Source organism: Haemorhous mexicanus, chromosome 4 (assembly GCF_027477595.1).
Source record: "Haemorhous mexicanus isolate bHaeMex1 chromosome 4, bHaeMex1.pri, whole genome shotgun sequence".
NCBI lineage: Eukaryota > Metazoa > Chordata > Aves > Passeriformes > Fringillidae > Haemorhous > Haemorhous mexicanus.
This window is the reverse complement of record NC_082344.1, coordinates 45,816,396-45,960,574: the sequence shown is the minus strand read 5'-3', so window position 1 is coordinate 45,960,574 and position 144,179 is coordinate 45,816,396. Positions and strand designations below refer to the sequence as shown.

At 35.9% G+C, this 144,179-nt stretch overlaps 1 long non-coding RNA gene across 1 annotated transcript; it reads right to left on the bottom strand.

The window, feature by feature from the left end:
• Positions 1–47,692: 47,692 nt before the first annotated feature.
• LOC132326925 (uncharacterized) lies at positions 47,693–123,476 on the bottom strand. The gene is made up of 3 exons (XR_009486370.1): positions 123,406–123,476; positions 48,851–48,891; positions 47,693–47,797 (listed from the first exon to the last, which is right to left on the bottom strand). It is a non-coding gene; the product is annotated as an uncharacterized LOC132326925 (long non-coding RNA).
• Positions 123,477–144,179: the final 20,703 nt, after the last annotated feature.

The window sequence follows — 144,179 nt, the reverse complement described above, 5'->3', positions numbered from 1 at the left end:
AAAATTTACATAAAATGATACTGGACATTTAAAATGTATTTGAAAGAATTTTTCTCTGCAAAGTCTATTTTTTTTCTTGTGTTTTTATTTAATTTACTGGGGTACCTTTTGTTATCTTACTTGTTAGTTTGTTTATTTCTTCTGGTTTCTAATTTTCTTGATCACTATTTTGGGGAAAAATATTTACCAAAAGTATGTTCTCTTACTAGAAATTCTAGTTGAAAATTCATGGTTTCATAAAGAAGGTGTTTATAATTGTATTTCAAATTTATTATTGCATTACAGTTGCACTAAATACTTCTAATCCCTATACCTTTCCAGAATTTAAAGTAATTTATTTCTTCAGCTTTTTCTTGAAGTTCAAGTGTGAGTAAAGGATCTACTCTGAAAGAAGCACAGTTCTTGGACACAGTCTGTGTCTATCTATCTATCTATCTATCTATCTATCTATCTATCTATCTATCTAGATATAAATGATATAGATAGATAAACATGAATGTAGATAGATATAGGTATAGGTGTAGGTGATATAGATAAAGATATTTCACAGTGAAAAATAGATCAATCTGAGCATATTGCTCTCCTGAAGGGCTTACAATCTGAGCAAAGGAGACAGGATGGCAGAATAAAAGAACAGTTATTATCTCATATTTGTAGTTACCAAAGTGATGCAGAAAAAAATTTGCTGCAAGAAATTGCCAGTAGGAATCCTGGAGGAGAGCTTGATCTCCTGGATACCGTTGTGCTTACTGCCTTCCTTTCAACTGGTACATTAATTCAGTCTGTGAGACAGTGCAGCCATAGAACTGCTTCAAAATATGCAGTAATACCTGCTGATCTGCATGACTATGCAAATCCATCACTATTACCACATTTTTCTGCTTGAAAGGCAGTGCCCAATTAGGAATGATTTCTCACAAATGAAAGCATCACCCATGGAATTTTTTTTTGTTTTAAATTAACAAACAAAAATATCACTTTTATTGCCTACAAAATCTACATTTGTTGGACAAGGATAGGGCTCCTCTGCAGCAGTTAAGAAGTCTTCTAAAATGAATGGGATGGTGATAAGCTTATGTACCATCAAGTTGATCACATGTGTGTGGAAAATGTCCATTAAATTCACAAATGAGTCTCCCATGATCTCTTCATCTTCATTATCATGCACTACAGTACTGTGCTTGTATTGATGGATTAGAAGTGAACACTTTTCCCTAATAAATTTCATCAGACCTTTGATGTGATGCAGCTTGTTTTGAAACACAGTGCTTTTGGCATTGGGTGGGAAAAAAAAATAAAATAGGTCACAGCTCATTTAAATTCCAAAATGCAGTTAACTACTATTTCAAAGCCTGTATCAACAACTTTGGAGATGAAACATTAAAAAAGACAGCAAGTTTAACATTATGTAAGTGTAAGACAGGCACAAACAATTAGATTGGAAATTTATTTAATGCTGGTATTAGTTGAAAATTATTCCATCAATTATGTTTCACTTTTCCTTTAAAATTTCCTGCAGACAAATTTGGGGGAAAAAAAAGTCTAGAGCACAACTGGAAGACAGAAAAATCCAATTTTTGTCCAGTTTGAAATAGGAAACACTAATTTAAAGTTCTGTCAGATCCACTACTGCAGATTTAGCTGAAGATGTTTCCTTGCCCTTCTGCCAGAGATCACCACCACCCCAGTAGCTACAGTAGGACAGATTGCTTGTCAGCTGCTGCACTTTGACATATTAATAAATAGCTCCTTTTATTAGGAGCTGGAGTGTCACAGCCAGACTGTGAACCAAAGCAACTGTAAGAACACACAGTCAGTTCTGTGCTGTCTCTACAGGGCAACCTTTGGTAGAGAGATCAGTCCAGACAGGTTAGGGCAGTACTGTATTAAAGCACTTTCAGAAGATAAAACTATCACAGATTGTCAAGTTATCAACTTTCCTTTGTCCCTCCTGGATTCAGCTGCAGTTTTCTTAGATTCAAATTTATCTGAACTGCTATTCAATCATTGCCTATATCAATGATAATGCATACAAAATATGCATGCTTTGTTGTATCAAAAAATCAGGAAATCTTTCTAAATCCTATGATGTGATTCAGTAACTCGTCTTCGTTTCATCACAGTATATGGCTTTTTCCCCCCATTATACTTTGCAGAAAATGCAACAAACACAACTCACTTGGAGTCTTTGATTATGCTGCTACAGCTTTTGACTCCCTCTGAATACTCAGCGTCCCAAATGTTCTTCATATGATGGAGAGTGGTCTTACTGCAAATTTTAGCAATGCTTCATGACACTTAGAGTAAAGATTTGGGGTACACATCTGAGGTTTATATAAATTCATTAAATATATAAAAAAATTTGCAGTTGCCTTTCACATCCTTGCCATTCTCAAGTCCACTGCTGCAAATCTAGGTGATGTTTCTTCATTTCACATTGGTAGGCTGCCCCCTTTTCTACCTTCCACACAGGATATTTTTATTTTTTAGTTCAGTCAGCAATTCCTTATTTAACCAGTTGGGCCACCTGCCATGCCTATTCAGCTTCTTGCACACTGGAACAGACCATTAAAGAGTTCTTTGTGAAGGTTGTCCTAGAAAATGAAGTGACCGTTTCTGGACCCCCTTCTCTGGCCCGTCAGCATCCCATTGCTTCCTGCCTGTCAGTGCACTGACAATGCCAAAGCCTTCTGTGCTGAAGTCTCTTGTCTCACATCCCCAGATGTTAAATCTCTACTGTCTCACAGTCCCTTAAGTAAGAGCTTTCATCAATTATTATGCATCTGGCAAGCTCATCTTTGATTTTAAGGAGCAAAGAACCTTCCAGATTGTTGCGTCCAACCTGCATGAAAAATTGTCCCTAGCAATTTGCTGGCTATGACACTCTCATTAGGTACCTTAAAAAAGAGGAATTAGAGCTCATATACTCAGCAGGCAGTTAGGAGTTGTAAGTTGACATAAGTTAGTACAAGTGTACTATACAGGGCAAATGGCATAACACAGTGGATTGGTGAATTTAATGAATGGTGTAATCAATGGTAACGTAGAATAATTGTTAATATAGCATTCAGTATTTACCACCATTAAACTTGTGCTGCCTGGTTCCTGGCTGCAGTTGTCTCACACTTTTTACCCTCAACACTAGGTCTACTGCCCTTCATTTCATTCTGTCTTGTGATCCCCACCTCCTCACCTTTGTTGATGATTGCTCTAAAAACATATAGGTAATTCCTTGAAATTTAGGTAGTACCTACCTACTTCATCTTTGATCCAATAATAGAGAAGTGTTACTCTGAGAGTTGAGATAAAGGAATTATTGCTATCTATATTCAGAGTTATTTTTATGGCTAAACAATTTTAATAATCCCTTTCTTAATCTATAGAGTGATATTTTCACCTACAGGTAAAATATCAGGCTATCTGTTGATAGCCTCAGCTTCTGTTACTCTCTTTTGATGTACATTTCACTGTCTTGATTCTTTTTTTTTTTCTTTTAAAGTTACTTGAACTCATCAGACATTTTGAAGGTGTCAGGGTCTATGAGAAGGAGAATTTCTTTAATTCATTACTGCTTTATAGTCTACTGAAAAAAAACCCTGGTTTTTTTTCTGGAGTTCCATTTCTCTTTAAATATTTTTAAAACATTTAGGTTTCATTTTTTGAAAGCTGTCCACTGAATTGTTACTAGAAATATCTAGGCTTTTTCATATAGATTTTTAAAGTGATAGATAGTTAAAATCATTATGATAAACATTGTTTGTGTTACAGACAGGGAATATGAGACACAGAAAGTGGTTCCGTTTTTCAGTACAGAAGATCTTGCTATATTAGTTTTCAAAGCATAGAGCTTATTTTGAAATTTTTCTAGACATGATTTAACTTTTTAGTAACCAATTCTAAAACACTTTGTGTTCTTTAAGTTCAGGATACTCTACAGGGTTACAGAAGCTATAATTGAAGTTCCAACCTAATGACTCTTTTTTGCTCATCAGGACATTATACTCGTGACAGAATTTTCTATCCTCCTTCAGTCTTTCCTAAATCATCACCAAGGTTGTTTCCATTTTCTTGCATTTTTATCACCTCTTTATTCCCATTATTTATTATAGTTCAATATATGTTATAGATTTCTTTTCAATTCTAATTAAGTACTTAACACATCTCTGAGATTACACTTTTTTTATTACCTGGGGACTGTTGATTAGATTTGTTTTGAAGCTACTTTTCAATTCATCTCTTCAACATACAAACTAAATGACTGAAGAGTGATTGAAGACTGAAGTGACCTTTGAGACAATTGTTCATTTTATCTTAAGCATGTTCATTAATTAAATTTCCCTTTCATATTAAAAAAAAGTCACTAACTGGAGAACACAAGCAAAATATTCTGCGGTTAGTCTCCTAACAAGTCTGTTTGAATCTTGTTATTTTGATGAGCTAGATCTAGAATATTTTAAATATCTTTCACTGACTTTGCAGTATCTAAAGGCTAAAACTTTTGTGATCTTCAGTTTCTCATACTTCAATAGTGAACAATGACAACTGAAGTCATTTTTTTACTATATTAAGTTCAGCAAAACCAAAAGAACAAAAGCAAATTTTTCCTTTTGAGAATGCAAGTAATCTCTGTACAATTGTACAATTGCAGGTTGTTATAAAGTTTAATGGTGGCAAATACCAGATGCTATATTATCAATTATTCTATGTTACCATTTCTTATAGTATTTAATAAAATTCACCAATCCTCTGTGTTATCCCATTTATCCTATATAGTATAGTTGCATGTGGCTTTAGTCACCTGACAAATAATGCCAGTGATTTAAGGAAAGTAACCAGCAGACAGAGCATGTGCTTATCTCAGAGAGAGTGTCTGGCAAGAATTTCAGGTATTTGGTTTATGGCAAAAAGATCTAAAACATCTATGATAATATATCTGGTCATGATCATTAAAATCAGATGGTAAGGGATTGCTTGTAGGATAATTTCCAGAAGTAAAGACTTCCAAAGGTTCTGTGAACCAAAAAGAGCCTGGATATATCATTGTCCTGCATGGAATAAAAATATTTCTTGGTTTTGTTTTTATAAGCTTTGAAAGAGACTAGGGGCTTTCTAGACTGTATAAACTGAGGACTGAAGAACAGTTTCTATGACTGATTTAAAAGAATAAATTAATTTTTATTTTCTTTTACTGCTTTTGCACTTGAAAAAATATTTAATTAAGGTATTCTACTGGAAAATCATGACATTTGAATTTTTTATTTCTAGATGTTATAATACACATAAGAACCTGGAGAGAGGCTGGAGACTACAACATGCATTAAACAAATCCCAGCAATCTCAAAAAAAAAGAAAAGAAGTCCAGAGAGACTTGGCTATATCTGCCTTTTTTTAAGGGAATTTCAGATTACAGATATTCTGGAAAAGCAAATAAAACCAGTGACTTAGATTGGTTCATACATCAATTAGTTGCCTTCACCTCCATTAATGAAGGAGAGAGTACCATGGTTTTTTGATAGCTGACTTTGATAACGTGATTATTTCATCAGCTTGAAGCACTGGTACATTATGAACTACTTGAATGAGGAGTGATACTTTATGTTTAATGTTTATTGCTGAAAAATTACTAGATAATGTGTAGTCTGCCAAGGTTGCATATGTCTCAGAGCTCCATGCATAATGCAATTATGTGGAGAATCAGAAAAACCTATAAATCAGCGCTTGGCTGTTTTGTTTGAATGTGCAGAACACATCTCAAAGCAAGTGGTTTTGAATAAAAGGTGCAAAAGACTGAACTAGGGCTAAACCAAAAATTAGTATATTCCCTGAACAGAGCTATGAACTGCATGAATTTGCTCTTCTATTCTTGTCACAGGATTTCCCATGAATCACCTTAACTACTGGCATATATCAACTCCCCACGTAGCCCAGTAAACACCAGTACTGGGACAATGTGCCAGGCTTTACACTGTGCAGAGCAGAATCGAAGCACTTGCCGTTGGCACCAGTATTTACATTCCTGTCTATTCTCTATTCTCATTTGCTAATGCTTTATCAAGTACTTATCTCTGAATTCTGAATACTTCTAAACATGAAAATATTTAAAATCTACAGATAAAAACCAAGGAGATCTAGGGGGTTTTAACAAAATAAAGTTGGTCTTATTTGGAAATACCCTGCAGTTTCTATAGCATTTAAATTAGGAAGATAATTACGTTCATTGGCTGTGTCTAGATTATTTTTGAATCTACAATGTGCAATTGCTTAGATGGAGTATAGGTTCAGACCTTTTCACATCAAGCTTTATGTGACTTTATTCTCAAACCATATAAATCATCATACCTTTACAGATGACAGTGTTTTACATTATGATGTATGAGCATGTCTTACTTTATTACTGCAGTGTAATGACATATGTTTGATGATATTAGTACATCATCATGCTGTAGGAATGTGTGAGAATTTCAAATAGAAAAAGTGCTTCATCCTGTAACTGAAACTATATCCTAGTACTGCATTATATATTGTCCTTTGTGTGTTTCAATTGCTTGCCTAAAATTTTGGGCAGATACCTATCTGAGAGAGAAAAATTTTTAAGAAGTTTAGTCTCACTTTATCAGAACTTTTGCTGCAATTTCTTGGACAAAATGACTGAACAAGCGACCTTTTGATATAGTCTTTTTATTCAAAAATGTAGTTGACTGGAAAGATTGATGCAAACTTGTAATCTGAGAGTCAGTGGAAGAGAAAGACACTTCTGAAAAAACAATCCAAACTCTACCATAGGATTTCAATGCTGAATAATGGAGAGTACAATGGTCTTTGGTCTCCTCAGTTGGGGTGTATTCTGTTCAAACACATGCGATCCCTATCTCAATGAAGAAAACATACACCCCTATCCTTATCACCATGCAGTATAATTTTTGCATTAGATTAATACCTTGTAATTTCATAATGACATTGTCTGACTTCCAATTAACTGGCCACCTACTAACAGAAGACCAGTTACTCAGCAATAGATGCTTTTTAGTTTTTACAGATGTTTATACAAAGAAGTCTTTGTGCTACTGTCTTGTGACACATCCTGTTCCTGGTGTCTTTTGACACAAATCCACAAATAAAAACTACTATCAAATAGTACTTTGGAATATTTAGCAACTGGCTTTTCTTGACTATCCTCAGTTTTTACACTTCCTATCTTGCTTGAACAATTGCTTGCAAAATAATGCATCTTTGTGTAAGATCACAGAGCTACAGAAGCTGAGCTGGGCAGCACCAGAGACCTCCTGGCCCTGGTGCAGTGGAAGCCGTGGGAGAGATTAACTCAAGGCAAGAACCAAAGTGAAGACATCACGTCCGGTCACTATGACCCCTCTGACGAGAGAAGATGTAACAAGGACCTTGCTGGCGCAGAAGAATGTAACAGGGACTTGATAACCGAAAAGGTTTTGTTGCCAAGGGAACAGAGGCAAAGGGGACCAAGTGGAAAATTTTGTATGGATGTTAGAGAATTCTAAATACTGGTGATTGGTGTAATAAACTGGCTTGGCTTGCATAGGATGGTCCGTGTCCCTCAATCACCACACATCCTCCTTGCAGTACTGTATAATTTTGTCACATACCCATATAACCACCATAGCTCTTGGTACCATTGTCCCTCACAACATATTTGCTAACTTAATTCTGTATTTTGATTTAACTTTGAAAGACAAATCTGAGATTTTTCTTCTGTTTTCATTTCATGGGTTTAACCAAATTCTGATTTTTCAAACTCTTTATTTTATTCTAATTCCGTTTACTTCAACACAGATTCTTCTAAATTACCATCCCTGTGGAAAGACATAACTCATGTCCATCAACTGTATTTTTTATTTATAACTGTGTTTAGAACTCTAGAGGTTATTTTTCCACTTAATTTTGTCATTTGATAATTTTAGTACCTTAGCATTTTAGCATTTTGTCATTTCAGATGCTGTAACTGAAAATGGATAGAGCTACTCTACATGAAGACATAGCTTCAATAAATAATTCTGTGGAATAACATTAAGTTCTTAATACAGAACAATTCAGACACATTAAAATAAATTATTCAGAAAAAGAAGTAAGCATTATTGCTTGCTGTAATCTGCATCACTGTGTAGACAGTTCTCAGCATGCCCAGCAGCTTTGTAGTTTCCAACACTGGCAGCATTGGAAAGGAGGTTCAACTGTTTGAAAAGTGCACCCTATTCTTGGATACTGGGTTTGAAGCTTACCTTTAAGAGAACAGGATCTACATAAAGACGCAGAGGGATTCTTAAAACTCCCACATGTGAGCACTGTTTCCAAGTTCCTTTTGAGAAATCTCTGGAAGCTCTTGGTCTGAATGTCAAGAGGACTTCAGTGATTTGTTTGGGCAATGTTGTTGCTGTTTCCCAGCTCCTCTAGTTTAATTTTGCCCAGGTTTAATCATAGATCGTCTGCCAACAAATTAAGGTAACTGCTTTCTGTTGTGCTTGTTTCTATCCATAGCATCAGATTACAGAAATTTGCCAAACATATTCATATTACGAACTAATGTTTTAAAATTGTTCTCACACTTGTCACCATCTGTTTCCAAAAGTTTCTTAATCTTACATAATCAGGATTCACTAATAGAGATTTTACAAATTATGAAAAGGTGACCTCAGATATAAAAATATATAGGAATGCATATTAATAAATGAAAAAGCAAAAATTAATCTTTAGGGATGAATAGCAATATTCAGAATTTTCAGAATAGCAACATTTGTTTAAATTTTTAATATGTGCATTCTAAATTATCATTCTAGATATTTTATATTCCTTCTATATATTATAGTTTTATGTTTATAAATTTAAACTATATTTGACTAAGCGATATTGTCTCAAATTTCATTAGAAACATTAGGGGAACTACTGTAAGAAGTGACACTTTTTTATTCAGTAGTCATTTTCCCTCTGGGAGAACTCCTGAACTCTATCTCTGAGTAAGCGAATTCTGTAATATTCTCCCCTGCAGTGAGCTGTACTTATCCATACAGAATAACTGTTAAGCAAACTCTATACAGAGATCTACAGCTACTTTTCTTCTTTTTTTCTCCACTCCCCCCCCCTTTCTTTTTTCTCTCATAGGATAGAGGTTTGGCCCACAATATGTATTTTCTGTCTAAAAAGATAAATATTCTGAGCATGTATTTGAGATATTCTTTTCATAATTTTAGTAAGGTGAAGCAGTTTTTCTATAGAAAGAAACAGGGATTCTGGGAAGCAGTTTAAGAACTTGCTAGGAGCAGTCCAGTTAAAGCAAAGCCTGTTTAGTGAGTGGGAAAAGGTAGTAAATTCCTATAAAAATTTTACACCCACAGTTTTCCAGCAGCAGTTCAGATGAAAAATTGTCCAACTTTTCAAGGGCTATGATGGGGAAAATGCTGACTGTGTCTTCCACCAATTCATTTTTCTGTACTCTTACATCACTAGGTGTAAAATGGGGCTATCACAAATCATTAAAGTTTTAATAATACTATCACAAGAATAATAAAGACACTTAAGTTATTTAGATACTACAGGAGACTAAACATCTGAACTAGGTGAAGCATAAAAGCTTCTTGTACGATTATTTCAATAACAAGAGTATGGTTCCACTACAGTATCATTCTCTCAAAAAAAAATTGATTCTGTTATAAATGAAGCATGTGGAACCATTTTTCCTCAGGAACTTATCAATGATGAGGGCAATATGTTCCTGTGGTAGTGAATGTTAAAAATATCACTGTGTGGGTGATACTTTGGCATGTTACTTTTACAATTCTCACAAGTCCTTCTTATTAAAAAACCAACAAAACTTGGAGTGAAAGTAAATATTAAGTAATTTTCTGTTTACAAGTTCAGATTTCACTCTTAAAACATCATTTATTTCAAATCAATATAAACTGTATTAACCTGCTCTCACCTAATTCATATACTTTGCTTGATGATTAATCTACAATTGATTTAAAGATTAAGCAGAACAAAGTCAGGATATGAAATGATGCAGCAGAATGGCTCAGTTCTCATTTTATATCTTTGAGTGTGTAGACTACAAGTATTGCCTAGGGCAAAGCTCCTAACAGGTTGTAAAATGATTATGTGGCTCTTGGAAAGCATGTTTTAGAGGTTTATATCTATATCTCTCTGTGTGTCTGTGTCTGTTTAAATACAAACATATTTCAAGCACAGTATTGCTCTACATCCCTCTCCCCTCTAAATGGAATGATCTGTTGCTATGACCACTGTTGCGATGAGTCAACATCTATTTAAGTCTAGTAAGTTAGCAACATGCAGTCAATCACTGCATTTCATTGGCTGAATATTCCCATGGGCTTTCCAATTAATAGAGTATTCCTCTCCCTATAATTTTTTCAGCCACATAACACTAATTTAGAGCATTCTGTCTCTATCTCATTCTTTAGAGAATAATTTCCTCTAATGTCAGGGATGTTGTTAAATAAAGAGCCCACATGAATATTTGAGTTGGTGAAATGTACGTACAAAATTATATTTTTAAGACAAACACACTATGAAACCAAGAGCAGATCAGCTATGGGATCTTTATCCCATGCTCAGAGAAATGAGCTTGAAAGAGACATGATGCAGCTAAATCAACCAAACTCACTTCCAAGCAGCTTGATCAATTATCATTTAAGGACACTTGAGATTATTTAACTGACTCTCCAGCACCATACCAGAGAAAATTTAATATTATTTTAATTAAATATAGTGGTGCAGTGGTACAGACAAGGAAGCAGTGTTCGTATAGAGGCCAAAAGATCTTTTTATCTCAATCACCATGGATCTCTTATTAACTCATTGCACACTTAAGTTCTCACCAATATCTGCCAACATTTTATCAGACTCAGCTGGGAGAGAGAAAGTCCCCAGAAAATTTTGTCAGAATTCCAATGAGGCGCCATCAAACAGATGGAATTGCAAAGTGGTGAAATGGCTTCTTTTAGGACAGATGAGCTATATTTAGAGTACAATCCATGAGCAAATTTTAGTACCTAGGCCCCTGTAAGTGCTCCAGGCACATTTTAATTTGATATCAGAAGGAGATGCACAAAAGTTCCCATCCATACATTCCTTTCCCTGGCAAGAAAAGCACTTTGTGTGAACTCTAAGAGAAACACAGCAAGCTGCAGCTAAATCTCAAAGACCAAGATCTGCCTAGTGTGATGCAGGTCTTGCAGGGCCAGAGAATCTTTTGAAGATTCTTAACCTCTTTGTCCTAATTTTCAGCACGAGAACCATAATTTTAAAAAGCAATTACAGGTTTTACATTGATGAATTATGTCTAGCATTCTTACCTGCTGCATTGAAAATGCAGTAATCTACTTTCCAAAAAATCAAATCAATTCGAGGTATCTTAAACAGCAATGGAGACATCACTAAAATGATAGTGTTATTTTAAAATGTGGACCACAGCCCTTGCCTGTCTGTTTTTAAATCATTCTTGATTTTTACTTCTTATCACTAGGGAACTAGATGAACTTTAAAGCCCTTTCCCAACCCAAACCTTTCTATGATCTTATGATTATCTTCACAGTCCTCTTCTGGATGTGCTCCAACAGCTCCATGCCTTTCTTGTGCTGAGGAGCCCAGGGCTGGATGCAGCACTTCAGGTGGGGTTTCACCTCTCTTGACTTGCTGGTCACATTTATGTTGATGCAGCTCAGAAGACAATTGTCCTTCTGGGCTCTGAGCACTCATTGCAGGCTAACGTCCAGCCAAATAAAGCTGGCCAGGTGAACAGGTCTGTATCACACATCTGATAACTTACATCAGATTTACATATTTTGGATTTTAAAAGTGATAAAAATCAAATTATGTAGTCATGAATAAGAAAAGGTTGAATCCAGCTCATGACAATATTTAAGCAAATTATTCACAAAGGTTTTCTGTACACAGAATTACATTTTACTTCTCCTAAGACACCAGCTGTCCTGGACAAAAAATAAAGACTTCATGGGAATGACAAAGTATTCCAGCTTCCATCTGAGTAAAAGGTAGCCTTTGGAGTCAGAGAATATAAGTGAGAAAACACTTCAGTGGAGGTGTGAATCCCCCACGTCCAGAACAGTGATAGAGTCATTCAAATGTGGCTGCTATACTGATGGTGGAAAAGAGCAGAGTAAAATGCCCAAATACTCTATCCTACAGTAATAATACACAGGCTTATGTCTTTTTCTATCTGTATATGAAGCTAGCTGATATGTCAGTATTTTTTTTTACCTGCTTAATTGTTCAGGTGCACTGACATATCAAGTTTCCCTATTCCTTCTTTTTCATTTTCCCCTCTGCATGTCTTCTGAATTCCACACTTGGCTGCATGGTTCTTTTGTTCTAAAGTTTAATGATTATTTAACTGCTTTGATAGCATATTCTAACATCTTGGTTGAAGAAAAACTCTACAGCCTTCTAGCACTGTGAGATATTATAGAACATAAACATTTTTGTTAATAACATCAGTTACATCCTTTAACCTACATTTTTTTGAAAACATTTAAAAGAGTTATGTATTATCTTCCTTCTTCAGCAAGTAGACTTTGAGAATATAAACTAGAAAAGCAATAACCTTTATCATAAGCTGAATTTCCAAAGGATTTGTAGACTTGTCTTATTTGTTTTATTTGTCTTATGGACAGGATTATGCAAGCCATGATTTAAAACAAGTTTACTCTTTTAGCCAAGAGAGATGAAAATTGAAGGCTTTTCCAAGTGCCTTTTAAATTCAAGGATGTGTGAGCAGTCAAACAACATAGTATGCAGCTGCTAATCAGAAACTTCCCAAGTCTGCCTATTTCTTCCGTAGATAAGATAGCCATAGGCTAACTCTTTACACATAAAAAATTGCAATAAATGGCTATTGGATTAGTAATTTGCAGCTGACTGCAAACTAGACCCTAGGCTACTAAATTACTACAACAAAAATGGAATTACATTAATGGAGTCAAAAAATCCCAACTCCCCAAATTCCAAAAGAGGTAACAAACACGGGACATAATATTTGCCACTGAAAGCGGCAGGTATAAAATGCTGTTTTAATTCTCAACTTTGCCATAAGCTAAGCAAGCCATTTACCCACATAGTGCCCCAGTTTCTCTGACTGTAAAAATCTGGATAATCTTATTTACACACTACAGTAATTTCAGATCCCAAACATGAAAGGAATGTCAGAGAAGTGCAAATAATATATTTTTAGGAGAAAAAAATGTTTGTCCAAACAGAGAGAATTTGAATTTCCAGTCCAATATCATGGGTCCTAAGTTTACAATCACCCCATCATCTGTTAATACACACATTACTATGCTGTTTCTAAAAAGTAACTAGTACTGGATTTTTACAGAGTAATCTCTTCAGTAAACATTATGTTATATTATATATAATATTATGATATGAGAGGAGAAGATTCTTCTGTGGCAAAAAGAGAAAGCCAGTAATAGTTATTTAAGTAAGTCATCACAACTCAGAAGTCTATTGAGTCCTCAAGGTCACTCAGAGTCCCTGTTGCTATTCTTTCAGTGATTACACTGTCCTCACAGAGGACTTTCAAAAGAATAATCATGGAGGGTGTTACTGGCCTCTGGGATCTATATTTTCATTTTACCTTAAAATGACAGCCATCTGAAAAAGTGTTGTTGGCACATACTCTGCTGTCAGTGATTAGTATAAACATTAAGATGTATGTGGGAAGAGTGTGGGAGATACACTTTCCTATCCTCAGGAAAATGAGGGGCTGATTTCTGTATAAAGTATTTTAACTGATCTTAAACCAGGATAACATTAAATCCTAAAGATTTCAAGCTTGTCTTTCCTATAGATTTCAAACTTGTTATTGTCTTTCAATTGGAAATAACAAAATATTGTAAATATTAATATTTTTTGTAAAATTCTTTCCTTCCAGGACACATTGTTCATAAACCTGTCTGTGTATGAAAGAAAAGATCCTTTAAAAAAAAGAAAGCAAACTCAAAACAAAGCCCAACCCCCCCAAACAAACTAAAACAAAACTGACTTTCTCTCTGTCTTTGGCATGTGATATATTGTAATGTTGCTTATTAGAAATTGCTACAGGAAGCTGTATAATTTCCCTAATTTCCCGATTAATTTTCCTGGATTATAAGTATTTATAATAAATTCCTGAGATGACCAGCCTTTCTTCATGGCAGCAGGATTTTCAGTTATATGTAGATATTTGTATATACATGTTTATCTAAAACCTGCAGCTGGAATTTGAGAAATTCCAAACTTGATCACTGTGGGATAGAATTTGCACTTTTCTTTGTACACTCCAACAAGTCAAATCAACTGATGTCTCAGAATAACTAGAACATTCTCTTCATAATAAAAGATCAAAGGGCTATAGTGCCTACATGTGTACCACAATGCAGAGACTTTAAATATGTAATTTAAAAGTTCCTGCTTCTTCAAGTAGAATACAGACTAGTGTGTTAGGGACAAAACCACTCAGTGTGATGCCTGAAGACAATTAAATACTGGACTGCCTAGGTATTGAGTATGTCAAGACAGAAAAGCTGAAATAAGCTTCTACAAGTTTTCTCTTTAGAACTAGGGTGCTTTATTTCACCAAGGTGAATACTTCCTTGCAGGACTGTCTGCAGAAACTTCTTCATAAGACTAAGTCTGTGACTTTTTCTGAAAAATAAAATGTGCTGTTCTTTGTTTTCAGGACATGGTTGAGAGAAAGAAAAGAGCCATAGAACTTACAACTCATGCTAAAGCTAGAGCTGTTTGAGCTTCCTTCTTTGGTTTATGCCACAGTCCAGGAGACTGCCATAGGGATGAAAAAACACATAACAGCTCTCCTGGCCCAACTGGCTTTTCTTTGGATTAAAAGGCTTCAACAGGAGGAGTTGACTTTCTGATCAGGGAGGCAGGTGATTTGAAGTCACATGCCCCAGGGAAAGGGGAAAACTGAACCTTGGTCTTTTGGTCCCGAGTGAGAGCTGTAGTTACTGAGATGCCAATAGTTTAACATAAATCCTTTAAATTCCATAGGAACTATATTCCATCCAACAGCTAGTGCAACTACTGGTTCTATTGTCCTTTGGTAGAGAGGCATTGTACCATTCAGTTTGTAGCTATATATTTAGACACCCTCTAGGAGATGCTGCCTAAATATACCCACAGAGTCAGGTCTGAAATATTAGGGTCATTTACACTAATGGAACAGAGATGCAAAGGGAAACTGAGCCATTGTTTGAGTTTCTGGACCTCAAGGACTAGTCAGGAATTAAACAGAGAATTAAGAATCATAATTCAGACTTTAGAAATCTGCCTAAGTCCAAGGCTGCTTTTGATGATCTATCAGACCTTTTATTTTCACTCACTGTGTTAAAATCTGACTGAGGAAATTTCCACTGGCTGGACCCGGAGTTGTAGCAGCCTCATATGAAGTTGGAACTGGCTCCTGAAGTCCACCAGATTATATCCTCTGACCACCTAAATCACAGAAAAACAAACAGAATACTATAAATATAAAAAAGCTGATAATGACAGGGTGTCCTTTTCTCAAAAAGAGAAAATCAACAAAGTGCACTCAAGATTGCAGAGAACTACCCATATCTCTCAGTGTTTCAGGGAAACCAAATTGTTTCTCAGATTACAGACTGCAGATATTTCAGCTGAAGTCTGAAGACTCTACATCTCCTGGTTAGGTTTGTATGCTTTCTAAGGGTAAAAAACCCTGTGAAGCAGTCTTGGATGTTTAGTGGAGAACTCATCTTGTCCATGTGTTACACCTGGGAAAAAATGCATAAATCAGTCTGAAATGAGCATTAAATACAACAAAAGTTGGCAGGACAGATTACCAGACTTGGTTTTTATGATATTCAATAGTTATAGCCAGGAAAAGAGAATTGTTTCCTTGAAGTCTCTTCCACTAAAGAAAATGTCTGCCTGCACACATTACAGCTTATATAAACATCAATATCCTCCCTAAGGAAACAATTAGTGGAATTTCTAGAAGAAGACATTTTTAATCTGTAGATGTATTGGGGAACTACATTTACTTGTGAATAGAGTTTTACTCAATTTAGGATATTCAGATTGTGCCCAAGGCATGGACACAACATATTTAATTTCATTTGTTTGCTCCTTGGTATTAATTTCTAGCTTGTTGCTATTACTTCTGTGCTCCATTGTTTTTAGCTTCTCAAGAATCAAATAATCTAGAAGCAGTAACCCTGAGTTACTGAAAGCTTCTCTAAAATTAGCAGACTAATATGACTGCATGAAGATACAGATTAATATAGATTTTTTGCAAAAAATGGACTATGAATAGGAGTACTTCATAAAGAAAAAAAAGGCTACTTTAAAAAGGTTTATAAAGGCTGTGTTAGAGGCTAGAGTAGCTCAGAGACCCTTCCTAAAACAGGGCAAAGCAAGATAGCCAGTGCACACACATGATATAATGGTAATGGCAGAAAAGCATTAAGACAAGCCAAAGTACATAACATATGACTGATATCCCCCAGAGTCTGGGAATGTTGTTTGAAATGATTCCCTGATAGGCAATATTTGGTTGTGTAGATAAAATTTTGTATACATTTTTGCTCAACCACTTCTTCGTGTCTGGAAACAGATGGATGTCGAGCATTATCATTTATTGAACTGATTATAAATTTTCAGTTTGAAACCATTTAGTTATAAAGAGTGCTCCTCACTTTAATGGCAAAGAGTCTTTGGAAAATTGTGGCTTACAACAATTTTCTCATGAGCTTTTTAGGATGACCTTTTCTTCTAAATCACAGTGACTTCTTTTTTTTTTGGATAAATAACCATAGTGAGTCTTGAAAAGTATAATTCAGTAAAGGACTGAAGAGTTAGGAGAACAGAAGATCCATTCCCTAAATGATGATTGTCAGGGTGTCATAGAAAATTATAGTTTAATCTTTAATTGAATCAAAGTGAAAGATTTTGGCTTTTTTTCCTATATTTATTTAGTGTCATTTATTGATTCCAGAATTTTGCAGCTCCTTTTTCATATTTATTTTTTTATTCCATTCAGCCCAACAACAAGTACTAGTAAAATGGTTACCAACAGGGTGGAAATTTCAGTATTAGTTAAATTTATCAGTATCTTTTGTAGGTTTTAATTGGGTTAAAAAATAGCATGGTTTAATTATGATCTTGAAGGTACACGCATCAACACAATTGAAAAATACATTTTTAAGATGAAGGACCAGGAATTAGTGGTGCCACTACCATCTAGTGGGGAATTTTTTTGCTGCACTGTGACCACAGTGGTGCTATGGATTGGCAAAGGCAGGTAGGTGCCTGCTGATAGAAACCTGAATGAGTTCAAGCCTATTTTCAAGACTAAAGTTTCTCTCCAGAATATTTTGTGAGAACTTTCTTTTATTATCTAAATTAATTTGTAATGCCAGTGACCAAAACATTTTTTAGTACAACGGTGAATGTCTCCCTCTTTGTAAATTCCTTATTTCTCCTCTAAATTCATTCTGAACTCAACATTGTGAAATCAATACATAGATTATTTTGCTTTTTTTCATTAAAAGCATGTTATTTTGCACACTATTTCTGAATGGGAGGAAAAAAAGCTATGAAAGTTCTGACCTATGGTCATGCATCTTAAATCTTATTTGATGACCTCTATCAATAGCTTAAACTATGTCTTTTAAAAAGAGTTCAAAATTTTTCTTGATATATAGAATAAAAGATATGACAAAAAAGCCTTCAATAGCACTTTTAAACAGAATGTATCACTTTCCTGACAGTTTTTCAATAGGACTTTGGTGTTGCACAGAAAAGCAACCTTTGCCAATCAGCTGTCACAAAGTATGAATAGAAATATGTGTATCTTCCAGCTCCACTACTGGACAAGCTGGCTTGGTTTGTTCTTGTCATAAAAAATCCATCAAAAAATAGCTTCAGATGAGAATCAGACTCAGCATAGAAACAGCATGACCTCATGAGGTTCACTTACTCTACAAAACAGTTGATTCCCACCTTTCAAAAAGTAATGCACCCACAGATTGCAACAGACCTTTTAAATCCGTTCAGATTATTTCCTAGTATCCTGTGTAATTCTTCTGAATTGTTTTTACTTATAGCTAGCTACTAAACTCAGTTGTTCATTGAACAACTCTGGGCGTCAATAAAATAGGATAAATTGAAACAAAATAGGAAAAAAGTAAATTTTTTCATCCTCATTTGCAGTTAAAAAAAAAATCTTCAAGCACAAAAATCTATCCTTCTAAACATAGAATATTTGATATATAGTCTGGACAGCATTTAGAAATTTTAAAAATGTTTGAACATATTTCAGGAGTTTTCCTTTTGAAAACTAAAACTTTTTCATAATTGACCATAAATTACCCTTCTAACTCATAGTTGTATTTTGTACTGCCTTCTAAATATATTCTTCACTGTTTTTCTTTCTTAAAGCAAAAGTAGAGTAGCAAATCATTAACTTAACTGAGCATACACAAATTTTAGACTGAAGTTACAGTCTTCTTTAAAATGGTAATATCATAATTCCTGGCATAAGAATTTAATTAATCTCTCTAAAGAGACACAGATCTCTTGTAGTATACATATACTTTTCAGAATGTTTTTTTTACTTGTAAATCTTTCCATTTATCAGCATGATATGAGCAAGCGCAGGTTAAAATAAAATTCAGGACCCTATTCTATAGGTTGACAAATTCCCATTTATTTTAAATGTTGTGATTAAGAGTCCCATTCAAGTTTTTGTCATGGTTCTGTCCTGGATTCCTGCACTGGACTTCTAGTGGTGACAGTAAGCCAGGTAACAGTGATGTGACTGCCATCTCTAGAGGTTGTCAGACAGGATGATGAACATCCACGAATAAATGTGCAAACCTTGTACCTGAAATAAAGTACCTCTCTTCAGAGACTTAGACAACTAGAAAGGGAAAATATTTGAGACAAAGACAAAACACACAAAGGGCTGCTGAAGACCTCTAAAAATAGAGGTTAATTCAAGGAAGGAACAAAGGACTTTTTCCTGGCAGAGAGGAAATCTTTAGTTGCCACATCAGCTGAAGCTGAGAGGAACTTGCTGTACAGGTCAAAGACAAGACTGTATTATCTGTAAGAGGTACCTAAATAAGGAAATTAAATCAGGTTCAGGAGAGAAGACTGCAAAAGGATGGTGTTCCATTTCTAGAATACTCAAGAGCACCAAGGACATCAAGGTAAACAGTTGCACTGCCAGATTTTCAGAAATTCAGTAGTGTCCCCTGGTATGGGTGTGTCAAGAGCACAAACCTTAAGTCCTTAGGGTCCACATCTGGTGGACTTCAGGGCTCAAGTGAGGTTCTCAGGTCCCAGCCTTATAGACATGGGGCTGATGTGGCTCCATGTCCCCAGGTCCTGTCAGTGTCAAGCATTCCTGTTAGCACACCCACACTGCTAACACAGCTTGCTGGACAGCTCAACACAGAGAGAAAACAGGGCCTTGGAGAGCACCCATGCCATAGGACACGGCACTCACATAAACTTGAACAGCATGAACTTGAAATATTCAGTTTCTCTGGCTGCTCAGTAATGAAGGCTGCTGGTGGGTGAAGAAAAGAGGAAACCTTAGTGCTGTGAGAGCACTGTTCTGCAGAAGCCAAAACTCCTGTGTTTTATCAGTGCTCTTATTTGTCACAAATGCAAGCCACAGCTTGGAGGAAGTTAAATACAGTCTACAGTCCAGCCAGCCTGAGTACAGCATCCCATAATACATCTTGTTTATTCCCATAGCCCCTTTAAGCCATAACAGAAGCTTTAGCACCCCAAAATACTCTTCCTCCTGCATCAGTAGTAAGTTCTATACCCACTCAGGCAATCACCTCTGACAGAACAGCTATCCTGATGAAGAGAGAGAGTTTAGCTGACTAATCCTGGTGGGGTTTCCACTGTGGCCAATGGTCTCTGATGGTCTCTGGAAAAGATGGCTCTACAACATCATTTCACTCATTGGGTCTTCAGTGCCCATCTGCCTGTGCTCTTCCCACAGTCCTGGCAGGACAGGTCTGTTGCCTGTGATTAGCTCTCATTCACATAACCTAGCCCATTTAAAATTAAGTATTGTAATTAAATATTCTAAATACAGTTAAAACATATGTTTTCAGTTAACAGTTAGAATAATTGCTGTTGTGATTAGTTATAATTATCTTTATATTTTTTAAACTAGCATTTTTGCAAGTTAATCTTAATGATGCATAACATGGTATATTATAATTATTGAAAGTAACACAATGAAATGAAACATTTTAAGACCTCCAAATGTTTATAATGTTTACTGTAAAATTTGAAAATTTATTTTTATTTTTCAAATTCACAATGTCAGAATGGTTTTTTGGCTTTCAGAGGGATATTCCATCTAAGTTTTTCAAATCCTACAAAATATATGATCAGTTAGAAATTCAGACTCGTTGTACTTTATGTACTGCTATTTACAGAACAATAAAAATTGCAACTCCCACATTTCATCTTTTTTAGAAAACTTTAAAAGGTAATTTTATTGCAAGTTATGAGCACCAGGAGTTTTGCAAAACTGATTCAGATGAAAAATGAAAATGAAATCTTATCAAGAAGTATATTGTATTTTGTGACATAATTGTAAGGCAGCCCTGATTAATTTCTTTGTTAAATCCTAAAGTCAGAAAATGACAATATTACTTCCATATATTTACTAACATTCCTGTACTTTCATACACAAATCTCCTCAAAATTATAGTTCATGTTTTTCTACATGGTTTGTGTCATTGTCTTATCCTTCTACACTGCTTACACATGAGTTTGAGTATTTGTCATACAGAAAATGAATATGGCACAAAGTCAAATTATATTAAAGCTTTAGATCTGGCTCTCCTTCTCTTCTTTTAAAAGCATTTCTGAACTGATGATGCAGCTTTTCAGTTTCCCCTTAGATTTTTCCCATCTTATCTCATGCTACAATGTAGAATGTACACCGATAATTTTAGCAACTTGCTAAACTCTGTGTTTACTTCCTACTTCCAGATAAATTAGATAAGGTTAATGCTGTAATAGGATTATGTTAACATAAATGCTGTTCCTACAAGACTATGGACACATTTGGTTGTGAAGACATAGTACTTCATCACTTAAATTATGTGTTTGGTTTTTCAGTTATCAAACACGTCAGTGAAACTAAAGCATACATAGGATCTGATATTGAGCATTTAAATCACAGGACTTCCAATATCTTCCAGTTACCAGTCTTTTCTCTCAGGTAAAAAGTGACAGGATGAGAGGAAATGGTCTCAACTTGCACCACAGGAGGTTTAGATTACATATTTGGAAAAATTCTTCACTGAGAGAGTTGGGCATTGGAACAGGCTGCCCATGGAAGTGGTGGAATCACCATTCCTGAAAAGGGATGTGGCACTAGGAGATGTGGTTTAGGGGTGAACATGGTGGTGCTAGGTTAATCATTGGACTTGAAATCTAAGAGGTCTTTTCCAACCTTAACAATATGATGATCCAATTTCTATTTTAACACCTTACAATTGCTTTCAAAGCCATTATTAGGTTTCTTAATCTTTTCAGAAGTTTTATCTGTATGTGGTAATTTCTCTTGAAGCTGTTTTACTCCCTCTATTTGGTAGTTTTTCGTTACCAGACTTTTTCCAGTCTTTCCCCTCCTGTACTTTTTCAGGCTAAACATAATCACTATTCTGTCTAATGTATATTTTTTAGTCTTATCTAATTTCCTCTGTTTAGTCTTTCTTTGTTACGCAAGGGTCCATTCATTGCTCTTTTGGTGTCTTTGTGGATTTGCCTGTTTCACAGGGCATCATCCACATCTCTTCAATTATATTATTATTTTCCACAGGCATGTACAGACAGATATATAGGTCTGTTTAATGATATTGGATATATCAGTACAGATTAATAAGCTCAGGTATCTTGCATCAAGTACTGCCTGAAATCTGAATTTCTTGATGTAAAAAAAACCCCATTATTTTTGTGTGTCTGTACAGCATTGAACATAACTAAATTTGTGTGTCTGTACAGCATTGAACATAACTAATTTAATTGTGATTAAAACATCACATATTAATTTACTTGAACTTCGCCAGTTGTTACGCCTACAGGTACCTTATTAGTCAAACAGCTGATTTTTAAGTATGGATGGGTTTACAGTGCTTTAGGGAATTAGAAATTTATCCTTGATTAAAGTTTTTATACATGACCAGAACAGAGATAACAGAAACTGGCATACTGCTGACTCAGTAATAGCAGAATATTTTCCAGATCACACTTAAGCTTAACATGATACAGATTTGTAAAAATATGACTGAAATAGCTTCTTCTGTTCTTTATTCCCTAGGCAGTCATACACATTGATGCTGGAAGTACTGCTTAACTGCTGTTACTAGTAGCAGGAAACTTTTTTCCTGTTTCTTTCACATGGAATATGTCTTTCAAATTTACCAGAAAGTCACAGAAATACTATCTGGTATGGTGCACATTATTGGAGTTACTTTTCATGCTGAAATCCATATCACTTTTTGAATTTTCTAGGCTTGTTTCAAAATTTTCTAGGCTTGTTTCAACTTAGTGACATAATGTGGGAGAACTCTGTGGCTGTCCATGGAAAATCTAGTCTGTGATACAGACACTACATATTCAAATTACATGCTTTTTAACCCTCCACCACAGAGCTCCATCCACCCCCCGTTGCTGAACTATGGAGATGTATTATTCCTTCCTTTGCTATTTTTATTTATGTATGCTTTCTCAAAGATCACAGCAGTCCTACTTTCAATTATAACTAGGTTACACTGTCATGAAACTTAGGTATCCAAATATTCATAGGTCTTGTGTTACTAACAGATTTTCAGGGATGTACAGAAGACTATGGGCTCTAGTTCTCACATTTCTATTTTGAGATTAATTATGTTAATGAAAACTTTCACTTTGTTTTAATTTGAAGAAGTGGAAGTGACAGGAGCAAATCTGTGATATTCAGAGCCCAAGAAACAGTAATGGCATTTGGTGGAAGAAGGAGATGTCACTAAGAATGAAAGAGGACTGTGAAAGAGGCCTGAGTTTACTTCAAAATGGGAATGAAGTATTTTATTACTACAGCAGGGAATGAAGAAATACTGTTGGTGAAAGAGTAAAAGATTAAAAGAGTAAGATCATAAGAGATTCCCAGTAAAATATTACAGGAAGCTTAGCATCATTCAAGGAAACAACTTATGACAAAGAAATACTCAAGAAAGAGAATTGTCATTCTCTAGAAAAACAAGCTGGTATCCATTAATGGACTCAGAAGAGATATTTACTAATAGTTGTGGTATTAATACAGATCCAGTTTGGTCTCTAGGAACTTGATCATTTTGCATACAGCCAAGGTCTTTCCTTTCCCTTTCCCTTATCACTTTTTCTTACATATGATACAGACAGTAGCCACCCTCCTCACATGTTATAAAGTGAATAAGTTCCTTTGGATACAGATCCCAGCTCAGTTACTCATTCAGATAAGCCATGCTACTGAAACTCCCTGGCTAAGGAAGGATTCTTGGGACAGTGCACTCCTAATTTACCTAATTTAATTTTAAGTAGAAACTGAAAATATACATGCTAATCCACAGTCTTTCCTTAGTGTTTTTGATATGAAGGTTATGACAAATGGAATTAATGGATACTGTGACTTATTAAAGGACAAAAAGCAAGCAAGTAATGTTTTTACTGTTAAGTATTCTCCTGTATTGTAAATATTTATTTACTTTATTTACTGTGATAATTACTTTAAACACAAACTGACATATTTTGAGGAGAACTCTAGGATTCAGTAGCTGATATCAGCTACTGTATCCAATTTTTTATTTTAGTACATACAGTATTAGACTTGGTGTCTTATCTACTTTACTAGTTTTACATTAAATAAAAAAGATATAGTGACTTTCTGGAGTTATGCTGGTTTGAGAGAGCAAATTAATACCATCTTTAATTAGGATAAGAAATAAATTCATATCTGCCTATTATTAATTATGCCATTCTATTATTGCAGTTGGAATTAGTTTTTTTAGGAGTCCGTGTATTTTACAGAAAAAATAACAGAAAAAAAAACAACAAATCAGGCCAAGTAACAATGGAGTTTAATCTCTTACTTCTAATACTCAGATGAAACAAAGCAGTAGTGAATACTCATGAAAATCTTTTGAATAACTACTTTTAAAATTAAAACATACAGATTCAGTCCATTGAAAAGACCTGTGGAATTAGATGAGAAAATCTAATTTGATTGTTGGCAAATTTATGTCAAAAGAAGATGACCATAAGTAGGAGAAAATTGCACTTTGCATGTACCACTGGTTTTTCCCTTTCAAGCTTTGTTCTACCAACAGACTGTGCCTGAAATAGAACTAATTTAAACTCAGTCCTTAATAAGTAGTTAGATGCACCAGTAGAAAGTATGGATGGAATGCAGCTTGACCCAATCATCACTGAGTATTCAGAGTACAATCAGCAAATAGACTCTCTGTGTGGTAAGTCTAGTCTGTAGATAATTTATTACCCATAAGTATATAATTGAGATAGTGTGGGGGTGGGAATTGCATAACTGTAAGGAAAACATATTTTGTATGCTAATGTAGCAGTTTCAAAAGGTCCTCATTTCACAAGGCTGTAAAGATGATTGCCTCTGCAGTACTGAGGCAGATCTCAGAGTGTGATAAAAAGACCTCCACCCTGTCATCTATTTCCACAAGAAATAATTTTTAAAAAGATACGTAAAACATTTGTTGATCTTATTCAAAACTAAATTGTATATACCAAAGCAGCAGGATGTAAGATATGTTTAAATTTCAGATTTTAATATTCATATAGTGATCATATTGGTAGACTTTGACATGAATAGAAGTACGTTTATGTAATATAATTATGTAATTATATATTATCTAAATATTATATTATCAATATTTTCATATGTAGTTTAGTCATAGTTATCAGTTATCTCCATTATCTTGTTCATGTCTATGTTTTTGAGAAAATTCACCCTAAATGTTTTCTCCCTGGCCTAACAATCAGAAACTACTACAAATTACATCTTAGAATCCTTTCAAAACAATATTGGAACCACCCAATGGGAATTATGCTGTTTTCATTGGATAGCTCTCAAGTAAGGAATAGTCATTGGTAGTGCAAACTTGACTGATAGAATCTTAATGTTTCCATATCTCACTAGAATAAGCTACAAATCAGGAGTGGATTGCTTTCCCTGGTTAACATGCTGGCAAAATACTTTTATGACTCAAAGATGGTTGCAATCATTAAAAATGTTTATGCTTTATATATCCTCCCTGCATTTATATAACTCTCTCTATATGTAATATAGAACTAATAAAATATTGACATTTTGAAGAATATGTCAAAATTTTGTAACCAATAAAATTGTTGCTACTGCAATCAAGAGGAGAAAAAAAAAAAAAGAAAGGTTTTATAGGTGAGTGTTTTGAAAATAAATATTTCAATTTCCAGTATTATCTAGAGGTACATTTAATCTTAAATAGTCCCAACAGCTAATTTCCTGAAAGAACATGAAGGTTGAGGTGCATGTCCTTGAGACAGGTTATGGTCCATTTATCAATTATGGAACATAGATTAGTCTCTGGTGCCTGTAAAAACAAGTATCATTAGAAAGAGTTTTCCTAATGTAACTATCATAAGAGGATTCTAAATTGTAACTATGATAAGAGGATTCAGAAATTGACCTGAAATAAAATATATTTTCAAAGAATGAAATCTGTTACCTCTGAGAAAGCAACTAAGAAATTCTGCACAAAATATTTTTCTTAGTATTATTTCTCTCTCTTTTGAGACACATCTGTTAAAGTATTATTAGTTTTGGCATTTTCCAACCTCCTAGTGGTTGATTTTATCATCTTAATTCTGTTGCTAGAGAATGTGTGTGAAATGTTAACTACTTTCAGCACATAGACTTTCATTTATCCCTTTTCTGAGGTAAACAAATCAAGTAGTTTCAGTCTCTCTTCACGGGAAATTGCTCTGTGCACTTGTTCTTCCTCACTAGCCCTCTCTGAATCTCTAATCCAAACTCAAGCTCTCCTTTGAGGGAGAGAAAGCAGACCTGCATCGTCTCCAGTATTCTCAAGGCATAATCACCTTCTACACCCTGCACTCATGAAACCTGATTATTCATTTGACTGAAACTGCTCACTGAGCTGTAGTTTCCACTGAGCAGCCTGCAATAATGCCCAGGCCCTTTACTGAATTAATACCAAAAGTTTACAACCCTACAAAGTTAAAGAATAAATCCATTTATTCACTCTTCAGTATGTGTTTATCAACATACCGTCTTCATCCCTATTCACCTTCCTCGAGTTGTTTCTTTAATGTTTTTCAGATGCTTTTCTGCACTTGGTTAATCAAAATGACTCAAACATTGTACTGAGCTGTTTTCATCTCTTGGCACCATGAAGGTTTTATAACTTGGATCACTTAGAGAATTTTAGTATGCTCATTATGAATGTAGGTATCAGCACAATGATACTATTTCTTTCCTATTAAGCTTTGACCTACTTCCATAAAAAATGGCATACCCTTTCTCTCTGCAATTTTTTGGGGATAGAGATGATGGAATTCTTTACATAGGATAATGGTGGAATGAGTCTCAACGAGTCTAATTCAGTGGTGATCAATTTCAGTAGGTTACTACCTACTGTTGAAGTACTTAGTTACAAAATCTGTCAATCTCACTATTCCTTTTCATATTTGAACAAAACTCAAACAATTTTTCACCATGGGAAAACTACTGAAATTTAGAAGAACCTTATTCTCAATTGGGATGAAAAGTCAAAGTTTCAAAACTTTCAAAGGCTAATCTTCCTTTTTTCCACCCAAAAGTGTATTTTGACATAAAAAAATAAGCTTCAGCACCCTCAAAGCAATTTTTACTATATGAACCTTTCCATTTATATAGGACTAACAGCTAACATTTGGAAAACTCAAAATAAATAAGAAATATTCAGCCAGATCTTTTATTTTTTTCCCCACAAAGTGAGACATGTTCCAAAACAAGGCTTTGCCTATGAGAAGAGGGCTTTGAAAAAAAACTTTTTACCTGTTTTCTGGAGCTGTATTCACTGTCTGATAGCAAGGGGTGTTTTAGAGTTGTAACCCTGGATATATTAGTGTCAGAGCAGCTGCAGTCTGGAAACACCAGTGCTAATTACGGCTTATAAAGTAAGAGCTGAATTTCAGTGACAGTCTCATTCAGCTTTGGGGTCAGGAAAGCTATAACAAACTCTGACAAAGCATTAAGTCTGGTTGCTGTTACAACATGCCATTATATTCCCTAGAAAAACACAGAATCTCATGGTTTCAGACTCTATGCTCTACAGTATTCAAATTAAATGGGTATTAATTGCCACATGTGTCCTGATCAGAATGTTCAAATTTCATTTCCACTACAAGATCTTCCATTAGTTATAATGTACTAAATAAATTTCCCTGCCCTCCTCTCTTTTGGCAGCACAACTCCTTTTGTCCCATTCTCCTGACACTGTTAGCCCCTTCTTGTGTAGATCCTGCATCTACTGGCAGCAGCTGCTGTAGCTGAGAGACTTGCTTGACTTAAAGCTTTGGGATGGCTATCAAGCCTTGTCTCCAGCTACACCTGTCTTGAGGCTCCTAACAGATTGGACACTTTCAATTTGGGTGTAAAAGTCAAAGTTTTTAAAATAATCCTGATCTTATGGTAAATGGAATTTAACCCTTAGGGATAAAGAACAATTTCTTTGAGGAAGTCATGGATAAGCTCGCATTTGCCTGCTTCTCATGCATCTATTATGCAACAAGTGGTCAAAACAAGAAGAATCTTTAAATATCAGACAGTCTCAGAGGGTCCAAAAGAGAACCAGAAAAGTGATCAAAGAACTGGAGCAACTGCATTCTGAGAAAAGACTAAAGAAATTCAGCCTTTTCACCCTGGAGATGAGAAAGCTCAGGTGGAGGGGGCTCACCATAGATTTTCAGTACTTAAAGGGTGACGGAAAAAAAAAGAAAGACAATCTCTTCACAAGGAATCATACAAAGAACAGGAGACATCAGGTGCAACTTGCATTATGCAGTATAAAAAAGAAATTTTAAATGAAAATTTTGAAAAGAAGCATCTCCAGGGACATGGTGGAATCCTTATCACTGAAGGTTTCCAAGACAGGACTGGACACGATGCTAAAGAAACTCTCTTAGGCTCCCTTGTCCATTAAGATTTGACCAGATGATCTTTTGAGGTTCAAAGGGACCTGTTCAGGGCTGTTCTTTGGTATTGAACATAGCTGAGTGCCTCTCTTTGTTTTTTGGTCTTTCATTTCCTTATAATACTGATTAATAAAACTCTCAATTCATCTAAAAAAAGATGGTGTAGGTTTTTATTGACTGCACGAGTAGCTTCTTAGTGTGCATTTCTGAAGGACATGGTATGCAAGCAGAAATCCAAATTATCATCATTGTTTCTGAGCATACTGTTTCAGTGATTAGCAGGGGTTCTGTCATCTTCTGATCTTTGATCTCAATTAGCTGGACACACACAAAGCTGAACCTTTCACAAAGGTTTTGAAATTGTATCCTATTTGAGTGAGATTATATTCCATGAAGGATATATTCCACTTCGGTTCATAGAACTTATATAACTTTTAAAAGCCCATTTTGCGTAAAACAACAGAGTACATAAACCCATCAGTTTTCCTATTTCTGCTTCTAGGAGGGATAACTTCAGTTGCAGCTTTACAGAAATCTCTAAGAGGACTTTAACTTTTCTTGCCTTTCCCTTCTCCCATTATCAATCCTCTTTCCTGCACACCCACCACCAGTGAAAAATCAGATATCTCAGTGTTTGCATAGCACTATGGTGTTTGCCTACTTCACAGCTATGTTATAATGTGTGAAAGTGTGTCCACGGATTTATGTGAGGGGTATCCTACTCAATACTTTGTTCCTGTATTTTGTGATCTTGATATATGAAGCTATCCCAATAGTATGATTCCACTTAGGAAATATAATCATCTTATATGATGGGAAGTGAGTGTGGCACCTAATTCATGAAAGAGCAACTACCTCTTCCTGCATTCCTGGGGAAATCCAATCCTATTCCTAGAGAAACTCCGTAGATGTAGGAGAGTTGAGCATTAGGATAGTTGCAGGAAAATTAGAAATAGAAAGAGTCAACGTTCTAAACACTGAAGTTTTTAGAGCATCCAACTCTTTCAATAAGTACTTCGTGATTTCCTTTGGAAATAACTTCAGGTGGAAAATTTCAGTATTTACAATGAAGTATCACTGGAACACTTTGCACTTTTGTCGGAGAACAAATCCAGTCTAATGATAGCATTGACTATCTACTTCAATCTCCAGTTATTGTATCTCTTAAAGCAGAAGTGAAAAACTGCTTCTCAGGCTAGCAACCAGAACAGATTTAAATTTTACAGGTATAGCTTTGTTGATTTTCTATGTCTTGCCTCAGCACCAAACAATGTGTAGAGGTCTGTTTTGATTTGAAAAAAATTGCATCTGGTCTTATGCAATCTACTTCTGCCTCTACTAAGAGACTGAAAGTTGCCTTAAAAATAGCATTGAGAAACACCAATTAATCATTTTTATGGCAAGTTTGTGTGTACAGCCTTTCTAAAGCCAGCATAAACTATGACACAATGTTTTGTCTGCTCCAAATGTACATCACGAATCTTTTGCCCAGTATGTTCTCTCTTTTCACTCTAAAATGAAGAAATAGAAAATAGTTCTCAAATTTTTATAATCTCTTGAATTTTTACTTATCTGTATCTTTTATGGCATAACTTGTCAGTCAGTTTCAGAGTGCTTTAGTGAGTTTTTTTGGTTTGATTTCAAATATCAATGAACAATAGACACTCCTTTCCTGAATTTGCTTTTTTTTCCCTGTATTTGTTTCTGTTCCTACCAGTTGCAAATTAAGATGCTAATCTGAATCCTCTGCATGATTGCATGTTGCAGTTGCACAGTCAGATTGGTCTGTATGGCAGCAGGATTTTCTCTATGAAACCAAGGAACAGAATGCTTGACACTCATTTTTCCCACCACTTTTCAAGTTCCTAAATAGCAGAGAAAGCAGTTAATTGCTTTGTGCAATTCCTAGAGCAACAGCCATAAACTGTTCAAACATAGTAAAAATAATTAAACCTGTTTCAGTGGTGAATAAAGATTGAACACAGAGAAGCTTTAATGGAAATCAAGCTCCTACTGAGGTGTGCTGATTACTACATTCACATTCTTGCTTTACTTTAGGCATACTTCAGACTTAACTGAAGACATTTTATTAGACTTTCAATCTTAAGCCATGTCATTACTATTTCACATTGTTCAGTTTGCCTAGAGCAAACTAAGGAAATGTTTTTTGTTAATGAAGTAGAAAAACTTAATTGAAACACTTCAAAGCCAAAAGGAAATAAAAGCAGACTGAACTGCTACAGTCAGTCTTTAGTAATGATCTCAACTGTTAAGAACAGGACTGAAAGACTAAGGATTTGGTGGTTTTGAATTGTAAATATAACCAGTTTTCAGCCAAATACTTTAAACCAAAATAATGTTAAAAATCTAGGCTGACATCAAGGGGAAAAAACAAATTTGGTTGAAGATTATAAACCAAGGCTTGAGTCTTATATTATCTTGTCCATCAAAGCTATCCCCGTTTTTGTTTTTTGGGAGCACTTTTGGAACAGAACTGTAGGATTTGACTTAAGGCAGCCCTTTCATAAGTGACAGCTGACTGATATACAGAGACATGAAATTAGATGCTCTACCAGGGAATAACTTACAAAGCTAATAGAAGCACCAGGAAAATCCTAGGAGGAAAATTTAACAGATGCTTACTCCAAATTGTGATTTTTATTTTCCCCAATCTGTAGCTTTGCATCAATAGGCTTTGCCTCCTAGGGGAAACCTGCCTTCTGCAGAGCCCAGACTACAGGCTAGATGTGGTTGTGTTCGCATGCTCATGCTCACACCCCGACGCTCTATCTATCTCAGAGACCATGCTTTTCTTCTTCTGCTCACTCTTTATTACCTTTGTTCAGTCTTCCTCTGCTTCTGTATTCTTTAGAAGCACCCAAATAAACCAGTAAAGGAGCCAATTTGTACTGAAAGCACATGAACAACTAGGATGTCTCTGTTGCCCAACAGTAGCTCCCAGCATGATGTTTTATATTCAGTAAAACATGCATCTTCATTCCAGTGAAACTAGTATCAAAATTCTCAGTTGGTCTGGTACTTAGTGGAAAAAAGAATAACTCTTTAGCATTTTTTTAGTGGTTTGGGCAACACTGAGTGAAACAGACCTATTTAAACCCAACAGAGGATATAGAATTATGCCAGTAATTTTCCAAGAGTCGTCTACATGGGACAGTTGCTATTCTGAAAACAGTCATAGTACAAACAAGGGCAGGAGTACATACAAAAGGGTCACTTATCTGTCATTCAAGAAGGTGTTGCAGTTCTGAAAACCCCCCCCATAAACACTTTCAATACCTTCTCTGAAAAGGAGATGTAAATAAACACCAAATACAAACCACAAGTTTATCCTATAGAGTATAGGTGGACTTAAATACATATGCAAGTTCTTTACAAAATTTAGGGACTGATATGCATTCTTCATTATAAATTGTATTCGTTCATTAATTTAGGCCTACATGCTCTTGTTTGTGCTGTTCCTTTTTCTCCACCAAGTTTACCATCAAGCTAGCCCTTTGGGGGAGAAAACCCAGAAAAGTAACTAACAAATATTATTTCATAATTGAAGAAGCCATTTCATTTTGTCTAGAAAATGAAATAACTGTTAGCCGGAATACATTGGCAGACTTGTTTGAAGTGATGATTTAAGTGTTGCTCAACATTATGCCACCAAAAAAATTCCCTCCCCCATCAAAATGTCAAGCATTTAATGTTCTGGTTTACCACACAGGTTTTTTTTTTTTTTTTCCTTGAAAAGCAGCCATTACGGTTTATTATACCTAAAACCATGGAGCACTACAAAAACTCAAATGTTCTGCACTTCTGTTTACTAAAAAGCCACATGGCATTTTTGTCAGCAGTGATTATTGTCTATGAATGCATGATACTCACTTTCCTAAATTATGTCAACCAATCTAGCCCTTACATAAATTACTCATGAAGCTCCACAGGAGATTGGACTACCTACCTACTGTCATTACATGTACATCTATTTCACACTTTGGTGCTTACTGCCATACACTGCTCTTGCTGTGAAATGTTATAAGCAACTTGTGTGTAGCAAGCCTTTTCTTTGTTTATGTTTATGTTACTGGTCTTACCCAAAAACCAAAAAAAAAAATTATATGGTAGTTTTAGAACTTCAGCTGTTTCTCCCCTGAGCATAGCCCCTGTCAGGCCACTCAGAAGCAAAAGACCTGTGCAACACCTTTTGTTCAAAGAAGATCAAAGCCATTCTAGGTCTTAAAACTATGGAAATGTGGAAAAGAAAAATAAAATAAGGACTGCAGTTTTACCCTTCACCATTTGCACAATCCTTTTCAAGTTTCCAAATAATTTTATTTTTGAGAAAACTTTCTTGTTTCTTTGAGAAACCTGTTTTGCAACTTTCAGATCTTCTTTCATCTTGTCAACAGTACTTGTCAATATTAATAGTACCTGAGAAGACTTTACAAATTAAAATAATCTCTTAGCACCTATGCTGACTAATGCAGGCTCACAAGAGCTGTTGATTACCCAGTTGCTGCTAAGTGAAAAATAGAGGCTATAAAATTCCAACATGCATTTAACAACTGATTAGATACTGTTCAATTTTAACAGAAAAAGACAGAGAAAATAGTCAAAAAGCATGGTGAATATTTGAGGGAATTTATTCTTAATATGAAATGACAAAACAAAACAATTTGGAAATTTCAGTCTAGCTCAGAAAGCAGAATCAAAGGAGGGGAACTGAATACAACTGAAGTAAATTAGAACTGATTGCAAGGAAAAAAATGATTACACAACAAATGGAAGAATTTTTTAGATCGGAATTTCAGTCCAAGGGGACATCTACTGGGATGACTGAAAAAGCTTAAATCACAGTAAGGCAACTATGTGGACTAAAATAAAAGTGAATTTAATGGTACAGGAGCTCAGGAACAGCCTTAGCTGGATTATAGAAATGATCTAGTTGTAATATTTATTTTGTTAATTCCACTAAACCTTTCATTCTTTTCGGTGAGATTACTTTATTTTCCCAGAGTCCTAGCATACCATTTTGTAGTGATAGATTAAAAATATAAAGGAATCAAGTGAGAAATAAAATCAGGAGGACTGGTGTTATTTTCTGTTTGAACAGCTGGCACACCTCCACAAACCAAAAAGCTGGAGATCTTGTGCAATAGGTAAAAGCTTTGAGGAACAGAATCATTCACATCAGATATAGGATATCTTTTTCATAAACATCAAACTAAAAAGGAAGACAAATTGTTTACAATGAAAATTTAAATAATTTGTGCAGTCTTGAGGCAAAGAGTTGGATTAATTCAGCCCCTGTGCAATGGTCAGCACTGTTGGGCAACTAATTTAAATGGTAGGCCCACAACAAAGGACTTTCAGTTCTTGCAAAGCTTTGAAACACAAGTTTAATCAGTTTAACTGCCACTGAAGTCTTTATTTGTACAATTACTTGCTGTCTGACGCAGAATATTGAGAGCAACAGAGACAGTCTATAGGAAATTAAGGACACATTGAGAGTTACAAAGGCATGTTGTCCAAATTTAGTCTGCAGTGCCCAGCACTGCCCTTGCCAGAGCACAATCAAGTGGAGCAGTTCACATTTTAATTAGATTAACTTTTTTAATTTGCAGAAAATGGCCATAATTAATTAACTCATGAGTTGCCTTATCAGGTACAGTTCTAGATGCAATGTTTCAGCTGAGCAATTCAATTTGATTTTGTTTGTCTTGGGGCATAATAAAATATCTGCCTTCACTTACTGATGCAACAAACATTATACCTCAATATTTCAGTAAATGTTGACTTCATAGAAAAGACCTAGAAAATTAGCTCATTTTGATTACATTATTTCAAATATATCATGTCATACTACAGCAAATCTAATTCAATACTGTAGATATTAATCTAAATATCCAAAACTCTTGATATTTCCTATCAAATAATTTATTAAACATATGTAGTTTTGGCAACAGAAATGAAATATTTACTTCAGAGAGTTCTTTTAGTCATGGATTTCACTGTGTTCCTGACAGCACTGAAACAAAAACTTTGATTCATCTTCTCATTCATGGTGAACAAGGGCTCACCTTAGAGCTTATGCAGCTGTGATAACAGCAGTAACAGCAGCTACATGCTGCATGTAGCATTGAATAACAGCATCTTCACCAGCAAGACAAGAAGTGATACGGGATCTACCCCAGATGTTTTTATAATTTTTTGCATTAAAGTCAGCAGAACAAGTTGCATGAAGGGCTGACATCACTCAACTGTAAACCTCACCCTTTTAACTTAAAACTCTGAGGTAATGTAATTCTTACAGCTTTAAAGTTTGTGTTCATGGTGTTGGCCTTGTGTAGAAGCACATGAGAAGCTGTCACAGAGCCTATCTGAATTGCCTGAGAAGTGATAAAAAAAGTAATGGTATGAAATATCATGTAATGCAATTACATGTCATTTAATATTATGTGCCTCTGCTTTTCAGGGCACGTGAATGAGTCTCCTTCCCAAACACTTAACCAGCACCATTAAAGAGCTGAATCATGTAAGAGAGCATTTTGCAACTAGCAAATGCTATTTAATAGTAATGGTATTTAAAAGGTTTTCCTCCCCTGCAAAGTCCATGATGAAATTCTCTGAAAACTATTACTAACCAACTGATAGTTGTAAAATCTTAACATAGTCTATTTGAGGTTTTTACCACATCTTTTTGATGTGTTAAAAAAATGCAGATAACTTTTAAATAAAAACATAAAATTTTCTTCTATCCAATCAGGGTCATTACTGGTAGGGGATTTGTCATGGATAGGAGTGCTGAAGGGTAAATTAATTCATGGCTTCATCACTAGAAAAGATAGAGAAATACCTTGCAGAAATAAAACAGTAAATTTCCATGGGGAGCCTTTCAAATTCTTTATAAAAATGACCCATTGAGAAACTAGTGTGCTACTTCATCATCATCTACAGGACAAGAAAATTATGTTGCCGTCAAACACTTGCAGTAGAATAAAGCAATTTTAATAACGAATTATATAACAGAAACAATGCCTCCAGCTTTAAAAGTAATTACTGGATTTTCTTTACATCTTACCCTGAAATTTCTTTTTAGTGAGAGCATTCTTTTTTTCTTTTATATTACTTTTGAAATATTGCAGTTTATAATGCAGCATAATTAACTAGACAACGCGAATTTAAAATACCGTCCTAATTTTCTAGTCGACTCAGTGATGATTGTGAAACAGCTGTTGTGCAGTGTAGTAACACTTTGTAGCCATGCTTCCATACTCAAAATATGACTTGTATCCCTTCTTTGTCATAGGTACAGTCACTCTCTAACTTCAAACTGCACAAAAAGCTGAATGGTGTAAATGATTGCTCCAGATAGTCTAAGCTCTGATACTTTTGAGAAATAGACACATGAAAGTTCATCTTAAAGAAGAGCTGCTATGTTTGCAGAAAGATAGCACTGAAAGATATGTGAATAACTGATTTTCAAAGCAAAAGAGGGAACTAAGGTTCAAATAAAAACATAGATATTTTCTTTTCAAATAAAAGATATTTTTTATATAAAGATATTTTTTTATATATCTTTTCAAAGAAAAGATATTTTCTTTTCAAATTGTGTCAACAATAGCATATTTTCATGTTATTTTTCTGAATGGAATCCTTTCTCTTCCTTGGAATTATTTTACAGATAATTTGAACAAGCTTAAAACTGCATGTTTCAGTAATTACATTGTTTTTCTGGAGGACCAGTTTTGTGTCAGTCAAGGCAACTTTATAGCTCAGTCTTTCCTCTAAGCCTGAGTTGAAACACTGCTTTTAGTTTGTTTTTTTCAGTACAGTTTTGAATGCTGTCTGTTACTCTTTCGCAATTCAATGCAGAACCTCCTACAAGCTTAGACATACTCTTATTGGATCTTTACAATCCATCTCTTCCAGAATGCATATTTGAACTAAATAGATGTGTGTTTGGACTCTCACAAGAGAGAGAGCAAACTCAAAAGAGTTTCAGAATTAGGCACATTTTTCTTTAGACAGTCTCAGAACAAAAAGTCAGACAAAACACAAGCCCACATACATACATACATACACACATACGTACATGCATACATACATTTTCTCTATCAGCTTCCTTTGTGACTAGTTTATTTCCCTAAAATTTCCCACTTCATCTTCTTTCTTCCTGGATGTAAGAAATATGGAGAAACCTCCTTTTGAGAGACCTGGTTTATCTTCTTGCCTCTATGAAATGACTGATGAACAACTCACAGCACTGCAAACACTTTTAGGTGCTCTAAGTTCTTTGGGAGAAAGTCTTCTACTTTCTTAAGACTTACTCCCTCACACAGACACAGATTTTTCTGGTTTCTGACCTTGCTGTTCAGATAGTATTCTGGTGTTGCAATTATACCTCTTCCACCCACCTCAAATTGATTATTTATTTCAGCTGTAGCATTGGCTACCTCTCTAGACTGCTCTGTCTTCCCAATAAAAATTTTGCACAAATTAGGAGTGAAACAGTGACTCTCCAGAAAGACAAGATCGTAAAATGCATTAAAATAGACCGAAGAATAGCAGCCACATTCCACAGCCCAGAAGCAACAACTGAGAAATAATTAGATCTAAGTAACAGCTTATCAGGTTCTTTCAAGAACAGCAACAGTTTTAACAGCAGTTGATTCACACACTGATTTACTATGTGCCCCTACTCATGCTACAGGCAGTTACTGCCCTGTATTTACCACTGGTGGGCTTAGATCCATCTGCCAAACAACCTTTCTAACACAAGGATGAATGATCTATGGGACTCCAAAAGAATCTCTGGAAATCTGCAGCACTTGGAAATCCTACCCTATACAGAACTAGGTATGAGGGAACTACCTTTCCCCCCCACACACCTTTTATTTTGTAGATGGACTGGATGTACCATATCCTTATTAGTGTGATTTACAGTCTTCTAGAGAATCATGGGGAAGTATGAAACACAGATGCAGCTTTCACTGGCCAACTAGACAGTAAATAGAAGAATGACATTTTGCTTGCTGTCATTCAGGTATGCCTATCTCCATGCAGACAAAAGAATTCTTACACTACTGTCTTTCTGTGGACTCTTAGCTATGTCCTTGAAGTACACTGTCTGAATAGTTAAATCTGGGGTAATGGCTTGCTCCTCCGTCTGTGAACTCTCAGTTCAGGAGCACTTTCTTTGATTCTGTAATTCTTGGAGAACACACACATGTTACGGAGTAATAAGCTCTAGAGGCACTAAAGAAACTAAAGCAGACAGAACTTAAAGACTTCAGGAGTGGAATCAGAGCAAAGATTGCAAAGCCGTGTACCTTCTAAGCATTGTCATATAATTAACAATGCTGCACTTATTTTGTAGGAAAAAAGAGGATGTTAGGACAGAGGTGCTGACAGGAGTTTGTAGGAAAAATCAATTTCTCACAGAAAACCTGAAGTGAAAAAATAACTTTTAATTACTAATAAATTTAACAGACAGGTGTGACTTTAGTAATATCTAAGGAATTAGCCTTCTTTGCCCAGCAGTAAATCCATGTTCTGCTTTTTTTCTGGCACATAGTTTTCTCAGAGCAGCTGATATGGGGCTACATTTTGGTCTGGTGCTGGAAACAGTGTAGATAAAACAAGGAAGTTTGTTTTACTGCTGAGGAGCACTTGCACAGAGTGAAAGAATTTTTCAGCTCCTCACCCTCCCTCACCAAGGAGGAGGCTGGGGATGTCCAAGACACTAAGTGGGAAAAGGGCTGGGACTCTAACCCTAACAGGCCAAAGGGACATTCCATGACATGTGACATCATGGTCAGTATATAAAGCTGGGGAAGAAGGAAGAGAAGGGCAACTGGAGAGATGGCATTTTTCTTCCCAGGCCTTTCCACATGATGGAGCCCTGCTCTCCCAGAGATGGCTGAACACCTGCCCATGGGAAAGACAAAACATGTGGACTAATTACCATTAGAAGTGAGGGAATTTTTTACCCAGTAGAGTAAGTGAGATGTGTAGCCAGTGAGCATTACTTACTGTGTTTGCTAAGGTGTATAAATAGTGAAAAGTTTTGAACAACCCCCCCAAAGAGTGCCACTGGATCCACAGTGGTGCTTGCTTGATCTCTCTACCTCACCTTTACTGTTAAATAAATCCCTATTATTGACTTCAGCTGATGGTCTATTTTGTACCTTAATTTGAGCAGGGGCACCTCTCATCAGCTGGATCTTAACAAAAGGACATATCTAAAGGACAGCAAAAAGCATAGCAGTCAGTATTTGTATGGCTCTTTCCATAAAAAGCTTTCAAAATTATTCTGAAGACTTTTTAATATTATCTGGTTTTGTTCAAAACCAGGAAAGTTCATTTTCAGTTCATCCTTGACTTGACCAATGATGAAGACCACACTCCTCTTTGGTTTGTGCATTTCTTTTGTCTAGGCCAGAATGAACATGTCACATTATAAATATTTCAGAAACTTTGTTTTCTGACCCTGATGGCCTACAGTTATTCTTAGTTTTGAGGTGATCACTTGGTGCAGCAAATAGACCCTTATCTTTCACAAGGCTTTTATTATATGACCCATATCACAAAATAATTTGGCATACTAAAAAACCTCAATGAAACATCAAACCAAATGTTAGAGGCAGGAAAGAATACTAAAACATAAAACCCTAGGTAAGACATAATGAAATACAAAACAAAAATGACTCAAAACAAAAAACCCCAAGTGCATGTTTAGAAAAGCTGCAGTGTTTAAAAGTAGATAGTGTATATACTGAAAACTGTCAGTACTGCTTTATCCAGTGAAGTAGTAGGTGTTATTCTGTTTAACAATGAAAAAAAAGATGAATCTTTGGAGCAGTCATGAAATGATTCCTCCTGTTTTGAGACCTTCCCTAGATCTTTAAATTCTAAATCCGTCCTTGTTGTATCATATAGTGGAATTCCATCAGATTCCAATGATTTGGAACCACTGGAAGATAATTTCTCCACCAAGGCCAGGGAAGTTGTACAATCACCAAAATCAGAAGACGCCCACCCCAAAATATCAATTCCTGCCTCCTCAACACTTCTTTAAATTCCTATAATTTGTCTCTTGCTTTTTTTCTGAAAGGGGGTATTTGATCCAAGAATTGTCACCACACTGTTGCTATCACTACCATCACACAAGCCCCTGTCATCAGTAAATATGACCAGTAACCACAGGTTTCTGGGATGGCTAGAAACACCTCACTGAGTGGGAAATGTGGTCAATCTTTACCCAGTATGATTTCAGTAAAAGCTGTAACTGACAATTTCACAATAGAAAATGGTCATAGCTCCATAGATCCAAACTATATTCGACACTGTAGTTTAGATAGTGCCTAAAGATAAAACCAACATAAAGAAATCTGAGACACATAACCAGAGTACTACCTGCAACCTAATTTTTCACCAAAGCAGAATACATTGATGCAGTTTAACAGAAAGTGTGGGGCTCTTTTCCTTTTCTGTGTCTTACAAAATTGTTGTGATAATATCTATCTCACATCTTTTACTGATCAAGAGTCACATAAACTCTCAGGGATCCCATACAATTTACAATGTGGCAATATGTTCTAATAATTTTCTAAATTATTTTGTATTATATTCAAGATGATTCAAGAAATTTTTAGACTCTTAATGTAATTTCACTTAATGTTGAGAATTCAGCAGAATAATACCTTTTGGTACTTCAAGAAAAAATTAACTGCATGAAGAAAGAAACAAACTGCACAAATTTCTTATTTTATTAGCAGTAAATTGAACTGATTTTAGACTCTCCCAACTAACAGCAACCTCACACTGGTACGCACCTAAGATGGTCATACCCATGTTCGTCGTTTTTTAGTAAAATGACCCTAGTAATTGCCTTCTCTTTTGGGGAAAGACACCTTAGGATGGTTTTTAAAACTCAGAGATACAGGTCTAGGGTCATAAATAGATCATTTTTTAAATGGAATTTTAGTGGACTGACTAATTGTTTGTTTGTTTGTTTGTTTTTGTTAGCTTTCACTGTTCTACATAACAGGTAGAGTTTTCATGGATGTTTGTTTCCCTTTCCCAAAAGGATTTGACCCAATCCCGAATATCAAAGGCAGAAGAATTCAGATTTCCTCATTCTTCTCAGATTTAGGCTTATTCTGGAGCTGCAGGTTCAGGAAAATTGTCAGAGATTCAAATAGCTTTCAGTAGTGATCCTCCTCTGAGATAAATCTCGAGTCTCCATGCCTTCAACAAAAGAAATCTAATTAAGATTTAATTGTTTTCCTAGTGTGTCTTTATCAAATATCAGGAGTTACTTTGTCTCGTCATTTCTGGGTAGGATTTATAATCATAATGGTTACAAAACAGAGTAGTAGAAATAAAAATAGAGTGGTAATTGAGATAGGACTCTCAAATACATCCCCAGTACAGCATTGTAGACAAATTGTCATCAGTATTTATTTCTTCTGCCCACATATTTGTTGGTATTAGTGACATTGCATAGAAATTCAATATTTCCTTTCACTAACATTTAATTGTTGGAAATAAGTTTCCTATAACAACAGTGGTCTGAAACATCATGACAATATCTAAGTTACTTCTTATGTTGGGAATTACAGCAGATAAAACATCTGGACAACTATTTATCAGTGTGAATTTTAATTCAAAGCCCTATCTGCACTGTGTTTTATGACTTCTGTTTTTAAGGCATAGACAATGCTGATTTTATGACTTTGAAATAAGTGGATTTTCTTTCAGTGGGGTAGACAGGTATGCAGATGTACACTTTTGCCTCTTAAAAAAGAAAATTCCAACTTTCTTAATAGAAAGTTCAATGCAGACCCTTAACAGGAAAAGGCCTATGGTATTTTTCACTTTCTGGAGATTATGTAGCACATAGAACAGATCTTCTTGGACCTAAGGCAAATCATTGTTGGAGATGGTCAGTACGTAGCCAAGGTTGGAAATCCCATCTATTTTCCTGCCACAGTTAGTGTAGTACATAGATTTACTTAATACACTCACAAATCCTAAATCATACGCAAACAATGTTGGTTTGGTGTTGGACTGAGTTCAACAGAAACATTTCATAACATCCCCCATTTTGTCAATTTTCCTGCAGGCATAAAAACTTGAATTCAAAGAGAATCAATTAGTGTGTTCTGATGTCATAGAAAAATCATTAATGAATCTACTTTTCATTACATATCTCAGCTCATGAGCACATCTAGAAGACCAAATCAACAGATGCTTAAATGTTGATGCCTTGCTAATAATTAAAGCAGATTAAAATATCTCAGTTACTTAACTAAAGGCACAAAGCCTCAAGAAATCCAACTGTTTGAAATTTTTGGCTGTGTATCATGCACTTAACACCCAGATGAATGAATTCACATCCCTTGAATGTGAATTCATGTCCCTCAGCTGTCCTGACCAATGGCCATCTGTTAGCACTACAGGACATGCTCTCTAGGTTGGGCCATTACTTGAGGACAGACAGGTCAAGAAGCGGCTGGTTTAGATGTGTAGCCTGAAAAATACTTTAAATATCTTTCCTAGGCACAAAGGTCTTAGACTTGAATGGCATCATTCACTAAATCATAACCTTTAAACCTACATGCCACAGAAAGAAAATATATTCAGAAGCAGATAAAAGGAATGTGAATGAGCAGCTGCAGCTATTAGTAGCCTCAACCAACTTAAAGGTTAGGAAACTAAAAAGACCAAAGTAGGTTATAAACATGGAAGTTCCTCTCTCCAGCAGCCTGTATTGTCAGAGGGACTAAATGAATTACAGAGAAATGTTTCTCTTTGAATGCAATGGAAACAAATAGCATTGCCATTGTTACCAAGCACTGCTGAAATAGTTTTGGTTGCCTGCAGTATCTGCAGTTGAGCACCTTGCCCAGAGAAAGGTGAATCTAGGTAGATGCAGCTGTAGAGAATGGTGAACATAAGCTTTGGTAGAGGCATTAAGAACCTGTTGTTGTATTATTCCACTTCTAACTTGTGCCATTTCATTTTCTGTTTTCTGTGTGAAAAGTTTTAAGAGGTCTTTGTGGAGCTGAAGTTTGTACTCATTCAGAAAAAGCCCCTTTATTTCTAGATTCTTAAGAACACCCAGTGTTAGATGCATCCTAATACCCACACAGGCAAAACCAACATGCAATCATTGGATAATCTTGTATGCAGGAGGACAAAGTAGTTTCAGGTGTCCTTGGCATTTCACCCTTTTTGAATTTGCATGTAACTTCATCAATTTTTCAATAATTTGCCCCAACCTTCTTCATGTCATGTATCTGCCTCTTGCTGAACATTTTCCCCATTCTGATGATTGAGCCAAAGCTTTTTAGCTGCTTTCAAGAATAAGATAAAGGGGAAAAAAAAAGGTTAAGCAAATGATCTGGGACTGCAAGGAATAAGCACCAGAAGTGAAGAACAACTTAACTCACTGCTGCTATGCTACAATTCATCATATTGGACTCTTAGGTTTGAAAGCACTAAGACCTATCAAGTGGAAAATGTTTCTCAAAAAGAAGCATTGTCTGGTGGGGAAGATGGTACCAGTTGCACCCCTTTTTAGCTATACTCTGTGACTACAGTACCTACTGAGATGTCCAATCATAGATTGTTCATTACACTTTCCAAATGCTGTATTACTGAGTTTTTATGTGAAATGGTGCACTTTCAAGTGGAGATGAGTCAAACAGACTGGATGCTGGGGCACAACATACTGCTCCTGTACATACAGGCATCTTCTGCACTAAATGCACAAGACGGTCAAAGGTAAAAGGGTATGTAATTATATATTTAGAAAGTATCACTGCCTTGTATGGCAAAGAAGAATTAAGACTGATGAACCACCTTTAAATACTTTGACCAAAAGTTTTGAAACTGAACAGCTGCCTAAATTGAATCACAAAGCACAATGAAAGTAAAATAACCTGTAATTACTGTAAGCTGCATGTTTAGGGAAAATCATGAGTATATTTTCTCATACTTTTAATCTAACCTTTTTCACTAAAAAAAAAAAAAAAGATGAATTGCCTATTAGTGTGTAAAGTAATGCTGTGTAGAGAGCAACTTTCCGGTATGTAATGGCTTTTGCTTTAAATGTTGGATTTCCTGCCCTTGCCAGAGTGAATTGATCAGTTCTGTTTTAAGATGAGGGTCCTAAAAAGTCTTTAAACCTAACAATTCCTCTAAGTATGCATCTACCCATCATATATTCAATATAAAATGCATTCTTCTGTCAAAAAAGAGAGCTTTTTTTTAGCATTCCGCACATGAGCAATGAGTGAATCAACTGATACGCGGCAACAGCATTATGACAGTGTCACTGTGCCACTGGAGGTGGATTAGTAGAGAAGATGTTGCCTGGCTGTGAAGGCAAATGAACTGACACAAAAAATATTTTTAAATGTTTGAAGAACTTTAATTTTTACTACAGTGGCAGCCAGGCACCATTATTTCTCAGTAAACTATACTAAAATTTGAACTGTAATTATCCTCAGGATTTCAAATCCCATAAAATTTGCATTTGCTAGCTGTTGAAGTCATTCTTCTACTTCTATTTAAATTCTTCTATGAAGTGATATCTCCTACAAAGCAAGACTGTTCATTTGATCTTTAGAAACCTTTGGCTTTTCATTCAATATGTAATTTTTAAGCCTTTCCAAGCTGAAACATAAATTATATGAGGCATAATTCAAATGTTTCTGTTGGGTACAGACAGTGCACCTGCTTTAACACTGCTGGGCTGATCAGTCCTTGAGAACTAGTTCTTATTATTTCCACTGTTGTATCTTAGACCTTGCTAGTCTGATGACTCAAAGTGCCAGAATTAATTTATTGGTAGACTGTGTGGGATGTAAAGTTACTTTACAGGATTTGTGCCTTATTAACATAGTAATTTCATAAGCTGAAACCCACAGATCTCTTACTATGCATGGGCTATAGAGCACTCTGCAAATACACAGAACATAAATATGATATCAAATTATGCATAGGAGCTCCTAGATTTCCTAGATTTAGGAAATCTAAAGACAGTCATGTTAAAACATAATAGGAAGTACTGCTTAGCAATTCTCAGCTACTTTAATTAAAACATTATGGTTTGGTTTATTTAAAACAAGATTTTTTGTTTCACTTGAATTGGGATCTCTGAGTTTTATTTTTAGGCTATTGCTAAGAGCAAATCATACTATCAGTAATTCTCTTGCCTCCTGTATATTGAATGTTTCAACTTCCTGTCTGAAAAATATATCAACTTTTCTGCATAAAATTCATCTTCAGTCAAGTCCTTCAGTTTCTTTTTCAGAAAAATATTTTTATTTCATATTAAGGATTGATTTCATAAGCATATCTTTATTTTGCTACTTCTGCTCTTATTTTGATCTGCTTATTAACTTTTGAGCCTACTTTGCCTTGTATTTTAAATTAGGTCTGTGCAAAATTAGTTTTGAAACTAAATACTTACTTTTCACAAAAAATGGGCAAGTGGGGACACAACTCTCATCCACAAACACTGTTAGTTTTGATCAATCAGTATTTCAGAAAAGAGCAGCAAAGTACCTAGCTCAAGCCACTATGCATTGCAGATCTTATACTGACACACATGTATCTGGTCAGGAGGGGTAAGAATAAAAACAGGATTTTCCAAAGGAACACCAAACCTCAGTAGGAGACTGCAGCCTAGTTTAGTCATCAGTTTCAAACTGGAGTTTTGCTCCTGTTCTGACACTGCAGGTTACAGGGCTATGTGGAGCTACTTGAGCAAATCAGAGAGCAGCACCTTCCTGCAATAATGCATCCTGTGGGTAACGTAAGTACCACTCTGTTTCGTGACGCTGCAGTGAAAATTGTCAGACTAGTTCTGTCCTTTCAGGTGCCTGGGGGTGTCACGACGTGACAAGGAGACATATCCTTATTACTCTGTTTGCACTTCTAATAATTCTCAGCTGTCTTTTTCTTCCTAGCAGCTTTTTAGACTGAGGCAATACTTGCAACCTTCTGCCTGGTTTTCTCCTGCAAAGTTATTCTATAGCTGTAAGTCATCAACATGCTCCTGCTTCTTGATACTCCTTTTTTTTTAACCAATATTTTTTTCCTGTAATTCTGTTGTGACAAAAAAAAAGGAGATTTTTTTTTAAAGCAATATACTGGTGAATCAGAAGTCTTCCAGATATATTTTGAAAACAGTTTTTATGCCTTCTCTTATATAAGTGCAATATAATGCTTTGGCCCATGAACATGACCATATTTTGGTTTAGTTTGACCATTTTTCACCTGCTAAAAATTGCGGCTGTTTATTTATATTTATTCCCCTGGTTTTGGTATAATTTTCATGGAAGTTTAGACTGATGGACTCTCAGAAGTATGGGAACTGGTGGATAAAATCTAGAATTCCAGCATGATGAAAATATTCATAAAGAAAAGTTATTTTTCCGTATATTACTGTCTATGCAACTACAATTCCATTACTGGATATTTTCATGGGGAATGCCACTGAAAAATCTGAGGAGCAGAAGACACACAACAGTGATCAGAGGAATGTTAAGAATATTGATAATGAATGCCTAAAGCAGGAAAAACTTTGCATGGTTCTGTCTCATATTTTTGTTGCTGTAGCTGTCCCTCAGAATAGCGAATCTCACAGATAAGGTTAGACTCTTATCAGGTTGCTCTGCTTGTTTCCTAACATCCTAAGTTATGCATACTGATGTGCACCCTCATGGTCTGCTCTAATCAGTGAGGAGCAGCAGTGCTTGATTATGCAGGGTGATTGTTCCACAAAAGCTGCTTGCTTTATTGCTAGAATAGAATCAGAACTTACACACAATGCACACTTGTTTATCCCAGTCCACTAAGCCAACTAAAGTCATTTTGGCCAACCCCCACAAGCCTTAAAAGAGTGACAAAAAGGATGAAGCTGGCCGGAAGAATCAGCTGGGGAAAGGCTGATGATCAAAAAAGCAACACTCTAAATGCCTTTTCTCTACACCCAGCACCTTCTCCCATCTTTCAGTCTCAAAGTGAGAAAAGGAATCACTGAAAGTGAAGTTGAAGAGAGGCCTTTGTACGGATTGGTTTGTCTGTTATTGACCTCTCTGGCCTGCAATGCCCCAGTCACATTTTCTCAACATTATATTTAGTCAGTTTAAGGATCATACAAATAAGAATTTTCTGGTCTCCTTTCAGGAAAGGGAAGGAAATCTTGCAATTTCAGTGAGGGTTAATTGGGCAAGCTTCGGTCCATTTCCCTGCACTTCTTGTCATCGCATTCACTTTTATTGTTTTCACCTGGTTTCAGAATTTTCCCCCTTTTTTTAGCATTTAATTTCTTCAAATTCTTCTCCTCTCTCTTTACATACCCTTCTTCTCTAACTTTATGATTTTATTTGGAGTAATTTTCGCAAGTTTTCTCCTTTTCACTCCTCCTCCTTTCATCTTAGTCCATTTGGTTTTAGTCATTCCATTTCCAAATTTTCTGGGTTTTTTCCAATTGCATAAATCTTCTGTTTTTTTCCAGCATCTTTACTTGATGACATGGCCTTTCCAGAGCTTTTGTTAGACTTTGTTCTCTGATTTCAGGGTTTCATTCCTTTTCCTGAAAAGGAACCCACATTTCTGACATGACTTGAAGTCTTGTCCCTCGATTGTATTTTAAACGGCTGCTGTTTGTGTTAATTTCCACGTTGCTTGGAGAAGGTGTGAAGTTGATGAAATCTTCTAAAGATTTCAGTTTTCAGTCTCCATCTGTTCTTCTCATATTTTTATGCTTGAAATTCTACTGGTTTGCTAATAATTATCTATTTCTTTAGTATTTTAAAAGTTTTTGCATGCAGTTCCAGTTTTTTATCTGCTACAAGGTGCAAATAACCAGTGGGATTCCCTTATTAAGAAAGCTAATTTTACTTCAAAATATAGCATCTTGCTGTTATCCTACCACTGACTTTTTTCTTCATCTCTTCCCTTTTGTGACTTTTATCATGCATCTGAGATTATCGTTGATGTGTGAGATTACAATTTCTCAGCAGAGCATACACAGATTCATTCCCCAAATTTCTGTGGAGCTTTTTAGGTTACTTTTATCAGCTCCAAGGCTTTGTTAAATTACTAGCATTTATCTTACTCACTTGCCTTCACATTATCTTAATCACTTGCCTCATCATACGAGGCCCACAATTGAAATATCTCTGACATTAATCAGGAAACTTTTGATTACTTATAATTGGCATTACGTAACATGTCAAAGAACAATGGAAAAGAATAATAATTTGTCTCTGGTCTGAAGTTTCTGTGTATGCTTTAAATCCACCAGTAGGTGCTGTTATACTTAAATTTATCCCTTGGACTGTTTTTTTTTTTTTTTAAAGAAACACAACCTTAAGAAAATTCATTTCAGGATGGCTCTGCATGAGATGATATCCATTGCTGATTCTTCTCATTTTTCTTTCTCAGCAGACTTTATACAGATTGGGATCACACAGCTGGCACACTGCAAAATTCGAAAAAGAATTTAAAGGGAAGACAATTTAAGACAGCAAAAAATAAATGTACATGGGACAAAACATTTATAAAAGACACAGAGTAATGCTGCCATATGGAATTACTCTGAACCCTTGAGAAGGCTTTCAATTATGACAGTAAGAAAACTTTAAGAAAGATGTAAAATAACTTTTAAATTATAGAGGAGAAGATCTCCAAGAGTAGCAGTCAAAATGTTCTTATGGCCAAAGATTATTACATCATATATATTGGTAATTTAGCGTTAATTCAGAGAATTTTTTAACGAATTAATAGTCCAAATTGTCTAATGAATACAGAAAAGGCTCGTTAATACTACAATCAAATTTGTTATATAAAATAATCTTCTTAATGTCATTCTTTCTTCTCTGGGGATTTGTACGGAAAATCACATCTTGCAATTTACAAGGGGATTAGGTTTTCCTGTAATTCCAAGAGACTGGACTCACTAACCACCAGGAACCTCAGCTTCATATTCTTAAATACCTTTTATGCACAGAAGGGGGCTATGCATATTCACAGATGAAGTATTTACAGACGCATATTTACAGAGGAAGCATTGGAAGAGTTAGAATGACTGACTTCATTATCATCAGTTCACTAAATGAAATCTAGTAATTTATACATGCAAGTGAAATTTAAAATTTTTAAAATGCCCCTGGTCAGAAATAATTTTTATAACATTAAATAAACACCTTAAAGAACATTTATGTTTTATAACATTAAATAAACACGTTTGACCAAAACATTGCCATTAGGATTTTTTTTCTTAATGTCAAAGATTTTGATGGAGGGTTATTATGTTTTTTTATGGGAGTTTTCTTTTAGGGCCATCTAGACTGAGGGTTCTGTTTCCAGGAGTGATTACATATTTGTGTTCTGCGTTTGCATTAGACATTAACTGGAAAGGTTATAATCTTCAAGTTAGAAATCTTAGTAAGGAATTAATTCACAGAATGGAGACTCAATTCTGAGTCCAGTGCAGAGAAAGATTCCAAGAAAGATTCTGTCAGTGTTTCCTTACCTCTTCCTCCACGCGTGTAATTTTCACGATGCCATGATGGCCTGCTGGTAAAAAGACACAAGCTGGTACTCCAGGTGGAATTGCTCAGAGATCTCACAGTCACTGAGCACACTCATCCTGGATGCATCTGCAACCTCTCCCACACGCTGAACAGCCTGACATGCTGAATCTGGGACTGAGTAAACACAACATCATCCTTCATCCTAAGTAGGTGATCTGATATTACATTGTTCAACTATAAACCTTGCAGTAAAATTTACATCAATTCAACTGGATGAGATTCTATATTTTTAAAAGGTATCAATTTCCACATGGCTACAAATATTCTCTATGTATCCCCCATCCCTCCCAAACTCCATTGGTCCAGAAGAATTTTTTATGTTTTGTCATACAATTGAAGTTCCCTGCTTTGAAACAGTTGTGATATAAGTTCACATTCTTGAGATACTGCATTAGACATGTGAGACTATTGTTCCTCAGCTCAATGCTCTTTGGTTTTTTTCTTTTCCTCATGCACTACCAGATTTATCTGAGCAAGGAAGTGCAGGCTATACTTGCACAGGAACTGAATGTCTGGTGCTTGGCAACCAATTCCCAGAGAAATGTAAGACCTACACAAATTATGGCTGAAAATGAATTCCATTTCTTTTCATCCCTCTGAACTTTTGGTAAGGAGGCCCTCTAGAAACAATCTCACAACTGATTTATCTTGGGGTCTTGGGATACACTTGCACTGCATGATTCTATAGAATCTCTGTTAACCCAAAGGTCTGATTGCTGCAAACTGTAGTGTGCAAGCTCTATTTAGAGGAAACTGAATAAAGAACTTGAGAACTTTTCCCTTAGAAAGTCTGCAGAACTTCAAAATAAGACAGAAAGCTTAACATTTGGCATAATTTGAGGAAATAGGGTCAGATAATTGCTTATTTTGTCTTATGATACCTGGAAGTAGAAGACAATTGAAAAACTCTGGGTATATTCAAAGAGAATGAATTGAGAAGAATGCAAATAATCTAATAAAATCTTTCAGTCTCATAAAAATATGTAGCCACAGATCCCTTCATGCTAGCTGCAGAGTGTGTGCTCAAGGTAATACTGAAATCTTGGCAGCTGCTGAAAAAATTGCATTTAGTTTTCTGAAGTGCATCTTCTCTCCTTCCCTCAAGATTTTGAAAAAAAGGCCAAAACTTCAATACACAGAGAAGTGGCAAAACAAAGTTGATAGCAATTATTTTAGTTTAAAATAATGCTGTCTCATCTATTATGATAGCAGAGTCCATTTTACATAACGTGTTTTCATGGGGATTAGTGGATGCTAGAGTGTATCATGTCACAGTTTTTGATGGGTCTGAAGGGCAAAGCAGAATTTACTGTTTGGCAGTTATTTGAACAGTTACAAATGTTTATGTTTTATTTAGAAACCCTCAGTTATTGTTTTCATTTGGCAAAGAAAGGGTAAGTATTTGGAGCATGTATAATTTCATCTTCAGTTAGTAGTCCCCAGAAGAAAGAAAAATCTTAACATTCCCATTTCACTTTGAAAAGAAGTCCCTAAAAAATTCCTTAAATCTGGAATTAACAGTCTCCAGTGACAGCAGATGGCCAGACTAGCCTGTGAAATCTTAAGAGTCAGTGAATCTCTTCAAGATCTTGCCCTGGTAACAGTCACATAGACAAAAGCATGGATTCTAGCCTGGAGATATGTAAAATACCTCAAGTAAAAAAGATATTATGTATGATACAGTTTGAAATAAAAATTTGTGCTTAGAAAGTTCATTCCATCTTAGTAAAAAGGGAATTTTGCTATCAAATCTATCTGAGCCCTTCATTTTCTTCTGCTGCCTGAAAAATGCTCGGGAGCATCCAGCCACATTAATGACGGATTATTTCTGCTTTCTACCAGGCCAATGGATTTTATGAGTGTTCAACATCTCAGGGGGGAACTCATCTCTTGTGTTATTCCTGAAGGTATTGTCTAGTACAGCACTTCAGATGAGTGCTCTGGTGCATGCTGACAATCATTCATGAAACAATTTGCCCATACTGTCTCTTCTTTACAGGTACACCATCTCAGTTTCAGTCCATTACATTTGTTTAGCAATCAGTTTCTCTCCCATAGAGCTTTTTGTTTTTCCAATTTCAAGGGTTAGCTAGCTCCCGTCAGCCTTATCTCAAAGATGGAAAAAATTTAAAAAAAAAAAAAAAAAGGCTGGGAAGATGCTATGAGGGATGGTACTGGCTATGTTTGAAAACATCAAAAAGCTACCAAGGAACAGAAAGGGCTGAAGTCGCAGAAAATGAAACTCCCTTTCTAGGAGATCCCTTTTTCTTTGCTAAGAGATACATGGCTATAGAGATAGATGCTTATGGCTTACTGGCTGTTAGTAATTTCTTTGCAGTGATTTGAATCCTTTGGTAGTTTCTGATAAAGTTTTTGACTGATACTATTGTCCTTCACGGACAGTCAAAAATTACAAGGTATTCCTAACATAATTTGTATTCCGGTGGTCAATTTTTGTACTTTTAAAATTTATTTACTGCCAATAATTTGTGTAAATGCCTTTACTATATTTTCCACAATTTTTCTGAAGTCTGTTTGCCATGTTTTAACATATTTTTAAACTACAATCTAATCATAATGAATATTTCTCCAGCTTTAAAGTGAAAAATTTGGCTTCAAACAAAGATTTCTATTTCTAAAGCAAAAATGCCACTGTTGTCATAAATTATTCCTGTGAATTAGAATGACTGTGAAGTCATAAAATGAGAGTTGTTACTTTTGGTAACGGCCTTGAGGAGTGGAATGCTCAAAGCAGAAATTGCAGGCAATGTATGGCACTTGGTTCTTCTCTTGTTGATCTGCTTCTCACATTTTTTTAGAGTTCTTAGGTCTTCGCTGACAAGTGAACTTCATCAAAACTGTGCCCAGACTTTTAAGCAAAACAGTGAGTTAATTTCTTCAAAACTGGTACAAAGGTCAGCTCTTGACACAGCTTCAGTGTTAACGCAAAATTGCAATGGGAAAGCAATGGTAGAAAGCACTGGTGAGTTGTTAGGTTCTAAGCCTGGCACAGATCAGATGATTACCACAACTGTATTCTCAGCGCACTGGTAAACTGACAAATTATGAGGTGAAAACCGAACAAGATAGAACTAATTACCGCAAAAAGGCTCATTATAGCATCTGCTCAGACCTCTGGTATAATGCAGCCATATCCAGCCATATAAGCACTCCAAATAAGCCTGTGTTACCTACACAGACTCTGGTTCCAGGGCAGCACGGAACCACACTCCGTAGAGAGAGGGGAGAACAGAGACCAGCATGCCTCTGCAAGGGCAGGGGACTCACCAGCTGTCACAAGCGTGCGCACACACGATACAAGGAGATGAAATTGTCACGTTGGCATCCAAGTTTGAAAGCAAGTCACCTCTTCCTCCTTCTCTCTCTTCCCCTTTACACCCCCTATTTTTTGGGAAAAGAGTTTTCCTATTCTTACATTTAGTCAGCGCTATAATACGCGGTGTTGTTTCAGGGAAAGAAGGAAAAAACAACCACAACCGTAACCACATTTGATCAGTTGTGACTCTAGGGATACAGTTCTTCCTAATCCTTATGGGTGAGCAGATAAAGCCACAGGGCAATATTATTTTCTCACAGTTTAGCAAGGAAGAAAATCAATAAATAACATGTAAATTCGCAACTTTTTTTTGCTTTAAAATAATAATCTTAGCAAACTAACGCAAATACTCATATGGTCCTGGAATTTCTCCCAGAAATTATATCAAACTATAATATTTAAGAGAAGAAAAAATGGGTCTCATCCAAAACACACTAAGAAATGGTTAGTCTACCATTTTGACTGGAAACTTTTCAGTTGCTCTTACATGCAGGAAATCACTTCTAATTTCGAGGCTGATTTTGTCTAATATCAACTTCCAACTATTAGACCTTGTTACACTTTGATCAGCAAAATTGAAAAGCATTCCATTATCTGATTTTCTTTTTCCGTGTATAGACAGATTTCCACTGGGATTTATAAATATTTCACACAACTCCTTGATCAAATGAACCTATTAAGGGCTTTTTTTCAGCTACATATAATTTTTGGAGTACTACTTTGAAAATCATTACTTCAACACTCTTCTCCACATATGGATCCCAGGAGGAGACACAACAATCTTTAGCAGTTGCTTCATCAGTGTGACATGCAAATACAAAGCTCAGTTTTCCTCTGCTCTGTGTTATTCTCTTCACAAATATAGTAGATTTTTGGCTAATAACAATAATCTAAGCACTAAGACAATTGTCTGTACTTGAATTTCAGTAGCTTTACTCTGTTACCTTTGTTTCCTTGTCTCTTGGTAGTATAAAAACATATTGGTGATATTTTAATAAAGAAATTTGAATTATTCTATGACTCTATAATATACATTATATACATATCGTGTATACATATATATGGCTATATAATAAACATAATTCCTAGTCTGTATGCAATCTGCAAACTTCTCCAGGATATTTCTGATGTCCTCATCCCAAAAGCGGAGGAAAAAACTAAGTAGACACAAATATAGAATTGGCGTCTAAAAATTCTACTTTAATACATTTATTTATTTCTATACGTCACATTCAAAATTTATCAATGATCCCATTTTTAGTCCAGTCATCTTGTGAGATCCCCCTATGAATGTTTTTTTTTAATCAAAATACATATCAAAAGCTCTGAAGAAATCCCTGTGTCTTTAATCATAACTATCATCACTTCCAGCTAGTCTCTGAAAACACCATGGAGTTTGTTTAAGGAGATGAAATTCCAAAAAACCTCTAATGACTAGTGCAAATTAATCTTACATTTTGAATATTAAATTAAACACCCCATTAGATATTCAGCTTTGAACTCACACTAAATGATTCATAACTTCCCAGTTATTTCTCACGACCTTTTTAAAGCATAGGAGTTGAATAAGCAGTCTTCAGCTTTTGTTCAATATTGTCATCCATTTTTCAGAAGCGCTCACGTAATTTCCTTTAGGCTGTAGGTTATTTGAAAACAAGGGAAAAAAAACCCAGGCAAACTTAATACTTTTCTAGTGGTACCCATTGTTTAGTTCGAAAATTTTGCTCTGTACTTGAAGAGAAATACAAACAGTAAATAGGCCTCAGCTGGGGATATGGTGTGTCTAATTCCCAGCAGACAGATTAAAAGGACATGCAAAATCAGCATAGTTTACTGTTCAAAGTCATCTAGGATGTAGATGATTATGAGCCAGACCAGCTGGAAAACAAACAGTTTCACTGGAGCACTGAAAAAAAGGTGTTAAAATGAGATTTATTGTTACATACAATGAAAATTAATACTTTTCTCCTGAGGGGCTGAAATTCAAAGAAACTAACTGTAGCCTCATTTCCATTTTTATAGCTACAGCTATTAATGATTTTATATGTGTTCGTTGTTTAACAGAGGTATAAAGCGCTTAGTGCAGTTCCAAAACACATATGGTATGCAGTGGCATTTGAGGCATCCTAAGCCTACAGCTGGCCCTCAGAAGGCTATGATTATCCCATAAGCCCTAAGTCATGTCTGCCAACAGCATGTAGTATATCCATTCGTTACCATTTCATTATCATTTCAAAACTTTTGGTCTGGAATTTAGTACTTAGCCCTCCATAGCTCACCACAGGATTACTGAAAGGCATCGTGACTGAAAGGCTCTCTGCTCACAACAATAAATATACCTCTCACACATTGTTCAGTTATTTCTTATGACTGTTGGGATGAACAACAGTTACTGACTTAAGGCCAATATAAGGTTCATACTGAAATCTTGAATGTTCTAGCATTGAGTAAGTCCTCATCGGTTTAATGCTGCTTTTGTCACTAAAGTCCCACCTGTTACACTCCTCCTTTTCCTTCTCTTCTCCTTTATTCTCCTACTTTTTGGTTTTGTTCTTTCTTTCCATCCCTCCCTCTCTCCTTCTTCTTTGTATGCTTTAGAAACTCATCCATTTCTCAGTTAACCATCTGGACACAACAGCCCAGAGTTGGCTAACGTTGTCCTCATTTTCAAAAAAGAGCAAGAAAGAGGACCCTGGGAGCTACAGGCCTGCTAAAATCATGGAAAAGGTCATTGAAAAACACCCGGAGGACAACAAAGTCACTGATCACAGTCAGCACAGCTTCATGAGAGGAAAGTCCTGCTTGCTGAATATGATTTATTTCTATTATCTTATTATCTGCCCATCTATTTGATCTTGGAAAGCACGCAGGTATAATATTTCTATACTTCAGCAAAGCTTTTGATACTCTCACACTGAGTCCTTCTGGAACAAAATATCCAGCCCACAACCGGATAATCACCTTACGTGATGGGTGAGCAACTGGCTCACAGGTTCACACAAAAAGTTGTGGTGAACGGGGTGACACCAGGCTAGCAACTGTCACTAGTGGGGTTCTGCAGGGCTCCATCCTCAGCCCAGTACTCTTCAGCATTTTCTTTAATGCCTTGGACAAAGGAACCAAGCTGTTCACTCTTATGATCAATGACAGGACTCTAGGAAATGGCATGATGCTGTGTTGAGCGAGGTTTAGGCTGGCTATCAGGAAAAGGTTTTTCACCCAGAGGGTGGCTGGGCACTGGAACAGGCTCCCCAGGGAAGTGATCAAAGCACCAACATGACAGAGCTCAAGAAATTTTTGGACAGTGCTCTCAGGCACAAGGTGTGATCCTTGCAAGGTCCTGTGCAATGCCAGGAACGGGACTCTATGAGAGAGAAACACAAAGCCTCATGGCTCCTTTCCAAGTCAGCTGCTGCAGTGCCGGATCTCTTCAGCCCGACTAGCTCCCGACAGCGAGAGTGGGCCGCCCGCAGAGAGCCGCGCAATGCGGCGTGCGGCTCTAGGGCACACTGCCCTGCGGCACGGCTGGGCTGTGCTGGGGATAGACTGCACTGACAGCAGGGACAAGGAACAGGGAGAGACATTCTGCATGGTTTCCAAACGAGCTCATCTCCAGCAGGGTCAGGGACAGAAACACCATGACTCAAAGGCATACATCAGCTTATAAACGGGGGAGGTCCCAGGGGAGGATACAATCTTTAACCAATTGGGAGAAAATGGAACATAAGGTGGGGAATACAATGTTTAAACCAATAGGGGACTACAGGGGAGGAGAATAGCTTAAACAAACCAATGGGGTTTCGAAGGGTACAAAATTAATAGGGAAGTTTCTAGAGAAAGGGGCAGGATTGGGGAGGGATTGACAGTCAATGGGAGGAGGAACAGGGAACAAAAGGGCAGGTCTTTGGAGACATGGGCAGCTAGGGCAAAAACCAGCAACGTAAGGGGGAGAGGAACAATCCGTTAGTAACAAAATACACTATAACAGTACAAAATAGGAAGGATTATAAAGCTGACAACTAGAACTGCATTACAATCAAAAACACCCACTGCAACAGTCAGCAGAGTTTATGATTCTATGATTCTAGAAAATCATAAATCAGAAAGTAATATAGATTGTCTCAAAAGTATGTTTAAGAGATTTCTCTCCTCCAAATAAAATTAATCTTCGTGATCACTTCTGTTTTTTAAGTAGTGTAAAAATATATATAAGTTGCATACAGAAAAAGCAAGCATAGCTTTGGTCAAGACACACTGTTCACACCAAAACAAGTAGCCTAATGAGAATTCAGATCAGAAGTACCTCACCTTTCTAATGGTAAAAACTGCTGATACACAGGAGTCACCTTACCTTGAAGGACAGCACATACTTTGGAAATGGGCACTATTCATACTAATCATCTATATATATGAAAAGCCTTGCACTTGAGTGTCTGCCAGTAGGTGCTTAGGTTTTAGTTGAGCCACTGCGTTTCTTCAGTCTTCTCATCTCTAGTAAGGATCCCTTCCCAAAGCCATATATATCTCCCCACAAACATATGTGGAATACTAATTTATACAATAATTTATAATAATAAAAAAGCAACTAAAGATAAGAAAGGTATTTTTGTGTGTTTATGGCAAATATGTCAAAAAAACTGGACTATAACAGAAGCAATGAAAAACTAAAGTACTTCAGAACTGGCCAGTAGAAAATATTTGGGACATATGCTGAGTATGATAGATAGTCCTGCTGCTAGACCCAGAGCACTGGATGAATTGCTCTTACCTTTACAGCATGTAGGCATTTTAACCAAGGAGTCCAGAGCAGGTTGCAAAAAATTACTACTAAATTATTGAGCAGGTAATTAGTTCTTACTGAGATTTTTGCTGTCCTAAGATGGGTTTTGTCTTACCCTGTGTTCTGGGAATTAGCTCATGAGATTGCACCTCATACAAACTCACCAAATCAACCCTTTAAATATTGCAATAAATTTTGAGATGGATTAATTTCTACTTACAAGAAAAAATTAAAATTTTCTGAAAATTAGATATAGGGAAGAAACTGGACTCTTAGTTTCCTTCTGTTATCAAAGGAAGGGGTGAGTGATACATCTTTTTCTCTTCTGCCTGTAGAATAATAACCTGGCTTGTCCTCTGGAAAAATTTTTATCTGTTCTTATTGTCTAGGATTGAATTTGAACCAAATTTGAAATTTCAGATTTCTGCATTGAGTAAAATTAATTTCATTCATTAATCACTGCAGTTATTTGAATTAATTTAGAATATATTCATTAGTTCTGAGCCACTAGTGATCACAATATATTAACTACAAAGGGGGATGTAGTCTTGGAACATTGTCACAGGGTGAAAAGGATTTTAGAACCAGTGAATCCAACAAACTTTTTCTTTCTTAATTTTGTATATTATATAGCTATTTTTTAAAACAAACTTTTAAAATATGTAAAGCAGTTTTAAAAATCAAATTCTTTGCTATAAGAAAGAAAATTAGTAATTTAAAGAGAGCACATGGGATTGCTTATAATTTTTCTGTAAAAGTTAGAATTTTTTCTATGTAGCAGACCAGATTAAATTACTGAGGACCACAATTTTTTTTGAGATAACATTTGGATAAATACTGTTATTTGGAATTATTCTATCAAAGGAGGCACCCTAATGTTACAGCCAATAAGTAAACTCATACAGATGCATAACTCAGCATGAGACAAGCATTCAGCTACTTCTATGAGTCATGATGCTACTATGCCAATCATTCTCTGTGGCACCAGCCTGAAAGATGAACAACAGAAACTAGCAAACTATTGCTTCTATGCATAAAAAAAATTATTATAGTCTTTCATTATTATTAGTGTTAGGGTAAAGTTGTACAATTGTATGCAAAAAAAAAAGCTGTAATTTTTATCTGCTTGAAATCTGTGGTTTATAAAATGCTGCTATAGTCTTAACAAATCACAGAATCAGAGAGTGGTTGAGGTCAGCAGGCACTTCTGGAGATTATCTGGTCCAAATATCCTGTGCAAGCAAGGTCACCAACAGTCAGTTCCCAGGACCATGTCTAGGTGGCTTTTGATTATCTCCAAGCTTGGAAAGTCCACATCCTCTGGGAACAGCAACTTGCTATCCTCTCAGCAGAAGACTTTTTTTTTTTTTTAAAGAGGAACTCCTGTGTTTCTGTTTGTGCTCATTGCCTCTGGTCCTTTCATTGAGCTCCACTGGAAAGGATCTGGCTTCAAAGCTTTTACATCCTTTCTCCAGCTATTTACACACATTATGGAGATCTCCCCTGAGTGTTCTCAAGGCCACAGAGCTCCAGCTCTCCCAGTTGTTCCTTTTGGTGAGTTGCTGCTGACTTCTCACAATGGCTTCCTTGTCCTTCAGGTGCCTGGAAATTGTTCCTGGGATTAAGTGCTCCCTCCCCTACCGGGAATCCAGGTAACACTGACCAGTCTGTAGTTTTCTGGGTCCTTCTTCTTGACCTTTTAGACAATAGGACTGACATTTTCTTTTCTCCAGCCCTCAGTCACCCCCTTCAATTGCCATAATTTTTTCAAGATAGTCAAGAGTGGCATGATTATTGATTATTGACACCTGCCAATTCTGTCAGCACTTATAAATCCAAATTGTTTAAATATTTTCTGACCTGATTCTCTTCCACCAAAGAGGATTGTGTGATAAGATATAGCCTACAGGCAGATCAGGTGCTTGACAATGTGGTAGGAGTCACCAATTATCTGTCTAGATATATTTTCATAGTGAGTGATACAGGAACAGTTGAATGATCTAATGCAGTTAATCTGATTAAAAATGTTCTTAAATTGTGTAGTGTCCAGTGCTAAAAAATTAGCTGGCCCAAAATATTCTGTGAATCAAGAGGGTGGCTGAAATACCTTGAAAATGAAGTTTTGTCAGCTTTCCATTTTGAGATCTCAGAAGTTCTTCTGTTGAACTATGCATTTTTGGTATTCATGGATTCATAACACCAAATGCTAAACTAGGCAGAAAAAAAGCTAATGTAGATCATTCTCTTCTCAGGCAAAGGTAGGAAACCATGAAATGAAAAATGCTGAAGTACAGGAAAGGAAATATTGTTACTGCATGTTTTACAATACTTTAGCCACCTGTGGAATTCAAAATAAGCATTTCTTTGCAAAGAGGTAAAATAAAAAATTCACTAGGAATAGTGTATTAGTAGAACTATTTACTAAAATTATCCCTGAGATATGAGAACTATTCAAGCATAAAGATAATGACAGAATACCAGGTTGGAGGGGACTTCAAGGATCATCTGGTCCAACTTTGCTTGGCAAGAACATGGTCAAGACAATGTGGCCCAGCACTCTGTATAGCTGGATCTTAAAAGAATCCAATGCTGGAATACCTGCCCCTTCCCTTGGGAGATTATTTCAGTGCCTGATTGTTCTCATTGTGAAAATTTTCCTCTTGTGTCCAATTGGGATTTCCCCAGGATGAACTAGTACACATTACCCCTCATCTTCTCCTGGTGACTCCTTGGAAAAAGGAAATCTCCATCTTCTCTATAGCCACCCTTTACATACAGGAACATAGTCTCCCTGAGACTTCTCTTCACTAGGCCAAACCCAGCTCTCAGCCTTCCCTTGGAGAACAGGTTTCCCAGTTCTTTTATCATCTTTGTGATTCTTCTTTTGACCCTTTTCAGCCTGTCCACAAATTGTAAAGTAGCTACAGGAGTTACCATTGTAACCCAGAGCTTTGAAACTGAGGATACCTAGTGTCATGTGTGGACAGCTTCAGTCAATCATCCATGTTTCTATTTGGACAAAAATCATATGTACAATTACTGGCATGGATGGAAATATGGATGCTTCCCTGGTTTAGGCTTGACACCCTTAGAGGAAAATTGCTTAGTTTACTTTACTTAAGACTATGCACTTTTCCTTTCTCCAAGTTGTTTTGTCCTCTGCTTGGCAGAAGCAGTCTGTAATGCAGAGGGGGAGCACTCACAAGATTTGTGCAATGTTAGTAATTCGGTATAGAAAAGAATACCTGCCTCATTGTCTTGGAGAATAAAAGATATCAAAGTGTTTATAGCAAATAGAGAGATTAGCCAAGAAGTTTTGCTTGCTCGTTCAGGGTACTAATAATTTGCAGGTGGACATTGGAAAGAAGTACAGACTGACAGCTGTGAGTTGCAGAGATAGAAGCACTTGGATGCACTTTGCAGCTTTTACAGATACTCAGAAATTGAGCACATATCTGACCTTTCTATCTCAAGTGCATAAATAGCCTCAAGACTATGTTTTTGCATGACAGAGTCTAGGGCTGCATCACATACCATGGTCTAAGGTTTGCTGGGGAACAACTCATGTCATATTTGGATAAATGTTACTTCAGCCTTTAGTTATGCTAGGGCAAGGAGAACTGGCCAGCGCATGAAGAATTGATTGCTAACTTTATTATACCATAAAAACTACTCCTTTTTTCAGCTATAATTTATACTACTGACCTAATTTTATTTCAAGATAGTTGATTATTAAGACATAGCTGAAGATGCTTTTTCTTGGTCTAGGAAATGTATTCCATCCTATCTATGCCAAAACACAGACAATAATGGATTATTTAAAAAGACATGTATACGTCCATTTAAAAAAATGAATACTTCAAGGGCAGTACACAAGCTGCTTTCATGGTGCTAAATGGACTGGTGGAAGAGGTTGACCAATATCTATTTTTGTGCAGAATAAATGCATGGTTTCAAGCCAAGGAAGTGCCTTTAGGACAAACTGAGACAGTTGCTGCTGATTCCAAGGTCAAAATATGGCTCAGTAAACCATTTATCAGAGTGAGTGTTGAGCAGGGGACTTAGTTCTGTAAGCAGGAGCTGGATGTCAGTCTGAAATACATCTGAAACTTCCTCCTAAATGCCTTAAATCAGATACATAGACTCCAGTAAGATGCAGAGGAACATCTGACAATAATGAAAGAAGTCTTAAAAAAAATTTGAGTAAGGAATTGTATAAACTCAGAGACCAAAGAAAAGAAAGATTTAGATTAGATTCCTAAAGTAAGGGACCATGCATAGCTCCAAATTTTCTTCTGCCATTAGCTTTTGTATATTTGTGAGTTCTTCAGTTCTTATATGTATCTCACTCTCTGTATTTCTTCCTGAGTGTAGGTGTACACACAAGGACATATGCATAAGAACACATACACATCCACAAACACACAGATTTTTTTTAACAAATGTCTTTTATGAAGCTTGCATTGGTCTTTTCCTTAGTCTGTCTCTTTCCTAGCGTAGTCTTTCTTATTTTCTTACCAAAAGAAAGTTAACAATACTTACTTTTCTCTGCAAAGATAATTTTTCATTTAATTTTTCATTGTTGCTATTTCTTTGTAACATCACCAGTCTTCAAGAAATTTCCACAGTTTGGAATAGATAAATGTACTGTCTTGAAGCCTTTGTAATCCTTATAACTAGGATTCTTTGCCAGTGAGATATTTGCACTAAACACCAATCGTTTAGATGTTATTCCAACGCTAGATGAATGTCAGTCCCAGCTTGGTTGCAATGGTGAGCAAATGACAGGTTTGCGTTTGTGAAACACTGCCCTCTTGTGCCTCACTAAAATGAGATTACAAAGAGAAATACGTGTGGGTTTTCTTCTCACTCTCTCTTTTTTTGGTTTGGTTTGGTTTGATTTGATTTTGGTTTTGTTTTGTAGTTTCAAGTAAAAAGTATGATCACATATTCAGCTCACATTTTGCTGGACTAGAGCAGCTTGCTTCTTCCTTTGACAATTTCATCTCTTTTTTATTTTGTAGGCAAAAGAACAAGAGATGTTTGCTTATTTTTTTTTATTAGCAGTGGATTAGTAGGAGAAGAAAAATAAATTCTCAGAACAGAAGTGGAAAGGTGAAAAATTATATAGGTGGGAGATGTGCATGCAACTAAAAATGAAATAAATATATGCAAATGCATTAAAATAGATAACACAGAAGGAAAAATAGGGTGATGATTTCTCAAAAAAGCCTGACTTGATATTTTGTTAAGTGGAGAGCAGTGTCCCAGTGGCACATTAGAGATCATGTAAATACATCTGTCTGATAACTAAATTAATAAATAATTCCATTTTAAAAAAAATTAACATTTATATATAACTGAGGGTTTTTTCTGAGTATAGTAAGATGGTGGCTACAAAACTGAAAACAAGGGAGACATTTGTGCTTCCTACCTTGGAGGAGATCTGCCATATACCAAACTTGCTTCCAACAAACCTTCATTTCAGGCCTTGCTAAAAGCTATGACTGAAGGGAGCCAAGATTGGCACCTCCTCAGGACTAAAACTTTCAACAAGGCTTTGTAAGATCATCTTTTTGCTGGGTTTAGTCTGTATTTAGAAGACTTCAGGATGCCTATCTAAGTCTTACAATCAACTTGCTTGTAACAAAACCTTGTAAATTATATAAAGACACTTGTAAATTATATAAAGACATTAAACCTAAAAGCTGTTGCTTCAGTATTTATATTGCTGGGAAAAGCCACAGATCCAAAAAAAAGCTTCTGAAACCAAAACTCTTACAAGACTGCTACTGCTGCTGCCCTTGGGTTGACTCATACAGTCAGATTTGAGGGCAGAAAATTATATAAATCAGAAAGGGAATCAATAGCATTTTTCTAGTTTTCAAAAGCTCATGTGATCAATTTGCAGCCATAGCGGTTCTTCACAGATTGTTTTATTACACATGGATAGTGAAATTAAAAACTGAAGAAAAAGATCTCAGCATTTACAAGGCAGTTAGATAAGATAGAATTGCTTACTGCATACTAAATTTATTTTTCCCGTTGCAATCATCTGTTTCATCTCAGCATGTTTCCTTTTGTTATCCCTCACAAAGCAGGGAGCTTCCATTAAATACTTCATTGCTGTGTTAAACCAAAACCCATGATCCTGCCTGGCATCAGAACTTTTCACATGATGCACTTAATCTTCCTGAGTTTGAGAATTTTCCATTGGAAGTCCAGCAGCGAAAGCAATATAGCACTTTCTGTGGCATTTGTGAACTTCTGTCTCCAGTCTCAGACCCATTTAGAAACCATTTGCCCAAGACTTGTTCCATATTTTTTATAATGTCTGGACTCTGATATGACCTTTCCATAACACAGAGAGCATCATCCACTTTGTTGGGTTACGTTTAGCCGCTATTCCAAACACAGTTTTTCAGTGCCTTGTACATCTGACATTCTACCTCTTCTAAATCTAAAGAGGGGGTGGGGAAAGTCTGGAGTCTGGGTCAAACTTTCTCATTACTAACAAGAGTGAGAAAAATGCCCGTTCATGCATCTAGCTCATGATCTGCAAACCTGGATGATCTGATCTTTGTCTATTTAAAGACTATACAAGTCTTCATGTTGCAACCTATGATCCTAAATTCTTGATCAGCCTATTGGAGTGTGCTAGGGCTTCTGCTCCTCACTCGTGCTTAGGGATGCTTTCAAGGAAGAGCCAAGCATATGAGAAGATGACAAGGTACAAGTTGTTAATCAGATACAGAGTTGGGATGTGTGCTGCCTCATGTATGGACAGGACCCAACCACAAACTGCAACAAAAGTTAGACCCACTCTTCTGTGTTAATCCAGCTACTTCTACTGTTAATCCAACTTTTAGCAAGTGATGATGAAGCAAAGAATTTTTCAAGCTTCCCTTGAATGATTTTTGTCCTTCTCCTAGAATTCTGTGGATGTCTCCCAGGGAGAAAGATGTTCTAATTTAGTCAGATCAGTATCACTTTCTTAATTCATTTGCTTTAAATGTGAAAGATTTTTAATTGTTTATAGGAAGCAAACATCTTCATGGATTAGCATAAAATATTTCTGAAAATATTCCATTTGGCAATATATATCACTCCAATGCTGTTTTTTAGAAAAGCTCTTTTCAAAATTTTCAGCTGGTAAGTATTTGTGAGGGAGAATCTTACTGAGTTGAGAGACAGTCAGTTTCTGAGAGAGTCATTAGTTGCCCTGTCACAGTTAAGAGAAGGGCAGCATTGTATCCCCAAAATACAGTAGTGACAGCAGTGCACTAAAGATATTTTTACTAGAATTAACTGATCCTGATTTTAGGTGCTTTTGATTAGAAACGGCTAAAAATTAAAGTTAGCAAAATGCAAGTGGAGAGGAAGCATGGAGACAAGGGCTATGGATGGAATGAATTATCACTGCCTTCTTCCAAGAAGCTAGGGAAATCCTCCTTTTGCTTGGCATGGCTATAATACCATTGGATAGAACTGCAATGTTTGTATCTATATGATAGACCTGTGCTCATCTGTGCAAGTAGCTGTCAAGTAAGAAGGAACAAAAAAGTCTGTGTTTTCTTCAGATCTCTCAGTCAAATCACACAGATGTTAGCAAAACCATGGACTGAATCTTTCCACAATCAACAGATACATAAGGCAAAATACTTGAAAGTTGTGCTTTCTTCAAAAGCATCTGGGCAGTTTGAAAAGTTGATCATGGCATTAATTTACATTTTGGGGTAATGAGGATTCTAATCACTCCCAAGAATGACTGGAGGGAACGGTGATTCCTCAGGTACATCACCCCACAACAGGAACCTTTCTAGTCATAAGCCCTGACCCAGGGATCTGGCCCTATCACACACACTTCCACTTCAGGACACCTAAATAGTCCTTGAGCATAATGCTGTCCCTCTGCTCTTGAGCTGAACACTCTGTATGACATATGTGTGGCCCACTTAAGAACTACAAATTTAATTCCAGCCTGCTTAATTCTGTGGGACACAAATATTGGAAAAAGATGATACCTAATATACAGAAAGACTCCTGATATCTTTTAAATAAAAAGAGCAAGTTAAAATTTCATTGATGAAAAGTCTCCACTGTTGACTGCTGTTTCATCCTGTATCCTGAAATCAATATGTTATAAGGGTTCTCCACACACTTACAAATAAAATCAATACTTTATTAACTAAGTCTTTCATAACAAATTAAATAATGTCCCTAATGAAACTCTTGAGTGACTGGGAAACAAGACTTCCCAAGTGAGTAATTGGCCTCAGACCCATACTGTGTGGTAGCTATAGGGAAAGTAGGCAGTAGGAAGAGAGAAGAGGGGGTGTGCATGGGGATACATCTGTTAATTCCACTTCTTTTCTCCAGCTGTTAATAGAGCTTTTCAATCTCATGCAAATGTCTGTGCTACCTGTGGTGTGTACCAGAACTCACACGTGTGACTCTACCTGAATAATTTTCAGATATTCATGTCTATCTGATACCTTATATGTCATAAGACACTAAAGGCTTTTCCCATAAGTCAAAAGCATTTTGCAATTCTTCAGACTGCGGAAAAAAATTAGACTCACTACTTGAACTTTGTGTAAGAGGTGAAGCATGTCCTCAGGTACAAAATGACTTGCTAGTAAAGATACAGGACAAAATCTGAATGAGGAAGAATACTACTTCTGTGATTTGTTTTCCTGGAGACACTCACTCCACTGTTACACACGTGTACACTTGAGCCACTATTTTCAGGTACACTGCCTTTTTAGAATAGTCATTGCCTCCAATTCTTCCTATCTGAACTGAGACATCCATATTCAATGAGCTCTTCTTTCTCTTGTTTTTGGTCTGGAAGAAAATGGCTGAGCTTTAGAAAAGCTCTACACTTATCCAGAAAAAGTATTGCACTTCTAAATTTTTCTATTTCAAAGTTATTTGAACTTATTCAAACATATTTGCAGAAGGCTTGTAAACAGGCTAGGCCTACAGCAATTATAATATTTTGAGATTTTGGTTTTAGAGCTCTGGGGCATTCCTTGCTTCCTCAATACAGGAATGGACATATCCTACTATAAGAAAATAAGAGGAATGTAAGATATGTCTTCTTGTAATATGTGTTTCTGAACATCTGGAGGAAACAGTTCTCCTTTCAGAGAAAAAATTCATTTTAGTATTCTCTTAAGAATACTAAGAAAGCAAGGAAAGGAGGTGAAAGGACTAGCTACTGATGGTCTCCAGATTCATTCACCATAAATTTGCAGGATATTATATATCTTAGGTCATCATCTAATGAATGATGCTATAAATTCTATTTTGTATCAGATGAGAAATATGACAAAACATTACTTTTTGAGTTAATTGTGAGCAAAAAGTTCAGCTCTGTTGAGAAAAATCTAGAAAATATATATGAGTTTTATATGGCTCCTTGAGCATTTTGACTGCCCATCAATCAAACCTATTCAATAGAAGGCCAGAGGCAAGGAGATAATAAGAAATTTGTTGATAGGCAGGAGAAATACAGAATGTATGCCATGTTTGTGAAATGCACAGGATATATCAAATGCTAATGCAGTGGAGCAATGAAGGTGGCTCCTAACCCTAGAATCCTAGAATGGTTTGGGTTGGAAAGGACCTTAAAGATCATCTAGTTCTCTGCTGTGGGTGGAGACACCTTCCATTAGACTGGATTGCTCAGAGACCCATCCAGCCTGGCCTTGAGCACCTCCAGAGATGGGAACTCCAAATTCTTTCTTGGCTAAATTTGTAGCCCATTGAGCAGCAAGTCCACTCCATTGCCAGTGAGATGACACTGTTTTTGTATGAAATTTAAAAGCCCCAGAACTGAGGCTTGTTGGTTTTGTCACCACTCTCAATTTGTTGTGAGAAGGTGTTGTTCTTTGGTAACAAATGTCTCCTGTTATGATGTGGACTACAAGCCAGGAACAGTAGCAGGAAAAAGAAAGTCTGAGTGCACATTTTGGATTACTTAACAGTCACTTTTTTAAAGATCACCTGTCACATCATCTGGCTTATATTTGTTGAGGCATAATATTGTTACAGACTATGCCCTAGACTATGCTTGTCAGAACCAGCAAGTACATGAATACCATTAACCATTAAAGTTACATGTGATAATACCCTCACTAAAAAAAAAACCCAAACACCAAGAAAAGTGATGGCAATAAATTAAAAGCTGGTCTTGGAAAAGAAATTCTTTATTCTTAATAAGAATAGAGATTTTTCAGCTACAAGAGCTAATTATAAGTATGAAGTTTGTTCTCAGACTTCCATCTGTGCAGTATGAGTAGATAACAGGATATTGTATACTCAATGCAATGAAGCTAGGAAGGAAAAAAATCTATACAAGGTAATTGATGTAATGCAGAACACTTGATCACTAACAAATGTATAAAAGGTCAGTCAGACATGAGAAAGGAAATAGATTATTCCAAAATGAGGATTTTCAGATTTAAAAGCTAGTAGCCTTGAAACAAAAATATGAAAATTATCCAGGATATTCCCATGAAGAAATCAGTCTTGAGATGTATAAAACACAAATTGAACTCAACCACAGAATTTTTAATCAAGGTTTCCCTCTCTCTTTTCTTTTGTGTGTGTCATGCCCTATAAAAAATAATTTCTTAAGAAACATTCCATGAAATACATCAAACATATAAGCAATCAGACCTGCCAGGAAAGGAAATGAAGATGAGACTGGGACAAGTTTGAATCTCATTAGAATTTCTGCCTGGGAGGTTATTGTTAACCTATTTTCCTTCTCCTTTCAGAAGCCATTATTTGTGTCAGTTAGAAGAGTAAAAAGAAGTAAAAGAGGGAGACACAATGAAGGTCTTCTTAACCTTTAAATCATACCTAACCTATGTAAGTAGTTTGACTTGTGGGAGATACTCATGCTACTGATGCTATAATCATCTTTATCTGGAAGCACAAGTGCAAAATTAATGTGACAAGAAAATTGTGGGAAATGAGGCATATTGTTACTATATCTAAAACTGCTCAGATTTATGTGAAGCATATAAATAGAGCTCCTTCAATAAAGGTTTTTATAAATTCTGATCTCATCCACAGACTATGATTTTGCCTTTCACTATGTGATAACTAAAATAATGTAAATCACTGAAAGCTGATGGGTAATGTGAGAAATGCAGTTGTTGCTAGAGATTACAAAACTTCTCCCTTGCTCACAAACTAATAATTAATTTTTTTAGCACAACTTTTGAAATTAATAAGCCAAGTGAGCAAATATGACATTATAAGTGGGGCTGTGTTACTATATTTTTCAGTACTTTCTGCAGTTGTTTTGCCACTTCAACATTTATTCCCAAGTAAGAAATTTCAAAGTAAACCCTATAAAAAAGTTTTGTCCAGTAGGTGATAATTTCATGTTGATAAAAAGCATTGGAAAAGATAACACCTTAATTCTCATTCAGCAGATGCCCAGAAGAAATATAATAAAAAGCTGTATCTCATCTATCATAAATAGTTTTCCCTCATGCTCATATATATGTTTTACATAGTCAACATTCTTGCTTTCTTTGTTCAAGAAGTAAAGAGGTAGAAAATGTGGCTTAATTTCTCTGAAAAGCTAGAAAACTATTAGGATTTCGATGGTCTGGGCTAGCTTGCTCAATATTGACTTTATGTGCTATTATACACATCTTTTATTCCCATCAGTAGATGTACTCTTGGCAAATTATTGCTGTAGCAGACAGGTCAGTAGGAGCAAAGATTCTAGGTAGAAAGAAATATCAGTAGAAATATAAACCTTCTCTATACAAATACACTGAAATTTATTGGAGTGACAGGAATTTGTTCTTAAAGGAGTGGCAACTTGATTCTTGGACTACTTCTCATCATCTGAGTGATAAAAAACCCCAGGGGCAAAATAAATGAAAGCATATGAGAATTACATTGTCTTTATTCAGCAGTAGAAAACAGAAGGTTGCTTGCATAGTAAAGTATTTCTAACTCAGCAAATCTCCAAAGATGCAGATTCTCACAACTGATCTGCCAATTTTCGCAGCATCTTGGCAGTCCACAGTAACATTTGCACATCTAACATTTGCATTTTCTGCTGCCAGTTCTTGATGCCTAATAAACACAGCTTAAGTGACATTATCATTACAGTGTCATCTTCATCAACAGCAATCTTCATTATATTTCTCTGCTACGGAAAAGTACAATTTGAGGGTAATAAGCACTTGAAATTGAAGGAAACAGTGACAGCTTTTTATTCTAAGGCTGCTGAGCCCATAGCCCACAGGCACTCTCACTGCAGCTTTGTTTCCTCTCTGTGGTGTTCATGACTATACAGATTTCTCATCTAAGTTTTCTTTCTGAAGCATTATGCTTCTGAAAAACATATTTTTGTACTATCATTTCTCTCAGATTATTTATTTGAAGTAGCTAAAGAGAATACTCACTGCCTTGCAAATTTTAAAAAGTCTAGGATGTCAACAGTGTTGACATGGGATTACTCCACTCAAAATTCTTTACTCTGATAATTCTTCACTTTTAGAAGGAAAATTAATTACCTATTGATCTATGTGAAACATAATCAAATCTGTAAAAAGTAGAGCATGTAATCTGTACTCCTGATACGCGATGAACTTGGAGACAGTGATCAAAAACAAAAAAAAAGATAAAAAAATTGCTGAACTTTGAGGCTTGTCATGATGAATTAAAATCCATTATCTAGTCCTATTACTTAGTTGACATAAATTAATATTTGCAAAACGACACGGACTTCTAATCTCTGATTGAACATTATGGACAGAATATACACTTAGAGATTTGATGACAGTTGCCATAGTCTTTAGTCAGCATGGTGTTCTGTCAGTGAGTCTACACCACAGTGAATACAGTGTAAATAGATGTACTGGCACTAAGTGGGTCATATGTTGACATCACTGTAATTATGACATCATGAATATTAATCAAACCTAACAGACTGAGTATTTACTCAGGTTCTCAGGACATAATGGCAGCTACTTACAAAGTCTAACAGAATTCAGTAGGTCTAGAATTAATATAGCTGCAATATGACCATCTTGGTCTCAGTCTTGGCTGCTATATTTTATCACTCGTTTTGGAATCCAGGTCTATCACTGATGCATACCAAATGCTAAATTGAAATTTCTATGGCATTTCTCAATGGGAAATAACTATTGATCACATTTAAGAATGCTGAGATCTTCAGAATTGAGGTCAGTCAACTCCTAGATAAATGTGGGCATTCACTTGAATCTTTTGAAAGGAGCAGTTCACATCTCATGTACAGTGTCACTTGATTTTAAGTGCTTTCCCCTTTACTGTATTTCAGCTCTGGTATCAGCTCAAAATAGAACCATGAAGATACAGATTGCTGATTTGCAGGAAATATGCCATACGAAATCAATTTTCTGGGCTAAAACATTCAGTATACGTACCCCTTTGGATTAATTGGAAATGTATCTACTACTGACTTCACCAAGGGCAAGTCCTGCCTGACCAGCTTAGTAGCCTTCTGTGATGGAGTGACTACATCTGTGGACAAGGAAAGAGCTACAGATGTCCTTTGCCTGCACATCTGTAAGGCCTTTAACACAGGCAGTGAGAACATCCTTCTCACTAAACTGGAGAGGTGTGGAGTTGATGATTGATATTTTGTGGATTATGAATTGACTGGCTGGTTGCATCCAGGGTGTAATGGTCAGCAGCTCAATGTGCAAACAGAGATCAGCCATGGGTGCTGTCCCTTGGGGGTCTGTACTGGGACTGATATTGTTTAATGTCTTAATCAATTGCATAGGCAGTGGGATTGACTGCACCCTCAGCAGCTTGGTAGGTGACAGCGAGCTGGGTGGTGTGGTTGACACAGATAGATAGATAGATAGATAGATAGATAGATAGATAGATAGATAGATAGATAGATAGATAGATAGATAGAGACTATATACAAGGAAGAAGTATTTTCCGATGTGAATATCAAACCACAAGAACAGGTTGCCCAAAGGGGTGGAAGGTGCTCAATCCCTGTAAGCATTCAAGGTCAGGTGAGATGGATCTCTGAGCAGCCTGGTCTTGTTGAAGATGACTCTGCTCACTGCAGGTGCCTTGGACTAGATGACCTTTAAAGGTCCCTTCTAACTCAAACTTCTACATGATTCCATGAAGATTCAACTTGGACAATCAAGCTGGTCTTCAGTTGAAGGAGAGTAGGTTTAGATTAGATATTAGGATACAATTCTTTAAGGGTGGTGGGACACTGGAACAAGTTGTTGAGAGAGGTTGTGGATGCCCCATCCCAGGAAGTGTTTAAGATCAGGCTGGATGGGATTCTGAGAAACTTAGTCTAGTGGCATATGTCCCTGCCCATGCAAGAGAGATTGAAACCAGATCTTTAATGTTGCTTTCAACCCAAGGCATTCTGTGGTTCTATTCTATGATTCCATAATCAGAAACATAGTGGAAAATCCTTCTATGGATGTTGAGATGATGAAAAAGGGTAGGTTTACAATACCTAATGCAAACACCTTATTTGAAATTTATGAATTTAGCTGTGTGGTCACATTACTTTTCTTTTACTTCTCTCTTATGTTGAAAGTTATGTATGAAGACCTTGATTTTCTCAGAAAAAAAAAGTCAAAAAACCTGGAGAACACACAGATCAGTAAAAACCAGTAGGAAATTACTGAGATAATCCTGTTGTGTAAAATGCATTTAAAGATATTGAGAGCTTTATATGTGTTAAAAATGAACCAACTCTTACGGTTCCATGATTTTTTGAAGACAGCCTAAACCTAGCTGAAAGAATTTAGTTCAAGTTTGTAAATGTTTTGGGTATTTACTTGCTCTGTTCACATGCAAGATGGATCCGTGTCATGCTGCTTGCTAAATTAAGAAAAATGAGTCATTTCCTTAACCAGAGGGGTTTCCAGCAAAATTGAAATCCTGAGACTACCATAGTGCAATAAGCAAAACCAAAGCATAATAGGTTTTTTTTTTTTCCATGCAGAAGTTTAATTATTCTTGGTGGAAGGAAAAATGAAAACCATGAAGGTTTTCAGTGATAGCTTTGATTAAAATAAAAACCAGCTTTGATTTAAAAGGTTTTTTCCCTCCTTTTGTTTAATAATGGCCATAGGAATTTGTTATGCAATTCCATTATACATTTCTTAATTGATGTGGAAGCCAGACACAGTGTCTTTGCTGTTGCCCATATACAGTTAAAAAGCAAAAGCAATTTGACCATATTAGGCTAATTTTGCTAGACAGATTCAGTTCATGCTTCAGCTGTCAGAACAACTGCTGCCTTCATACTGTTAGTGATTTTGACATTCCTTTGAGCGACTGAAATATCACAGATTCAAGGAAGGCTAGATAATGGTGGTGCTTTATTCAGAGTAATTTTCAAGTGTGAGGTTAGCTTAACAAAATGTTTGTACTGAAGAATTTTCAGTTTTTCCCAAGCATCAAAAATTTTTGACTACTGTTGCACAAGACAGGAAATCAATGATTAAATAAAATTATTTTGCAGATAAGTACATGAATTTAAGCAAATGCATATAAACTATAGATCTTTGAACAACCTGCACTATTACCTTCATGTCATCAAGACAAAGAGTATTGCCTTCTGCCTTTGTCACAAACACAACGAAGTATCTTAGCCAGATCCCATCTCCCCAGAGAAGACCAAGCTACAGAACATAGTAGATATTTGATATGCTGCTGCAGTACACAGCAGGTCTACTGCCTGTGAAATAGACGTGAGCGTGGAATTTATGTTTCCTAACTTCCCTACTTCAGTTCACAAAAATGAATGAGTCTTCTCTGGAAGCAATAACTCTAAGAAAACTCAGCTTGTAGGAGTCACAGTTGTACTGTGTCAGAATTTGTAAACTGTATAATGAATGAGACAAATCATATGACAGCTATTTTTCAAGCCCTTCTCCCAGTATATTAGTTTATAAATGTGCTGAAGTTGTCTTTCCTTTTTTTTTTCCAGCCTTATAGTGGCCTTTAAATTATATCTCTGACCTTCAAAGTTTTTGCTCTGTTGCTGCTGTTCACCCATTCTTAACCTTAAATAGACTATAGCTGCTCTAGTGACACTGCTGTAATCTGCCTGAAAAGATGCTATCATTTTGGGTGAAATTCCCTCACATTGAGAATGCACATGAACATGTCTTGGGGGCAGGTGAATTTGGACTTTAAACATGCTCAATATTATTATGCAGTTTTGCACATAAGTCTAGTGACTACCTTTTCCTCAAATAATAATTAGGTTAAAAAAAATAAAGAAAAGGTTATTGTTGAGTTTGGTCTACAAAATGTCAAGGAGTTAGCCAAAATGGAATTAGAAAAATTTCCTGTAGCTCATTGTCCTGTTTATGTGATACATTTTAGGTTTACTGATGTGAGTTTTCTTGGCAAAAAGTGAGTTCAGCTTTGATGTAAAAATTTATGAAACTTGTTTTCAAGTTAGAGTCTTGACTGGTGTCCATGCAGAATGTCCAAATCACATAACTTCAGTGTATCTACTAGTTTCTGATGTCTTTGTTGCCTTTAGGCAAAACAGTGGTTTTGTGTTGTTTTTTTTAACTCTATATTTGTATGTCTATGTAATGAAGTGGAAAGCCTTCCAGTTGATGATACCTTTCTTTTTTGACATATTTCTATCAGCAAGGGTGGGCATAGCTTTGCATGTTACATGAAAAAAAGACCTTTCATGCCTTGATTTTATCTTTCCTAGAAGAATTTCTAGAAGTCAGTATTAGCTCTGAGACTAGCTTCCAAATAAATAACACCCACTTCCTTTTTTCTGTGGTAAATATCAGATGACACAAATAATTGTTAAATAATAACTTTTCAAGTAAATGTCTAATTTTTTTATTATTTTCTAAAGATGGAAATTTGAATAATCCATCAGAAATCTTACATCTCTTAGAACCTATCAAAGTGAGAATCAGTTTATGTTGTGTTTCAGTTGTTCTTGAATCATGGGAAGGTGAAACCTTAGTGATTCATTTAATAATCATGCTGCTCACACTCAGTTGTTCCCAGAGGAGGTATGCTAAAGAGAGTCAGACCCAGATCATAAAAAGAAAATTATCTCTTCAATTGTTGTCACATGCATGCAGGTCCTAGGTTTCTGTCCAAGAAAAGTATCACCTTCTAGGGGTTGTAACATCAGAGTACTGTTCGATCTGGTCCTTCTATTGGCCAGAAAATTAAAATCATTTTTCTATAGACACTTGGGCAAATGACAGACAATAAAGAAGGAGTGTGAGACAAGGTAAAACCAGAACTCTCTTCAGAAGTATGGAGATATCCCCGATCTCATAAAGAGCTTGACATCCATGTTTTCAGAAACAAGGAATATTCATGACTGTAAATGAGATTAATGAAGACACCTTTGACCAGATGTAATGCTGTAAGAACTAGTATGCCTTGAAAAAAAAAATTCTTGGCTTTTTAAAACTCCAGATAATTTGAAAATTTTCTAAATTTACCGCCAATCCACTAATGTAGGGCACCAGTGCTCCACCAGACAACTATGAAGACTATGCTTCAGTTGTGTGCAAGTACTAAGAAAAAGAACTATTAAAATCTGTAAGAAACTGAGTTACTACTTTGAAGATATCAAAATACATATGAGGAAATAAAAAATTTGCTGTCCAAACTATGGTTTGGATAGCATGCAAAATGTACCCCAGGATGAAAAGGAGAAAACATACAGGCAGAAAGAGAAAACATGATTAGATTAATTTATTCCAATAAAATAAAACAGATCCTTTGGGAAATAAATTGCACTTACACTGTTAAAACTACTAGTCCACTAAGTGGTTTCTAACTTCTGAGACCCTCATCTCCAATCTCATTATTTTTCAGAACCATAATTCAAAATCATTGGGTTTTTGGAATGTAAAATTCAGGAAGTTCTATAGATTCACATGTATATGTGTATGTATATGTATGTATGTATGTATGTATGTATGTATGTATGTATATAGATAAAACTACTTGAAGTCCCAGAATAACAGAATGGTTTGGGTTAGAAGGGACCTTAAAGATCATCTAATTCCTTCCCCTAACCATGGGCAGGGACACCTTCCACCAAACCAGGTTGCTCAGTTCCAGGGAAGGGAATCCAAAACTTCTCTGGGAAACGTATTATAGTGTCTCACCACTCTCACAGTGAAAAATTTGTTCCTGATATCCTAAATCTAAACCTCACCTCTCAGGTTAAAGCCATTCCTCCTTGTCCCATCACTGCACACCCTTGAATAAAGTCCCTCTGCAGCTCTCTTGCAGGCCCCCTTTAGGTACTGGAGGGTGCTAAAAAGCCCCCATGGAACCCTCTCTTCCCCAGGCTGAATGGCTCCGGCTCTCTCAACCTGTCATCATAGGAGAGGTGCCACCTGGTCATCTTCATAGCCTTTGCCTGGCCTCTAACAGGCCACTGTCCCTTCTGTTCCAGGGACCCCAGAGCTGGACACAGCGCACAGGGTGGGGTGTCACCAGAGCAGAGCAGAGGGGCAGAATCACCTCCCCTGACCTGCTGGCCATGCTGCTTTTGACAGGAAAACCCAAATCGTACTCATCTACCACCTTCTTAGTGTAAATCAATTTTTTGTTGTGAAAATATATAGTAGTGTAGTTCATACTTTTACAACAGTCTGGGTTGTTCTTTTAATGAAATATATGTGAGATACAAAAATCAGATAATGAAAAACTTTCAAGAGAATTTTTAAAAAATTGTGGATGTGTTAAGAGCTATGAAAAAATGCTTTATTCACTTACTGTTAGTAGGATCCAGTAAGTTTTCTCCAGGAAAGTCAGGCCCAAAATAAGGATTGTGAAAAGCCTCTCAATTAAACAAATCCGTGTTAGCAGTAACCCTTAAAAATTTAAGAGCCACTTTCATTGAGCACTCTAATTTGTGGGCAGTGCTGGTTCTCATGCAAAAACCAAATGAATCACAGAAGAAAACCCACCTAACCCAACCCCCCAACCTTTCAAAAAATCTGAGTTGTAATCACAGTGTTTTATATAGCTTAAGGGATCCATTGTTGTGGACTTTATTTGATTTACACTGATATTATAGGACATTTATTTGCTTTAGTTCTACATATGTAGGGGAAATTGTTCAAGTTATCACTTGATCAAAGCAAACACACTCTTAAGATAAAAATTCTATCATATACATATATTATTAAAAATTACTGCAGAGCATGGTTGTGAAAAAATATATCCATTTTATTTTGCTTGAGCATACAATTGCCTTCGAAACTAAATGATCCTGTTTGCAAGAGAGTCACAAGCTCATAAATGAGAGAAGTTAGAAGTTGAGAATTCAATGAGAACTCAAAACATTTTGCTAAGTACAGGAATATTTCCAGTGCCTTAAGGAAAATTTTATTTTCCCTAAGTATATGCTAATATTCAAAGCTATGTCTGCACCTGTGTTTCTGTGAGCTTATAAGGTCTAGCTGTTCACTCTCTCATACTATCAGTCACCATAGTAACTTTTACTGATTTCTAAAACACTTAAGCAAACCAAAAAAAATTGAATATATTCCAATTTCCTCTTCTCAAATTCAAGTTTCTTGATACAAGGGGAGAGTTCTGAAACACTAGATCTGTTCAAATGTTTTTACACACCAAATAAGCCTCCTACCAGGTTTGTAGTCAGGAAAAATGCCTTTTCCACATGTAACAGTGATCCCTTCATGTACTTTTTCCCATCCCTTTGTAAGACAGGTCATATTTGACCCGACCCAGATGCTCAATCATACAGATTCCCTGACACAAATTGGCCTTAAATATTATGTCCTTATTCCCACACTCTGGTTTCCTGTCATATATCCTATTTTTCAGTGTCAATTTCTCTGTCATATTTTTTGTCTGTTTATTTGTTAAATAATCTTAGCAAATGGTGTGGCAGCTTGTGCTTTATGGTGGATGAGGTGGAATGGGCCATGGCTGGCGAGGCCCTTCTGCTGTCCAAGGATACCAGTTTGCCAGGGGGAACCATCTGCACTATTCCCAGACAGTGGACTTTGGAAACCAAGCTGTTCTTTACAGCTGTAAATCCATCTGTTGAATAAATACTTATATAACACAGCAAACAAATATTTATAGGTCTATAGATTGTGTTTAAGGACTGATAAATCACACCAGTTTCCAACTTCAAAACATATCAATTGGATTTGATATTCATTAAGAAAACATTTTGCCAAATGCCTAGTTCTAAATCACTTTCAGTCATGATTTGCACATTCACAAAAAAAAATAGTACTTAATGCTTATGTCCTGAACTAGCTGTAACTTGGTTCCACTGAACTGGGCTGGTTCCATACAGTGAGCACTGATGGCTATTTTATAGGAGAGCCTGATTTTTATTAGATTTGAATTCCTGTGTGTGTCAAACAAATTCCATATAGAATAAATATCTACTATGCAGTTTAAATGATAAAGTACCATAATTTCTTCAGTATTTTTAACTTAGCACTGTTTATTTTCTTAATATCAGTGCTTCATTTTGGCATTTGACTTCCATTATTGCTTATATTTAATAAAAATTCAAAGACATTCCATTTAACCAAAAAATAAATTATTTTCCTATTCCAAATTATTGTCAAAACCCCATGGAATTTTAATGATGAATTTTAATGATGAGAAGTTTACACTATAAAATTTTCTTTTGAAATAATTTGAGAAATCAGTTTTAAATCCGCAGGTTTCTGCTTGCATTGGTGGGAAAAATGTGGAATTGTTCATAGGAACCTCCTAAATTAGTGATTTATTTTAAAGAGTATGTCTTTTATATCTCAAAGCTACACTATGAAGTTAAGCCTTACACATATTTCTATTTATCCTTCTCCAAAGGTGTAATATAATCTCATTTCTTTTCTATACCCTCTTCAAAAGCTGCAAAAGTATTGGGATTAACAAGGAAAAAGTCATCACCTAAGCCTGACTAAATCCGGGGTTTCCTGAAGGCAAAATAATATTTCCAAATATAATACAAAATTTCTCTCCAATAAATACTTCATCCATATATGTAAGAAGCGTTAGGGTGAAAAGAAGGATGAAGGATTATTGCCAACTTGGAGCAAGGCATAAAAGGCTGACTTATGAAAAATGGTTCTCTGGGAGCTCTTGAAATCTACTGTAGGAACTCCTGCACCAGACTTCCCTTAATTGTCATCTTCATCCTCCAAAGACACTTCATAAACATGGGGACCTTTTTCTAATATTGCCCAAAGAGAATCTTAAATAAACCAGGCTCTGAGGAAGACAGATTGTGCTTCTGAAAGCAATAACTTCAATTTGTGTGATAGGAAAAACACTACTAGACATGTAGAAATTAATTTGAAAAATGTTAAAAATGCATTCATGGAAGCCTGGATTTGGGTAGAAGACTAAATGAGTGGAGAAAATACTTTAATCTCTCAAATGCAGTCTTTTCTGAAAGCATTGTGTGTCTGCCTTATTTCATGTTGAATATCAGTAACACAATTTTCACTGTTGAAAGTCTGTGTATGCCCTTTACTTGTTTTCAGCAATCCAGGAAACAGAATAGAAATGATGATGACACATTTTCTTAGCATAATATCTTTACAGACATAAAATTAACAAGTAATTTAGACTGGAATTAAAAACACCTGGTGATTAAAAAATTATCTCTTTTTTCCAATGAAAAAAGAGCTGACAAATAATATCTAATCTACAATTAGTGGTAAAATATTGTCATTTTACAAGAAAAATGTTTTATTTCCATCTGAATTTGCATGTTGAGCCTACAAAAAATTAATTCTTCCAAATATTATCAAAATATGATCACGTTTTCCAGTCAACTTTTTAAAAAAAACTACAAAATTTTTTTCCTCCTTCTAAATGTACCTAGCTTGATATATTTTATTCCCAAATGTTAGAATGCAAATACACTATAACTGCCAAAGTGATGGACTTTTTGGTTCTCCACATTTGCTTCTGGCTACAAGCAATGGACATAAAGGAAAGAGGGAGAATAATCAGGTTTCACTAGCAGCATTCTGGCTCTTCATCTGGAAATAACAACGTGAGTACATGGAAAAATATAATGACCAGGTGAAATTATGGTGTTCTTAGAAACAGGTAAATATTGTAACAAACAAAAAATGAAACAGCTTGCTTGGCTGATTCCCTAGCTAGTTATAAAAGGAGAGAAAAAGTTGCAAGATGTACCCTCAGTACACAGAAGAACTTTCACCTTGAGCGAGTAAAACTCTACCCCAGAAGATGCAGGAGCTACAGCAGCTGAGGAGATATGGCTGAATGCATGAGGGGTTATGAAAAGTCTGAGGCTTTGTGCCTGTGGAGATCCTTGTGGGTGAATGATTTATCTTTAGACTAAGATATGTGGACAAAAGATAACTTAAGGTGAACAGCTGAGTGAGAAGATGCAGGTCCTGTTCCCACAGTATATACTCTCATGATTACCAAGGGATATTGAAGATGTTTCCTATGAAGTTGTTTTCTATTCATGTCAGCTCATGAGGGGATCAAACACAGCAGCAAAGGACTGATCTCTGTAGTCCCTTAAAGTGGTGTTTCTCTGGATAGATTACTGGTTTCTAGAGTCAAACCTTCTTCAAGAAAGAAGACCCTGACTGAGCTGAGGATGTGCAAGGAGTAGACACAAACCTCTATAAAAGTCTGAAAAAATATTGGCAGAATACAAGCACATTAAATACCCTTGAAAATATTTAGAAAATTTGAGTTTTACTTAATGTGACTGTTTCTTCATTCAAATGCCCAGAATTCTGTTGCTCATTTATTTGTTTTGCAATTCTCACTTTACCTACAATCATCAACTTCATGGAATAAGTTTGAGCTATGAAGAGGAAGCATACTGGAGGAAAAGAACAAATATGAATGACTTATGACAAGGAACATCAAAGCTCTTGAACAGTGCTAGAAGTCTGGCTTTTAATGCCTGTACAAAAAAGATTACTTTCCTTCTGACATACCTAATTTGGACAGACAGCTTTTTTGTTTATTGAATTCAAGGAAAATTCTGTACAAGAAGAAGCCCAAATATGGAACACTTGAGGAAGAATGAGTCTGGTGATCCTGTAATGTAGAATTCAATAAGATGTTGGAATTTTACTTACAAACCGAGGAATCAGTACATATTTGATTAATGGTCTAAAGAAAAGAAATGAATAGTGGTTAGAAAAGTGGTATAAAACATTTAAAGAAGTCACAAATGTTCTTGTGAAAATAACCACCACAGCACCAACATGGGTTTGGGTTTTTTTCCAGAGAATTGGAGTGGAAGTCGTACTACAATTTTGTGAGGCAAGTAAATAAAACCTGTTCATAAAGACCTTGGAAATTTCTGTTAATTTAAATGCCTTAAGCAGAGAAAGTATCTCTCATTTAAATATCAAGGCAATTATATATATGAAACTCTTTCTGTGAAACTCTCAACTGTAATAGGTTTTAGAACAGGCCCTGTGAGACACAACTCTTGTGAAATCATCAATGAATTACAGAAAATTCTGAGGCTCCTTTAGAGAAAAAAAGGTCTTTCTTTTCACAGAAGGTCCTTAATTTCTAAAATGCCTACTGAGAACTTTTATCAGAAGAGTGTGAAGAAAAGAGGTCTTCACATATGTCTTTTACATACTGTATAATTTGCAGGTTAGAATATTTTAAACTAGAATGAGAACAAATTCCATTTCTAACCATGGGACCTACATCAGTATCAAGTCAAGCAGTCAATATGTTTATTTAAGGCAATGCTCAAGAGCTAATTTTTTTCTTTGCAACCTATTTCTGTGTATTTAGACAGATAAGGAAGGATTGTAGAGTGTGACAAAGACCTGCTCTGTTTCTCACTCTTCTGAGGCTCTTCCAGAGGAGAAATTTAGGTCATGCAGAAGAGACACTCACTGTGCTGTGTCAACTTGTACCCATTGCAGTGGTTAGTACACAGTGTCATCGTTTACTGCTGGGTAATTGCAGCTGCCATGGAAGAAGAGGTAACCCCATAATCAGGGACTATGATTCTGTGATACTTTGGGGTTATGTAGGTGTTTGAGAGGGCATATGGTGGCTTGAGCATGTGTGACCATGATGACTATATGATATGGGGAAAAGTACCAATTGTGCCTGTTTCTTGTTTATTTTATCAATGGTTTTGTTTTATTCACAATATTTTTTAGTTTTATCTCAAAATATTTGGCAGTTTATTTGCTTGTTTGTTTCTGTGTTTTCTGTGCCAATTAAAACAAAATCTGATTTAGAGTCACCAAATTCAACCTTTGAAGGTTTAGTGTTTAGGAAGAAGAATGCATTTTTTCACCAAGAAATATACACATCTAGTGGAAGAGTGACAATTTCCTGCTGGTTTTGAAGGGATACACATTCTTTGAAAACAGGTATCACAGAAACACAGCTCCAAGATCCATCTCACATTATTTGACATGAAGGGTCCCTCAGAAGTTTGCTTCTGAATTGTGATGCATCTTATAATGAAGTAATGCTTTCAGGTGATCTGGTAACTCATTATCTGTTGCAAAGCAGATATTATTGACTCTAGAGTGTGGTGGCTAACTTATTTCATCTGAAAAACAAAGAAAGTTAATCTTCTTCTCCTAGCATAGCCTATTATAGATTTCAACTTGAAAACAAAAATAGTTGACATGCTTTACAGATCTAGACTAGAAAAAGAGAATAAATATACCACACCTATGTAACGAAAAACACTAAGCAAAACAAAGATTTTCTCTCCTTCATTCCACCATATGTGCTCTTGGAGAGCAGATGCTTTTCTAAGTATAGCAGTCATTAAACTGAATTCTGGTTTACTGGGCTGACCTTTCTTTGAATTTATTTTTGAAGATAATTTTCTTGTTTTGGCATAATTTTTAATTCCCTCTAGAGGAATCAGTCGATGATGACATTTCTGTTTGTAGCAAAGCCTAAACTTATCTTTAAGCTCTACAGTTATTCAGGTGATATTAAAATGAACCACATTTTGTTCCTCAGTTGGTGTATATATATCTTTTACAACTTGATGTATATAAAGGCCGATAGTGTCCTTAGAGTAAGGACTAACAATCTTCCCATTTTACTGAATAATGCAGAAATCAGCCATTTGGAAATAGCAGAAAATTGTTTTTCAAGCATCTTTTAAAATAATTGTCACATCTGCATAGATTATAGCTACAATTAAAGATTAAATGTAACTTTTTAATGGCACATTCTGTTATGAAAAATGTCAATATTTTTACTCAGAGGAAAAACTCCTCATTTGTAGGAAAAGCATATCTTTTAACACAGTCTTTTGGATGCTAAACCTCCTTCTTGGTGCATATTAAAACAGATTTTACCTTTACATTTGGAGAAGTAGTTGTTTCTCATTCTTCTGTCTAGTGTGAAGGGCATAAATAATACCATCTATTCCAGTGCAGATGTTGCTAATAATATGTGGCACAAGAAAGTTAAGGAGCAGGAAAGGAGTCCTTGTACTTTCTTTTAAGATGTTTTACTAACTTTCAGAACAAATGTGGCAAGGAATAGTGCAGTCCAATATGTTATGCAAGATAACAGACATTGATCTGCTAGGTATATGTGAGCCCCTTTCTCATTTCTGCAGTGAGTTGTGTGCCTTCTTTTCTATAAATCCCTTAAAGGCTAATTGTATTTTACCTGGAAATGGTTACAGTCTTCAATCATTTTGGAGAAATGAAAGTTTCTGGTAGAATGTGTTCTACTCCAGCTACAATTACAAGCATGAAATATAAGTTGTCCAGTTGTTCAGAGACAAAAAACCCCAACTAACCATCAAAAGAAAAATATCACTTACTATATTTACTGTCAATAACATAGCAGGAAATCAGAAATAAAGAAACAAGAGAAAGCTAAAATGTAAAAGCAGCAAAAATTTTGCCATAAACCAAAGTTTTAAGGACTGATATATGGTCAAGAATAATATTTATATGATTGATCTAGGCAAAAACAAATAACTTTTAATCTTGTTGCAGCTGAATTTCCAGTTCTTGATAATCTCTTCTGCTTGCTAGTTCTTGGAGAGTTTAGACACTAAGCTGTTCTTAATGAAAAGGTATAAATCAAGTTCAGTGAGATGGAGCCTGAGGGAAAACATGTGAACCAAGAGATAGCTGGTAAAGCAGAATAGTTATGGAAGAGAAATATCCAAGGAAGGAACAATGACTGGCATCAGATGTGCTCTCCTCCCATGAAAGTCTTCTGATGAGCTACTTTTGCCCATGTAGTCTGTATAAAAGATGTGATGCCTGAGTTTCTGGTCCCTGGGTCAAAAGAGTAGGCTTGCTCTCATAGAAACATCTTTGCATTAATTCTTTTGCAGTTGTAAATTTTCAGAGATAGTATCACAAGTAACAAGAAATATGTCCTGTATAATTCCTTTGTAGTTTACTTCTCCAATTATTGAGTAATTCATTTCAAACAGAGAATGATCATATTTTGAGAGTTGTAAGGGCATAAAGGAGTGACACTATTTATCTGCATCACTACATCCCATCCTTTAGGGTTTTTAGATGATTTTTATGTTCTTGATACAGAAAGATATAACTAAAAACTCGTCTTTTGAGAGGGAATATATTGGTTTGGCATTTCACCACAAACTAAACTCCTTTGAAAACATGTAGAAGATTTCTGAGTGTATTTTAAAATTTCTGCTGTTCAGACAACCTCTGCTTATTAGGAATAGCTGGAGGACAAAAAGATGATGTATAATTTTTCTTTTCAGTATAGCTTCAGATACTTTGGATACTCTATTATTGAAATGAGGCCTATGCTGCTCCTTCATTTTGAAGAAGGGAGGGCTGTAATATGGAAGGATGGTGTTTTGGAAGGGGTTTTTCCCTTTCCCTAAGTTCCAGTGTTTGCCTGAATACTGATGTACACCATTAAGAAAAGGCTCAATTTAATCCCATAATGATGGCCCCCACAAATTATCCCCCTTGCTGGTGTAACGAGGATAAGCCTTGCAGTGAATCACAGGAATTACAGAAGTGATCTCATCCTTAACTCCAGGGTGAGTGTAGCTTGCTGCAGCCCTTGTGAATACTTCAGAACAGATGTTTTATGCATTGATCTAAGAGGGTATTAGGAATATTCACAATATCTCATAGCTCAGTCGGTTAGGGCAGGGTGCTAATAAGGTTGTGGGCTTAACCCCCTGCAGGCCACTCACTTAAGAGATAGACAGTGATCCTTGCAGGTGCCTTCTAACTCAGAGTGAGATTCTGTGATTCTGTAAACATCTACTTTCGTAGTACTTCCTGTGTGTTATGTTTACTTTGCTGTTAAGCCTAATGAAGCAATGTGTCCGAAGCACATGGAGTAGCAAACACATAAACATCCGATACTGTTCTGATTTGTATTGAGCAAACCTCTGCCATGCCATAAACCCAAACATTTAGGATTAGTTCCACCATTTTGATTCATATGCACTCTAATTTATTAAAGCTGAAAGGGAAAAGGAGAGGACAGTAAAAATGTATTGTTCTCTCCCAAGCTTGAATTTCAGATTCAAATTAAGATTTATTTCTTATATATCAACCATATAATGCCAATGCAAAGTACATGTCTCAGTCCTTGATCTAAAGAATAAAATTTATTTCAAAATATTTCTAAAGAAATACTGACTTTTCATCAGTAGAAAATCAGTAAGAAAATATTCAGGTACTTCAGAAATATTTTAGAATGTTCTTTTATTTTGTCCCCCAAAAATATGCACTAGCCTGTTTGCAAAGTAATATCAAAACGTACACAAATGTAACATGGAGTTGCAGTGTTCTACTTTACTAAGTAATTTACTAGCAGTCAAATAAATCAACTTTAATTCCAATTTACAAAGTTTGGAGTAAGATTGGATAGACTACTTTCAGTTAGATTACAAATATGTATCCTTATTGCAGATTGCTTCTGTGGTTAAACTGCACTAAATACATATTTGAAACTTGGAACATACTAATGGCTCTGCCTCAACATCTTATGTGTACATCTAATATTACCTTTATTTAACAAGAAGGCTGAAGTGAAGATTAAGTAGAAGGCCCGAGGTCTGCCCAATTTCTCTGTGTAGATTACCCCTATTTTTTTTTTTTTTTAATGTCATTCACCCCCCTGGGGAATGTACCTCTGAGGATCCTCCTATCTGTGTATATACATGATGTATGAGGTGTGCAGAAACAAGTTCTGTTAGTTTGTTTTCCCAGAAGATCGTTTTGTCATTGATTACAAAAAATGTATGTAATTTTCAGGAGAAATATCTAATTTTCCTTGTTCAGTATTTTACAATACATAATATTTTTTGACGAGAAATAAATTTAAGATTTTTCTGGAGCACATTGTTGAAAGCTGTTCTTGGCAAAATTACGAGCCAATGCTCCATACAGAACAGCAATTACTTCTAGAGTGTACTACATCCAGAAAAATAGGCTACAAGGAACAGCAGCAGTAATCCAACAGCCAAAGACTATTTCAGTGTGAATAAAATGAAAGCAGATAGTGAATACTGTCAGATAGAAGAATACTTCAGAAACAGTAGTAAGCTTGTATATACCTTGTTAGCTCATTTAATAGGTGTTAGAACTGAACAGTACTTGATTTTTCAGTTTGCCTTCAGGTTATTTTTAATTGAGAAAAAATAGATTTTTTTTTTTCCTTGAGAGTGTTCAAATCAATTCTGAATATTTTTAAAATAAAGGAAATAGACTAGATAATTTATTTTAAAAGTTTGTTCTAAAATTCTTCTTGTGGCTCTCTGAACCTTTACTATTCCAAACCAATTTGATGATACAATATAATCTCCCTCTTCTTTTCCTCTTCATTGCCTCTTAATTTCTTTTTGTTCTACAGAGATTTATGTTAGCAGCAGTACTTTTTCACCTGGAAATTATGAAATTTATCACTTCCTGCTAACATTCCCTCCCTTTCATAACTTGCAAATACATTTGCTTTCATTTACAGTGAAATATAGTTAAACTGAACAAATTTTCCCAGCATTAAAGTTCATTACTTCTCTTTTGGAGAAGACCCTGTACTACAGAGACCTCGATGATTTTTCCATCTATGTTATTATTTTTTCATCTTCTGCACAGGAAAAAAACCCCACATATCAAAATCATTCTTCATTAAAAACATTATCACTCATCTGTTTACAGATTAAGCATCAACTGAATAGTTTCTTAATCAAGAATAGGCTATGTTTGGTTTATTCAATAAGGAATGCAATCCTTCTTGACGTTTAACCAAATAAAATTTTGATTTTGCAAAGTAGCTTTTTCTCCAGTTGTACCAAAATAACAGCAAGATTTTTACAAGACAATTCTGACTATATTATTTTAGCAAGTCTAATGGAATTTTTATCAAATATAGTCTATATCTCAAATTCACTCTGTAGTCCTTAAGGTCCCAAGCAGTTTTGCAGAAAAGCTGTTATAAAAAGTGAAATATTAACTTTATTTTTCCACCATGTAATCTATGTGAATAAAAGCAATTCTTAAGTAAAAATAATTAATTTCTTACTCCTATTGCTTAATGTTTCTGGATCTGGTATTTTTTTAGCTGCTCAATAAAACTGCTCTAAAGGAAATCATAGTTTATATGAGACAAAGATTTCTGTTTTTCTAGCATTAAACAGAGAAGAAAAAGATTACAACATCAAATCCAGAATAATTTTTACAAATAAAATAGTGCACAACTGAGCCACAGAAAGATGTTTTTTACAAAGGGCGATTTTTCTGGGTTTATATATGCAAGTATAGAAAGCCAGATATGAACTTTCAACATGTTTTCAGGGTTATTGTACTATTTCTCTCCACTTAGGCACAAAGAAACCTAATGTGCAAATTTCTAATGATGCTGAATTCTTATTTTTATTGCATAGATAAAAAGTGCCCCAGATGATGTAGTGAAAGTCAAAAGCAGTATCCACATACTAGCTTGAAAGAATCATCCCTTCTTTAGATTAACACAGACTTCAAAGTGAACAAAATTTTATTCCCTCTGAGATATTCTTAGGTCTTAATTATGTTTTTTCTCTTTCTGTACAAAACATCACATTTAGGATGTATCATATGAATTTGAGTACTTTTCTTGGATTATTTGTCATGAAATCACACATCTGTCCCATAGACGGGGTCCACTTGTTCCATTTATTCTGAATAAAAGCACATTTCTTAAGCAATAACCAAATTTCAGCTCATAACTCTTGAACTGAGACTATTTATTAACTTCACACTAGCTTAAAAGAAAATATATTGTTTATTTCAATGTAAAAAACCAAATTTTATGACAGATGTTCTTCTTACTAAAGAGAACCATAGTACTAACCCTTGTAAAAACATTCTAAAATGTACTTACTTTTTTTTGTTTGTTTTAGAAAACACTGCTAATTGGAGATGCCTATAAAAAAACCAGTAATTTAATTATCAATAATTGCATAGGAAAACATACTGGTATCTGCTAACATAACAGTTCACTTCAATGCTGTACCTAGCAGGATATTTACAATGTATGGTGTTGTAAGGTCATACATCACTGAAGAGACCTTCAAAGACCATCTAGTCCAACACCCCTGCCATGGCCAGGGGCAATTTGCACCAGATCAGGTTGCTTAAAACCCATCTAACCTCACACTGAATACTTCCAATTATGGGGTACCCACAGCTTCTCTTGGAAACCTGTATAAGACAACGTAAAAATTCCCATATCAAAACCCAAATCATGGTTAGCCATATCCCAAGGGATGCTGTATTAATCCTTAGGAAGAAAAATACTGCACAGTCATTTAACCTCATCCTTTTGTGTGAGTTGTTAACTAAAAGCTTGCTTAGCAATTTTGCCGGTTTATCCACCAACACATTTTTCAACTCATGAAAGTGTCCTCAAAAAAAGCACAGTGGGAAATAAAGGAATAGGATTAGTATATGTGTTGTATCTACCTTCAGTACATATTTTATTTCTCTTTTTTGGGTGAAGATATTAAGACTCTTTTTCAATATTTAAATATGAACTATGTAGAGACGGGGTTAATCGTCACATCGTATGCGACTACATTTGATATTATGTAGTTTGTACATATGATGGCTTAGATCATACCTAGCAGGTAACAATAAATCTTAACCTAAACTAAATCTCTACAACAGAACATAGGACAGCTTTAACTTCACTTACTCAGGAAAGTTTCTGCAGAAATAGAATATCCTGAAAAGCAAGGTGCTGTGAAGCTCAGCAATTTTCCTTAACAGTTACTGAGGGTTGAATGTCCAGGTTGGAAGTTAGTACTATCCAATCTGGTAACTGAAAATTGTCATTTATATCTATGCCAACTTCAAATATCTCTAACCTACTGCCTCAAGTGAAACTACTGAGTTTACCTTCTGTTTCCATGATAATTACATCCCATGCAGTGTTTCTCCTAACTTAGAATCCCCTCACAAAATACTTTTTTTGCCTGTTTCCTCCAAGTCAACTCTTATGTGCACTACCTGCCTGATTAAACACAGGAAAGTTAATCGGAATATGAACTTTGAAAATCTTCACCTTATTATGGCAAGCTCTTGGCATTTTAACTAGTTTTAGACTGCCAGCTGCAGAGGATAGCAACATAAAAAGATACTTGGACTTAGCTAAGCATTTATTTCTGCACTCATACATTGCATAGTCATTCCAGTTCATACACTTAAATTAAAATCTGTATTAACAAAGTTCTAACTTAAAAATTAGTTACCTTCTCCTTGCAATACCCTTTCTTGGTGTACCTTAATGATCACTTTTAAGATTCAGAATTACCACTGTGCCTTTACTGTTATTCACATTTAGTATCTTTGTTGTATTATCTTCTACGATTTAATTTTTTTTTCCTCTAATATCAATATCAGCTGTTTGCAGGGTTAAAAATGCCACATGTTTTGTCGTATTTCATACATTCGGAATACTGAGACATACATTATTCCCTTCCATTCATTTTTTTTAAGTTCAGGGTGTTGAGCACTGCTACTGGTGTTCAGTTATTGTAATGGTTATTTTTTTTCAAATCTTCATATAGAATTTGAGTCTGCACAACTTTAGTCTTTTATGCCTGTTCTATTAGATATATCCCATCTAGACTGGTGTATCACTACCATTACAAGACTACTTAACATACGTATTCTATATTCACTTTTATTACTATAAGAAATAGTGAATTCCTCAACTAAAAACTGAAATTGTCACTTTTTTTTGAAACAGCTATTTTTTCCTTATGAAATTTTAACTAAATGTTTTAGAAAAACTTTTGTTGATGTTATCAATTGGTTCCAGTAGAATAAAAGAGAATTTTCCATGTTACGCACACTTTTTTCAAAAGCTAATTCCTTAATATCATGTAAGAAGGGGAAAAATTATAGCTCACAAATTGTCATGGGATGGGAAGCTGCCCTTCAGCCATTATCAAACACTTTTCCCACACTTTGAAGGCCAAGTGACTTACTTTCTTTTTGTAAAGGTTTTCCTTCACTGTAAGTAAATTATAAACAATAGGCTTATCTCAAAAATATGTGGTTAATTAACTGATTTACTAAATTATGGTTTTCTAATGCTACCCTTTTTGTCTTATCCTTCTTATTCATTGTTCATGAAGGATGTCAGTCAACTCTAAAGAGCCATTTCCTCACTTATTCATTTACCATTCCTCAATTCCATCATTGCTATCAAAATCAATTACCTCAATATCTAGCTGACACTATTTCTTCACTCATCCTCCTATTATAGTTCTTTCATCTTTTTTTTCCTACCCTGTATATATTTTTCTGAGCCATCTGTTTTCTCCTTTTCTAGGCTTCTTCTGGTGTACTAGTCCTGCAGAATGCAGATGGCTGATTTTGTCTGCTGTCACCATTTTTAAGAGTAAAATACTCTTAAAAATACCTGCCTTAGTGTGGGGTATGTTGATCTGATGAGATTTGAAAAGGACCTGGCAGAGTGACTATTTAGGAGGAACTGAGAGGACACAGCAGAAGTCCTGAGCCTTGTGCTCTCTCTGGTCACACGGGAGAAAAGATTTTATTGACTCTCCATTCTCTCCTCCTAAGTATTGCAGCATCTGCCAGACTGCTCTGTGCTTCTTTTTGTCTGAAGCTTCAACAATCTCCATGCCTGTTGTGTTAGCACAGAAGTAGTGTTTATCCTCAAGGATAAGGAATTATTCTCTTTAGGAATTACAAAAGCAACATGGATCTTTTCTTATCCTACCGTCTCACTTGGTCTGAGGTACAGCACTAAATTTAGGGCTTCATCTACTGGATAGCATGTTTCATTTAAGGTTGCAGTTCCACAACTAGTTTTTTGGGAGCAATATAAAAGAGCAGGATCATCTATCACCTAAATTTAAAGAGACATAGGATGCCATGAGGGACATATGCTTCAGCAATTCTTGCAGGATGTGGTTTGTGTTATGCTGAATGAGAAAACACTCAGACATGTAGATTGCAGGTGCTGTGAAAAACTTCATTAAATTACTGTAACACTTCAAACACATTTTCCAGGAGATTTTTTTTTCTATATCCATGGAAGTATAATCTAATGCTCTGTAACATATTATCTACCTTCAACCCGACACATGATATTTAGCTGTGATATACTATTCTCCAAATATAAACAGAGAAAACCCCAACAACAAGTCCCAAACAGTCCTTTATTATTTACCTATGGATTGCCTCAAATTTGGAGCAAAAATTTTTTAAAATTGCAATAGTTCCTTCAGATTTCCATATAATTATCTATATTTAATATTAGTTTCATGCTCAAATATTAATACAAAAGGCTGAATTTTGATGATTCTGCAGCAAGTAGTCCATTGTTACTCTATTTGGAGTTTCTCAGTCAAAATCTGCACAAATACAATCAACAGTATTTGATTGTTAAAAATATTCATCTAAATAATCCTTACTAAGCATTTATGGAATTGTACATTTTAGATTGTCTTATATTTCACTGCTGAACTGAAAACCAATGTAACTTGAAATGATGCTGTAATCCGTTATCTTTCAAATTCAAAGCAATTTTATTTTTAATAAATAGATCAATTTTTCAATTGATGACAAAAGACATTAAGTAAAGACCTACCTAGATTTGCAGGGAATTAGTCTTGTGTTTTATTTAGATTCTCATCTTGCTCACTCTTAGAATGAAAATTAAGAGACAAAGTTATATTAAACTGCTTTCATTGATAATCAGTAACTGTATTTCAAGTTGTAAACATACTAAAAAAATATTGCAGTTTTTAAAGTCTGTTTAATTAAAAAATTCAAAAAGAAACGAACCAATTCTTCAATTTTATATGTAGTCATATAGTTTCTTTAGACAATCCCTTTCAATACCTCTTTCTCCTGCATATATAGAAGAAAAATTATCTAGTGAATAGTTTACTTGAAAGGAAGAGAGTAACAGATTCTCATCTAAAACTGAAGTTCTGGAAACTGATGAAGGATATTCAAGTTTTAAATATAAGTTAACCAACAATTCACAAATAAAAAATCCAAAACTGCCTATTCCTTGAAAAAGAAAGTAACAGCACCTATTCACAAGAATAATCGGCCAAGGAGCTTATAAAATCTGATAACTGTAGGTAGGAACAAGAAGATAATTTTCAGAACCCGACAGTTATTACTGGTCTTGTTAGCATTGTAATGTACCTGTAGGTTAAGGAGCTGGCAGACATTCCTCAGTAACTAGGCTATAAAACAGTAGAAAAATTATGTTTTATTTTAAAAAAATGTAAATAAGAGTTTTCCATCACTGACTTTGGGAAGGCTTTCATTATTCAGATGTTATTAGCTACACTGCCTTGATACACTGCAGTACCTCTGACTATTAAGGAGGTTAATGTGATGCTTTTACTGATTTTGCTGCTGGCAGATGAGCATTTCTTTAAGACACTACAAACATACCCAGAAATTAAAGAGATGATGCAAAATGGTTAGAGTAAGATTTTATACAGATTTTATACATTTTTTTTTTACAAACACCTTCCAAAGCTCACCTGTGTATGCACAAAAGTTTTCAAATTTCCTGCTTTTGTAAGTCTCTGCTTCCTTTGGGAGTTGTTTGGGGGTTTTTAATTTTTTTTCCAGTGAGGGATAAGCTTTTGTGTCTATAAATATTAGAATTTACATTTTTTAAAAAATCCCTCATTTATTTAAAAGTTTCAAATATCTCTCATGTTAACGTCCCCAACCTTAAGCATACCTTAGCCTATACATAAGTCGTGGTGAGTTTAATGCATCTTTTTGTCATGTACATTTGTTATTCAAGCATCCTGTTTTAATGAGCAGATTTTGTGATGCTAACATATTTCTGCCTTCATCTTTCCAGATGTGGAAAAAAATTCTGCAGATAGGTTTCTGTATTTTCACAAAAAAAGAAAATTACCCTTTTGTTTATATAAAGTATCATTGTGGTCCTGCTGGGAAAGAGAAGAGGGAAAACCAACAAACTCTCACATAGAACCTGTGGGAACTGCACTCTTTCTGAAGCAGGAAGTGGGTTGAGAGGAAAGGTTCCTATAATGCTTGAAAAAATAACAGTAGAGACAAGAAAATGAAAGAAAGGTTTGTAAGGAGCAAAAATAAGCTGTTTCTTTTTTTTTTCTTTTAGATGTTATTCTCAGTCACCTTGACTCCCCTTTCTCTTCTTTCCTTTCTCCCCTCTCTTCCTGCCTCCCTCCGCTTCCTCTCCAAAGCAAAAGGCAATTGGGCTTTATCAGGAGACAAACTTTAGCAAAGTCATCCTCATGGCTCAATAGACTTTGATGTACTGGTGGTGGTGACTGAGTCACAGAAGGTGTGTTCAACTCCATGCTCAAAAGCTGTCAGAAACCAGAACTGATTTTCTTAGGACAGAACTGTGGGTTGTTTAGGTTTGGTGGAGGTTAGGAGAGCAACAAAAGTCTCATTCCAGCCGAGTCATTGAAAAAAGAAAGCACAATAACAAAGTAGGAAAATAATGCAAAAAAAATACAAGGTCAGAAGCTTTGGTTTCCCTGCAGTGACTGTTAATGTTTTTACTTCAGCAACCTCTTTTCCTGTTGAGAAAATTACTATGTATTCCAGAAATGTGCACACGTTATCTAATACTGCAGTATAAAAGATTTAGTTGATAACTAGTACACCATTTTTCTCCCAGTCTCCCCTTTCGCTTCACACCAGGATTTGTAGGTTCTATTAACAGCATGAAAAAGAAATAATTACTATAGTACTAAGCATCCTCTTTTCCCTTGGAGCTCCACAGCAGCTGAAGGTACAAAGCCCTCTTACAGAACAAAATCTGAAGTGATTCTAGTCAATCAGCAGTTTCCCAGTTGCTCTCATTTTGTTTCTGTGGATTGTAAAGATATCAGCATGGAAGAGAAAAATAATTTAGCAAATAACTATGTTGAGAGCAATTACGCTAATATTACTTACTGAGCTTTAAATTAAGAATTTTCTTTAGTCAGTCTACATTTTGCACTTCATCAGTTCAAAGTTTCTTGTTTTGAAGTTCATATGTGAAGATTTCCCAGTCCTAAAATATTAATTGCTGAGTATATAAAGTCATTTTGACACTGAAGTACTTTGTTGGCCCCACTTCAAAACCCCTTGCCTGAGAACACACAAAACTGCCATGGTCTTTTTGCCCTGGGATGGATTCTTTCAGAGAGCGTGCAAGAGAACAATCCACAGAGAGAGTCAAGGTATTTGGTTTGTTTAAAGTTTTGTGCATAAAATATTTCTAATTGACAAATCCTGGCAAATCCACAAAACTAGCATGGCAATTATCTGAACTTCACTATTTTTGATTTAGCAAACAAAGGCATTAATGTCCATTGGCAGTAACTTACATAGTTCTACCATTAATTACTCTTCTATCTTCTATTGGTAAATTATTCTCTCACTTATGCTAGTTAGTCCACATGGTCAGTTTTTTCTTTTGAGCTGATGGGTTTCTTGGGCCAGTGGTTTTGATTGTCCACTGATGGAATTACCCTTGACCTACACTGATGAGGTGGCCTTGTTTATTCCTTGTACTCTGGCCTTTCCTCGGTTATTTTGCCGAGTGTCCTTAATTATTTGGTTCAGCATTCTGTTACATCTGTGTTCATTTCATATATTTGCTCCAGTTTCCTTTTTTTTCTATTCATTCTTTATAGATGCAGCTACTGAGGCTTATTTACTGTGCTACGTTAAGCATAATTTATCTATTTGGAAACTGTACATTAGTCTTATACAGCTCGCACAGTACAACACTTTAATTTTTTGTATCAAAGTGTTCACAAAATTAAGAAAAATAAGCACTTCTGTTATTTACAGAAAAGAGGAAATTGAGAAGAAAGAAGTCAATGTTACTTTTCAATTTTTAGAATTCTGTAATTGCCACAATTTTTCTTCTCAACAGTACTGAGATTCATGTTCAGCAAAAACTAGATGTTCAATTAAGCTTTAATTGACTCAATTTTTGCCTCTGAATATGATGGATGAACTCTTGAGAAATCATATGTGTTCTATAGAAACTCTTAAGTCATAGAATTGCACAGGTTTTTTTTTTAATGTTTGATGTTTACATCTTCTGGAAATCAGTGTACAAGTAATGCTTGCTTTTTTTCATTGAAGACATTAAAAAAATTGTGTCAGCACTTTATAGATGTCAATATTCTGATGAAATCTATTGAAAGCATTTAAGAAAGTACTTTAAAAAGATTGCTTTCTCTTAATTTTCTCCATGGATCTTTATTCCTTCCTCTTTTTAATGTAGCAGGGTCCTGCTTCAAATATGAAAGTAACACACAATAATGCAAAACAGAATGGTTATTCTCTCACTGTTCTCAAGTGTCTCCCATCACAGCTCTTAGCACTACACGCACACAAGTTTGTTGTAACAAATTCAGCTGTTTTCTCACCGCCTAAAGACTCAGATCATCTCTTCTAATGTCCAAAAATTCCCATTTCCCTCTGCCAGCCAAGCTCATGAAATTTCATACTGGCATTTCTTGAATCATGTCATGTGAGTTGTACTGTGGTCTATCAAAGTTATCCTATTACCAAGAAAGTTAAGGGTGACCTTCTTTTTAATTAACAAGGAAAGGAAAAAACATGACTTTTGCCACTGTGTTGTTACATTGCTATGTCTGGAATGCTTGCTAATCAGGGAAATATTAAGTTACAATTTCCTAGTAGAATTATCTATCTTACACATTTTATGCTGTCAAATCCTACCAAAAGTATTAATATATTTGTTTGTCTAAATTGTGTCATGGAATTAATAAACTTTTTATTCTGGTTAATATATTAAGCTATCTTTATCTATTTGACATATTTTCTAACTATGGCATCATAATATGATTAAGAAATGGTTGCTTGGGAGTTTTCATATTATGCTCATGAATACTACTCTTCTGCAAGGTTATGTTAAATAACTGCTATACTGTCAGCAATATCATAACTGTTGCACACTCACACATTTTTCTTTCAGAAATAACTCTAGCCTAACCAGGCAGGGAAAAACAGCATGGTAACAAGTAGATAACTGAGTAACATGTAGATACCTGAAGAAACAGCAAAGTAATTGTTCATTTCTCTTTGAGAGGAGTTGACTCTGTCTACATTTAGAGCCCAGTTTTCAAGTTCCCTGAGTACTTCTTGGGCTTCCTGAGCCTGAGGATGCCCACCACTTCTATGGCTACTTAACAAGTTGTGAAGAGTAGATTGGTTTTGTATCTCTTCCTTTACATAGGGTGACAGCAAAAATAACTGGGTTTCACAATGTGTTCAACAATATAAAAGCAGTTGTATACAGATATAGACAGTAGCTCTCAAAAGTGCCTTGGCATAGTGGAAATAAATTTCTGTTTAACCTGACTGCTGAATACTACAGCTTCCTGATGCAACACCAATCATAACAAAAAAAAAAAAAAAAAATAGAAAAAACACCAAAGAAACCCAAAATCTCACAAAACCTACCAAACCCCCCAACAAAATCCATATTTCAGCATCAAAAGAACAGAAAAAATTTCTATTATGAGTAAAATTGTCATGCAGAAGTTATCAATGCATATTCAAACACATATTAAAACTATTAGTGTATTTCTTAAAATTGATTCCTGAGCTGCTCAAGGTTTGCATACTGTGTTCCTAGTTAGGTTTTATTTTAACTATCAATCTAATTGATTGATCAGACAACAATTAAATGCCTGTTGATAAGGTATGGATGTGGTTAACCTGAGAATATGTATGTTGAACCTCAGTGATAAAATATACAATTTTTTTATTATTATGTATTTTTTACCTGTGCAGCATCATAGAAAAGATTAGTAGATCATTTTTTGCAATCAAAATAGGAGAAGAATAATTTCTATAGTTCTATTTTTAATTATTATCTATTGATCGAGTTAGACTGCTGCTAAAAACACATTTTTTTCTTTATATCTGAGGAAATATTAGTTCAAACCTGAAAACATAACAGAAGAATAATTTTTATCTCCCAAATTAATCTTTCAGCAGTCTGTCTCCTATATTCCACAGGAAGTAAATATCTCAACAAGCAGGTAAATTAAATTATGTTTGGGGATTTATATATCTTGTATGATACATTATTTTGTTTTGGAGCAATTATTTCTGTCATCCTCTCTAATAGCTATAAAGTTTGTTCAAGTTGATTTGTATGCCACAGCCTTGATAATTTTGTTTCTTTTATCTATGGTTTAATGTCCTATCATCTATGGTTTAATCTCAATGGCTTTATCCGTGAAGCTGAAGGACTATATATTTTCCTAAGAAATACTGTACCACAAAAGCAGAAATAATCTGACTTCACCATCCTTTTACTGTTAAAAGCTGTAATTTAAATACTGATGTGGACCACTGCTTTAACAGCTGTAACACAAAAAAGTATCTCAATGCATACAATATCAGTTTGCTTGTCCATTTAAACACTGTAGAAAATCTGTATTTCCTTTTAGGCTGTTAATTTACTGGAAACTATTTTGTGGCTGTCAAATGTTCAACTTTAATGTTTAAATGTCACTATTTGCTGAAGGGAATTACTTTGAAGAATGATGCTGATTCCAACAAGAGCAGATGTCTATTTCTATGCTCCAAAAACCTCAACTAATATTCACTTCCAGTAATGAATACTTCTAATCAGCTGCTTGCAAATAGTAAAAGGATCAAGAATTTTTCACAGAAAAAAAAAAAAATCCCAATAACATGTGGAGTGGTGGCGAAAATTATAAGGTACTAACCAGTCACAGACTTTGAAAGACAAAGTTCTCAGTTTTATCCAGATGACTATTTCAGATAGCTTTTTTTTTTTTTGCTCTTCTTGCAGATAAAGATAGTTTGCTAATTAACTACCAATTAATTGAAAATAATAATAAAACAAGTATATAGATTTAATCTATAATTTATTGACCCTGATTAACTTGACACAGTCTTTTCAATTTATGGTTTTGACAGAAATAATTCTTTGCAGGTCCAAATCCAAGGAAACTCTTCAGCAAGCATTTTAAAATTATTTTCTGCTTTTTTTACTACTGCAAAAATTTCTGCTATATTTACTGCTTTGTCCCAACACTGTAAGCCAATTTTTGGATATTCCTATGATCCAGTAGGCCTTGATATAAACATCAGAATTGCCTATCAACTACTTTTCACTACATGTACAAAGACCACCCAGTAGCCAAAACTATCAATGTTGGACCCACTGTAAAAGGAAATGATCAGTATTAAAAACAATATTTTTTGTCTTAGATACTTTTATTCCCTTTATTTATAACTTAATAGGCTTCATTCTGCGTATTTTCCTTGTGATGTCAGGGCCCTGAGTCCATCTCCCCCCCAGAGGTTTGGTGCATGGCTTCAAGCATCATCATTACCCTTTACTTTCTGTAGCTATAATTGGATGAGGTAAATACAAACAGATTGCTGCCAGGCTTTAAAAATATCAATTCAGATTAATTAAAATGTCTGTAATTTAATTCCTTTCTGTTACTCATATAACAAAAATCATAACTGCAATTTTAATTCAGTTGTAACGAAAGAATATTTTTAAAGTATTTCCCTGCAATAACACAAAATGAAATCACTGTTCCTTTTTGCTTCTATGGAGCACAAGCAGGAAACTTCCTCACTGCAAATGAAAGTCTTGGCTTTACCTTACTCAATTATTTTTGAAATATCTCTGAGAGCAAGAATCACATCTCACTTCCTCAGTGAGCCACAAAAGCAATTAACCTTGCAAAAAATTGTGCCCTTCTTCATCTGCTTGAAACATCAACCACATTCTCTGCTTTGAAGTACAACAGTTATTAAAAGTATTCCAAAACCTTCAAACATGGAAGCCTCCAGTTTGCTATGTGTCATTCCTTGGTTTTGCCTGAGATTTATGCAATCTCCCTGAATTCGGCTTGCGTTTCAAGGTGCAGGAAACAGCTCAGGTATAATTTCCAAGTCAACTCTTTCTTCAGCATTGCTGACCCTGCACTCATCATGTATTTTTGGTCATTTTGTAGCATAACTTCTCCTATGATGCCCTTGAGACTTCTCCTCTCTTACACAAACCCACAATCACACTTGTCAAATTTCTGATAATGTCACAAAATCAACACCTTTGTCTTTCTTCTGTCCTCATGCTACATCACCAAGTGTTCTCAGACCTTTGCAGAATAAACTGGTGGCTTGTCTGCTGTGATTCCACTAGGCTTATAAAAATTAAATAAATCAGAGAAGCTTCTGTGCAGCCTGAGAGTTACAGAGGCTCAGCTGCTTCTTAGCAGGGTCTTGCCCTCAAAGCAAGACATCAGGGAACTACACCAGCAGAAACTTTGTCCCAACCACTGTCTTGCTCTTTTCTGTGATGTAGCACACAAATCAGTGCAGCTGATGAGGGAAATCTTGTTTCTGAGGAAAATTAAATGGAGACAGAAAGTCAGGTGTGATGGGAGATCAAAGTGACAGAGGATTGGGAAAATTGCCCTGACACTGGCATATTTTCCTTAAACTAGTCTTTTGAAGAAATAATATCTTCTCAATTACACTTTGTTTCTTCTTCTCTGACATTTTACTTTAAAAAAATTTTCAGAACAACTGCGTCAAAACAAAAATAAAAATTGAATGGTGAAATCTTTTATTGCTTGTTCAAACTGATTCCTAACAAACACCTTATTTGAACGTGGTATTGACTGCCCCTAAGAAAGAAGGAACTACCTGTTAAGAATGAGATAAAACCCTTTAGGAGAATAAATGTTCAATAGTTTGAGCAGCAATTTGACCCATCTGCCTTCCCCAGTGATGCTTCTCTTCCCCTGTACATACAGATCTGCCTGACAGATTATTTTTTAATGCTCTATCTCCTGGGCTATAAGGCTTCCAGAAACTGCAATCACATGAAAATTAGAGATACTGTCCCCAGCTTGCATTTTTTTCCTCTCCTTTTTATGCAGGTTTTGGACTATCAAGCCCTCTTTTTAAAACAATTCAGTTTTGAAAAGATTTCAGAAACTGAAATGCTTACACCTGTTCCACAGTTTGTTTTTTTCTCTTGACAGTTTGTGCTATGCCTACATAAGGATTTGCAGCCAATTCTGCAGAATATCTTCCAAGTAATACTTGAATAATTTTTTTTTTTTTTCCATAAGGAAGAGGAGTGGCTGCAGTATGCATGTGTATCAAGTATTCTTGCTGTGGTAACTCTTTTTTGTAACTGGGAAACATATAAACATATAAACTGGGAAACATATAAATTCCAAATAGAATTCAGGAATGCTGATAAAGCTCTTCCATGAGGAGCATTTAGTTTCTTCTGTCATTTTTTATTTCTTTGCCCTTTGTCTCAGCCTAGACCTAGGGTTAAATTTGAAGGAAAAATAAAATTCTGACCTATAGTATGAGTGGGTCTGAAGAGAACTGGGCAAAAGAAACCAAGGGCAGTTAATATTTCTCTCTGGAGGATTTTTTCTTTTTAACCAATGGAAAGACTGATTTGTCCAAGTGAATGCCTAAAATTAAGGTCAGGGAAAAAAGATGTGGAATTTCTACTGGAAAAGCACTGGATAAAGACTGCCAAGGTATGGGTGAATGAAAACATAGCATACATGTGGATTTAGGAGTCTGTGGTTAGTGCAATTTATCCTTTAACAGTTGAATAGTCTAAATTGTCTAGCTAGTACCTCATCAATAGTGGAGCTAATTCTTGGACATAATTTTCTAATATCTGTCTCTTTTCTCTGTCATCCATTCAGTGTCCTGTCTCCAAATGCTGTCAGTTACAATCCTCCTCAAAAAGACTTGGGGACAGGGAGGTAGTAACAGCTTTCCACTTAATGTTCTGCATTGCAGAAATCACAAATCATATTCAAGATGAAGTCTGCTACCTTTCATTTTCCTTAGGGGAAGAAAAACAACCCACAGACAGTTTTAATGTGATCATTCTGACTGTTTTCCATTACAATAATGTAACTTGTCAAAATGTGGAGACATATTTAAACATTTTGTTGGTTTCCTCTTATCTTTCCCATTAAGATTATCTCTGCAATATCTACTGTATTGATCACACAGTACACATAAGCATCAGAAATACAAGACTAGCATTAGGATTTGTTACAAAAGAAAGAGAGAATTCTACTTCACATTTGAAAAGGCTATTTCCAAGAGTGGCCTTCTGCAAAATTGTGCTTCAGAAGAGCAATAATTGTATGCTCAGGTCTATGATCTTTCCTTGTATTCCTACATTTCATCATTTCCCATGTTCACTGTAGGAAGTGGTATCTAAGAAATCACATGGGAAGAGAGTTTTGAGAAACATCATACCACTGTGCTGAGCCCTTTGTCTTACACACACCTTAAACATGTGCAGAATGAAAAATACTTCACTAGTTCCACACCTCAGGATATGAAATCATTTTGGGTGCTCTTGCTCTGGGACACTATGAAATAATCATAGATACTGTTTTGATGTGCATTCTGAAACCATCCTAACAGCTTTGTGTTTGTGTGGCAAAGTTTTGGTAGTGGGATGCTGCAGGGATGTATTATGGGAGAAGATGCCAGAGCTGACCCCATGTATAACACAGAGAGCTCTAGCCAGCTCAGCTAGGATGGACCTGCTTCTGGCCAGGGGAAGTCCATCAGCAGCAATGGTAGTGCCTCTGCAAAGAGGTATTTAACAAGAGTTTGAAACCACTGAGTAGCAGCAGCTGAGAGAAAGGCGTGAGAACATGTGAGAACAACAGCTCTGCAGACATCAAGGTCAGTGCAGAAGTGGGGTGGAGGAGGAGCTCCAGATGCTGGAGCTAAGATTCCTGTGCAGCCTGAGATGAAGACCATGGTGAGGCAGGCTGTGCCACTTCAGCCCACTGAATTTCATGATGGATCAGATATCCACAGGAGCAGTTAGTTCCTTAAAGACTGTACACCATGGACAGTACCCATGAAGAAAGTTCATGAAGAAATGGGGGCTATTGGAAGGATTCACTTTGGAGAAGTTAATGAGGAATGGTGTCTTGTGGGTGGAACCTCGCACTGCAGCAGGGGAAGACCATGAGGAGGAAGAAATGGCAGAGACACAGATTTATGAAATGACCACACTTCCCATTCCCCATCCCCCTGTGCCTTTGGGTCAGGGAGGAGGTGGAAAAATTGTGAGTGAAGTTGAGCCCAGGAAGAAGAGAGCGATGGGAGGCAGGAGAGTTTAGATTAATTCTTATCTCTTATTATCCTACTCTGATTTTGATTGGCCATAAACTAAATTATGTTTTGCATCACCTCAACCTTGAAATGGTATTAATTTTCATTATGAAAGATGTATTAAGGCATTTAAATTCCTCATGCATTTTACATATGCTTGCAGAATTTATTTTTGTCTATTTGTATGCAAATTGAGTCTTTCCTAGATGTTTTTGGAAAATAAATTTTTGCATTTGAGAGATGAAAACTTGATGAGTTTTAGACCATTCTGACAAGTAGAGGAGAGTGTACATGGCCCTACATCCCTCAAATGACATCGAACTCTGTAGCACCAAAATGTACACCCCAATACCAAACAAGAAACTTTGAATATCCTTAAGAGATCAAAAGTAACACCTAGAGGATATCTAAGGAAAACAGGTGAGTTCAAAAGCAATAGTGCTCTTTTCTCTGCCTGCAGCTACAAGGACTTTGAAGACACTCCAGTGAAACTGCAAATTTCTTATTTCATAAAGACAAGTGAATAAGACTATTTCTGTAAGGCTGTGGAAAGGCTTATTTTTCAGTAGCACTTCTGAATGAGAAAAGCTGATTTCAGCTGCAATAGGATGTATCTATCTGCCTCTTTTACTTTTTACAATAAGAGAAACTAGAGCTAGATACATTAAAAGTTCTCAGGATTAAAATTCAGCCATTTTTCGTTCAACTATTCAGTTGGAAAACATAATAAATTATACAATAATTTTTATATGTAGATTGTTGGAAGGAACACAGGCAGAGACTAGTTAAGAAATAGCATGAACTATCCTAGGCTAGGTAAAAATGTGCTTAAAAAAGAGAGAATACCTTGAGAAAAAAAAAAAAATGTATTAAGTAAGCAATATGTTTTGATACTGAATTTAGAAAAAAACCATATCATGGTCTGATGTGTTTTTCTGGGAAGATATTTTCTGTAGCTGTGATTCTATTTCCAATATAAAAAAAAAAGCACAAAATGTAAAAAACATGCTGCATTTTCTCCTTTCTTTATTTCCCCAATCCTTTGTTATTCTGTATGCCTAAAAAATAACTATTATTATTATTATTATTATTATTATTGTTATTGTTATTGTTATTGTTGTTATTTCAATGTAATTTTGAAGGTTTGCTTTGTCTTCAGTGTTTGACCTACAGGTCACGTTATCATTGGTTTTTTTCACTTTTTTAATCAGTATAATATTATACAGTGACATTCTAGACTTCTATTTCTACAGAAAATATTTCTTTTTTCTCAGGCTGAAATGTGAGACACTAATTTACATCCCTTATTTTCAGAACACTGAATCATGGCACTGGGCACAAAATTATGGCATGATATGGGAACTACATTTTGCTTATTTACTATCTGAAATGTAATACCATATAGTTCATATTGCTACACATTAAGATTAAATATGTGGATATTTGTAGTTATTTTTCCAGATCAACAGATGGATCTCTTGATTTTCCTGAATGCTACTCTTCAGTTTACATGACCTAGCTAGGCAGAGAGTACTTAAAAAGCCAGGGAATAAATATATCAATATAGTTGATATATACAGTGGATTTATAGAAGATTTGTCCGTATGTGTTCCAGGTCACATGAAGGATAAAATTTCACTTTGTAACCGTGCCAAGATACATGGTTGCCATAGCCACCTTGAGCATGCAGTTTTTCTAGATGTAATCATCTACCATCAATTACTACAATACTTCCTTTTTTTTCCAAGGGAGTGTACAGCAAACCCCACAAGACTCAACAGAGCATAGTACTTAAAAAAGTTGTTCATACAGTGGTAAACTGTAATGAAGAAAGCTCTGGATGTGTGAAAACACCACTGATGTACTGAGGGCTGCTCTAAGAAATGCAAAGGTCACTGCTTTTTTTAATTATGAAATCTAAAAGTAATAGGTGACCACTTTGGCTGTGCACTGCCCTTTTATTACAACACTTAACTATAGCGTTAGACCTAATGTCTTGTGTCTTCACAGGTAAAGACTCAAGGAAGTGCAGAGCTTTGTTTCTTACAGACTGGGAGTGAAAGATGTGTGGAGAATTACCCATAGTAGCTCAAAAAGCAACAGGCTTGCTAGTGCTGGGTGGGCTGGAGGAAGCAGTGAAAGGACGTAGTCAAGGTAGAGTGAAAGCATGAGAGTGTCATAGCAACAGAGGCACAGAAACTCTCCTACCAGGAGCTGCAATACTGTCACAAGAAGGCTAGAAGGAATGTCTTGTTCACGCACATTGAGATTAACTCCAAGGGGAAATATCCTCATGTGTTCCTTTCTGCCACAAGTGTTCCTGTTTGCTAGTTCATCTAGTTACTCATGAGATAATACTGGGCTGAAAGTTAGATGAGCTGAGAGACTCAGCAGCAGGCTTACTGGCAGGCAATAACTGAAGACAGAAAGTAGAAGATGGTGAATGCTTGCTGCAGCAGACCCTTGAAACATAAAATGTCCTGGGTTGGAAGAGACCTTAAAGATCATCTACTTTCAACCCCCTCTGCCAAGAGGAGGCACACCTTCCTCTCCATCTCAAAGTAAACATTTTTTCCCCAATATCTAATCTAAACCTACCCTCTTTCAGTTTGAAGCCCCACAAATTCTCCCTTATCCTGTCTCTACATAATCTTTTAAAAAGTCTCTTTCCAGCTTTCTTGTAGGCTCCCTACAAGAAAGGGAGAGGGAAGGCCACAGCTGAGTCTCACCAAAACCTTCTCTTCTCCAGGTTGAACAATCCCAATGCTCTTAACCTTTCCTCACAGGAGGGGTGCTCCATCCATCTCATCACCTAGGTGGTCCTCCACTAGACTCAGTCCAGCAGGTCCTTGTCCTTCCTATGCTGGGGATCCAGAGCTGGATCCATTCCAAGTAGGGGTCTTACGGTCACATATATAAATGACTTAGTAGAAAGCCCTATAGTGTAAGGAAAATAACATTTTAATAACACTGGGGTTTTAACATTTGAGAAAAAAAAGTGTCTGTATTAATATAATGAAAAAAATTCAAAATATTGAAGTTTCAAAGAAAGTGATCAAATTAAGTGGGTTTTAATTTTCTAAGTATATTACCAGTATGGTCAGTATATTCCCCATCCTTTGTTTTCATGCTAAGCACAACGAGCACCAATAGGCTGCCTGGAAAGATATGCCTCAGAACAGAGACCACAACCACGATGAAAAGTCTTGTTGGATACAAACATTAAAATGAACTGACTCTTCAGAAGTGTATTTATATCAGAATCAATATTCATTTGGACTTCATGCTTATGAGTTTATGATACTTTTGTTATAAATATTTAAATTATGAAATTGTTTGAAGTTATTACTCTTTGTTTGGGTGCAATTGACTAAGTATGATATATCTAATTGTAAGAATTTGTTTCCTTTGCTTATAAAAGTTATTTTGCCCAGCTAAGTCTTTTGTGTTCTCTCAAAGGCTGCTTCCTGGACAGTGTTTTGCTGACTCTGAGACTTGCCTCACCTCATGGGAACATTTTGCCTCCATGCTCTGGCCAGTTCAAGGTCTCCATGTAAAGGGCTTGATCCACTCAGATGTTTTCAGCGGTGTATGCTGGGCATGAAATACTCATACACTTTAGCAAATCAGCTAATTCCTGCATTTAACGCAGGTACATAGTTTTCTAGGTTGTTTTCTTACCTAGTTTTTCCCTTCTGAAACATAGTTCTTGCAGCAGATTTGGGTACATATTACATTGGTTATCTGGGAGCAGGAAAGAATCCACTCTCTGCACCAGAAACTTGCTATGGACTTACAAATACTCTTTTTACTGAAAATGTGTTTCCTTGCTCGGTAGGTACGTTTTTTATTAATAGAAATAAGACAATTGCTGCATGAAGTCACACTCCCACACACTGTCTGCAAATAACCATTGCAGCAGCCCTGCTTCCAACTGCAATCACTGGCTTCCAAGGCTCCAGGGAGCTGCAAAAAGATTTTCTCTGTCTTGAAATGTAGGAATATGATGGAGGTTTTCGTGTACATAAATAGAGCTGTAAATATTTTCAATGAGTCCGTGGCATGAGCATTGCAGGGAGAAGCATCAGTAGTCACTCAGCAGCATGTGTAGGTACCTCTGGATTGGCAGCAAATCAGAAGTCATTTGAGACTTTTGCTCCACCTTATGGGTGAGAGATATGGTGACCAAAGCTGAAGGTGGTCTTGTGTCAGGAGTTCAGACATGGGAACCGTGCTACTTTTCCAATCCCTGAGATCAAACATCTGTCACAGAGATATTTTGCCAGATTAAATTCTAGTCTCAAGTAAGTTTATACAGTCACACATCAGCTTCTTTTTCCCCTTCATTCACTAATATGGTTGTACAGCTATTCATCAACTTCTCTTCATAAATAGAGGCAACAAAACCTCTTCATACATATATCTATTCAGCAAATTGGAGGCTAAAAATATAAGGATAAGATACACCTTCAAGTTCACCTTCTTTAGAACCTGAATGATACCTGAATGAAAACTGAATGATTCCTGAGAACTAGTGTCCATTTCAGATGATTTTCTGGGATTTATATGGGATAATGACTAGAAGGCCTACGCTTGTGAGCTATTAGTAGAGAGGAAAAAATGAAGGAGCAGCTGATAAAGGGTGTTAATGAACTGGCTGGCTTTCTAAACTCAGGTCTCAAGGAAGATCATTAGAAAACATGTAGGATATTAAAAGTTCAAACTTTGGCTAAAACTCAATAATCTTTAATTAATGAGCACTATGAGATCTGTTGCAGCATTTGGAATGCCAGTGGCTATAGAACATCCAAGCTTGGAGAAATTATTGAACCATATTTGATTATAATATAAATTAAAATAGGTAGCCTTCAAGAGAAAGGAGATGGCAATTTGTTATGATCCCCTATCCTTCCTTTACACAGTCATGTAGATACACCTTTTCTATCACAGATGGAGAGGCATTAATCATGGGTGTTGACCACCTAGGCTAATCTGTACTTTTTGTTTCACATAATAATTTGCATAACTTTCCACAAGCAACTGAATACTATATTATTTGCAAGGAATACTACTCTGAAAGGTCATTCTCTCTAAACTTAATTATATTAAAGAATCAGAAGGCAACCGCCTCTCCCTTACTAAACTCGCATTCTGCAAGATCCTCCAACACTTTTTCCATCCAAATTTGAGTTATCTTGAAGTGTGTATTCACAATAAAAACAATCCATTGATAGGGGGAAAAAAAGAAAGAAATTTAACTCATTACTTTTAAAATAAAATTTTTATAGATTTGTTTATCATAGAATCCTTAAATCTTTCTGTATAAGAAAAATCTTTCTATAAAAGACAGAACAACCCCATATCACAACTGAATACTGTTAGTATAATCCATTTTAAAAAATCATTCATTATATTCTCATTTTCATTCAGAAAAACAATGTTAAAGTATTTATGTAAAACATAAATAAAAATTAAATTATGTAAAACAGTATTTATATGGGGGTGGTGATCAAAAAGTCCTCACCTCATTATAAATTTGAATTTGAGACTACACATAAAGCGACTCAACCTGCAAAGCAAAGGGAGGCCAAGATGACAGCACCACAAGAAAAATTCAAGAAGATATATTTGATGAAGTTCTTCTGAAGCCCATATAGATTACTTTGGTTCTCTATCCCTGCATTTGTATAACTCAGAAGCAGCCATGGAGTAACTGAGCTGTGTTGATTTCAATGTGGTTAGAATGAGCCCCCAGAAAACAATAATATGAACAAGCAAATTACACCATGACTCCTCTGCTGTGCTACAGGTTGGCTATTGTTCTCTGTCCTTACATACTCAGCATTCATTATTAGTTTACATTTCAAGTTAAAAAGAGGGCTTTTCTTTCAGCCCTACTTAACACCCTGATTAAAGCTTGCTTTAGTAATAGCTTTAAGATATTTGAGAACAAAACTGTAAAAAGTCTAAGCAGGATTAAAAACATTTGGGGTTGTTTGCCAATATTCAGACCTGAGTTTGTATTAGTCTTTCAAGTACATTATTTCTGTTTAGTAAGATGAGATATGTAAGAATAGAAAAATTCCTGGTTTTACTGATACTATTTTCCATCCCTGTTAATGTGAACACATATCAATTATCATCTGAAGATGTCAATGTCTTTGTCAATGTTGAGGGATTGGTCGCGTAGAACAAGCTGGTAAAATGGGACTTCTTTCATATTTTTTTAGTGCTTGAAAGCCCAGAGAGACTAAATCTGCAGCTTAACTACAGGCTAGACTGTAGGGTACTTGGGCTTCTTGTTAAGAAAGCTGAACATTTTTATGCAGGTAACCACACTTTTTTATGTGGGTAACCACACAAGAATGGTGCAAATACAATTTTGGAGTTGATAAAGAGTCAACAGTAGCATTCAGTAGAAAAGTAGGAAGTAAGGAGTCTTGTCATGCTGAACTCAAATACTGTAAAATAAAATGTAGGGGAGAGAGAGAAGTTGTACTTGGAAAAGACTGGTAACCTTATAACTGTTATTTGCTAAGTAAAATTGCTCAATAAACTGGAACTCCTGCAACAAACACACATCATTGACACTACATTAGCAGTTGGAGAGAAAGGAGGATATGAAAGACATGAACTTGCTTTGTGTTCTGAAAGGTAATTTCTTCCATCTAGAACAAACAGAGAAAGAAAAGGAGAAGCTTACTCTGCCACTGTCAAATTGTGGCAAGGAATTCAAGGAATGAACTAATCTTGTATTCCATCTCAACATGACACATTTCTTGGGGAGAAAAAAAACCCCACACATAACTCCCCTCGCCCCAGCTAAACAAACAACCTCAAAGCAAAACAAAAAAATGCCCCCCATAGTCCTCACTTTTTTCAGAACTCCACTGATTTTGTCATTGCTTTATTATGTGATGAAATATGCATTGACTCAACATATTACAAATATTTGTCTCAGTTTTTAAAGCCAATGTAAACCAAGCCAACAAATAATCCTGAATAGTCTGTACAGTCATATAAACTTAACATGTCTGCAGCTGTCAGGGTTTATGGATGGATTTAGTATTCACGCAAACATAATCACTTCAGTCTAAATTCTCATGCTTTTTAGACACATTGGTGAAGCTAGACATTGATTTCTTGCTAAAATAAATTATGAGTGGCATTTTACCTAACACCTATGAGCCTCAGATAGTCAAAAAGAAATCATTTTACTACAGCTCTAATTTCTTCTACTTATTCCCCCATCTTTACTCCCAGTTAATTAATGCTTTACCACAAGCCACACATCTCTTTCCATTTCTCTGAGGATTGCATACAGTGCTGCTGAGAGAAAATATTTTTTTTTTAAATAGTGCAGTTTCTGAATGAGGGCCCAGTCTTAAAAAGCATCTCTCTGAGCCTTTGGTCTCTGTTCTGAACATTTTTACATAAACTACACTGTGTGAAAAGAAGGCACGGGGTTTCTTTAAATGCTGTTATTTCCTGTAAGAGCCATAGAGAACTTGGCACCAAGTTCCTGCAGCGTAGATGTAATGGCTCTCACTTCCACCAAGTTAATTACTTTGGCAGCAATATATCATCTAAGCTGAGGTTCTGCTACCAGATAATTACCACCTTATAATTAACTATCTCTTCAAAATGGTTTAGTCTCTGGCTTTGCATCATTTGTAATTGAATCCACAACACTGAAATAAGTCATTTTCCCTAGGCCTTAGAGTCAAAGAACTTGTACATCTGAAGTTGAAAATAAAGTTAAGAATACATCTCCATGAGTTCATCTTTCAGCTTGTTTCCAGCCTTTCTGGATCCTGACCAGTGCTGCTACTTACAAATTGTCATAGAATCATAGGATGTATTGAGTTGGAAGAAACGTTAAAATTCATCTATTTTCAACTGTCTTTCTATGGGCAGGGACATGTCCACTACCACGTTGCTCAGAGCCACATTCGACCTGCTCTTGAACACTCCCAGGGATGGGACAGCAACAGCATATCAGAAACCTGTTTCAGTGCCTCACTACCCTCACAGTAAAGATTTCTTTCCTAATATCTAATCTGAACCTACTCTCTTTCAGTTTAAAGCTATTCCCCCTTATTCTGTTACTGCATGCTCTTTTAAAAAGCCTCCCTCTGTCTTACGTGTAGGCTCCCTTCGGGTTGGCTGCAATTAGGTCTGACCAAAACCTGCTCTTCTCAAGCCTAAACAATCCCAATTCTCTCTGCCTTTCCTAGTAGGAGAAGTGCTTCATCCCTCTAGCAATCTTGGCGTTCTCCTCTAGACTTGGTGAAAAATGTTGATGTCCTTCCTGTGGTGAGGACCCCAGAGCTGGATGCAGGCTTCCAGGTGGGGTCTCACCAGAGCAGAGCAGAGGGACAGAATCCCCTCCCTTGCCCTGCTGCCCACACTGCTTTGGATGCAGCCCAGGACACAATTGGCTTTCTGGGCTGGGTCATGTCCAGCCTCTCATCCACCACCACCCCAAAGTCCTTGTCCTCTGCAGGAGTTATCTCAATCTGTTCATCCCCAGCCTATGTTCGTACTGGGAGTTGCCGTGGTTCACATGCAGCACCTTGCACCTGGTCTCATTAAACCTCATGAAATTCCCATGGCCCCAATGCTTGAGTTTGTCCAGGTCCCTCTGGATGACATCCCATCCTTCAGGTGTGTGAATAACAGCACTGAGCTTGGGGTCATCAGCAAACTTGCTGAGGGTACACTCAATCCCTTCATCTGTGTTGTTAATGAAAATATTAAAAAGCACTGGTCCCAGTATGGACCCCTAAGGGACGCCACTTGTCTGTGTCCATGCCATTGCCTGGGTACTTAGTTTTGCCAGGTAATGGCTGAATGAGTAAAATGTTTGCAAGCCGTTAAACCAGCTGAGGATTAAACAATCCATTAAAGCCATTGGTGGACTGCTGAGCTCATTCTTCCTCTTTATCAATGTATCTAAAACAAGTACATGATTCTGTTTCCGATCAAGAGTACAATCTGGTGGTGTCAGCCTGGACTCTGTCTTGAAGAACAGACACATAAACTGGCACAGAAGTGTTTCCATTGTGGCTAAATAATCTCCTCAATCTCAGGAGCTGCTACAAGCTATCTGAATCTCCTATGTCCAACCGAGGGAAAAGAGCAATCAGGACATGTTAAATGCCAAAGCTTCTTAGATCTCGAAGCCCTAAATTCCTGCATAATCGGTAAGAAAATAAATGCAAAGAAAAAAACGAAAATACCACCCATATTTTTGTGGCATTAGGTGTCACAGGGACTGATTTTTTTATGCACAATGAGAGGTCCTTTTTCAGCAAGGAATCAGAGTTGTAAATATTGACTGACATGTGGGAACCCATAATAGAGCCAAAAAAATTCAGAGAAGAGCCTTAACAAACATCTGTCCCCTCAGCATTTGCCAAGGAAAGGTTAACCTTTCTTCTGTGGCACACAACATGATTTTGCAGATCCCTGTCTCAGATTCTGTTCTCTGCCTTGTCATTCTACTAGTGACTATGGACTACAACAAGCAGCAGAGCATCTACAAATGAGCTGCTGCAGCACCAAATAGTACAGCACTCAGGTTGTATCTAACGTGCTCAGGAAGACCCTGTTAGTAGGAGTCATAGCTTTTAACTGCTCTAAAAAGTTGCTTTTCCTTGCTGGAGTATTGTAGCAATAGACAGATCAGCCCTTGCTTGGTTTTCAGCCAATATGGAATTACAACAAATCAGACCAAACATGAAAAACTGCTACAAATTTACTGTTTGCATGTACAGCACATGGAGCTGGCCTCAGGCAGTCTGGCAAATCTGGCCTTGTCCAACAGTCAGTAAGTCTCTAAAGACTGATGCATGGTGCTGAGTTTGGCTCCCAGAAAGGCTTTTTCTCAAGGGTAAGGTGGTAAAGAAAAGGGTAAGAAGAAAGGAGGCAGATTCATCTACACATGGAGACTCTGAAACTTATGAAGACATCACAACTAATTTCAGTTTCTAACTGAAAAGGAGTGTGGAAATAACTCCCCTGACAAGAATAAAAATACTGATTACTAGCCCTACTTGAGAATAACCTAGGGCCTTGGATCTTGTCATGTTTTTGTTTTATTCCTGCAAGCAAGAAGCACACATCTGGGGTTCTGCTGCTCTTGAAACTGAAACGGTTCAAAGTACCATGACCCCCACGTGCTAGGGAATATCACTTCATGCTAGATGTCTAACTTAGCAACAGGAATACTGGGAAGAGAATAATTTAGTATGAATACCATATTTATCTTCTCTTCATATCTGAGGTCCAGGATATAAACATTTTAGTTGGTTAATTAACTTTTTCTATTAATCAGATGCCCTACTTTGGCATATACTTTGGAAAAACTCCTCATTGAAGTGAACAGTAAAATACAACAATTTCCCTATCTGCCCATTCTAGTCTATTTTAAACTAGGCGGAAAACATCTTTCACAATGCCTGACTAAAATCTAATACAGATTGTATCTAGTAGCCATGATAAGAAAAATAAGATCTTGATTCATTGAAGCATCAATATTTTCAACTATACTGAAGGCTGAAATAGGATATCAGGCAAAGGACAGCATTTCCCACAGTTGTATGCTTTGAAAATTTATCTCTGAATAGTTCTTCCAGCTGCTAGTAATAAAGACCAAGTATATCAGGTTATATAAGCACACTTTCACCTATATTATCCTTTTTTTAATCCTTCTAAATGGAAAACATTGTTTATTGCATGGGTTTTCCTATGTAAAAAACCATTAGGCAATAGCTTCAGCAGTTATTAATCACTCGAACTGCGGTGTTCCAATGCTGATTTAAATTAGCTGTGGATATGCTTCATCCTGTTTCTTACTCTATCGATGCATAAATCCCAGTGCATATATATTATCTATTCCACTGAGCCTATCAAAGTCAGAGACTTCAAATGATGCAGAAAAAAATCTTCAAACAGAGAAGGTAACAGTCTGCTGAACTTCTGCAAAGGAGTTTCAGACAGTAGAACAGTGCATTCAGGGAGAGAAAAAAACTGGATACTAAGAATACCAAATTTAACTTTGATCTACTTCATATCAAAGAGCACACATATTTTAATTAGATCTAAGGCTCAAAAAATATTATTGAGCTGCCCGACAGAATTAGAAACATTTAGTGTTATCTTTGAGGAACTTGGGGATTTCCACACTGGCAGGAGAGCATTAATTACAGTAAGTAGTGCACCATAGCTAACTATATTCTTGAAAAATTTGCAATGTGCTTAGTGTTCATGCCTTTCACCAGACTGACAGCACAAGAACAAATTTTTATTTACTGACAAAACAAATCACAGCATGACCATTAGCTCAGTAGGTTTTCTTATGCTGCAAAATACAGCTGCAGAGTAAACACATATTTATATAAGTAGGTTTTGCAATCTTTGACTTTAGATAGGAGAGGAAAAGATTGTATGGAGATGTTATATCTTTTATGAGATTAGCCGAAACAACTAATAAAAAGTAAGATGTACTATGAGACCCAACTACCTTCATCACTGTACTGAACCTCTGAGTGTCACATACCATTATTAGTCATAAACTTCAGTCTCCCTAAACTTCAGAAATCTATTGGACAAGACTGGAAGGACTAGCCTTAGAGGGTAAACAAAGTCATGCAGTCTACATATTAGGCACAGGGTAGTGAGAAGCCATTTGGGGAAACCTCTAGCCAGCCTTCATACCTTATCATACCTCAAATAGTGTTCAAACTGTCTTAAAAATAATCTAGATGTTTGATAAGAACATTATGTTGGAAAGCTGCTTCAAATCTTCCTTCATATAATTTTTCAGCTGTTCTTTTATAATTAATAATAGCCAGCCCATACCAATATGCTTCCACTCTGTCATGATTGGGTTCTTTTTCTGGTTAAAGAACCTCTCCCTGCTCTCTTGCACACACACAGTGAGTACTGAGAGAATCTCTTCCAGCTTCATTTGGTTGAACTAAGAATGTCAAGCTCTTGTCATTCCCATTTGTAGGAAACGCTCCCTTTGTAACCTGAATACCTTAAAATGTCTTCAGGTGAGAACCTGTTCTGAGTTTGTCTTTCTTCAAGTCAGCAGAACAGTATTATCCAGAGAATTTCATAACCTATTCCTCACCCTGCTACAATAACATTAATACCCTGTTACTCCAAACAGATTAGATCCCAATCCCCAAAATTCATTTAGTAATTTGGTCCAGAACAATAACATTTCTGCTTGCCCCACTGTTGCTTCAACTTTGCCCATTCCCTCACTTTTCTAACTTTATTGTTTCTTGAATGAAACTGTCTCATACTGATCAACAGCTTCCCTAGGAATACGGAATAAAAAAAATCTGTTTCTTTTTTAGGAAAATCATTCATTTCTGTTTGATACAAGTTAGCCTCAGTAATCCTTTTTTTTTTCATTGAATCCCATCTTATTTTCTTGTTTTCTATGTAGCTCCAATTTTTCATCAGGCAATAATCTAAATGGTTAAAAAAGCCAGAAATCAAAGCAATGAGGTTTTAGTTGTTTATGGGGGGTTTTTTCCCCTTAAATATAAGCTGTATTCTTAGGATTCCCAAAACCCTAAATTACCTCTCTCCTAAACTGAAGTTGCTTGTTTCCTTTGTGTTTCTTATCAGTGCTACTGACACAAATATATTAAAGGTGCACTTTAAAATTCTAACTTAAAAATAGATTTCTAACCGGTTTTAGCTACTAAGCATCCCTTAAAAGCTGTCAGTCCCATCCTGGTTTCAGGGTAGAATTAGTTCCTTCGCAGTAGTTGCTACACTGCTGTGTTTTGGAATGGGAACGAGAATAGTGTTGATAACACTGATGTTTTGGTTTTTTGCTAAGTCATGTTTATTCTGTCTCATGCTCTGCCAGTGAAGAGGTACTCAAAGGAAACTGGGAGGGTGCATAGCTGGGAGAAGTGATCTGAACTGCCCAGTATAGAAACTGGGGGGAATTACTCAGAAGGGGAGCCTATCTGGGTTCAGATAGGCTCCTATCAATCCATGGGTGGTGAGCAACTGCATGGTGTATCACTTAGTTTTCACTTTTCATTTGCATTAATATTATAATTTTTACCATTACTGCTGTATTTAAATTTATTTTAATTTATTATCTATCTCAACATACAAATTTTATCTTGAATCTCCTCTCCGTTCCACTAGAGTAGACATAGAGAAAAGGGGTGGAGTGAGGGGTGTGTAGTGCTTGATATCCAGCTGGGCTCAAACCATAATAGCCCAATATACAGGTCTGCTTCAAAACTCACTCTGGAAACACAGAAGAACTTGCTCCCTGCAAAAAGTATGTACATAGCAGCACTCAGTGTGCCAAATATGAGAAGTTTACTCAGAACACAGAGCTGTACAGCAATAGCTAAACTTGTTTGGAAAACTCAGGTGATTTCCTAATGACAAGTGAATTCTGGTAAATAACAGCCTTGAGTACCGTATTATTTCATGTTTATAGGCTATGGTTTCTTTAAGATAATGTTTTTCTTGTGTAATATAGGCTAAGTAACTGATAATGCCATATTTCTTCGAATTCTTAAGATGGAAAAAAGTTATTCAAAACCTGTTTATAAAACTGCATAGAATACCTCTCAAGCTACCCATAATAGCTTAAAAATGTTGTTAGCTCAGTTAGCAAGTACATGAACCAATTCTTAAATTAAGTCCTTCAAAGCAGATACTTGCTTCCTTCATTTGTCCCTCAAATTCAATCCCAGTGCAACAGTCTTTGAAAGTAGTAGCTGGACAATCACAGCAATTTTATGAAGCAGATATTTAGAACAGCAATTCTGATTAGATAAACTATTGCTATAATCTATAGTTCAGACATCTATCAGGCTGTCAGTGCTTGCATTCATTCATAGATCACCCATAAAAGTCACAGCAGAATGTGACTGCTGACTGACAGAAAAAGCTATTAATATCTACACATTACACTGTGAATTAATGCATAGCATTTTAGGTGATTCAGCAAATCATTAGTAGTAACATTTATTTTAAGCATGCTTTCTTTTTCTGCATGCTTTCATTTTCTTCTTGGATCTATATTTGGCATACTTCATTTGAAAGAAATTATATATTTCCTCATTAACAGAATAATTAAGGACCTCAAATATGTTTCTGTTTATGGCAGAGATGATGTTTTGATTATGTATCCCAAAATAGAGTGAAAGCATCTGGCTGGGAGTCTCAGTACTGCTGAAGTAAAAAACCCACGGTTTTAGTGGATGGTTAAATAGAAGATACTAAAACTGCAAATCTGAATAACTTTAAAATGTACCAGAGCATTACAGAATTGCCTGACTACCTGTTTCCCATATCACATTGGTAGATTGTAAAGAGGCTTAAAGGAGCATAACTAGATAATACTCTTTCTAATAGAAGCATAACGCCATGGTCCATCCTCTGCAAGGGTTGACTCTCTTATTGTATCTTGACTGTTGAAAATGCCCAAATGTAGACAATGAGAAAGGTGCATGAATCTCACACCAAGACTTAAGAGTGATGCAATTTCAAAAGCTTGTTCTTCTTTCATAAAGTTTTTGTGGTAAGATGCTCTTTAAGACTGGTAATTTTAGCCATAACTGAGACAATCTGTCAGCAAACTGATTTATTGTAACATTAAACTTTGGCAAACCAAGTCGGACAGTTGATATTTCAAGCAGACCTATTCATGTGTTTAAAGCCCAACTCATTCTGCAGGGCAGTTTTCCACAATCTATGTAGCATACACAAGATTCAAATATTTGTATCCTTATGGGACACACACTTTCTGCAAGCTCATAGATATGCAATGACAAAGTAGCTGACTTATATGATAATGAGGAATACAACTAGTCACTATATATTGTAGAAGATAAAGTTTTCTGAAGATTCAGGTTTTTTTACAAAGTCTGTGTTCAGAAATGCTCTAAATATTCTAAAGCTACTGAAGTTATTTTGTTCTTGTTTTTCTTTGAACAGTTGGTCCCCCAAAATTAATTAAAATGCTGGCTTTTAGCTTTGGCCTGTTGAAATTTCTTTTATGATTAGAACATATTGTCAACATATGTGGCTGTCAGGAGAATAAACATCTACTTTAAAAACTCAACTAAACTGGAAAGGATTTTTACCCATTAAGACTCAACATAAATGTTGGTGTTATTCTGAGTGTGCTATAAGTAACTGAAAAAAGACAAATTATTAAAATAATATATTATTTCTCTTTTTATTTCTGAAAACTCATGAGAAATAGTGTCAGGTCATATCACAACAATATCTAAACATTGAAACATTACAGGTCAACTAAAGAAATCAGTTTCGTCCTTCGTAATTTCTTCCCTCCCAGTAACTTCTCTCCTGATACCAGCAATCAGTGCAGCAAAATCTCCTTTCACCAAAATACTCTGATAGAGCTTGACAAACAGATCATTCATCAGAGCTGGAAAGCTAGAGTTAGCTGGAGTAGAACGACTCACGTATTTTACATACAAAATTACTTAACAATTGCCAGTTCAAAAAAAAAAAAAAAAGCAGCTTAAAAAAATACTGGTATAAAAAAAATTTAAAAATTATATATGATAGTGGATTTTTATACGTACAAGCCTTATAATGATATTATAAAAATTCTTCAAGGTTTTATAGTCAAATGAAACTACTATGAAGTTTTGTGCTACCAGCTTGAAAGAAAACTCTATCTTGGACCAAGAAATATTGGCCTAATCTACACCAGAAAGAAAACAACCCAATATCGGGATCATATTTTTTTCTTGGGTGAAAGAAAAGGTTAAAAACTGCAAATTGCAGAATTAATACATAAAATATCTCCTAGTTTAAATAGTGAAATCTCCACAGGTATGTGGACCTCCTGTGTAGAACCTTTAAGGTTGGAAAAGACCTCTGAGATCTTCAAGCACAACCAACAACCTAGCACCAGGTAGCAGGACTCTCACCTGCCCTTGGAATGTGTTCAAACAACTTAAATAATGCACTGTTTTGCAGGCTATCAGTGGTGGGCTGAGAGGAAATGTCATGTACTGCGTTGCTGTTGAATTATGATAAAACAGGTCTGGCTCATCAGCCTCAAATTAACATCCTGATAGTAAGACAAAGATTTGGCAGATAGGCTGCTAAACTGACCTGAAGGTACATGACTGGCAATCTTATCTTTTCACACTGTTAATGTTAAGTCCACTTTCATATGGTAGATGTCTCTAACATATTCCTTCTTGGACTGTGTGTATGAAGTTTCCTCCCTTTATGTGGGAACATCCCTCAAGGATATTCCTTGACTTTGAGTGAAAGAGTTCTGTCCACAAGCATTGGTATGGGCGAGTTACATCAATCTGTTCTTAATAATTGGTTTTTTTTTGTAGCTTCAATAGAATTGCTTTGATATAATTTCTTCTATAGAGTGCTCTATAATATGTGTTTCTAGCAATTTTAGCTTTTATACCGTGTAGTAAATAATTCTGTTTAAGACCTTTTGTCTAATCATTTCTCATAATAAATAATTCATTTTATATAAGTATATCTGATTTGCCTTCTTTAATCTTGCAGGACAAAGTTACTTAAACCGTTGACAGTCTGAAGCTAAGATTGCATCCAGCTGCCCCTCGGCTCCTCTCTGGCATGGCTCTACATCAGGGCTTCTCTAGTAAACTTGGTCCAGAAGTCCCACCATCACCAGAGACACACTACCACTATGTTTACCTCTAATCATGCCCTCAAGTGCCATATCCACACTGTTTTTGAACAGTTCCAGGGGTAGTGACTCCACCACTTCCCTGGGCAGTCTGTTGCAATGCCTGGTAGCCCTTTCAGTGAATAAATTTTTCCTGATATCTATCTAAACCTCCCCTGGTGCAACTTGAGGCCATCTTCTCTCATCCTATCCATAAGGAGCATAAGCACTTTTCTTTTGCCTACAAATGTGGCGAGTGTAGGAGCAAAGTAGGGCTTTTCTCTCACCATGAGATGGCCCAGCACAACTAATCCTCAAAACAATAAATAATTGTTGTTATCACATTTTTAATCCAGACTCACAAGTCTGCAGAAGCTCAAATGAGAAATCCAAATTGAAATCTAGAATAGTGTCAGTCACTGCTGATTTATTTCAATGAGGAAAAGACCTTGAAAAAACAGCCCTGAAGGCAAAATTTGGAGTCTGCTCTTCTCTGGTCTGAAGCCAAAAAATTCTTGTCACAAATCCTTGTGAAATAAAATAAAAAATTGTATATAGGAATGAATGCTGTTTATGAAACTGATTTAAGAAAGGGTTACTAAAAAGTTGGTTTTCATGGCAGAAACTATATTTATCTAACGGTGCAACACAACTTTTCATGAGGTGAGAGGCAATTTCATATGACCTTTTCCAAAAATGATTAAGAAATGCCAGCTTCACTTTGTGTCATATGCAAAATTAAAACTGAGATGGCACTTCAACCTGTGAGACAAATAAGAGTAACTATAAGAAGACAGGATAACATTCCAGTGATTTTTAATGGCTTGAATACTGGAGAAAAACACTGCTCTAAAGAGTGGGATTTGAGTAAAGCAAGCTGTAAATAATGTTAGTGTTCTTTACCCTTTAAAATAGAAGTTAACAAAATATGGCAAAAGTTTAGTATTCTTAAAGATTTTAATTACTACTAATAATACAAAATTTTAAATAAGATTTCTGTCAGTTGCTTTACATATTTTGTTTCTCGGCCATATTCCTCATTTATGTTTCTCAGGTTGGGGTCTTTATTCTTGTTTTGTTCCTGTGAAAAAAGAGGAAGTTCCTTACCATTCACTTGCCTCCCAGAACTCAGGACATAAGGAGAAAGTGGCAGCCAGGATGAGGCTTCTGACAAAGCTCTGGGAGATGTGACATGAAAGCTTGAGGCTGATTTCCAAACAATTCTTTAGTTTGGGTCAGAGCACAGGACAGTCCCCCCCAGGTGCCTGGAAACTGGATTTATAGTTTTCACTCAGAATGATCCACCAACATACTTTTCCTGCTGCAAGGCAGCAAAAGGGAAGGCAGATAAAATAAAAGCCGTGTTTTGCAATGGTCCCTCAGTTTTATTCAGCATAGAATATTGTAGTGATAACAAGTCTGGGGTACTGAAAAACTACTGTTCCTTAAAGTACTGAAAACCCCCAAGATTTCATCAAGTGTCACATTATTTGGTGGTGGGAAGGGTTGAGTTAAATAATTTAAAAACAAAATAAGAAATATATAATTCTTATTCTTTTACTTGTGGAGAAAAGCTTAAAAATGTGATCTCTGGTGGCTCAAGAGCATAAGGCAAAGAAAATACAGGCTTTGAAGTTCATGGCATTTACAAAAACCTAAGTCATGATTTTTGTATGCTTGAAGTTGACAGTTATTTATTTAGTCCAGCATAAGTATGAGAAATGATAGAATAAATAGAATACAGTTGTTTCACTGTTATCATATATACTTTTAAAGGTATAATAAGAGACAGACTGTCTTGCATTCTGTCTTTACCTATCAAATACTATTTTTTTTATTCAGCAAAAAATCTTTAATCAATACCCCATCTGGAGAAGTAAGGGTGCATAGGTGCGTGTATTTCACAATCCGTATACCAAATAAAAGTATTGTGATGTCACAAAGTGCTGTGACACCATCTTGACTTTGGATAAGACTGAGTAGAGCCTGTGCCTCTTTTTGAATCAAGCTCTTTTTTGTTGGCTGTCCCCATCTCATGGAATAAGAAGACATCTCCATGTCTTCAGGGGACCACACCCCAGGGCACAGGATGAAAATGCAAGATATCTCTGGGACTTGTCTTTTTCTCCTGCTCCTCTAGGAATAGCTTGTCCTACCCAGCATATTACCAGTCCACCAGTGACCCTGCAACATATTTCTGGGGAATAGACTGCTACCAGTGGTGGGTGGAAGAGGGGCATTTGAGGTGAGCTCTACTTTGAACTTCTCTGCTTCCATGAAAACACCATGTATTATATATTCATTCCAGCTCAAGAAGACATAGGGACAGTTTGTTGTAGATGATCCAGAGTGGAGGGAAGCAGTTAGCACAAAACACTAAAACAGCACTCAGAACAAGTTCATAGTACCAAACTGGGCAATGGATTTAGGGCTCCTTTACTGTCCATCTGTAAATAGTCCTGTTACTTGCATTGTCTCCAGTCTTAGTCAAATTCCTGCAGATATTTGAACTCTTGGATAGCTTTTCCTATGGAAAATAGCAGTACCCCTTCTCAAAACACACACATTTACTCATCATGGGGTTTTATAGAGGTCTTGTCGTGGTTTTCAGCTGATTTTACTTCTATCCATTAGGCAAAGTATTTAGCCACATAGTGTGCCCTGCTCAAATGGTTTTTATGCTTCTGGGGGAAGAAGCAAGTTACAATTCCACTCCTTATGGGACATTAAACATTTATTTGTTGGTTTGTCATACCATAACATGGTCACAAAACACATGAAAGCTGCAGAAATAAAAGCAGTATTAAAAGCATGCAGTTTAAAAACAGTTCAAGGTCTGCCTAGGTAACCTCACAAACATTTTTTATGAATGGGATTGGGATCAAAACAGATAGGATTCAAACATGAACATGAAAAGGCCATGCCTATTTGTAAAACTAGAAGTAAAAGTGCAATTCCCTGAATTATATCCACATCCATACAAAATTTAAAAACCGGAGGCAGACATTTCTTACTGAGCTGGGAACTTTGTGTAAACAACTTAGTCTTGTAAATGGCATGCTTCTAATTCATTGCTCAAAATAACAGAATGTGTCTCATATTCTAAAGAAAAGCCATTAGGTTATTCAGAAAAATGCCCTCATTTTCATGGACGCAGAAACATATGATTTGGAATTTGGGGAATTGGAGAATGCGGGGTGATTTTTCAAGAGTTAGGGAAAAAAAATCAGGAGCTGCAATATTGGGATTTTTTTCCACATAAAATTCAGCTTGCAGCAACTAGTAACTTCTAAAATCAGCTCATAATCAAGGCACTCTTGAGCCATACCTATACTCTGCCACAAGTGCATCTCTATGAGCACTTCAGCTCATACTGCCCCAAACAAATTGAATTTCCCAGTTGTTCCTGTTTACAATATTTTGGGTCACATTACAGAGCAGACAAATTACAAGGAATTAGATTTTTTCCAGATTAATTGAAACTGGAGGGTGCACTCCATGAGCAAAGCAAACCACTAAGGGCCATTCACTTCACAGGAAAAGAGCTAGACTGAAGCAGGATTACCTGTAAAACAAAATTTTGGGTTATCAGAACAGAGTCCTTCTGAAAATTTATGATGATTGTGTTGTCTCATCTATTACTATGAAAATAAGCCTATGACCTGCAGACTCACTAGACGACCTGAGGACAGTCCTCTAGACTCATTCCTGGCTGGAGAACTCTCCAGTACTAAAATCAGACATGATTATCATGTGATAGAACAAGTATTTTCTGTGTTTGAAGAACTGGCTGCATTAACTAAATTATATATAACAAATAGTTGTTAAGGGAAAAAATCTTTTCAAATTCTAACGAAAAGAAGCAACATGAAATACCCCTTTCTGAGTAGGAAAATAGGATTCCCATGAATATTTTTCACTGCAAATCAACTAGAGGCTATTTGGAAGATGTCATAGACATATATTTTCTTCTGTAGCAGAAATGAAGGTGAGAATAGGAAAATCTGTCTTGTCAAATTCATTTACTAATGAAGTACAAATTGGGGGGGCTAAGAAAACCACAGCCTGCTTTTTTTTATAAGACCTGTAAATATTTCTAGATTTTCATGTGCCTTCTGCTTTTAAGTCCTTAGGTAGTATTTGCATAACATTTTCAGCTTGTCTATGTTTAGACTCCTCATTCAACCATTAATTTATTTTTAAATGACAGTGGATATCATGTAATTGACCAATATTAGGAGATGTAATTTTAAAAAGAGAAGCAAAAGTACAAATTCAAGTACTGTTAGTGAGTGTCATTATACAGTCTCATCATACAGCAGCCCAAAGCAGCCCAAATGGAAATCTCTAAAACATGAGCTGCCTGTGTTGGTTCTGACAAAGCTTTACAACACCCACTCATTTCATTCTAAAATGAAATTAGAACCTCATATGAGGTGTTTGTTATCAGGACATATTCTAAAAAAGGAACAGACTCATGGCTAAAACAGAATACTCTCAGCAGTGTTTCACAGAATATGTGCATGCTTTTGGTAATGGTATGCAAAACCAAATACTTAGCAAACTATTTCTTTGATGGCTCACTCACAACCTGGAAATATGCAGCCTAGATCTGCATCTGACATCTCTATGCACAGCAGCAGGACTTCTAAAGACTGTGTCATTTTCAGCTTCTTGCAAAGAGTAAGCACCAACTTTAAAAGCTACAGCCAGCCAAATTTAAGTATAATAACCCACCATTGGCTTCATTTTAAATTACTTGATTCCAGAAATTGGTGCTTGCTCTAACACAAATTGCGAGATCACAACATTCCCATGAACCAGGAAATCTCATCCTTCTTACACTCTGTTCAACAAACTCGAGGGAACCCTGGAAATTAAATATTTCCTAGTTAATATAAAGAAGCATTTGTTCCATAAGCAGGAAATCTAACCTGAATAAGGGGGCATTACTGCAGGGTATTCCAGCCACGAGTTCCACACCAACACAGTACCACGTCAGGACAGCAAGTGCATCCTGAGATGAGAGAGACTGGTCTTATAAAGGAGCAGGAAATAAGTGAACAAATGACTGAAAAAAACCCCAAAATTAAACTCTTTGGGAATAGAACTGTATAAATAGAGCTGGTAAGAGATCAATCACAAAAAGTGTAAAGAGTGAGTCTTCTGAAGAAAAAGTGTTACTTAGCTTCAGACACGTTAGATCTACCAAAGTTTCAAAACTGGTATTTCAGAAATGTTTCTTAAATTCTTTGAAATGCATCATCTGCACCTAAAAAGGAGAAGATTTCTTTGAGAGAATATGAACAAGAAATTTCTTGTGGCCTTGTGTGTCAACCTATGCTTCATATAACAAAGGTTTGCATTCTTAAAAAGACCATAGACCATACAGTATATTTTTGGTAGCATAAGAAAATAAACTAAAAAAAAACATCTGGTAAACATGTTGAGTAATTCTGTGGTCAGGCAGCTATTGAAAGAAGCTAACCAGACTTAAAAAATTTAACTTTTCTGACAAGAGTATTTCTTGTCAAAGTTGAAATCCCTATAAAATCTCTTAAAATGACTGCTTAAGCACCCCAGGATAGTACAAGTCTGTTCTTTTCAAAGTCTGATGAGGCAACTTCTAGTGTTCTAGTGTCTGTTTGAATAGGTAAGAAAACAAACTGCACATCCCAGAGACAACTCATGCAAATATTATGTGTGTCTATTTCAGCTAAATTATTTTGTTATATTCTTCATCTATGTATAGATTTCATCTTAGTTTTCTAACTCCTACTCAAGCATTTTTACAGGCTTCCAATATGGCCTTTCAGTTTTGAAACTTCATTCTCTTGTAAAATTTTATGGCTCCATGTGGCTCATATTAAATTTGCTGCCTGTGTATCCTGCAAAGATTTTCTTATTGTTTGTGTTAATTGATACTTAAAAATAATCAGTGAATAAACAGGTTTTGAGCTCAACCAGTTTCATACCCTAGAAATTGGCTTAATAAGCTTCAGAGAGCTGCATTCTTCTCTTTTGGCCCCTGCAAACAGACCAAGTGTGCTGTGTTCTCTCCCACCCAGAAGTACTGAGCACTTCTCTGTATCAAAGCCAAGCTTTGAAATGCCTTGTTTTGTTATCTAAGTTTAGAATAAAGGCAAACCCCAGTAAAGGGGGTTGGAACAGGTCTTGTGTATGTTTAAAAATACTGTTTGTTGACAAATTCCAAAATGAAACTGTTGCTATGTATCTTGGTCAAGGGGTGTTAAGAGGTACATAAAACAGAATTTTGTAAATCATCTTCAGCTGTGAAAGAAAAGCTGTCATATGTGAATGATGAAGTGGTAATACCAGAAATATTATCCTACTTTACTTTCAAGTAGAGTAAAGTAATTACTGACTTTGAAAATTGCAAGATGTAATGGTCTTTAAACATTTTGAATAGAGATGAGTTATGCAAAATTAGAACTGACCCAATAGCAAATGTTAAAATCACTAGAAAATTAGCTTAAATTTTCATTAAAGAAACAAATTAAAATAGATAACTTACAAAGTGACTAAATAATATTAAAATGCAGAATATCAGTATCAATATGCAAATCTTCATCTACAAGGATTAATGCTTTTTAGCAGTTTTGCTATGAACCCTTTCTATTCCAGCAGAAAGACCATTGTAAAATGTAAAAACAATTTAAAAACTATGTTTTCTATATAAAAATGCTTCTCAAATTAAATTTCTGATTAGAAAAAAACATATGCAAAGGCTAAGAACAATTTATATGATTTTGAAAGCTCAAGATTATTGTGCTTCTCTAAAATGGAAAAAGTAGATGGATCTGGACTTCATAATATAGGCAAGTGCCCCTAGCTGCAGGTGATGGCAATTATATGGATATACATCCACAGCTCTCTGCTTTCCACAAAAAGCTGAACAGCAACAAATGCCTGTCTCTAAATACAGTGGTTAAAATTCCATCCTGTGATGTGGGAGACCCTGTTCCAAATCATATGGAGTCAGCCTCCGTATGATTCGCCAGCTTTTTCATTAAAAACAGCATGCCTCAGTTATTTTGATTTCCTCATTTAATGTGCTTCACTTCATAAGGAACTCCTCAGGTAGAATAGAAAATTGATAAAAGGTGTAAAGGTCAGCCTTAGGTATTTGATCCTTTCTATAACGTATGTTTGCTGATAAATTCCCCAAGGTAAATTGCGAAACACTTGTTTAAAAATTGCCAGATTCACTAAAGAATAACAGCAGTCTTTGTAAGCATTTAAGGGTCGGGGAAAGCCTGCATGCCTTTTGGAATCCTGACACTTGTTCAAGAACATAAGCAACATGATATTAAAGAGCCATGTATGACAGCACTGTCATCTTTAACATTTCAAAACGTGTATTTCAGAGATATCTACGATTATTCACAAATGTCAGATGGCAGGATTTCTCAAATGTTTTTCCATGATTAGCTATTTTCCTCCACCATTAGGGTAGAAGAATCAACTGGGTAATTACTAAAACTGTGTAGCCCTTGGTCCTGTCACATGGATACTTATCAACTATTCCATGCATATTGTTTTGCTGAAATCTGTTTCAGGAGGCTTCAATGTCCTGGACATCACTGTGCTTCAGTTAACAAAGCAGGAACACTTAGCAATGCATTGAGTTCATGAATTCTCGAATGACGCATGTTGTCACCAGATGTCAACTACAAAAATACAAATGCTCTAACGGGTTTTGTAAATAAATTAGAGGGTTATTCTAGGTTTCAGGCACTGCTGTCTTCACTTGAGGCCATGGTGATCATTATTAACTTAAGAGATCGTGACAATCTCTCGAATGTTTCTTGTATTTCATGCTCTGAACAGCAAATAAAGAAAACACTGAACCCACCAAAACTGAACAAATATGTGAATGAAAGAGAAATGTTAAATATTAAGTTTCATGACTTACCCATCATTTCTGGACAGTTTTCTCTCCTAACACTTGAAAACTTTTACTGTGAGAGTCTTTTCACTGAATATAGGCTTTGGTTTGCAGGGATGTGTTCGTAAACTGGCCACTGGAGAAAGGCACTGGCAGAGTAAAAAGTTTAAAGAGAAAACACAGTGTTCTAGTGAGTAGCCCTGGGCTTAATTAAAAATATATTTAGAGCTTTGTTGGAAGATATTTCAACCAACTATTTTTTGGAGTTTGTACAACAGGGATTCAGTTGTTCCAAAACAAACTGAGAGAGGTATTTCTTCATGTTCAACACTCACCATATAAACATTGGATAGAGTCAATATTTAATAGGAGCAATACACCTAACATTTGCCAAAGTCTCTGTGTGCCAAGTTTGGCCTTCAGGAAGGCCCACCTTTAGACATTGGGTTGTCTGTATAACGATAGGAGTGGAGCAATCTTAACTTGGAGCATTTCACTTTCAAATTCATCTACTTGGGTCATGGCTTGGAAGACATAGTGCTACTGCCAATTTTCTGAGTAGACATTTGTTTCAATTTTTCACTTTCAGTTCTAGTGAGAGCCCTCATTGCAACCATTTTTGAAAGAAGCTGAGCAGGGGATTGTAACACAAAAACCCACCTGCTCATCAATCTTGTCAGTTGGTCTCAGTCCCAAAGCAAGACAGTTCACATCTTCAATACTAATCAGCCCATTTCCTAAGCCAAAATGATGTGGCAGTTGAAAAGAAGATGTGGAGTTTAAGCATAGTATTGCTTTTGTTGTGATAATTTAAGATTATAAATCAAAGTTTTTATGGAGAGAGATCATTTTTCATAGATTAGCTGGTCTGCCCTCTGGTCTTTGGTCCTTTATGTTTGCATATCTTCAATATTTCTCTGTAATCGTGAGTGAAACCAAGTTTGTTTTTTGTTTCTAAAGAAAGCTAAAATTCTCAAATAATCGATATCTAAGGAAAAAAAATACATTTAAGTTTAAAAATAAATAATTTATTTTTAAGGGTTTTAAGGTGATTTTTGTTTTGTTTTATTTTTTTGAATAGGTGTACTTGTTTATATTTTGCTCCTCCTAATGTTTTCAGCTACAAAACTCATGCACCATCTTGAAGTTTCCACTCTCTTTCCACCATTTGATCATACCTACAGAAAGGATCAAGCTTTAAATTAGACCAGAGTTTGTTTTCCTGCTTCAGTCCCTTGGAGATGACCAGGTAATCAGTGAATATGAATTAAATTCTTCACCAGTCTCCACTCTACTACTGTTGGGTTTTTGGCAGCTTTTTATGAAAATATATTTGTGAACTTCAAAGAATGCATAACATTATGGGTCAATATATCTTCCTTCTCTCAGGCCTGGAAGTCAAGAAAAAGAAGAATCTGCTCCTGTCTAAACAGAAGAATTGAACTATTAACCACAAATATCAAACATGATTTTCTAAGTTTCCAATTAAACTTATAGACAGATTTTTTTAAATATTATTTTTTAAAAATCCAAAAGATAATTTCTTGTCCCCAGATTAGCTGTCAAGCATGATTAAGATTGCAATTTCCTTGGAGAAAACTGCTATTTAAAGTAACACAGTTCTATACGTGACACTAAATTACAGAAATAACAATCAAACAAGAGGTCCTTGGGCCAAAACAATATAAAAATGAAGATAAAAAATTACAACAATAAGGAGGTTTAACACCTCTTGGTTTTGAGGCAGCTGGGATTGTTTTACCTGGAGAGAAGGAGGTTGAGGGAGGACCTAATTGCTCCCTACAACTGCCTGAAAGCATGTTTTATCAAGGTGGGGATCAGTCTCTCCTCTTCTCCCAGGTAGCAAGCATTAGGCCTCAAGCTGCACCAGAGGAGGTTTAGATTAGATGTCAGGAAAAAATTCTTCACTGAAATGGTGGCATGCATGGCAAGTGGTGGGATCACCATCCCTGGAACTGTTCAAAAAATGTGTAAATGTGGTGCTTAAGTGTGACGGTGTTCACAAGGGTCCCAGGATGAGGGAAGAGACGAGAAAGTTGACTCCATGTTTCAGAAGGCTTGGTTTATTATTTTATGATGTATAATGTATTAAAACTATACCAAAAGAATAGAAGGATTTCAGCAGAAGGCTTAGCTAAGAATAGAAAAGGAATCAATAACAAAGGTTTGTCTCTGACTGAGACAGTCTGGACAGCTGGACTGCGATTGGTCATTAATTAGAAACAACCAGGTGAGATCAGTCACAGATCCACCTGTTGCCTTCCACAGCAGCAGATAATCATTGTTTGCATTTTGTTCTTGAGGCCTCTCAGCTTCTCAGGAGGGAAAAAATCCTAAGGAATGGTTTTTTCATAGAACATGTCAGTGACACTTAAGGACATGATTTAGTGGTGGACTTGTCTGTTTTAGGTTAATGGTCATGCTCAAGGATCTTAGGGATCTTTTCCAACCTTTATAAGTCCATGATTCTATATTATTTTCAAATTCAAAGTGAGATCTAGGAAAATAATGACAAAGGAGCAAATTAATTAGCTAATATGACAGAAATATTGTCAGAGTAGAATTGGTAGGAGTACTACCAGGTATAAAATTCTGAAGTCGTTTAGAATTTTTTAAAAAATTCATTCTTGTCAAAAGAAAGGACATTTCCTGAATTAGCGTACTATATTTTTTCCTAACCAAACAAAATTGCACCCGTTGGAAGGAAAGCATTTTAAACTATTACATTACATTGGATTTATAGAATATTTTGATATCTTCTCTCCAGTAGTCACCATCTGAAGGAATTTATTTCATTCTGGTGGCCCTTTTTTTCATTTGAAACACACATACAGAGATGGAAAAAAGCTAAACTGTAGACAGTAGCTTTGTGTCTGAAACACAAAGCTAATGTATGCAGTAATGTATACAGCTAATGTATACAGGTGAATAAAACTTAGTATTATGAAGGAATTTCACTCTGTGCTGTACAGTTTTTGACAACACTTCAACACTGAAAATTGGGATTCAGCCCCTCCACAGACTCTTGAACGGATTGTTCAAATTTTAATCAGAGGCAAAGTAACCTTTCAAAGACCTTCTAAGCCTCTGACCAGCCAAGGAATATGCAGAGGGCATCTAAATCAATATTTCCCAATCACCTTTCCCTATTCCATAAAAGTAAGCATATTTCTATGTAACTGGAAAGTTTTTCCTGTCAAATAGGCTTTCCTATTCTGCCTTGGCCCTGTCTAGGTTATTCTCCTTTTCTTCTCCCACTCCATTTGTTCTTTTTACTGCTGTCAGGCTTTCATGAATCTTCATGTTCCACTACAAAATGCAGCTGCTTCCTTCTCTCCTTTACATCAGTAAGGTTTGCTGGCCTCTAATTTTGTCAGCCAGCGACCTTACTAAAATAATGTGAAGAATGTGAGCAAACTTTGAGAAAAAACCAATCTGAAATGACCTCACCCACATGACAGGAATTTTAATATGTGCGGAAGAGCTATGAACATAATCCTGATTCTGTGCTCCTGTTCTATCTTGATATTTCATTACATTTCTCACGTAAGATTTCATGGAATTGATTGACTCTGTAGGCAAATGTTTGTATTTGAATGATAACTCCAAAGGCAAGAATCTAGGTAGATGTCTAAATATCACTGAATTTGTGACTGTATATGGTTTCATGGAAAACTAATACCTTTTTTAAAACTTTTGCATGAATAAACTGCAAGAACTAAAGGTTTTCTAAATGTTTTATAAATACCTAGGTTTTTCACATTGCCTTTACAGGTAGACAACATTAGAGGTACTTGTATCAGGACTATCTGAAATGGTGCTAACTGATGTATTCAGCGGGACTTCTATCAAATTGCTTTGAATAATTTAAATTCAGATTTACATATTTAGGGCTATTTTGACTACTTTTCCGACTTTGTTAGCCATTCACTTGTGTCTCCTCTCGTATCTCATGTAGTTTTGCACAACCTGTATATCTAGCCTCTGCCTCTTTTCCTAACTTACATATGAAAATTATTATCCCTAAAACCCAGAATATTTTTCTGTAGTCATAAATGTGCATGTAACAGCAGCAACAAGTCCCCTTCATTGCAGACTCTTTCTAATCTTTGTGTTCTGAGTAATGGTCCACTCAAATCCATTCATCTCTATCTACCAGGAGGAAATGGAATGAAGCCCCTTGTACTTTTTCAGGCAGTTAGCAGTAGATGAAAACAAAATAAATCCTCAATGGCATGGATTAAAATTTTATTTTTGAAATGGCTATAAATTGCCAATTGCAAAACTCTAATTTTTCCTTGACACCATTTTTAGAGTACACTTCTTGGGAAAACTGATTTAACTTCAAATATATAGCAACACGTAGGAAGATTTGCAACGTGGAACTGGTTAAACATTTGGTGTTTTGAGAATAGAAGGCAACTATCTTTAGGCTCTTCAAAAACTCATTGTACTCTTAATTCCAGTTTACATCTAGTGCATATAGTGCATATTTATTCTAATCCATGTTAAGTACTGGGGTTTTTTTCCCCTCAGTTCCTCATCACATTTTATTGAAATATTTAGTTGACTTTTTTCTTTTTCCAAAATCTGCTTTGAATCTAGTTTTTGGGAATTTTTCAGTCAAAAAGAGAGTTGAAAGAAAATTAATGTCAGGTTTCAGTGCAGACAAAATTTTAAGTAGAAGAGCAGGTGCTTGCTTTCTTCAAAGTCTGATGTGGTCTGCTATGGAGACATTTAAATTATATGAATGTTACCCACCGAAGCAGATCAAAAAGCAAATAAAATTTTGCAAATTTGAATTCAGGAGTGGTTTTTTGTAGGAAAAAAAAAAAACAAACCTAAAGAATAACTCACAATATTGTAGCTTGGAAGAGAACATGTTACAATACTGTGTCTATATAAGTAATCTAAACACTAGGTCCTTGGGAAGTTGGGGTTTTAGTCTATAATTTTAAAGGCAAATTGCTCCTTTTAGTTGTTCTACATAGCAAGACAGTGAGTTTGGCTCTCATTCAGACTCATTTTAGAAGGAAAATTAGTTACTAGTAAATAATATATCAAAATATTTGGGAGATGATAAGTGTATTCATCAAACAACTACTGAAATAAAAAATCAGCATAGGAATATATAAACTATCTGATTGTTCTGCAAGCTCATGTGTGCTTCTTATAGCCCATAAAAGACCCATTTGATTTTAAAATGTGCTGCTTCATACTAATACACCTTTTTAAAATGACTTTGCCTCTTGGCTTTGAAGTTCAAAGAATTTTAGCATTTTTGAGATAGAGTTGTCACTATGTTTGTAGGTTACATTATTACAGTGATATGTACATCTATTCTATCCTTAAACATCAGCTCAAATGTAAAGACCAAAGCAGACATTACAGTATGCCTTAATATTTAAAGTATATATCAGGAAAAAATAACAAAAAACCCAAAACCACCACCAGCAACAAACCAACACAATGGTCATAATTCCACAAAATATGAGGGTTCACTTATCCCTCAGTGACTGCATTTTCAGCAAATTGTTCAGAACAGCAATATTCTGAATGGTGGTTCTGGCTGTAGTTCCAGACAAAATCTGTAAACCATGTGGGCAAACAGCATGCCACCTGGAATGCTCCCTGCTCTTCTTGTTCTGCTGTCAAGAAATACTTCAAAGACAGTGAGGTCTGCTCAATATCTCACCGTCAATACTTTCTAATTTTGCACTCACACTGGTATTTAAAAGCAAGCTGTGCATTGTTGCAGCCTAACCAGCTAAATTTAATATTTCAGAGAAATTTAAGGCTCGGAGAGATAAAGAGTTTTATTAAGGTGCATTTAGATAAGTGATTACAAGCAGCAAACACAAATAGTCTATGCAATGACTACAAATGAGGTCATGAAGCAGAGCAGTCAAGAATACAATCTTACTGCTGGCCAAGGGGCCTATCTGTACTTGTCCGTGTGTCATGAATCTGGAGAACTGTTCTCTCCATGGGACAACATGCTTTAATTTCTGCTTAGGCTGACATACACAAGCCTAACCTCAGAACTTCAGCTGACATTTCACATTAGTGTTAGGATCATCTAAAGATAATTTTGTTCTTCAGCCTTGTTCCTGATTATTATGGTATGAATTTTCTGTGTGAACACAACATAGTTGCCCCTGAATAAATTTCCAGTGTCTTAAGGTGTTATAAGTTTACTTCTTCGTTCAAATAAAAATATTTTGTCTCCAAACCAATTTTTTTATTATTTTATCAGCACTGGTTTATTCAGAATATCAGACCCTACAAGTAGAGAATAGCCTGATTTGAACATACAGTAAATTTATGGGCTTGTGAACTTCCTTCCTGGAAAAAGTAGCTCATATTTCTATGGCTGTATAACCTCGCTGAAAAGTCAGAGAACTCTAACCACTTTTGTTGCATTAAGTTAACATTTACTACACTGAGGAGGATGACTATAAACCTTTAAATTTAAGCTGATTTTCTTCTTAGGCTAGGTACATGCATAAATTTGTTCACAATGTTTTCAATTAGGTATTTAAATAATACCAAGTTTAAATAAATAAGAGGTGAAGATATAAATCTGTGAAATACAATAAACTTAATCCTAGACTATTTCATACACCATCCATAGCCCAATTTTCAAAAATTAAGAGAAAGGAAGTTTTACTTTCTCATATGCTCCTTTAGAAACATACCCTTCAAAGACTCATAAATATTAACCTTGCAGCATAATAAGAACATCAGAGATTTTTATCGAGAAGAATGTATCCACAGATGAAGATGCAGGGTATAGAATGTCCTGTAAGGGGGACATTCCAGCTGTAGCTGGAACATCACTAGGTAAAAGAGAATTTTTTCAACAATATTTGATTTAGTTGGAAGCAGTCTTCTGACTGTATTAAACTGACATATCTATTCACTGAACAAATTATCAGTTAGAAATCTTTCTCTTCCCCCATTCCATCAAGCACTGTTTAGGAGCTGGTGTGCAGCCTTAGGAGATAAGGAAACAGTAATTACTTGGGTGAGTAACTTGCTACAAAAATTCCTCTAATTTTTTTAACTAACTTCATTTTCCAGATCAGAGATGTGAACTTTCAACAGAAGTGAGAATTAAGTTAAATAAATGAGTATGTATTATTTCAACTGCAGTGCCAACACATTATTTCAGCTTCTTTAAAGCTCAGCATTTTTCAGCTACACTTGTTGAAACTGGCTTCTGGAGCTGAACTGGTTTTTTTAGAGTCACTAAAAAGGACTCTAAAAGTCACAAAAAGGGCCAAAGGAGTGGGCCAATCCTTGGTTTCTCAGATTGAAAAAGTTAAATCAAGGAGAATGCTGCAACTGATCAAGATCAGGCTGAGGGAGCTGGGGTTGTTCAGCCTGAAAAAGAGGGGGCTCAGGGGTGCTCATCTATTGCCTCTACACCTGTCTCAAAGGAGGTTGTAGCAGGATGGGGGTCAGTCTCTTCTTAGAGGCAGCCAGGGACACAACAAGAGGACAAAGTCTCACCCTGCACCAGGAGGTGTTCAGACTGAACATCAGGGGGAATTTCTTCATGGAAAGACTTGTTAAGCATTGAAATGGACTGCCTGGAGGGGTGGTGGAGTCATCCTCTGGAGGTGTTAAAGAAACAACTGGATGTGGCCACTTAATGCTGTGCTCTAGTTGACAAGATGCTGATCAGTCAAAGTTTGGACTAGATGACCTCAGAGGTCTTTCCCAAACCAAACTGATTCCGTGAATCTGAAAGGCCTCATAGCCTGGAAAACATATGTCATAGATCAAGCCTTTTCAATTAGGATGTTTTCTTGGATGTAATATGGTTTAGCACCATGTTTATGGTTTAGAAGTAGGTTGAAGAATTTAAAAAGTTCTAAAAGATTACAGTCTAGAAGGCATTTCATTCCAGACTAGCTAGATTAAAAGAGGCTTCTGCTGTTATAAAATTATTTACTTATTTACTTAAAACAAAATCTGATTCTAGAACAACAGCTTGTTTTTGAACCTTGTTATATGACCAAGTATTCAGTGAACAATTATTTACACTGAACTATGAAATATTGCATGAAAGAAGGAAGCTAAAAGATTGAGTTATTATGCAGTATAACATTATGATGAGCCTTAACGTTAAGTTGAGGTTACCTAATACTCACCTTAATATCTGCATTAACCCAAACCAAGATGCTTGATTAAACTCTACCATACGTATACTGGAGAGTTTTCAGGGGCAGGAATATATTATAATTTATTTCGATTTTCTGTTTAGTACAAGGTAAATTTTCTAGCTGAGGCTTCCGTATTTTGGAGAAATATAAATTATTAACCCTAGCCAAAGGCCAGGATAAGAAATAAATCAAAGTAACTGTGTTAGCTCCTCTTTAATTTTCTTCTTAATTATATGAAGAGCTTTCCATATCTTTTTCACCTCTGCTTTAGCAGAAATTCCAAGATCATCTTTGGTGGAAACTTATGAAAAATGGAATAGGCTTCACTTGCTCTCACCCAATACAGCTACTGGATAAGCCACCCTGTCAAATGTCATAAAGTCAATGAATCTTAAAATACCACTATGCCTATTATTAGAACAATAGGCACCTCAGGCTACTTTAAAGAAAACCTTGTGGTGAGCCACAAATATGCTGCATGGTCCCATGAAAACAGAAGCCAAGGAACTCACAAAGGAACGAAAAGATAATTTTTTTTAAACAGTTGTAGTGCAACCACTGCAGAAATAATTCACACTTTCCATGTGGGTATGTGCATACATTTTACAAACCTCTATATACAAAGCATATTTCAATTCCCCATCACACATTCATCACATTTAGTGATGAATATGCATGGAACAGGAAGAAGAGAAGAAATGCAATCGGTCTTCTTTTAGAAAACAGAATCTTGTATAGATTTTGTTTTCATCAATGTCATAGGCCAGCATCTGTACAATATCTGGGTGTCATGTAAGTATTCTAATGCTTAAACTAGCCCCAAGACTGAAAAATCCCTTCATTAGGAGAACAAGTCTTAAAAGTACATTTAGTACTTTATTTTTAATTTAGAAATTGCATGACTGCTTTTCCCAAGTTACTGAGAATAGCATCTTTGTCCTTCAAGAATACATTTCTATTCATTTTTAGGGTCATATCTGCAACGACTTTTGCCTGACATTTTATCAGTCAGAACTTCCTCAGATGTGCTCATCTTCCTCCAGATTTCTGGAATCCTGCTTAAAAAAATGGTGTCACATTTAAGCCTAATTTCAAGCTTTTGATACTGGAGAACAATTAAAAGATTGCTTAGCAAAATGAGTGGTCTGACTGCTTGATCCCTGATATCCTGTAGAATTCTTTACTGGGCACCAGCTCAACCTGCCAATTTGCTCCTATTGCTATGGCCCATTTGCTCCGTTCCATGCTCTAAGTTTGAGGGGTATCCCCCCATGGGCAGGAACTCCAGCAAACTCAACATCCTTCATAGATGGATGAAAAAAATTATCTTGTATCACTGTTATAGCCTTATCTTCTCTGAACTTTTTTTCTTGGTCCCCAAAGGCCTTCTTGAAAGCACCATGCTCTGCTGCATCTGTAAAAGGGATTTATTACTAGTTTTTGATGCTTTTCCTAAGTGACTCTTCAAATTCTTTCTGTCACACTTTGTATATTTGTATTTAATCTCTAATGGTTCCTGATGCTTTCTGCTGTATTCATTTGGACTTAAATTTAGCTTTTTGCGGGGTTCTTTTAATTCTTTAACTCCATAATCCTGTACTTTCTGTTTAGCCACGGTGGCTCATTTTTTTCACCAATCATTACACTATGACTGTAACAAATTTTTAAGGAGTAAATGTTAGTGAATGCTAATACACTGTGCCATACCTTTAACTTAAGCACATTCTGTTTCCTTAGATTTACACTTTGAAACACTTGAAATAAAATTCCAGCAAGTAATGTTTTACTGTCAGAGGGGTCACAGAGTACAGTCCAGCATGAAAATGCTTTCAATAAGAAATTTGCTTATGAGCCACAAGTCTTAGTAAAAAAAAATTAATAAAAAATAAAATAAAAATAAAATTAAAAATAAAAATAAAAACAAAATAAAAATAAAATAAATATTAAAAATTAAAATTAAAATTAAAATTAAAACTAAAACTAAAATTAAAATTAAAATTTAATCCAAGTAATGAATTGCTGTTTAATTACTTTTCAGTAAATATGTTTCTTCATAGCATAGAGAGCCCAAGTAAGCATGATCTAAAATACAACCAAGGTGAAAATACTGTAGAAGCACAAAGATATAGAGATAGAGGTTGACAGATAGGTAGATATGAGATAGGCAATTAAAAAAGTCTCCTAATTAAATATGTTAGCAAAATCTTGGGTCTAACAGCCCAAGAGGTTGTCACCACACTTGATCACACCATTCAGACTACTCCAGCAGTGACCAGCAAGGGAGCTAAGAGCCCCTCTCATAGAAAGCCTTACAGTTACTAGGAAAGCAAAGCAATTCTTTTCTTTCATCCTGGAAGCAGCTCTTTTTTCAAACTGATGCTTCAACTCACTGCACTGTCACTTACTCTGCCAATATCTAGTTGCCACTCAAAGTCTGAATTTCTCTCCTTGGTGTGTACATATATATCCTTGGAATATTCCAGTTATATCTAAGTATTAAACTAATTGTACATAATGCAGAAACTGACAAGGGATATATACATGGGGATATTTCATAGACTCATAAAATGGCTTGGGTTAAAATGCACCTTAAAGATGAACTGCTTCTAACCCTGCTGCCATGGGCAGGGATGCCTTCTACTGCACCAGGTTGCTCAGAGACACATCCAACCCGATCTTGGACACTTTCAGGAATGGAGCATCCACAGCTTCTCTAGGCAGCTTGTTCCAGTGACTCACCACCCTCACAATAAACAATCTCTTCCTGATATCTAATCGAAACCTTCTCTTTTTCAGTTTGAAGCCATACACACACACACACACACACACACACACACACGCATATGCCCTCATAGTTTCCATCCTTCTTGTAGGCTCCCTTCCTATACCTGAAGGTTGCCATTGGGTCACCTCAAGCTTTCTCTGCTCCAGGCCTAACAATCCCAATTCTCTCAGCCTTTCCTTCAGCGAGGTGCTCCATATGTCTAACCAACTTGGCAGCCCTCCTCTGGAATTGCTTCAACAGCTCTATGTTTTTTCATGTTGGGGACCTCAGAGTTGGATGCAGCATTTCAGGTGGGGTTTCACCAGAGCAGATCAGAGGGGCAGAATCCCCTCCCTGGCCCTGCTGGTCACACTTCATCCACATTTAGGATGCAACCCAGGATTCAACTGGCTTTCTGGGCTGTGAGTGCACATTGCTGGGTCAGCTCCAGCCTCCCGTTCACCAGCACCCCAAGTCCTTCTCCTCAGAACTCCTCCCAGTCTGTTCATCCCCCCAGTCTGTACTGATGTCAGGGATTGCCCCAACTTAGGTGTGACATTTGTACATCATGATTTAGTTACAAGCTTGTGTTATGCAAGTTCTCAGAACATTGATTGAAAGAATTGAGTTTGGACTACCCATCAGACAGACCACAGAGGCACAGTCTGGATGCGAAAATTTTTATTATTAAAAAAATACTTTAAGGAAATCACATTTCTTTTGTTAAAGAAAGGGCAAGCAAGAACCTATTTTTTTAATTCAAACTAAAAATGTCTAACTAAAAATTAAAAAGTTTAACCTAAAGTAATAGCAACAAAAATGTAATTTAAAGCCAAATTACCATGACAGAGAAAAAAAAGTGCTTCTACTGACAAAGTCATGATTTTCAATAGCTTACAGCAGTGTAATCACTTTGCAATCCTATTCTTCATTAAATGAGGACTGGAGAAATGATACATAGATTTTAAAAATATTTATGTTCAACGTCATAAAACATCGTAACAACAATTTAAGTTTTAACTCTTCTGCTTTAACATAATTTGTCTTAGATATGTAAACCTATGTTGATCTGAAAATAGTTACCTGTATGAAGCTAGGGCTATTATTCCAGGACAGGGCTTTGGGATAGGGCAGATCTACTGAACATGGTCACTGCCTTCTGCCCCTCCAGCTGATCAGAGGTCCTCCCTGTTGACATGCTGGTCTGTTTTCCTCCATCTTTCTCCCTGAGGAGAAGATACAGCCTCAAAACTCCAGACAGTCTCTGGACACAGCCCCTTTGGCACACCCAGACCACTGACATAGCATTTAGCCATTGAGAGCTTAGCCCACCTCTCCTCAGAAGTGTGTCACTGTTCTGCAAGCAACGTGTGAGAACCTGAATATTGCTAATTTTGGTCATTCCCAGTAAAGATTCTATGCAAGTACATTTGTCAAAGAAATACGTAAAAATGTTTCCCTGTTTCTTCTTTCACTTTAATATTATTTGAATTTGTGTAATTGTATGAAAATGAAGAGGGAAAAATTAAGTCCACTGGATGGCTTCATGCTGGCAAATATATTAGTCAAAAGCAGAGTCAAACCTTTCAGAATCCCAGCTGCTTTAAAAGACTACACAGAGCTACTCAACTGATGTTGGGCAATTATGGGATAATCTTCAAGTTGCTCATAGCTAAAAATTAAATTAAACCCTAGAAGCATAAAAGAAGAAATGAAAATCTGACACTGGTTATTACTGTATTCCATCTCACGTTTTTTTAAGGACTTCATCTAATGACTATTTAATGTCTGAGGATGGCTCAAAGTTATTTCAAAGGGATTGCTGTCATAGGGGGGCAGATGCTGGATCTTTGGCACAGATGTAACAAGAAGATGTGTATTTCCCCTTGTGCCCTGGAGACACAGTCCCTCAGTCTTGATGCATCTGTATATCCGTGCCTAAGCACTACAGGTTTTATGTGCATTGCTCAAGACTGCTTGCTGAAGGAAAACTTCATATTTCATAGGCATATTTGTGGGTAAGCAAACATTTTTACTGATATGCAGCTCCAAATATTTGGGTAGTCAAAATTTTATTCCTCTCTAGTCTTTCTTCCTACCAAGCACAATCAAATACCAACATATTAGAAGCTCCTAAAATTTCTTAGGTATAAATGTAGCCATCTTTTCAATTTTACTATAAAAATAAAGATATGAGGGTGGCCTATTTTTTCTGAAATGATTTCATTTTATTGAAATCATCTACTGCAATGATAAGATTTGTGTCTGGATTTTCAAAACTGTCAGAATCCAGAGTCCTAGAAATCTTCACATAATGTCTTGTGTGACCACTTGAACCAGAGGTCTGTATACTCTTGTTGTTTACAAAACCCACTCAACCATTTTGAGTAACTATCCAAATACCTTCAGAAATTTGGCCTTCAAATATTACTCATATTGGGAAATAACTTCTCATTTACAGACTCAAAATATGTCTCCAAATTAAGCTACCCCAGAATTGATGCATCTTGGATTAAATTAATTTTGTTTTAAATCTCAGTCCTTGGTTGCACCTCTGACCAGCAACAAAATGATCTACAATCCAGGTGTAAGGAAATATAAATCTCAGATCCTGCTGAGTTTATAAAATTTTTTCCCTTTTCCCCTCAATTTCATTGCTCAAAAGTCAAACACTACAAAATACAGAGTCACTCCTATCTTTGACAAAGGCTTTTTATCACTCTGTCTACTGTGATACATATAAATTCAGTTCAAAATGTTTGCGCTTTGAATATTAATTATTTTAGCTATATTGCTCATAACATCATCATTGACAAGGTGGTGTTAGGTCATAGGTTCACCTCGAGGATCTCAAAGGTCTTTTCCAATCTAGCTAATTCTGTGATCCTGTTAAAATGCAAGCATATCTGAGGTTCAACAACACTGGAAATTTACCAAATTAATATCTGGCATACAGAAACACTACTTCTGTAAATTGGTGGCCTGTTAGTTGCACAATATCCCTATACCTTTTAAACACCAAGGAAATGAACAGCTGAGAGATCAGAGGTAGACAGCCTGTTCAAAGATTCTCCTTCCTGAGAGCACACAGATAAAGGATGGCTGTAGCTACAGGCAAAGCTCCCTTTACTAATGGAATGTAGGTGGGAGATGCCAGCCTACATTTCCACAGACACACTGATTATCACCTGCTAATGATGTCTTCCTTGGAGATACTCATCAGTGTCTTTTTCTACTTAATGACTCTAAATTATTTAGGCTAATCTTGATTCAGCACTATCTCCTGATAACTGATTTCTTTATTTATTCACAGCTAAATGATGATTTAAAACATGTTAATAATTACTAATTTTTAATAACTTGACTTTATTGACAGATATACACAAATTTCAGAATTTGCCCATTAGAACGCTTAATTTTTTCAGATGACATTGCCACCATATTCTTGATTATCAAAAGTGGGAAGGGAGGAATTGTCATGAAAATTTTAATTGTGGTATTGATATACACATTCCTAACTACACATTCCTTAACCAAAGTAAACAATTATATGCTTTTAACAGGAGTTCCATTATAAAGTAAACAACAATATGCTTTTAACAGAAGTTCCATTATATTTGTTTAAGGGACTTCTTTGCTTGTTTATATTTTTCAGCATATGCAGAAAATTTTATCTAAATGCAAATTCATTGCATTTTTCAGTTTCAACTTGTAGAACGGTATCCCAGATCTTTCATTTTTAGGTCTGGTGTTTGGAAAAGAAATAGCTTGACATGGGTAAACTCAAAAAGTATAACTACAAATTTCTGTAGCAAAGATGTTTGAGGTACATTTACATTCAGGGAAAATGCTGGGAAAATGGGAGAACATAGACTACCTAGTACATATATCAATAGTTTTAGCCAAATATGAATGAAGCTTTAGATAAAAGTACCTGGGTTTTATTGTATCTGTGTTTTAGAAATATTAATTTCTGTGCCCTTTGGTTTCTCATGAATATACAACACTTAAGGAGATGAAGGCATAAGGCAACTCTTTTGATACTTTGGACTATATCTACTTTCATTAATGCTAGTGCATAGTGGATGGAAAATCAGGATTCCAAAGAAATTCTATGACCTTCAGATCAACAGCTCTGAGTGAGTGTGGCTGCTAGGCCCATTGTTCTCCCAGATATAAGCAAAGAAAAACCAATACTTGACTAAGATAAACCCTTTAACTTATCAGTCTCACCAGCCTACAAGTAAAAACCTTTTAGACTATATGTTGTCTTCAAATATTTTTTAATCTATTTCCATTTGAATATTTGCCCGAATCAAGACCACAGGAAAAACATCATTATACCTAAGTATTACACAGAGCTCATTAGGCAAAGATCCTGAGCAGGGACCTGACAGAAGAACAGTGGAGTCTGTCCAAAGAGCTGTTCTGTGGGATGAAAGCTGAATAAAGTCCATAATTTGGGATTTATCATTTCAGGGTTTAGACTGGAGCAGAAAGAGCAACTTAATTAGTCAATAAATTACTCTTTATCAGTTTCTCAAATCTGAACAGCCAGCAGTCGGGGAAGTGCCTGAGTTTCAAATTACTGCAAAATAACATCTTTTCAAGGGTTCTAAACTATATTTAAAGCGGGGTGCTGTCCTGTGTACTGCCTTCAGTCACAATGTATTTGATTTTTCATTAGGGCACTATCTGACAAAAGACCAGATCTATGAAGTCTGTGCAATTCTTCGTCCTACTTTGAACTCCTGAAGTCCAAACTTGGAATCATTCCATGCAAAATGAAATAATAGTGCTCATGGAAACGTGTCATTCAACCAGAAGAAGAAAATGCTTACCTGTCCTTTTCCTCCTTAATCTTCAATACTTATCTCCTGCTTCTCAGCTTCTAGAAGTGTCCTACATGAAACAATTACTATTCACTCCCTTCAGAGAATGTACAGTACACTTGGCCAAAAAAAAGAAAAAAAAACTGAGAAAGGAAAGGAAAATCATAATATATGCAAGAAATATTCAACAGTAGGTTAGTGTTTATAATTCTGAGCAGATCTATAGAGTCAAAGAAAAAGAAAAGCCAAGATTTTCTGTTTGTACCATTTTATTTGACCATGGAAAAAAATTGTATCCTGTTAATTTTTGTCATCAAGGACTATTTTGGTTTTCTGTTATGTGTGTTAATGGAAATAAATACTTCCCCACATAATAGCAACTTATTGTTATGAAAACCAATTGTTCCAAACAAGCCTCATTTAAACATTTTTTTCCTAAATAATTCAATGTAGGATAAAATGATTTAGTTCTTTCTCCTGAAATTATACTTGCTGAAGAAATAGTTAAAAGTTAACTTGTAAGTTTGACAACCAACAGACATATTAGCATATTAATGATGATTCTGAACTGAGAGACTGTATAAGCAGCTAAGTGCCAAAATGTATATTCTTGCACTGTTGTCATAACAACAAAAAAATAGATAATGTAGAATGTGTGTAAAGAAAATTTCAAAATATTTGAAACTAAAATCGTCTGCAGCTTAGAAGAGCCAGTGAGCTTTTCCCTGATGCACTTGGTCTCAGATGCAGGCAAAACTTTTTAAATGTAAAAGCAGCATGATACTTTATGAATGGCTATTGGCTTGACTGATTATAAATTTATCAAGAAACCTTACTGCCCTCTCTGTAAAAGGCAAGAATTTGACTTTCCAGATTGTCCCCAAGTCAGCTGTCCAGAGCTGGCTGCAGAAACTCAGGTACAGACTAACTATTTGTATTGATCAAGATCTGGACAAACAAAAGAACTTCATGCAAACTTCAGCATGTCCCAACATGTGATTAAATTGAGGCAACTCTGCAGCACATTTGCTGGGAGTGAGTCTCATTGAGGAGAACCTTTCAAATCCAACCTGCTGGTTTACAGCTTGTCTTTGAAAGAGAAGAAAGTTTGCAGAGAAATGAGCAGAGGCTACAATCATTTTAATCTCACCAAGCATGTATTTTTAAGGTTTCAGTGATAATCTTGTAGTGCCACAGTATGATTTGGATACAATCAGGAATGCAAGAACAACAAAATATTTCCTAACATGCCTACCCATGCCTATGCAACAAAAACGTGGTTGGAAGAAAGATTTATTGCTGATCAATATAGTTTCTTATAGGCTATATCATGAAATAGATTATATTTTAATGTAGTTTTCAGTATATCAGCATATATATCCATATTTAGTAAATACATCTATATATGTGCATGTATATAGTATATATGTGGTTGATGATATGGAATTTTGAATTAGTGCAGTTCCACTGTCATTTTCTGACTAAATAAAACAAAAGTAAATGAAAACATACATGACTTCTCTAAACAATGTAACTGTCTCTAATGAATGTCTTCTCCAACTGCCAGCACAGTTTTCATACATAAATAACAGCATCTCTGTACAACTGAGCTAGTCAGGCGTGCAGGGATGGGTGGATTGCTTTGAGATCAAAGCTGCACCACTGAACACAGAGCAAAGTACTGACTTCACAGTTTTTGCAGTTATTATGACAAATTACTCACAAGCTGATAGATGTAGATTTAGGATGTATGATGTAAACATCTAAACAACATCTAAAATGACACTCAGACTCCTAACACATGTACCTACATAAGGCCACCCTCTGGCTACTATTTGAAGGTTTAAAAAAAGGCTAAATACACCATTGGTTTGCCCACTAATTAAAAACATATTATGTTGAAAAAATGATCAAGTTCTACTTTTGAACACATCATTTTCTTAAAATACTCTGTGTCAAAATAGCAACATGAAAGTTTTGCCTGAGGCTGGGTATATCTTTCCAGGATGAA